The sequence below is a fragment of the Aspergillus tanneri genome (assembly GCF_003426965.1).
Source record: "Aspergillus tanneri strain NIH1004 chromosome Unknown AapTan_8_pilon_pilon_pilon, whole genome shotgun sequence".
Taxonomy (NCBI): domain Eukaryota; kingdom Fungi; phylum Ascomycota; class Eurotiomycetes; order Eurotiales; family Aspergillaceae; genus Aspergillus; species Aspergillus tanneri.
Genome location: NW_022984635.1, coordinates 1,505,202 through 1,627,097, shown reverse-complemented (window position 1 = coordinate 1,627,097; position 121,896 = coordinate 1,505,202). Strand labels below are relative to the sequence as shown.

The 121,896-nt window shown below is 41.0% G+C and overlaps 28 protein-coding genes across 28 annotated transcripts; 14 read left to right on the top strand and 14 right to left on the bottom strand.

Annotated features, from left to right (window-relative positions):
- Positions 1-527: 527 nt before the first annotated feature.
- On the top strand, positions 528-3,313 carry farB1 (putative C6 transcription factor (Ctf1B); the record flags this gene model as incomplete). The annotated part of the gene is made up of 3 exons (XM_033575711.1): positions 528-784; positions 876-1,063; positions 1,128-3,313. 3 exons carry the CDS (start codon positions 528-530, stop codon positions 3,311-3,313), a joined length of 2,631 nt encoding a protein of 876 aa, XP_033421566.1.
- A 1,180-nt stretch (positions 3,314-4,493) lies between these two features.
- Positions 4,494-6,672, top strand: ATNIH1004_011144 (S10 family peptidase; the record flags this gene model as incomplete). The annotated part of the gene is made up of 10 exons (XM_033575710.1): positions 4,494-4,839; positions 4,896-5,000; positions 5,063-5,179; positions 5,236-5,359; positions 5,412-5,427; positions 5,478-5,594; positions 5,661-5,711; positions 5,773-5,926; positions 5,987-6,045; positions 6,109-6,672. 10 exons carry the CDS (start codon positions 4,494-4,496, stop codon positions 6,670-6,672), a joined length of 1,653 nt encoding a protein of 550 aa, XP_033421565.1.
- A 530-nt stretch (positions 6,673-7,202) lies between these two features.
- ATNIH1004_011143 (unc-93 family MFS transporter) lies at positions 7,203-8,976 on the bottom strand (the record flags this gene model as incomplete). Its single annotated transcript, XM_033575709.1, has 4 exons — positions 7,203-7,431; positions 7,516-7,611; positions 7,681-8,288; positions 8,392-8,976. 4 exons carry the CDS (start codon positions 8,974-8,976, stop codon positions 7,203-7,205), a joined length of 1,518 nt encoding a protein of 505 aa, XP_033421564.1.
- Positions 8,977-11,022: 2,046 nt separating this feature from the next.
- Positions 11,023-12,371, top strand: ATNIH1004_011142 (N-acetylglucosamine-6-phosphate deacetylase; the record flags this gene model as incomplete). The annotated part of the gene is made up of 2 exons (XM_033575708.1): positions 11,023-11,394; positions 11,457-12,371. 2 exons carry the CDS (start codon positions 11,023-11,025, stop codon positions 12,369-12,371), a joined length of 1,287 nt encoding a protein of 428 aa, XP_033421563.1.
- Positions 12,372-14,168: 1,797 nt separating this feature from the next.
- Positions 14,169-15,948, bottom strand: ATNIH1004_011141 (CFEM domain-containing protein; the record flags this gene model as incomplete). The annotated part of the gene is made up of 4 exons (XM_033575707.1): positions 14,169-15,271; positions 15,328-15,568; positions 15,621-15,812; positions 15,868-15,948. The coding sequence occupies 4 exons, from the start codon at positions 15,946-15,948 to the stop codon at positions 14,169-14,171; spliced, it is 1,617 nt and encodes a 538-aa protein (XP_033421562.1).
- A 2,378-nt stretch (positions 15,949-18,326) lies between these two features.
- On the bottom strand, positions 18,327-18,766 carry ATNIH1004_011140 (uncharacterized protein; the record flags this gene model as incomplete). Its single annotated transcript, XM_033575706.1, has 3 exons — positions 18,327-18,422; positions 18,459-18,569; positions 18,743-18,766. 3 exons carry the CDS (start codon positions 18,764-18,766, stop codon positions 18,327-18,329), a joined length of 231 nt encoding a protein of 76 aa, XP_033421561.1.
- An 8,025-nt stretch (positions 18,767-26,791) lies between these two features.
- Positions 26,792-28,591, bottom strand: ATNIH1004_011139 (GMC family oxidoreductase; the record flags this gene model as incomplete). Its single annotated transcript, XM_033575705.1, has 2 exons — positions 26,792-28,173; positions 28,345-28,591. 2 exons carry the CDS (start codon positions 28,589-28,591, stop codon positions 26,792-26,794), a joined length of 1,629 nt encoding a protein of 542 aa, XP_033421560.1.
- A 1,123-nt stretch (positions 28,592-29,714) lies between these two features.
- On the top strand, positions 29,715-31,278 carry ATNIH1004_011138 (uncharacterized protein; the record flags this gene model as incomplete). Its single annotated transcript, XM_033575704.1, has 2 exons — positions 29,715-30,199; positions 30,264-31,278. The coding sequence occupies 2 exons, from the start codon at positions 29,715-29,717 to the stop codon at positions 31,276-31,278; spliced, it is 1,500 nt and encodes a 499-aa protein (XP_033421559.1).
- A 1,103-nt stretch (positions 31,279-32,381) lies between these two features.
- On the bottom strand, positions 32,382-33,386 carry ATNIH1004_011137 (uncharacterized protein; the record flags this gene model as incomplete). The annotated part of the gene is made up of 3 exons (XM_033575703.1): positions 32,382-32,450; positions 32,557-32,879; positions 33,032-33,386. 3 exons carry the CDS (start codon positions 33,384-33,386, stop codon positions 32,382-32,384), a joined length of 747 nt encoding a protein of 248 aa, XP_033421558.1.
- A 1,026-nt stretch (positions 33,387-34,412) lies between these two features.
- GNPDA1 (putative glucosamine-6-phosphate deaminase) lies at positions 34,413-35,222 on the bottom strand (the record flags this gene model as incomplete). Its single annotated transcript, XM_033575702.1, has 1 exon — positions 34,413-35,222. The coding sequence occupies one exon, from the start codon at positions 35,220-35,222 to the stop codon at positions 34,413-34,415; it is 810 nt and encodes a 269-aa protein (XP_033421557.1).
- A 2,411-nt stretch (positions 35,223-37,633) lies between these two features.
- Positions 37,634-40,822, top strand: ATNIH1004_011135 (putative beta-N-acetylglucosaminidase; the record flags this gene model as incomplete). Its single annotated transcript, XM_033575701.1, has 4 exons — positions 37,634-37,683; positions 37,894-38,012; positions 38,115-40,627; positions 40,709-40,822. The coding sequence occupies 4 exons, from the start codon at positions 37,634-37,636 to the stop codon at positions 40,820-40,822; spliced, it is 2,796 nt and encodes a 931-aa protein (XP_033421556.1).
- A 5,132-nt stretch (positions 40,823-45,954) lies between these two features.
- On the top strand, positions 45,955-47,776 carry ATNIH1004_011134 (NDT80/PhoG-like DNA-binding family protein; the record flags this gene model as incomplete). Its single annotated transcript, XM_033575700.1, has 2 exons — positions 45,955-46,100; positions 46,174-47,776. The coding sequence occupies 2 exons, from the start codon at positions 45,955-45,957 to the stop codon at positions 47,774-47,776; spliced, it is 1,749 nt and encodes a 582-aa protein (XP_033421555.1).
- A 763-nt stretch (positions 47,777-48,539) lies between these two features.
- On the bottom strand, positions 48,540-49,974 carry CPSF1 (Cleavage and polyadenylation specificity factor subunit 1; the record flags this gene model as incomplete). Its single annotated transcript, XM_033575699.1, has 5 exons — positions 48,540-49,021; positions 49,079-49,226; positions 49,283-49,736; positions 49,796-49,871; positions 49,920-49,974. 5 exons carry the CDS (start codon positions 49,972-49,974, stop codon positions 48,540-48,542), a joined length of 1,215 nt encoding a protein of 404 aa, XP_033421554.1.
- Positions 49,975-50,564: 590 nt separating this feature from the next.
- CFT1 (mRNA cleavage and polyadenylation factor subunit) lies at positions 50,565-53,163 on the bottom strand (the record flags this gene model as incomplete). The annotated part of the gene is made up of 4 exons (XM_033575698.1): positions 50,565-50,738; positions 50,822-50,895; positions 50,959-51,141; positions 51,192-53,163. 4 exons carry the CDS (start codon positions 53,161-53,163, stop codon positions 50,565-50,567), a joined length of 2,403 nt encoding a protein of 800 aa, XP_033421553.1.
- A 3,643-nt stretch (positions 53,164-56,806) lies between these two features.
- On the top strand, positions 56,807-57,454 carry ATNIH1004_011131 (Atg14 domain-containing protein; the record flags this gene model as incomplete). The annotated part of the gene is made up of 1 exon (XM_033575697.1): positions 56,807-57,454. One exon carries the CDS (start codon positions 56,807-56,809, stop codon positions 57,452-57,454), a length of 648 nt encoding a protein of 215 aa, XP_033421552.1.
- A 4,585-nt stretch (positions 57,455-62,039) lies between these two features.
- On the top strand, positions 62,040-62,423 carry ATNIH1004_011130 (uncharacterized protein; the record flags this gene model as incomplete). Its single annotated transcript, XM_033575696.1, has 3 exons — positions 62,040-62,085; positions 62,235-62,360; positions 62,416-62,423. The coding sequence occupies 3 exons, from the start codon at positions 62,040-62,042 to the stop codon at positions 62,421-62,423; spliced, it is 180 nt and encodes a 59-aa protein (XP_033421551.1).
- A 250-nt stretch (positions 62,424-62,673) lies between these two features.
- Positions 62,674-63,654, top strand: ATNIH1004_011129 (putative ZIP family zinc transporter; the record flags this gene model as incomplete). The annotated part of the gene is made up of 1 exon (XM_033575695.1): positions 62,674-63,654. The coding sequence occupies one exon, from the start codon at positions 62,674-62,676 to the stop codon at positions 63,652-63,654; it is 981 nt and encodes a 326-aa protein (XP_033421550.1).
- Positions 63,655-66,460: 2,806 nt separating this feature from the next.
- Positions 66,461-67,944, bottom strand: erg10B (acetyl-CoA C-acetyltransferase; the record flags this gene model as incomplete). Its single annotated transcript, XM_033575694.1, has 5 exons — positions 66,461-66,979; positions 67,050-67,539; positions 67,607-67,682; positions 67,738-67,787; positions 67,880-67,944. 5 exons carry the CDS (start codon positions 67,942-67,944, stop codon positions 66,461-66,463), a joined length of 1,200 nt encoding a protein of 399 aa, XP_033421549.1.
- Positions 67,945-68,266: 322 nt separating this feature from the next.
- On the top strand, positions 68,267-71,413 carry ATNIH1004_011127 (116 kDa U5 small nuclear ribonucleoprotein component; the record flags this gene model as incomplete). Its single annotated transcript, XM_033575693.1, has 4 exons — positions 68,267-68,286; positions 68,352-68,497; positions 68,548-70,776; positions 70,851-71,413. The coding sequence occupies 4 exons, from the start codon at positions 68,267-68,269 to the stop codon at positions 71,411-71,413; spliced, it is 2,958 nt and encodes a 985-aa protein (XP_033421548.1).
- Positions 71,414-71,590: 177 nt separating this feature from the next.
- Positions 71,591-72,269, bottom strand: ATNIH1004_011126 (iron-sulfur cluster assembly protein CIA2; the record flags this gene model as incomplete). Its single annotated transcript, XM_033575692.1, has 2 exons — positions 71,591-71,865; positions 72,044-72,269. The coding sequence occupies 2 exons, from the start codon at positions 72,267-72,269 to the stop codon at positions 71,591-71,593; spliced, it is 501 nt and encodes a 166-aa protein (XP_033421547.1).
- A 4,544-nt stretch (positions 72,270-76,813) lies between these two features.
- ATNIH1004_011125 (uncharacterized protein) lies at positions 76,814-77,555 on the top strand (the record flags this gene model as incomplete). The annotated part of the gene is made up of 2 exons (XM_033575691.1): positions 76,814-77,172; positions 77,231-77,555. 2 exons carry the CDS (start codon positions 76,814-76,816, stop codon positions 77,553-77,555), a joined length of 684 nt encoding a protein of 227 aa, XP_033421546.1.
- A 1,055-nt stretch (positions 77,556-78,610) lies between these two features.
- ATNIH1004_011124 (uncharacterized protein) lies at positions 78,611-79,759 on the top strand (the record flags this gene model as incomplete). The annotated part of the gene is made up of 2 exons (XM_033575690.1): positions 78,611-78,734; positions 78,843-79,759. The coding sequence occupies 2 exons, from the start codon at positions 78,611-78,613 to the stop codon at positions 79,757-79,759; spliced, it is 1,041 nt and encodes a 346-aa protein (XP_033421545.1).
- A 324-nt stretch (positions 79,760-80,083) lies between these two features.
- On the bottom strand, positions 80,084-80,868 carry ATNIH1004_011123 (ribosome-recycling factor; the record flags this gene model as incomplete). The annotated part of the gene is made up of 2 exons (XM_033575689.1): positions 80,084-80,431; positions 80,518-80,868. 2 exons carry the CDS (start codon positions 80,866-80,868, stop codon positions 80,084-80,086), a joined length of 699 nt encoding a protein of 232 aa, XP_033421544.1.
- Positions 80,869-81,777: 909 nt separating this feature from the next.
- On the top strand, positions 81,778-82,596 carry cyp3 (putative peptidyl-prolyl cis-trans isomerase; the record flags this gene model as incomplete). The annotated part of the gene is made up of 4 exons (XM_033575688.1): positions 81,778-81,847; positions 82,010-82,155; positions 82,212-82,349; positions 82,405-82,596. 4 exons carry the CDS (start codon positions 81,778-81,780, stop codon positions 82,594-82,596), a joined length of 546 nt encoding a protein of 181 aa, XP_033421543.1.
- A 92-nt stretch (positions 82,597-82,688) lies between these two features.
- On the bottom strand, positions 82,689-85,877 carry ALA1 (alanine--tRNA ligase; the record flags this gene model as incomplete). Its single annotated transcript, XM_033575687.1, has 7 exons — positions 82,689-82,862; positions 82,936-84,382; positions 84,451-85,343; positions 85,396-85,431; positions 85,496-85,522; positions 85,585-85,715; positions 85,784-85,877. The coding sequence occupies 7 exons, from the start codon at positions 85,875-85,877 to the stop codon at positions 82,689-82,691; spliced, it is 2,802 nt and encodes a 933-aa protein (XP_033421542.1).
- A 2,390-nt stretch (positions 85,878-88,267) lies between these two features.
- ATNIH1004_011120 (uncharacterized protein) lies at positions 88,268-89,068 on the bottom strand (the record flags this gene model as incomplete). The annotated part of the gene is made up of 3 exons (XM_033575686.1): positions 88,268-88,441; positions 88,512-88,687; positions 88,747-89,068. The coding sequence occupies 3 exons, from the start codon at positions 89,066-89,068 to the stop codon at positions 88,268-88,270; spliced, it is 672 nt and encodes a 223-aa protein (XP_033421541.1).
- Positions 89,069-90,899: 1,831 nt separating this feature from the next.
- Positions 90,900-93,114, bottom strand: hscA (putative Hsp70 chaperone (HscA); the record flags this gene model as incomplete). The annotated part of the gene is made up of 7 exons (XM_033575685.1): positions 90,900-91,168; positions 91,236-91,716; positions 91,770-92,477; positions 92,541-92,706; positions 92,774-92,900; positions 92,965-93,015; positions 93,072-93,114. 7 exons carry the CDS (start codon positions 93,112-93,114, stop codon positions 90,900-90,902), a joined length of 1,845 nt encoding a protein of 614 aa, XP_033421540.1.
- Positions 93,115-94,594: 1,480 nt separating this feature from the next.
- Positions 94,595-95,109, top strand: CKS1 (cyclin-dependent protein kinase regulatory subunit CKS1; the record flags this gene model as incomplete). Its single annotated transcript, XM_033575684.1, has 4 exons — positions 94,595-94,698; positions 94,751-94,895; positions 94,959-95,017; positions 95,073-95,109. 4 exons carry the CDS (start codon positions 94,595-94,597, stop codon positions 95,107-95,109), a joined length of 345 nt encoding a protein of 114 aa, XP_033421539.1.
- Between the last annotated feature and the right edge of the window lie 26,787 nt (positions 95,110-121,896).

Here is a 121,896-nt window from a genome sequence, read left to right as displayed (position 1 = left end):
GGGGGGAGGCAACCTTGACGAGTGGATCTGGGGCTCATCGTCATCCCCAACTTGCCTCCTGATTCCTGACCTGAGAATTCACGGGGTTCATATTTAAGCATTGCTTCTCCCCGGCCCCAGGTCTCGCCTTGATTTCGACCCTCTTGGACGAAAATCATGGGATTGGGCGAGATTTTGAAAACAATATAAAAAACTTATATTCCCTCTTTCCCTTTTTCGTTCTATAGTTTGGCCTTTTGGTCTAATATCATTATTCATTCACCTCTAGTATCCTTTTTTTTTTTTTTTTTTGTTTCTCCTAGAGAGATTTTAGAGAGGCTTTTTTTTTTTAACAAAAAAGAGAAAGAAAGCTCTCCACTCTTGCTTACTTCTCCCCCTCCCCCTCCTACGTCTTTGGCACTCCTCGGACATTTTTCAGTGCCTCTATACAGAGTGTCCTATACAAACCCCAAACCCCCCCACCATCGTTTTTACGAAGCCTCTTGGCCAACTAATGTACCAAATTAATTGACGAACACTCGCCCCCAATGACTGACCTCACTACGTCATCCACTTCAACATCAACGACAAACAATGCCGTCGAGTTGGAGTCGAAAGGGAAGCGAAAGGCTTCTAACGCCGGTCTTGCCGCTAATTCCCGTCCAGTAAAAAGGCGGGCGTCGAAGGCCTGCTGTTGCTGCCGGGCTCGCAAAGTTCGGTGTGATGTGGTGGAGAATGGCTCGCCCTGTACGAATTGCCGCTTGGACCAGGTAGAATGCGTCGTCACCGAGAGCAAAAGGAGAAAGTTCGTCCATGTCGATAGCCTCTTCTGTTTACTTCACCAGCCCCAAGAGTGCCAGCTAACCTCAAGTGCTCATCTTTGCCTCTATGTCCAGGAAATCGCGTGTTGAGATTGACAATGCCAACCATCAGCTCGGTCAGTCGCCGCCTGAGGTTTCTGATGATGGTGAGAGTTTCATCAGGAGACTCAGCGAATGCCACGGGCTCCCTGATGTTGCACTCGCATCTCCGTCACAACGCTCTGTAGATTTGGATCAAGGGCAGCACATGCCACACCTGTTATGTTCGTATTCCCTTCAATGCGTGGTCGCGCCCTCTCACATTTGTTAATATTGAGTGGTTTGTAGATCAAAGCCAGGCCAACAGAATTGGTACCGCTGAGCGATATCAAAGAAGGATGGCCCCCAACCCGGCTGTGCCTGCCTCCATGCCTCTACATCATTTTACTTCGCAGATTCAGCAGCTGCTGGATCCCTCCTTCAACAATGATCGGTCCAGTGGGATTGTTCTGCCAGATTACATTCGAGGGTTGCCTCCTCGACTACAGAAAGAGGATATTGACTATTTAGCAATGAAGGGAGCTTTGACTGTCCCGGATGTGGCACTGCGGAACGAGTTGCTTAAAGCATACATACACTACGTGCACACGTATATGCCCCTCTTAGATCTGGAGGAGTTTCTGCAGACGATCGTGCAGAACGATGGCATTCGACGGATGAGTCTATTGCTCTTCCAAGCGGTGATGTTTGCGGGGACGGCGTTTGTAGATCTCAAGCATCTCCAGGCAGCCGGCTACCCGTCCCGAAAAGCGGCACGCAAAGCATTTTTTCAACGAGCCAGACTACTGTACGACTTCGATTACGAGGTCGACCGGATCTCGCTTGTTCAGTCCTTGCTTTTGATGACTTACTGGTACGAAACCCCTGATGACCAAAAGGATACTTGGCACTGGATGGGTGTCAGCCTGTCTCTCGCCCACACCATCGGGCTGCATCGCGACCCTGGGAACTCTCGCATGAGCCTCCGGCGCCAGCGGATGTGGAAGCGCATCTGGTGGAGCACGTATACCCGCGACCGCCTGATTGCTTTGGGAATGAGACGCCCCATGCGTGTCAAGGACGACGACTGCGATGTGCCCATGTTGACCCTGGACGACTTCGAATTCTACCCGTTCTCCCCCGAAATTGTCAGCATGGTTGGCAACTCCGAGATCCTGCAAAGTGTCAGTCATCAGAAGCAGCTAGCTCTGATGTTTATCGAGAAGGCAAAACTCTGTCTCTGTGTTAGTCACGTCCTTTCAGCTCAGTACTCGGTTTTGAGCCATAAATTCGGGGGAACGATGGAGACGACTATGATGTTAGTCCCGAAGAAGTCGTCCGCAGAGACCTTTGAGGTTCGACGTTGCGACCAGGAGTTGGAAGACTGGCTGGCCCATCTTCCTGTGGAGATTAAATATTCCCCCGCTGCACCTTCGAATCTAACGGAGGTGCAAGAAGTCCTCCATTCTCACCGTGCTTTGCTCAAGATGGTCTACCTTACAACCTCCAGCGCGCTCCACCGCCCCCAGGTTCTTCCTGCCATCCCATTCCCGTCAACGGACGCCGAGCTACAGGAGATCTCGCGGAACAAGGTTCGATTCGCCGCGGTAGAGATCACCAATATTGCCCAGGATTTGCACAGCCTGGACCTCACTCGATATTTCCCCACCACTGGAGTTACGGTGCTCCTGCCGGCAGTGATCATCCATCTTCTCGATATTAAGTCTAGCGATCCAAATATCCGCATGACTAGTCTGCAGCGTTTCTACCAGTGCATGCGCATCCTGCAGCGTTTGCGAGAGATCTACGCCTCGGCCGACTTCGCGACGTCGTTCCTGGAGGCGGCCATTCGCAAGGCTGGCATTCAGCTTACTGTCTCGCCGCAGGACGTACAGAGTGGATCTGGAAACAAGCTCGGGGTGGCTGCGCGCGTCAGCACCCTGACTCCACCTCCAGACTCTCTTGCGCAGAAGATCCCTGATTTGACGTATCCCAAGTCCGATGGCACCGGAATGGCCACGCAAGTGAAGGAGCAAGAGGCGATATTTGCCTCGACTCCTCCACCGTCCGACGGCAGCGAGAACGGCAGCACTAATAATATCAACCCGCGCTACCCCCGGGACTCGTTCAGTATCCCCAACATGGATCCCGAGCTAAGTCTCAGCGAACTGATGGACCTGGCAAACGATGCGGAGGTGACACAGAACGACTTTGATGCTTTGATCAACTTCGACGATGCTGGTGCAGAACTCTTTCCGGCGGACAATAGCCTTAACCCCAGCGGTAATAACCCTGGTGGGAAGAGTTATGGTTTTGGCTTGGGTTCCATGAACGGGATACCGGATGTGATGGGATTCGATCCCGGGAATAAAGGGGTTGATTTGATGAACTTCTGCAACCATGCAACCGCCACCGTCACCGTTACAGACCCGCCACGGTCCGAAGCTCACTGCATCAACACCGATCTTGATGCCGAACTGGGGCTTAATATCTGAACCAGGAAGGGTGATTGATATCTTCATGATATTTTGGCCGAATTTTCAAGTGTATATATATTGATTTCTTTTGTGTGGTTGTTGGCGCGTCTTGGCATTAATCCTTTCCATAGGTGCTTACAAACCAAAAGGCGCATGATCTGGATGCATTCTTTTTTTGGGGGGGTCACTATCTTTTGATTAGATATGTATAGTGACCCCAGAAGGGCGTGTGTTTTAAGTTTATAGCGGCTGAAAAGCCCGAGATGAGAAATGAATTATTACTTACTCTTATTACTCTTAACTATTACTCTTAACTATTACTCCGTATTGCTTGATACCTTGTATTGCTTGTTGCCTTAGTCCGCCCAATATTTGTCCTTGCCCCTTTTTGGCAGGTGTTTATTCTCGTGATCCCGTGCCGTCTCTCGATTGTTTCTCTTTCTCTTTCTCTCTAATCCCTTCCCCCTCATTCAAACCCAACCCAACCATTGTCCTTCCTTTTCAATGGCGTCCACCTTGACTGACCCCTCATCTCTTTTGTATGACCATTGCTACCGCGATGCATGCATTCGTTCGCTTTCCTACGAGATCTCCAAGGGACCTAGAGGACCACGCGGTGAGCCTGCCGATCTTACCCTTTCGTGGCCGCTTCATTCTCCCCGCACGCATAAGCCTAATCTGGATCCCCTGTTCGGACGGACTGAGTGTGTTTGCCTGTCTGACTGCGTGCAATAAATGGGTTCTCCGCTCAAGGGATCAAGGATACTGGAACCTGAGCGGTGGAGATGCCCAATAATGGCGCAATCCGCAGGGTTGGCCTTGCGCCATCATACTGTCGCCTGGCTCTAGTGCTGGCTATTCCTATCAGTCGGTCTGGTCGGGCGCTCATTTATGGGGTTCCGCATGCTACCCTGTTATCTTGCTGGTCACTTCCATAACTAGCCGAGATATAGATTTCAACTCACTTTTCCCCTCTCGCCATGTGGGCCGCAGATCGATCTGAAAACCCGGCACTTCTCTATTGTATAAAGCCCACGGATGCGGCCCCTGATTGAGCTGGAATCGATTTAAGTTCAGTGCGGTTGCTGGTCTATCTCCTCGGTCTTCCTTTTCTTTGTACCGTTGTCGGTGCCTAACACCAGTACGCACATCCTCACCAGGCCAATCTTGCCCTACATCACTGTCCACCCCTGGGACAATGCGTACGTCCGGTGTGCTGCTGTCACTGGCCGTGGCCGGTTGGGCTCGCTCTCTTAGTAGACCAGCTCCTGTCATCACAAGACGACAGTTGCCCAAGGACCCTACTGGTGTCAAGACTATCACTACCCCTAACAACGTCACCATCCGGTATAAGGAGCCTGGGAAAGAGGGTGTCTGTGAGACGACACCGGGCGTCAATTCGTATTCAGGATACGTTGATCTTTCCCCCGCCTCGCATACCTTCTTTTGGTTTTTCGAGGCTCGGCACGATCCAGAGAATGCCCCAATCACCCTCTGGCTAAACGGTGGCCCTGGAAGCGATTCCTTAATTGGCCTCTTTGAAGGTGAGAACTACCTCTCCGGCTCTCAAGGGCAACAATGCTTATATATTCAAAATCAGAGCTGGGACCTTGCCAGGTCAACTCCAACATTGAATCTTACCTCAATCCTCACTCGTGGAATGAGGTCTCCAATGTTCTTTTCCTCTCCCAGCCATTGGGGGTTGGTAAGTCCCGTCCTGTGCCTTACATATGCTCCTTCTTTTGTAGCTCACATTGTTCTTTGCAGGGTTCTCTTACAGTGAGACGGAGGAGGGCTCAATAAACCCCGTTACGGAAGTGGTCGAAAATAGCACCTACGATGGGGTCAAGGGCCGCTACCCCAAGATTGATGCCACTATCACAGGTAATCCCTACCCAAGCGGCTCGAATGCCCGACTCTTCTGATCCCGAGGATTCCAGATACTACGGAGCTTGCTGCAGAAGCTGCTTGGGAAGTACTTCAAGGTTTCCTTGGTATTTTACCACAGCTGGACTCAAAGATCAAGTCTAAGGATTTCAGTCTGTGGACAGAAAGCTATGGAGGGTGAGTGTCTCAGCATATTTTCTGGTTTTGGGATATGCTAACCATGCCCCAGGCACTATGGACCAGCCGTAAGTATTTTGCTGCAACATGTTCTTGTAACAGAGACTCACGGGTGTAGTTTTTCAACTATTTTCATGAGCAAAACGAAAAGATTGCCAACGGCGAGACCGATGGTATCCGTCTGAATTTCAATTCTTTAGGAATAATCAACGGGATCATTGATGAGGCCATCCAGGTATGAGGAAGATGCGCTCACTTGATTAAGGCCTTCATACTACTAGTGGCTAACAACGACTCACAGGCAAATTATTTCGCAGAGTTTGCAGTGAATAATACCTATGGGATCAAGGCTGTGGGTCATCCATTAATGTGGCTATTGGAGTGGCTAGGAATTACTGACCATTTGTGGACAGATAAACGAGACTGTTTATAACTACATGAAATTTGCAAACAATATGCCAAACGGATGCCAGGACCAGGTCGCTCTGTGTAAGAAGACCAACAGGACGTCACTGGCTGATTACTCTCTCTGCACTGAAGCAACCAATATGTGCAGAGACAATGTTGGTATGTTTGACAAACTGACCAAACCTATTGGGGAAAAATAGTAGCTAAATTATTCAACAGAAGGGCCATACTACCAGTTTGGAGGCCGCGGTGTATATGATATCCGACATCCGTACGACGTAAGGGAAGCATACACCCTATTAATGTGTAATTATTGCTAACCTGAAGTGAATAATTCACAGGATCCTACACCTCCCCCCTACTACAACAAATACCTCGAAAAGGATTCGGTTATGAATGCTATCGGAGTCAATATTAATTACACCCAATCCAACAACGACGTCTACTATGCCTTCCAGCAGACGGGTGACTTCGTCTGGCCTAATTTCATCGAAGACCTGGAGGAGATCCTCAAGCTCCCTGTGCGGGTATCCCTCATCTATGGGGACGCCGACTATATCTGCAACTGGTTCGGCGGCGAGGCTGTCTCCCTCGCACTAAACTATACGCACGCAGACAAATTCAGGGCTGCGGGGTACACCCCACTGACTGTCGATGGAGTTGAGTATGGAGAGACTCGCGAGTACGGTAATTTCTCGTTCACTCGTGTGTACGAAGCTGGCCATGAGGTCCCGTATTATCAACCCATCGCCGCGCTCCAGCTGTTTAACCGCACCCTATTCGGATGGGATATTGCGAAGGGAACGAGAAAAATCTGGCCTGGGTATACCACCAATGGAACCGCGAAGGCGACACATACGGAGTCATCTGTAGCGCTGCCTTCTGCGACCCCAACCAAGCACTAGGGCACACTGTCTTTCTTGTGAGCACGTTGTACATAGCGTGGGGGATCAATTCTAATAAATTGTGATGTAATTACAGGGATAATTCTGCTGGCGACAAGGTAAAATGTAAGATTTAGAGAGACATTGTTCTTACATCAATGTCCATGTCATGGACGGCATGCTGCAGGAATCACAACATGGTCGATACAATATAGGTGCTGGTCATGTACATCAGAACTGGTCGTAATACAGGGTGGATCCTCATAGCCGAGGAAGCGAGGGAGAGAAAAAAAAAAAGCAAAGAAAAAAGAAAAAAAATCCAGTTCATTATCCACAATCGTTAGTATAAATACAAAGATTGAAAACATTTCGATGCACAGGCTGTAAAATATCCACCAATACGTGCCCGGAAAAAAATCTAAACAAAAAATAAACTTGGAACACAGAAGCAATGAACTGGGCACGAAAACAACCAGTTAATCGTGCCGTAGTCGTTGCATGAAATATACCGCAATTGGTGAGGTAAAAATACAACTATAGCCAAATCATAATCATGCAATGGGCACATGCTTCTCGTCCCTCTTCTCAGTCGGTTGATCTTCCATGGGAATGCCCATCACATCTTGTGCCGTCTCATCGGAGAACCTAAGGTCGTCATCCACGTCTGAGTGCTCCTTGATCTTGAATAGAATCACAGGGGAGGCAATCAGGAGACTGCCAAGAAGTAAGCCCCAACAGGAGGCAAATTCGGTCATGAAAGGTGTTTCCACTCCCTCCATTCTGAGAAGATCAACTATATTAGCATGGGCTTCCCTTTGTAAGGAAAATTTGTCTCGAAGGACAGAGCATCACGATAGAACTTACCGCCACATTCCCGCCGCACCAGCAGATTGGATCCCCTTGTAGAAACCTGCAAAGTTGGCTAATTTACGGCCATTGTTTGTGAGGGACCCCATGAACCTGAATATAGATGCGTGTCAGTCGGCATTCAGCGTTGAAAAAAGAGAGCCCGGGGGGTAGGCCACTGACCAATAAGCACAAGTTTGGAAAGCGGCGTCGTAGAAACCGTAGAACATGTATAGGAACATGGGTCCAACATAGCCGCTGCTGGTGAAGTCTTTGGGTTCTAAGACGGTTTCGCGGGTATACTGCTTCTGGAAAGCATATCCACCACCCCAGATGCCCATAGTGATAGAAAAAAGGAGGAACAGGTTGATTCTGGCCCGCATGGGACGGGAATAATATTTCATATCGAGAGTGTAACCAAAAACCAAGGCGCCAACCATTTGCATGAGCCAGTAGAGAAGACTGTTCAGCGATCGGGTGCGCACATTGAAGTATGAGCCATTGACGCTGTTGAAGTGATAGCCATAGAACCAGTTGCTTGCCAAAAACAGTGGAAAGAACAGTACAATGTAATAGTCGCTGCGTAGTGTTTCGTAGAGACCGATGAATTCAGATTTCCACGTTGGGTTTTTCATCACAATAACATGCGAACCATCCTTGCGCTGGACGCACTTGGAATCGCATAGACACCAGGCGAGGGCAAAACCAACCGCCATGAGCACCATGAAGGCGATGTATGTACCATCATTGACTCGACCCGCATCTGAGTGCATGTTCTGTCCAAGGGGAATCTGTGTGCATACGAAGTCAGCTATCTTTTCCTTTCGACTTGTCGGGTTCTCTTCTGCTTCCCAGGGAGCATCAGCAAAACGAGTGGGGGCACTTCAGACTCACCAAACTGCCGATAACGCCACCGAAGTTGAAAATGACCCAGAAGATGGAGATAAATTTTCCCTTTTCTTTCTCCTGCGGATAGCTCATCATGACAGCTCCTTGGGCGCACCACAGTAGGCCACCGCAAACACCCAAGAGGGCACCCGCAAAGATGAGGAAGCCGGCATTCTGGTTATGATTGTAGGAAAGGAGGGATGCTACATAGAGGAAGTAGCCAAAGCCACCAACGGAGAGAGTTAGGCGGAGGCCAACACGGTTGGTAATGGAGCCGGCGAAGAAACCGACTACGGCAAAAGTGCTGTACAAAGCGGTGTTTGCATTGCTGACATCAGTCTTATTGACCTGACCACCACCTCCGAGACCACTGACGGCATTGAACATGCCGGGACAGAGGAAGCAAACAAAGGAGACCAATATCAGCTGGGCCTCCGGGGAAGCAAACCAAGGCAGTGTCCATGGTCCGACTTTCCATGGTCTATACATCCACGGCTTCCCAGCGACGGAGATACCGGCCTCAGCATCTGAGGTGCTTGTGGGGACCTCCTTCTCGGGTTGGTGCTCTTCGCCTGAGGTCGATGCCGCCATTTTGGGCACCGAAGATAGGAGGAGACAGGGATTGGGAAGTTTAGAGCAACTGAATGGCGGATAGCTCGTTAAATGCTGCGGCTAGTTCGCACGTAAAGTCAGCTTAAGCCGTCGCTCCGCCAGTGAAAATTGGGTGTGCTAGAGGCAGGTAGACGTTTGTCACTCTACAACTCAAGAAATCGGCCTTCAAGAGGTAAGTAAATATTCCAAGCATAAGAGTGACATCCACGAAGAAGGGGGTGAAAGGAATGGAAGGAGAAGGGGGTACGCGGAGGGAGCAAAAGAAGAAAATAATCGACAGAGAATGGAGGGGGAACAACAAACAAACAGCCAGGAATGTTGTGTCCGCGATGAATCCGGGGTAGAGAACGAGGGGAGGGCAGGAAACAAATAGTCGCGTGCATTGCAGAATCTGCCCATATTTACTTACCCCATGCCAAGGAGATTTTTTTTTAAATTTTTTTTAGCAGCGCCTATATCCAGCTAGTGCGGAGTAGTCGTTACTACTGAGCTAGCTGATGGAGCCACCCAGATATGGCCTGAGACTCTTTCGTCGCAGTCTGGAGGCAGTGAGGCCGAGAGACAAGAGTGGATAGTCTCAAAATAATAGATACCACGCTACAACCCGGAGTGGAGTGGCAGTGGAAAAGACGAGAAATCTCAACCAGGGCGACATCGTGCTGGGCGATCTTTTGGGGCTTTTTCGTCACTCCACTCTCTCCATGGCAAGCGAGCGGAACCCGGGGAATCGTGGCAAACATGTGGATGATTAATCGATCATCTGCCTTTTCTCATTTCTCGCCATTGACTCCATCCTGCGGGGATCGGCGAAATGAGCAAAGCGAACGACAGGGATTTGCAGCCATGCCGAAGCCTTTCCGAAGCCGATCGGCTTCATCTGATCCTGACGAGCACCGGCCGTGAGATAGTGCAAGGTACTAAATATGTATTTAGGTAGAGATTAGGCAGGGGTCTCTAAGGAGTAGTCGTAGTCGTCTATGATAGGAACGGACGTGATTCCCCGATGAGATCACGGACCAATTATCACCAATGCCAATGTCGGCTGTCAGAAAAAGAAAGATAAAATTAAAAAAAAAAAAAACAAATGCAACGAGAACCCGATCCAGGGAATGGCCCGAAGGGACGGTAACATCGGCTGCTTGCAACGGTGGCCGAATGCGGGGAGGTGTGACTGTGGTACCTACGGTACTGTAAGGATTGCTTCTCTAATTACTCCGAGTAACTACTAGGTAGGTACCTAGGTGCTATAGTCTATTATCTTTGAGGATCAGTCGGTCAGATGGAGAACTAATATGTCGGGACGGAGCTAGCCTTATTAGTATGTGCCGAATTGATGGATCATGCTAAAGCATGATGACGCCCAGGAGAAACAGGAAAGAAAAGCCATGCATTTATCCTGTTTAATACTTGCAACTGCCGTTGTCAAAGTATGTACATGCCTATCATAGGGTCTGTCCATGCATACACACCCCAGAATTCCTGTTTCGTACCGACCTACCAGAGACCTTCGGTATTCCTAAGAGGTTAGCGTATCCTGTATGGTATATACAGTACAGGTAACAAATTGGTATGTACGGAGTACTCATACGAGTGGCAACAAGAGTCTGAAAGAAAGCACGACAACACTGAGTCAGCAACGTGCCATCTCCATTTCCCCGTTCAACGTCACATGGAGGCCAGGTGGATCCAGTCTTGGTATGTGCCAGGGCCATCGAAACGTGCCTGGGAGATTTGTCCCTGTCCTTAAGTCTACGTACGGAGTACCTGGTATGTAATACTAGGTACATAGTACTCCGTAGGTACTACAATCTTCGATGTCACCATGTAGTCGTCTTCCCTCAAGGTTTCCTTGATTCCCCAGGTGGGGTTGCGAGTAGTAGATTCCCACATTCATCATCGTCATCAACTTTTACTACTCATATTCCCCCGTCTTCGTCCCCGTTTATCTTTTTCTGAGACCATCCTAGTCCTCTTCTTGTCTCGGCTTGATTGTCAGGCATCCCCATCTTCACCTGAGCCGCCACCATGCCGGGCAAGACCGCGTCGCCACCGCGCATCACAAAATTCACTAACTGTCGAATCATCAAGGGCAATGATCTTATCGAGCAAGATGTCTGGATCGATTCCCTTTCCGGCAAGATTCTTCGAGCACAGGAGGCGTTTTATGGACTGCATCTCTCCCCCGACGAGGTCATCGATTTGAACGGCCGTATTCTTGCTCCTGGCCTGATCGATGTGCAACTAAACGGCGCCCAAGGCTTCGATTTTTCCGTTCCTCGATCTTCCAAGGAAGAATACGATGAAGGGTTGCGCATGGTCAACAAGGGCCTCGCCCGCACAGGCGTTACCTCATATCTCCCGACCGTTGTTAGCTCCACCCCGGAGGTGTACTGGAAGGTGAGCCCTCTCTTCAGCCCGTTCTGGTCACTACCCTGAAGAAATTAACCGAGTTCTAAAAGGTACTCCCTTCACTGGGTCCCTCAGGAGGCGAGCATCGTGGAGAGGATGGGGCAGAATCACTAGGTGCTCATGTGGAAGGCCCATTTATTAGCCCAGGCCGGAACGGAATCCATAAAACCGAAGTCCTACGGGCCGCGAAGACTTTCGAAGACCTACTGGAGTGTTACGGTAAGGAAAACCTGACCGGGGACTCTCAAACAGTGAAGATGGTCACCGCCGCTCCTGAGGTCGGCAACATGGTCGGCAACATTTCCTCGTTGACCTCCAAGGGCATCATATACTCCATCGGTCATTCGGATGCCACGTACGAGCAGGCCTTGACGGCCACTAGGCAAGGTGCGACTATGATCACCCACCTTTTCAATGCCATGCGACCTTTCTACCATCGGAACCCGGGCGTTTTTGGCCTTTTGGGTCAAAGCGAGCGCCGTCGACCCTATTATGGCGTGATTGCAGACGGCATCCATCTCCACCCTACCTCCATCCGGATTGCATATAACGCCCACCCAGATGGACTCATCCTCGTAACCGATGCTATGAAACTATGCGGCCTTCCAGATGGTGTCTACGAGTGGACCAATGGCGAGCGGATCGTAAAGACTGGTGCCCGTCTAACTCTTGAAGGGTCCGACAAGATTGCAGGCAGCTCCGCTACACTCATCGAGTGCGTCAATAATTTCCGCCGATGGTCGGGGGCATCGACCGCAGAGGCTCTCAGTTCGGTGACGGCTACCCCGGCACGCCTTCTGGGGTTGGAAGGGGTTAAAGGATCCCTGGATAGCGGTGCGGATGCAGACCTGGTAGTCCTCAGTGACGTGGAGGATCCCTACTCGGGGCCCACTTTAGTCGTTGACCAGGTATGGAAGAGGGGAGTTAAGATCTACGATACAGAAAAAGAGGCTGGGAACTGTTAGGCTCACAGGTTAGGGTGCAAGGATTCGTTGGCGTTTGATCCATCTGGTGGATTATCAGTTTTTTCATTTCTTAACTAGGGGGTCAATACGTATTAACTCGGCTGGTTCCTTTTTTCCCGCAAAATATTTTATCCTCTTTTTGTACAGCATGTGGCCTGTTGGTTGTTTTATTTCTGTCCAGCATAAAATAGACGTATTACAATAGACAAAACATTATACCCGCATTATACAAATGGGAGAAAGGCATAAAGGTGTTTTGTCCTAGTATAGAGATTTACCCATGTACATCTGCTCGTTAGATTCTACGTCTTTCAGTAGCTATTTGCATGACATATTAAGATGATAAATTGTTTGGTTCAGAACAATAGCAACGGCACCACCAGCCACCCAAAGATGGGAAAGGCAGGGAAAAAGAAGAGAGGGCAAAAAAAAGGAAAGAAATCATCATCATCATGTACACAAAGATCCTAGTTTCCCCTCTAGCAATATTCACCATGGCAGAATACTAAACTTTCAAATAAAAATAATCTAGTAAGGACTTCCTCTCGGTCTGCAGGAATAACTCACGATGGCAGAGTCTTGAACAAATGAAGGACATTGAATTTTGTTTTACTGGCTTGGAAATACCCGTATCAGTGAGGGTGAGAACACCTTAATACGAAGCTATACAAACACAAGCACCGCCACATTACCCAGTTATGGAAGCTTTTAAGACACTAGTAATGTGTATGTATGCCTACGTTGTATTGAAATAATTCTGTTCTAAACTGTATCAGATGGCTAGGCTTTTTGAGATGATATATAAAAACATCCATGACCAGAGAAACTTTGAATTAGGTACATCCATTTGCTATTATAGTGAGAAACTTAAAAAGCTAAAATACAGGGATTACTGAAAGCGGTTAGGCTCTATAATTCGTATAATCACCACCTTGATTAAAAGATATGCACTGTCTTTTGGAGTCTTACCATCCTCAGTATTCCAATGAGACACATTTATTCTGATAATCTATCAGCATCACAGAATGTATATCATCACTAGTCGACTCTTTCCAGTCTGGTCTAACCGTAATACTTAACTCGCCATGTATTTCTGAGTGGAAACAGTGATATTTCGTCCAAGCTGAAATATCGATTTTAGAATCCGGCAGGCTTTCCATAATCAAAATTGCTACCAGAGTCTCTGATAATTAACTGCATCATATGACTTGGGAGTATGGAATGAACCAGCATGGCACTGTATCGGCTCTTAGATTGTAGTTTAATTAAATAGAAGAACCACATGTGTTTAATCCTTTATTCAGCGTGCTTTAAGCATATCATAACCTGACCTAGATTCCACAAGACTGCTTGATTCTATTATTCTGCATACGCTGGACAGCTTAGAGTATACTCTAGATTATTGATCACAGACAGCCCCTACAAATACACATCAAAACACCATAATCTCATGCAGTTGGGTATACAGACAGCTTAATTAAAATTTATGGCAGAGGTAAATAAATTCATGTAGTTCTTGAAAGGATTAAACTGTTCTAGAAGACATGCCAATAATAGCCACTGTTCGATAGCCCTGGCAAAAAGGTTCAGGGGCCTGATCAAGACTATAAGAATGTGAAGTAAAAAGTCCCAAAAAAAAAGAAAAAGAAAAAGAAAAGAGAAGGCATACCCTCAACGAGGAGGAGAGGTTGCTTCTGAGTAAAATACAAATCTATGTAATAAAAGGGAAAAGAAAAAAAGAAAAGGTCTGCATGGACAACCCCAGGCCTCCTTTTAGACTGATTCCTCAGCAGGTGCTTAGTTGGGAGGACACACACAGGTAGAAGTGCATGCGGTTTCAGTGGCCGTCACTGTGGCCATCACTGTAACTGTGGCAGTCGCACTGGGGGTGGCCGATCCATCCACGTTGCCGTTGCCATTGAAGCCCTGAGGCTCTTGTTGGCTTCCGGAGCTTTCGGAGCCCTCAGAACCTTGAGAATGTTCAGAGTTTGTAGAGCCTCTGGGGTAGGTGGAACTTCCGGAACCTTCAGGACGTCCGGAGCTTCCAGGGATTCCAGAGCCAATAAGGCTTCCAAAGCTTCCAGGGATCTCTTCGGGCTTAGCATTGGCACAAGTGAGCCATCCAACAATGGCAGTAATAGTCTGCTCACTAACAAGCTTGGGAGCAACCTCGGTGACAAACACACTCAACGAAGCAGCAACAGTATGAGACTGAATAGCTTGATCATTCTTCGAAACAAATGCGTGAAGAGCGGTCCGAAGAGTCACAGGAAGCATGGACCCCTGTTGGAGAATGATATTGATCTCGGTGAAAATGTGAGTATCAACAGAGGCCAGAATCCTGCTCCGCTTCTCAGAAGTCGCACCGAAACACAGCCAGTAGATTATTTCAATCTTCACCTTGTTGCTGACGGGGCAGTTGGGCGCGAGCACAAAGATAACAATCTGGTCAACGACCTCCTTGGGCAGGTTGGCAGCGGTCTGGCCTTCGGCGGCGGCAGTCATTCCCTCAATGACGGCCTCATTTGCTGATTGTGTCTCACTTATAGTCTTCATGGCATCCTCAATAGCCTTCTGACCCGCCGGAGTCATCTCACCCGATGGGGTGACCTTGGAGGTCACGGAGGTCACGTTATAGAGGGAGCCTGCACTATTCACTACAGCTCGGATAGTAGAGGGTTGAGCAAGGGGCGCGGGACTGGGTTTGGTGGATCCACCGGTAACAGGCCGAGAGGATGCGACGACTGTGTGACTGGCAATTGGGGGTTTCGTCGTAGTTGAAAGGGTTATGGGAGTAGAGGCAACCGGCTTACTTTGTGTCATAGAAGGGGTCAAGGTCCTGGAGAAACCCGAGGCAGTCGAGGAACCAGAGGGAGTCGAGGCGGCAGTTGTTGATAGCTCTGTGCATAGCGTTAGTACAACCAAGTTAATTTGGATTCTGGCGTGGACTGCGTACCTGGAGCTTCACACTCTTCGTCTTCGTCCTCTTGCGGTTCTTGCTTGGACTCCGTTCCTAGAGCTGCACACATGTCTTCGGCTTTCTTGACGATCTTGGGAACCGCCTCATGAGTGCAGGCAGCAGCGGCGCAATCCCGGACAGCATGAAGGAAATTTGCATTCTTGCAGAGACACGCTTGATCGCCACCGGTGCAGCCAATAGGGGGAGGGTTGTTGATGATATTGTCAAGACAAACGGCCTGGTTCATTAGCTACGGACTTGACAAAATAATCACATTAAGGTATATATACCTGACAGTTTGTACAGACTCTGCCAGCTGTATTGATGACAATACCGGCGGCTTGCTCCGCACAGGCTGCTTGAGCACAATCACGAACGGCATTCTGGAAATTGCTGCCTTCCTTGCAAAAGCATTTCATGTCACCGGCAGCGCACCCCAGATCAGATGGAGGGCTATCAATAACGTTTCGGAAGCAGGCAGTCTAGATATTAGTTAGAGAGTCGTCGAAGGAAGAGACAAAGGCAAATTGGACGCACATGGCACTTATCCACAGTGTTGTGTTTCTGGGCAAGGACCTGGGTCACCCAGGCGGCGAGCAAGATGGGGGTAACTCTCATGTTGGCAATTTTCTGATCGTCTGAAGAAGTCGGAGAGACTGATGGACGAAGAAGGAGCTGGAATGCGCTGGATCGGGTGGTGTTTATATTCATTCGATGGCGGCGGGTCCGGATTAAAGTTCGTTATACGTGCATGATGAGGACTCTGTAGTTTGTACCTGTTGGTCCACCGCAGTTGATCAGTTTCCATTTAGTGGTTTGTTTAATTAAAGAAATTAAAGTTCACCACAGCCTCAGCCAGCATTCTAGGCAGCTGTGGATGATTCCGTTTCAGTGCGGTGGGACAATTGGCGTCCTTCTCTTTAGCTGAGAATCATCCAGGATGGGTTGGGACGGAGATTTTCCAGAGTGGATCACTAATTTCCTTCTCTCGACCACAGTCTTAAGCTACCGAATGGGAGAAGAACAGTGAAGAATACGATGGCAGCTCGAGTTCTGGTAGCGTATCCACGACCAGGAGATCGGATCCGAGGAAGACAGCAACTTTAACAATGCGATGATCGTCGTACCTTAATTCTAAAATCATCGGGTAGGTGCTCAGGTGGATTTGAAGCAATCTCTCCGTATTATCTTCGTCTCTGCGTATTCTTTTAGTTGGATTGACAAGACACGAAACCGTTCTCGCGATGAAATATTCCATTCTGATCGGATCCGACAACCGCGTGGCTGTCAGGGGTTCGTTCTTCGTCCTAGAGGATTGGCCTGGCGTGAGGAGTTCGTGACTGATGATCTAGAGCGCATCGAGACAGATTGACAAAAATTCTCGAACGTTATGGGGCAGAGTGGACGTTTAGATTACTGATTCCAGCAGCTTCCACGTGGGTGTTGGGATCTGCGAAACAAAGAGAAGTTGGTAGTGGGTATTTCGGGTGGATATTCTTTCTTTACTAAGCGCCTACTATGTAATTAACTAGGTACTTAGCAGGACTAGCTAGTAGGTGTAGTATTCTCTTCGGGTACCTGGATGGGTTCCATGGTTCCTGTCGGTCGGAACTTGGTTTCCTGTTCCTGCACCATACCGTAGTCAGGTTGTTTTATTCTCCTGATCAGTGGAATTATTCGCGGAATGAGAGGATAGCATAGGGTATCCCTGCAATTTCATCCATCTACTCGGCTTTCGACCGACCTTGAGCATTTTCTTGGACATGCTTCTAGACCTATGTAGCTGCCTCCGTAGGATAGAATCTGTTCTTCCCTTGAATTGTTACCTCCTAGGACCGTGTTGGCTGTCATTACGTTTTCGTGCAGATTCTTTGGGGTTTCCTTAGATTAAGACTCCGTCTCCAAAACGGAACATGCAGCTTTGTTGAGCATATTCAGGAACAGAATACTAACTACAGTGTATACTAACATAGGCATAGCGCGTGTGGCAATGCAAGAGGCAATGCAAGGCAGCTATCTACCACCACCATCATCATCATCACCTAGACTTCCCTTCTGGTTATCCACGTTCGCGTCAAGCCTTTGTAGAGCGGTGGCCTTTACCGAACAGACAGAATGAACATCATGCTCTTCCTAAGGTCTAAACACGAATCGATTAATTGTCAATCCATAGATTGTCCTTTTCTGTCCCCTTCCCCCGGCGGAGGAGACAGAATCCATCCATTTTCCATAGAAGGTGACTGACTGGGTTGTCAGATCCGTTCTCGAGATAATGTAAGCTTCGAAAAGGTACGATGAATCCATCTAATTCGGTTTGGAAAAATGATCATAATAGTATAATAATTGTTTGAATCTAAAGTAAATATGCGAAAGTATATTGCTATACTTTCGATCACGAACTAAGCATGAAGAATAGAATAAAAAGCCAAGGCACACGGCCTCCATCTCCACCACTACGAAACATCTCAAAACAAAGATTCTGAAAATCTGGAGAAAATCGGCAAGTGGGTTTGGTCCAGTCAAAAAGCATCACGTCCCAAACTGCCCGGTCTCGTTATAACGCCAGCCAGCCTAGTGGCGTCGGAATGCCAGGCACACTTTAGAGCTGCTGAAAAACTGCTTATGGTTTTTTCCGCTCCACATCTCTTAATCACAGAATGCCTGCGCTCCAATACATTCTTTAACAGAGCCTGATTTAGAGTCGAGAGCCATTTGTACACATCGAGTTTGTTTCATACTTTCCTCAACTCTAGGCTCAAGCCACGAGAGCAGGGCGGGCTGGGTTTTGGTTTCCAGGCCGAAAAGCACGCTTCAGGGCTGTCATAGTGGTCGCCTTTGTTTATGTTATACTTATTTTGGCAGTATGCCTGAGTACCACATAGATTCTCTTATGTGGCCGAACCAACTTAAAGATATCCTTTTGATATATAGCCCTCATTATCAACTCCCCACCATGGCAAGAGATTTTTGCCAGTATCGCCTTCTCCGGCAGGCGGCTACTCACCAGCATGCGGATTGGGGCTTGGTTGCCGGGCTGCAAAGCGTGTTTCAGGGCTGTCGTAGTCCTCGCCATCATTATCTTCCTTGTAGTACTGGTGTTGGCAGTATCACTAATTACCGCCCGCTACCTTACCAAGGCTGGATATGGGATAGTATGCCCTGGCCCAGTATTCCCCATCATTGTAAGCTACCTTCCATAGCAAGAGAATTTTGTCGTCTGCATTGCCATCTGCTTTGCACTAGAATGAATGTTAGTCAATCGGAATATAGAACCACACAGGGAAGATGTTATAGCGAGGCCCAGGATCTTAACTATTCTACTGGACTAAAAGTCCGCTATATCTGATCCGAATGGGATCGGATATTCGTGAGCACCTCATATAGTAGAGCACTGTAATATTAGGTGACGCACCACACCTAACAGAAGGGCTGACATGACTAAAGGGCAAAGCCAATGCCACCAGTAGTGCCAATAGGAAGGCTCACATTGTAGGAACAACGATGACCAAAATCGCCTTGTGTTGAGTTTGCAGATGTATGCAAAGGAATATCGCACTTAAAACAGCAGAGGACTTCCATAACTCTTAAATGTTTAAGCATGGAATGGCCCTGCTCCCCTGGTAAGTACTTGTGCAACTGAATCCTACCTGCTCTCTTGCAGCTGTAAAGTTGCCAGGTCCATGGAAATTTGTAGAAGGGACATAAACTCGATAGGAATGATAGGGTGAGGGAGCTTCTCAGGCTCTCAGAATCAGCGGTAATTTAGCTTGAAGGTACTCTTTCACTCATGCCCTTTTTTTTTTTTTTTTTGTTTTAGTATTAAACTAAGAGCGCTGGTTTTCTCTTTCAGTCCGTTTGTTGTGAATGATTCAATATGCTTTGGTACTTAAAGTTTAGAGTTATACGCCACCAATTAAGGTTAGCCTGCAAACGGTTTAGTGCCTCGAAGCCTGAAAATCATGTGCTAAGCCCCAATAGTACTCGGAAACATCCGATTCAATTGCACCCTACGTAAGCCTAGATCAGCAGTAGTTTTACCCATTTCGGGTTTAGTCTTGAAAATCATAGCATCCATTATTTACTCCATACTTCTTTCTAGCATTCTGTTGTCAACGCAGTTGCAGCAGAAATTATCTGATTATGTTGTCATTCGTGGGTCCTGCTTGCAGTGGAGACTTTTTGGGTTGATGCTTTGTAAAAGATAAAGAACTTCTTGTCATCCTTATTAAGATATACAGAAGTTATGCAATATTTTTTAGTCACAATTCTGGAGCCGTCTCGCGGCCTTGCAGGTTTAGTGTTCTAGACCCGTGGCGGGCACGGAGATCTCTGAAGGGGGATATTTAAGGTTACAATGAAAGACAGAAAACAAGGTTCTGCAGTGTAAACCTCATTTGAGCCCTGGAGAAGTACGACGTTATCTGTATCACATAAAGAGATCCGAGTTCAACGATGCCAGGGGGAAAGTAGTTATTTGTTGGCGGTTTCGAGGCTGTTCTTGCGCTACTTTAGCTCTGTACCCTGTCCCGAAGCTAGGATGTATATATTATTCTTTTATTATATATGTTGTTGTGGTTTTGCAGACATAGTAGGAAGAATAGGGACATTTTACTGTGAAGACTGTATATATATTCGCAATATTCTTAACTAGCTCCTAGGAATTCGTATTAAGTACATCCAGTCTCTTGCAACAACATCCCAAAGGAAAAAGAAAGCCCCGGCATGATTCGAGAGTCGCACAATTCTGCAGAGCGAGATTGTTGCCTAGCACCTCTAAAATAGCCGCGCACCATCGCCCCAGGCTAGAATAGAACCATACTGAGCTCTTTAATCCACGTGATTCATGCGGTAGGCTGCGGAATTGGGGAATTGACAGCCTTGGTTTATTTCTATAGCGCTGATAGCGGTGCCAGTTCTCCCATGGCCATATCCATAATCCTAAAGCACTCTCTAATTGGCGATGCAGCCCCATTCGACGCCAGGAATCCAGATAGAAAATGATCGACATCATGCGAGTGGCTAGTTCTGGGCCGGTCTGGTCCCTAGCATTTCTATACAGACAGTACTGCTGTAATAAACTTCTTAGATGTTACTCCCGGTGCAGCTTGAAGCTGGGTAAGAAGTACAGTTGCAACGGAATGTTAAATAGTCCACCTTTACAGTATTATTCTTGTCTACAAAGGTTATCTATTCGAAATAAATTGAATCTATATAGGTTCTATATCTACAATTTCTATCTATCAAAATAAATTTCGAAATACACGCCATAGACCAATAAGAACTGTGGAATTTAGAGTAATATTTATGTGGGTCTGGCGTCTGTCATGTCTGTCATAGGCGTCAAATGCGGGATCTAACATCCTGTCGCGGCTCAGCTGGACCGAGCTCTGTTAACAGTGGACATACACTGGGCTAACGAGCTGTCAAGTGGGGACGACAAGCCACTGAATATACCAAATACTTAATCCGGTGGCGATACAGTCTAGAAGATAATCAATAGACTAAGACCGATGTCAGAGTAGCTGAAAACCTTATCCATGAATTTGAACAATTTGAACAATTGAATCGATAGTCCTTTATAAGCCGTCTGGTTTTATCTGCTTGTCTACATCGATCTACTGCTAGTCTACTACATGGTCCACGAAATTGTCCTTTTTTGCTCTTTTAATGTTGCCACAATTTAGTCTTATTTTTCGCATACTCCAAAAAAGCATGAAAAATACCAAATAAACGCTATGTATGTAAGTATATTATACTTAAATACATACTGCAAACATTTGTACAGTTGCACTTACCTAGTATGAAGTATATATGCACACATATTGCGCTAGATCTACAATATAGGGTAGATCGGTCGTCAACTATATTTTTGGAACGTTGACCTCCCTATTTGTTCGGGCATCGCTGGGGATTCTGCTCGGAATCTATCTCCTCTGTCTGCACATTGAATTACATAGTAATTATTAAAGAACCAGGCCTGTCAGCCTTAGAGTTACAGATAGATTTAGGGACGGCAACCCTCTCTAACCCCGGAGCTAAACCACAATTCGAACACAACTGGGAAGCATACACAGGCTAAGGACAAGTTAATACCAAGGTCACTGGTTCCAGGTCAGGGGGGTATACTCACGCGACGCGGCTCAGATCTGCCAAGTGAACGGAAACTGGAGAAAGTGTATAGTATAGAGTAATATGGGGGTTTCCGTGAAGTTATATGGAATGGAGGATCTGGTATCTATAGATGCAGGATATACTGCAGGGCGTACCAAGTTAGGAGCCAGATACCATTCTATGAATAGGAGCTGCAACTGGGATACCCACCAAGAACGAAGTACACACTACAGTTCTCCCTGTTGTCATGTTAAGGTATAGTATATAGTTGGCGCCTTGGCAGGTGTGCGGCATTTTTACCCCCTGAGACTTCTCCTTTTCCCGTAACTATTCAGACAAGCTCCCGCTCAATTTACTATTTGTCTCCTTTCAAATATTATACTTCCCTGAATCAACAACATTATAGACCAAAGAGACACCTGAATGAAATACTGTGCTTTGCCGCATAATGACTCACCTACACTCTGGATATGTAGAGCTCATGTATAGCTAGCCCTAGCCCAGACCAAGGGTGAAGTTATGCTTAGGCCAAGCATGTCAAACTGATGTCCTAGGTAGAGCACACAAGCCTGGTATCTGAATTAAAAGTAGTTTTGGCATACATTGCTCGTCTGGACTTGTGTACAAGAGTATAAATTATTCAGTGCCCACGGGCAGAATATACATCTTCCATAGCTCTCTTTAAGATAGCCGTGTCTGTAGACGCAAAGGAATGGCATGTCTCGCATTTCAAGAATAAGCTTAATTTCGGACATGGGCCTACGATGCATTACGTTCAGCCTTACTAGGCTAGTAGAGTAGCGGCATCTTTAAATAAACCACTGGTTAACTATAGCCTTGTTAATATTGTGCGCAATTTCCAATAGAAATGAAATTGGGTTGCCTAATGTCTATTTAACATTGTTGCCAAGGGTTTCAGCTGCACCTTTTGGGGTCCATCCAGACTTGTATCTTCAATAATTATGGGGAGCGTCAGATATTACCTGGATAGATAAATAAAAAATGGCTATAAAATCCCTCTGCTCACTGCAATACTAACTCAGATACGGACATTGTGCCGTTGTATTTGAAATAGATTGTTAATATTTATCTACAATACACTTGCTGTTTACCTTGCTCCCTGCGGTGGCATTGGCTTTCCCTCAAAGCTACGTGAGTTGGCCGAGTCCCTTCAACTTTTTTCTCATCTCGTCGAAAGCCCTCAAGCTTAGGGGAACTTAATCATCCTCAGAGTCAGGATGAGCGTAAGAAGCCGCTTCCATGGAAAGAAGGAGGAAAGCGTACCTTGGCTGGTAACCACGACGGGTGTGTTGGCGCTGAATATCACTGTTCCAATACGACTTATATGTGAAGCCCCACGATGGAGAACCCCCAACTACGAATAAGTGCTTTGCAGTCAGGAACCAAAGCCAAACAGCAAACGGGACTGTTTTCCGGTTCTACGTCAACGTGCCAGGTATAGACTGTGGTTTTAACTAATCTGCACCACGTGGCAAGATGGGGAATACAGAAGATTGCCTCCGTGCTCGCCAGCAAAGTGTCTCTTCTGATTCTATTTGCACTCGTTAATGCTTCTGTCTTGTTTTAGGAAAGAAATCAGCTCGCGAGTCATCAGCTGACTTGTGTGCAACAGCGGTAGCATGCTCCATCGCCAAACTTAGCTCTTTTTTAACTTGGTCACAACCCAAGATTTGATTTTGTGATTATTTGTTGTTTTTCTATTTATGTATTAGTGCCACAATAAAATCTTTATTATTATTCCTTACCTTCTTGTATTGTACTCTGTACATTCTGTAGTCCTGGTTTATATTCCCTGGTTATCAACGCAGATCGCCAAACTTGTAGAAGCATTAAGACAACGATAGTAATAATATTTCAAATTTAGAATCTTACCAACCCTGTTTGACTGTGAAAGATGGCGCGTCATAGACCAGACTCTATCTACTTTCTATGGACACCCAACTCAGTTTGACACCTTTTCCGCATGCCCTCTGCTGTGCTATGGACACGCGAAAAACACTAGCTTGTATACTACCTGGATGAAGCCCGTTGTCCGGGTTTTTTGTACATCCTGAGTACGCAAAAGTTGCACCTGTTTGCATAGTTGGTTTTAAATTTCCCACGGGTGAGTTGTCCATTGCTTTTCCATCCGACCCAGTTACTACCTACCTACCTATACAGGAAACGGCGATGAGGTTATAACAAAACATCACTCGGGGCATGTACTCAGGCAGGAAAATGGTGTGTTGATAATATGGTCCTGTATACCATCCAAGACTCTGAAAATGCAGAAGATTTAAATTACCATGGTACTACAGGGCATATCTACGAGAAACTCCCGATAATAAGACACTATAGATTTCTTCTGTTTCCCAAGAATACGTATTTATATAGTAACTATATGCTAAATTTTGAAGACATATTAAAATCTGAACTGAGGTCTGCTTATACATGGCGTACTAGATATCTGTCTTTAACTAGCAGTATACTATGGATATAGCAAGTCCCGTACGTGGTTGCATGCTTCCTAGAACAAAAACACATATTGCTACATATAGACAAGTATATACAGGTAGGCGAAATCAGGGAATTGAAAACAAGAATGGAGAATAAGTCACTCATGGTGTAGGAGATATTGGAAGTGAAGGCAACGCAGTACAATTCCTCTAGACCGAAGCGTTTGTCGATATAGTTAAAACAGTTTCTATGTAGAAACCCAAGTCTTACACTCCTTCATCATTGATTTATTATATAGACAGCAAAGAGAAATCTCCATCTAGAGAGAGCTTCTAATGGAAGAGTAAAAACACTGGTCAAACCAAAAGCATGTTAGGCAAATAGATCATTAAACAGGCTGTGTCAGAAAGTATGTATTTCTCTAAATCATACTTGTATTAATATGTACCGAATCTTGGCATAGCACCGCCATGTTGTGGCTGCTGTATTTCAACATGTAATTTACAGGTCCTGGTCACAAACAGTAACCCATATACCTATCATACATACCCATACATCTTCCAAATACAACTGTAAAACAGATTGACCAACCATGATACCATCTATATTGTGCGTGGCATTGTCTTATTCTAAGAATATATACATTTCCAATTCTAAAACTGTTACGATGGGACTAGCAAAGCTAATACCATACATATTAGAGAGCTGGACTAAAAATGTTCTATATTCAACAAATATGTCTAGGATGTAGCTATTCTGAGCCAAGCAGGTTATAAGATTACCTTCCTTTAAAAGACGATTCTGAATACATTTAAGCAACTCTAGTGCATCACCGCTGTTCTACTCCCTGGTTATACTCACTAATGATGTATACTATACATCAGATCTAGAAGGGTTACTTACAACTCTTGCTTATTTTATGACTTTCTGAATACAGTCCGCCAGAAGCCCAACATTATCCCCCATGGAATACTTGAAAACTGCTACCTTCTGTAAAATGCTGGAACCAAGCTATCTTTGAAAGCATTTTCAAAGTACACAGATGGCGAAAACAATCTCCATCGTAGTGGAGTATATTACAACTCAAAGCGATAGCTATAGAGATTGTGCATGTATTCGGAAAGAGAATACCACCAGTTTAAACAATCGATAGAATCAGAGACTACAATTTTTAAGCAATCTCTAGAGATTATTAAATTATTAGATGAACATTCTAAGAGAAAGACAACACATCGACAAGTAAAATAAAGTATAACAGGTCAACCATCCTGGGCCATCACTGTGTTGGCAGGAATGTTAGCATTGTTGTATACAACAATTCTCTGTGTCACATTTTACATTCCTGTGCATTGGATGGTTACTTATGGGAACTTCCTGTAAGGGGCTAGAGCCCCTCAGCCTACTCGGGCCCTCAGCCCTCGTGTTTCCTTTCTCCTCGCCTGCCACATGATTAGTATATTGATTAGTACACTCTATCATGTGACTTCCCCCCCCTTACTTCGCAATCGTCTCATCGCTGTTTCCTCTTCTCTTTCCTCTTCGACGATTCCTTTTGTATCCACCCTAGTTATTAGGTTATAGAGGTTTAGCCCTTGACACTTCCAATCTCTGAGAAGCCTCCACCTAGGTAGCTCAGGATAGTTAGTCCTGTTACTGAAAACTTGAAACTCGCTTATTGATACAGGTTCATTTTTAGAGAACTAGAACTTTGCTGGGGTTGTTGAATCTTCTTATAGAGAAGTGGCATAATAAGCATCACTGACTGATAGAAATCTAGTCTACTGTTTGCCGCCTTATGCTATTTGATATTATGGAGGGCCTACCTACAGCCTATAATAATAGCTATTGTGGCCAATATTGTTAACACTCGCGGTTATTAATAGAGCTAACTTTCTGGTGTATAAACTTGAAGCGTGCTCTAAGCTGATTTCTATATAAGCGTTGATTCAATTCAGGCAACTAAAACAAATGGGCCCTTGGAGAGACATATTTGTGGTATTTCAGGTATTTTCAGCGTTGACAAAATTTAATAACTGACAAAGATATAAAGAGTCACAATCTAGAATATAGTAGACCAAGGGCTATCTGTAGACGCAATCCTGTGATTAGTACAATCTATAGATAATATTAAGAGCACTATTATAAATTATATCTAAAATAAGGTTTGCAAAATTCAAAGGGAATCAAGGTGAGATGCTATCTTTCTTTATAGACTCCTAGGAAGTGGACTATTCTACCAAGAAGTCGAAATAACAAGGTTGTTATAGTACGGCAGCTGAACCCAGATACTTGATGCACTACTATCCCAGGTATAGTACAGCCAGCAAGAACAATCATATGGAAGGCAAGAAATAGGCGATAGGAAAATGTTTACTAGTAGCTCTGAACAATATAATACATCTCAGTCATATGTAGACAGATAATTCATATACATAGGAATAAGACCAACAGCTCTGCACAGTTTGAATTTTAGAGACTGGTATTTGGATAGTATAGCAGATGCCTAACAATAAAAAGCTGAGTTCGGTCAATTCCACCCCACAAGTGCAGGCCGGATATTGGTCACAATTGAACATCACATAGATGAGGCAAGCTCTTCATTGAGGAATAACGGAAAGCATAGGTGAAGCTCTAGCGTGGTGTATTTTTAGAGGATAGTAACTCACGCCTTACTGCTCGCTGAGCAAAAAGCGGCGGCCAATAAGCAACAAGGAAGGGAAAGAGCAATGCTTGGAGACAATGCGATACATATGCCTGCATGTATCCGTCCCCTGTATACTTTTAGGGATATCAGCTACTCATATAGCTGGTAGTTTTCATTTCCGTCCACAATGGCTTCCTAACTCCCTCCCCTCAAAAAAAAAAAAAAAAAAGGGGGGGGGCAAGGGAGCATTTACAGACGAGGCTGCTCACGCTTCCATCCAGCCTCTTCGGCAATCAACTCAGCAGCTCTCTCTCCAATAGCCAAGACAGTCAACATAGGGTTGATGCTGGGCATTTCAGGGAAGACACCAGCGTCCGCAATGCGGACATTCTTCAAGCCACGGACCTTCAGCTGAGGATCCACAACAGCCAGTGGATCGCGGGTAACATCACCCATCTTGGTCGTACCAGCGGGATGGTAGACGGTGTGAGCGACGCGACGGCCATACTCCGACAGCTCCTCGTCAGTTTGGATGCTGGGGCCCGGAGCAACCTCCCGTTTGATCCAGTCCTTGAACGGCGACTGCTTGGCAATCTCACGGGCCGCCTTGAAACCAGCAACGATGGTGGCGGCATCATAACCCTCAGGATCTGTGAAATAACGGAAGTCCAAGGCGGGCTTCACGCTAGGGTCGGCAGAAGTCAAATAGATACGGCCACGAGACCGGGGGCGAGGGATGTTAGGAGTCATGCAGAAGGCATTCACCGGGCTGTCATATCCCAAACGGCTTGTGTTGAGACAGAAGGGAATCTGGTAGCAGTGCATCATGAGATCTGCAGCGCGGCCATCAGAGCCGGCAGCATTGGGAAGTTCCCGGCGCAGGAAGATGCCGGCGTCCGAGTCCATGGTCGTCTGATTGGGGGGAACGGGTTGGTTGAGCTCCCAGAGGATGATGCTCTCCGGATGGTCCACAAGGTTCTCACCCACGCCAGGGATGTCCTTTACAACTGGGATTCCCAATGACTGGAGTTGTCCCTGAGGACCCAATCCAGAAAGCAGCATCAGCCTCGGAGTGTCCACCGCACCCGCGCAAAGAATAGTTTCCTTCTTAGAGTGCAGGGTATGCTTGACGCCAGACTGAAGGGTCACATCGACTCCAGTAACGGTGTCTCCGCTAACATTAACGCGGGACACCCAGGCGTTCGTGAGGATGGTCAAGTTGGGGCGCTTCTCCTCGCCACGCAGGATAGGATGAATATAAGCCACGCTGGCGCTGCTGCGACGACCATCATCCGGGTTATAGGAGACGGAGAAGAAACCGACACCCTCGGTCAATTCACCGTTTGAGCGGATCTGCTTGTTGAAATCGGGAATAATTGGGATATTCATGGCAGTAGAGCAAGACTGAACCCAGTCCTTGCAGAGCTGGTTGCGGTGGCGGCTGTGGACAGGCTGAATTGTGTTGCGCAAGTTGTCCAGAACGCGGGTAAACGTCTCAAAGGACCAGCCCTTGCAACCTTGCTGCTCCCACCTCCTGCAATCATATTCGAAGGGGCGGAAAGAGATGAGGGTGTTGTGGCTCGAGCAACCACCCAAGACCTTGGCACGAGAATGACGGATATGGCTGTTACCTATCGCACAGGAATTGTCAGTCTTTATATATATATATTTTTTTTTGTTTTGTTTTCTTTATTTTTAAAAAAATAAAGAACTTGGCTATCCCAAGTATACGGGTAATCAAAATTTCAGGACGTAGTTTCCGTAGGACAAGGTAAGCGGGTTTCAAATGCTGTGCGACGTACCCATTGGCTGTTCGGTAGTAGGATAATCGTAATCCAACTCGCCTCCTAGCAAGCTCAACCATTCCCGCAGGTTGAGGACGCGATCATCATTGAAGTCACTGGGACCGCCCTCAATGATCAGAATACGTTTGTTGGGCAAGTACTCAGCCAATCGACTGGCAATGACACAGCCTGCCGTGCCACCTCCCACGATGACATAGTCATAGCTGTTAACGTCGCTTGCGGGGAACTCGTTCGTGGTGGCCATGTTGAATCAAAATGTTAAGAGCCAAGGATAGAGAGATAGAGGCGGGAGGGGGGGAGCTAGAATGGCCAAGATGGAGAAAGGTCTAAGAGAGTGATGGGGAAGAGACAAGCGGGTGGAAAGGAGAAGGGGAAGAAAAAGGGAAAAAGGATTTAAATTGATTCAAGTTGAAGTGATGTGCATCCGGCTCGGCCGTCGGCGAACCATCAGCCCATTTTGGAGAAAAAAAGCATTCATTTGTCTCTCTCTTTCGCCCTCTCTGTATCCGTCTCCATCCTTTTTCTTTTTTTTTTAACTTTTTCTTTCTCGGCGACCATTGCCCCCCACTATAGGAAAAGGCACCAAACCAATGACGATTAGGTCTTGTCCATCGAGTGGAACCAAAGCGGCGTATTAGATAATGGCTCCGGTTGACGGGGATGGTCTGATGCCGGCCTCTCTTTTTCTCTGTTTCGAATGCAAGTGAACTGACTGGAAAGTTGGGTAGTTGGGTAGTTGGTCGCTATGGACGGAATACATCAGTGTGAGTGATTTATGCATCGTTCCTTACCTTTGCTTGTAAGAGAATGCCCTCCGTATGTATGTCTGGTCTGTATCACGACGTCACTCCCCTACGCTAAACGTAGCCACGATGCCACTAAAAAAACGGTCGGAGGTTCACCGTGGAGGGAAAGCATTGCCTTATTCGGTGGATGGGAATTTCAACCTTATTAAGGATACGGATGAAGGACCAACCGAATGGCTGTATTATTTTTGATTTCATTGATTTTACCGATAATAAGACGAACAAAGTAAATGGCAAGTGAGGATCTATTTCCCCATTGTTTCCCTCGTGGGCTTTTCAAACGGAGATCGTCCACTTACCGAACTGGGTCGGATGGCGGTGAGGGCGAAAGTCTAAAGTTTCGATTGCGCTCTACTCTTTCTCTCTCTTTTTCATTAATGGGTTTGGATTTTTGCCTCGGGTGAAGAGCTCCTGCTTCCCTCTGCTTCTCAGTTCTCATACCCCTCCTCCAATTAGTAGTATTGCCTACTTACATACAACGTCAGCTCTCTCCCCTTCCCCCTCTCTCCCAAAATCCCGTCCAAATACTGTCCCAGACTCTCTGCCCTCTACTCTCTCAGCATGTCCGCCCTTCCTATCGCCCCGCGTCAGCTCTTCTATGATGGTCAGGTCCAGTCGGCCTCGTCCGGCAAGACGTTTCAAACCGTCAATCCGTCCAATGCTACCGTGCTGGCCGAAATCCACGTCGCTTCGCATGCCGATGTAGATGCCGCCATTGCCGCCGCTGACCGTGCATTTCATTCTTGGTCCCAAACTCCTCCGATTATCCGGGCGCGCATTCTTCAGAAGGCTGCCGCTCTCCTACGGGAACGCAATGATGAAATCGCTCGGGTTGAAGCGCTAGACTCCGGGAAGGCATACACGGAGACAAGTACGGTCGATGTCGTCACGGGTGCCGATGTGTTGGAATACTATGCCAATCTGGTTGGCGGCGGAGGTTTGAATGGAGAAACCACACAACTGAGGCAGGACGCTTGGGTGTTTACCAAGAAGGCTCCATTAGGGGTCTGTGCGGGAATTGGTGCATGGAATTATCCGATCCAGATGTACGTCCCCGCTCAATCTCGATCTGTTGGAATTGGACGATGCGACTAACCCCGGGCGTAACAGTGCCCTCTGGAAATCGGCCCCGTGCCTCGCAGCGGGCAACACCATGGTCTACAAACCCAGTGAATTCACCCCGCTTCATGCACAGACTCTCGCCGAGGTTTACCGGGAAGCTGGTCTCCCCGCGGGCGTGTTTAATATCGTGTACGGGGCAGGTGACGTCGGTGCCTACTTGACCTCTCACCCCACCATTGCCAAGGTCTCCTTCACTGGCCAGGTATCAACCGGCATGAAGGTTGCCGGCTCCGCTGCCGGTAACATGAAATACGTGACCATGGAGCTGGGAGGCAAGAGTCCCCTGATCGTTCTTCCGGATGCCGAACTGGAAAACGCCATAGACGGGGCGATGATGGCCAATTTTTACAGCACAGGCCAAGTTTGCACAAATGGCACCCGTGTCTTCGTGCCGACAAGCATGAAGTCCGCTTTTGAAAAGCGTCTCCTGGAAAAGATGCAGTACATCCGCCCGGGGCATCTATTCGATGAGAGCACGAACTTTGGCCCATTGAGCTCCGCCGGCCATCTCGAGAAGGTCACGGCCTACATCCGCCACGGCATCGAGACAGACAAAGCTACTCTTCTCTATGGTGGGCTCGGCAAGCCACAGGTTCCGAAGGAGTTGGAGGATGGGTTCTGGGTTCGCCCCACTATATTCACCGACTGCACGGACAGCATGAAGATCGTCCAGGAAGAGATTTTCGGTCCAGTGATGTCGATTTTGTCCTACGAGACTGTCGAAGAAGCGGTCAAGCGGGCCAATACTACTGAATTGGGTCTGGCAGCCGGCATCTTTACCAAAGATCTTAATGGCGCGCACCGTATCATCGATCAGCTCCAAGCTGGTATTACCTGGGTGAACACCTGGGGAGAGAGTCCGGCCGAGATGGCTGTTGGCGGATGGAAGAAGAGCGGTGTTGGTGTCGAGAATGGCCGCAGAGGTATTGAGGCCTGGGTGAAAAACAAGAGCACTCTCGTGGAAATGAGCGGAGAGGTTGCTACGGTTTTTGCCAAGCTATAAGCATCATTCTATATATATAAAGGCCCCATCACCATGGATAATTAACTCCTATCGGAAGAAGGATAGGCCATAAAAATGTATATACACTGGCACATGTCCAACACTGTGGATTTATTTTGATTTCCTTCCATTACATTTTGTATAGTGGGACCCTCAACTCTTATTCTCCATGTAAGATGAGGTCTATATACCACGTGCTGAATCTCAGAGATGCTTCTCCTTGCTCCCGGAATCAACGTCCAAACTATCTTGAGAAAAAGAGAGAAAGAACAAGAAACTTCCTGCGTGTCGTTGAAATATACCAAGTCCTTCTATCATCTTATCTGAGCGTGGGGTATCCTGGCTTTGTTCCGTATGTTATTCATACATCCGTGCCTTTATTATATCGGCCGCTCTTTCGGAGATGGCATGACAGAGGCATCAATTACTCGAATATTATCGACCGTAGACGATGAGGTTTTCATCCACCACCCCACCCAGTTCCAGGGGAAGCATTGCGGCAATGCCTATGAGATGATGGTTTAGAGTAACTGATCCAAAATTAGAGACACAGAAATCAGCGAGTCAACGTTCCTCTAGACTCACAAGCACTCTTTATCCATTCCATCCACTCCCCATATGTGGCATTTAGTGGCACCGTCGAAAGCGGAGGGAATGACCGCCCGACAACAAGCGATTGCACTGGCTGCGTTGCCCAAAATTGCAAAGCTATCCTTGCAGCTTTCATTTGGAATGAGAGGTCCCAGTCCATCATGAAGTAGTTCGGATTTACAAGAGGGTAGGCCTCTGGATCCGCTGATCTAATATGAACGCGCCCACTGGAAAAGGGCAAGAGTGTCCAGAATGCTGAAACGAGATTGTAGCCCGAGCCGGTGTAGTGAAGATCTCAATGCTATAGACGTTTTTTCTGAAAATTAAATTGGGTACGAAAAATATGCTCGAGAGCAGCGGAGGAGACGGCCCTTCCACTCGTTTTCGCGACTTGTCTCTCCCAATCTTCAAGTCTTGCAACCATGGAATCCGCCTGGCCCCCTTGGTATCAGATCACAAGATGCCAGATGCGGTCGCATGACACATATGGAGCCGTTCCATTTACTGTGCCGTTAGAAGAAAATATAAGTGATCTCCCCGACAGAACGCAACGGGAGTTTCACGGATACTTTCCCAGCACCCTAATTTGAGCTATTAGCATTTCGACAAATCTTCACCACGAAAGTTGGTGATAGTCTGGATTTCCTACTCCTGACAGCTCCAGGATGGCTGGGGATCGGATCACACCTGCACTGGGTAGTAATAGGCTCTGGCCGCATCTTCGCGGATGTCGATCCTGCGGTCAAGAGTTTGCGGCCACACATAGAACCCCCGCAACTGACCCCCGTTGACGTCGGGATTCAAAAGTATCCCCATCTCCAGCCATGTTTCTTTTCCTGTTGAAGCAAAAGATCCATTTACCAGCTCATAGGGGTAACCGACTTTAGGTGCACCTTCCCTACCATGATATGAATCCACGTACGAGGCTCCCACTGCAAACTGCACCGGTGTAGGGGTCTGGAATCCCTGGCTTCTCAAATAGTAAGGATACAAGTTGTTCCAGTTCCAACCTTGATTTCCCATTTCCTCTCACGAATCAATCTGTAAGGATGAGGCACGTATATAAGTCATGCCTGTAGCCTCGTCAGAGAGGTCCATAACATCAGTACAAGGGTGCCTATACGAACAGTAGAGGGCACACTCTGATATAGGTGTCGCGCACCATTTATGATCCTGGTTCCACCCAGCCCTTTACCAGCATGATATTTGAGCTCTCGATCGCCGGCATTTGCCTGGCTTGTCGTTTGGTATTGCCAGTCGATGGGTGTATTGAACCCGCGGCCGAATCCAACCACACTCGTCACGTTCGGATTGTTATGCTCGTCCTTCCCTGCCTCAATTACGGCTACTGTGACATCTGGTATTTCGGAGAGTCTACTTGCCACCGTTAAGTCGCATGTGCCTCCTCCAATGATCACAAAGTCGTAACGGTTGGGAGTGAGGGCTTGGGCGCAAACAGAAGCGGTCATCAAGCTGGCAATAGCCTTGAGAAGAAACGCAATCACTATCGTACGCATTTCGGTCTGCGATATAAGCCTAAATTATCAATAACACAAACATAGATACTAAGCACCTAGCTATGGATAGACGTCTCCTTGTCTTAGGAGGCGAATAGAGGTAATATCTATGAGATGGATAGCATCAAATATAAGCTCCAACGCTGCCGTTCATAACATCTACATAGATCGCTATACTTATCTCATGAAAGGTCATACATTGCTTACTTGGAGCTGGCATGAATCCCGTGTCTGTGTGTAATAGACTGGTTTGGATGTATGACCCCCGCAAAACTTGACTCCGCAATTTCCGCCTCATCGGTACTAAGGCCATGCCAATCCAGGAAGATTAAGTGTACTAAAACTGTTGACTAAGTTGACTAACTATGCTTGCTTCTGGCCCACTCATACACTAAGAATTAAACTTAATTGTTAAGGTCCACAGGATATGAAATCTTGGGTTTCTGCTTTACCGTGTGCCCCCCTGCTATACTTTCTAGCCAACCCGGGATCCAGGTTGTTCATTGACAGGGGCGTAAAACCTCATAAACAACGAGCTCGATGGCGAAAGACGTACTACTCATTACTCTAACAGAAAGGAAGCCGTAGCTAACAGCAATGGCAACAACAATAATACTAAAAGGAGTCAATGAACGTTGAAACACTAGGCAGCTTAAAAAGCGTAGAGGAGCAAATCAATATTATTGTAAGCAACACCGAATATCAAGCCATCTATGAACGAGGATAAAAGCGCAGAGCAAGCTCCCAGAGTGCAATAACAAACGCCTAGGTACAGAAAATGAGTGAAGATAAAGCAGAGACATGGAAGAAGGGGGAGACGGAGGGAGGAGACGGAGGGAGGAGGAGAGGGGAGGTTGAAAGAAGAAAAAAGAGGACAAGATAAGCCGTCTTGCCAGACAGAATACAGTTTGACACCAGACACCGGAATCCTTCTCTGGAAAGCCCGTAATCGGAGCCAATTATGGCAGTAGTACTTCACACCATATTTGAAATAACATGCCAGGATCCAAGTTATTACCACCACAGTTACGACACAACTCTGGCACCCATTCGGTCAAACATTAACTCGCCTTTCAAGGTCGAGTCCAACCCACCAATAGCAGAGTCGACCATCCGGGAAGACATGCTATCCGGCGTTAGTTCATCTTCTTCTATCGATTGACTAAGCTCTGTGTTGATTCTCAAATCCTTGGGCACCTTCGTTGGTGTAGATGCCGGTGTAGGCTGCTGCGGAGATTTGCTGACACCAATTGGAGCGGGCATGTATGTTTTCGGTCGATACACTAAAGGTGGGCCTTGTGTACGTGCATCTGTCCCGGCGCGCTCAATAGACTCAAAGTACCTGACGGTCTTCACTTTGAGCTCCAGGGTTGCATCACGATCACATACAATGAGCGGGTGCTGATGCAGTTGCAGTGCCGAGAGCGTCCACATATGGTTCACGCCACCTTCGAGACCCTTCTCCAGTGCCAACGCCTTGTGAGCACCAGTTGCAACAATAACGACCTCTCTAGCCTCCATTATGGTCTGGATGCCCACAGTCAAAGCCTTTTGAGGAACCTTGTCAACATCATTATTGAAAAACCTGGAATTGGCTAGTATTGTGTCGTAGGCCAAAGTCTTAACACGAGTACGACTGCTCAGCGAGGATCCTGGTTCGTTGAATGCAATGTGACCATCGGGGCCAACGCCACCAAGGAAAAGTTCAATACCACCGTAACGCGCAATTCGCGCCTCGAAAGAGGTACACTCCGCAGCAAGATCTGGGGCGTTTCCATCAAGAATATTGATATTCTGGGGTGGGATGTCAACATGCGAGAAAAAGTGTTTGTACATGAAACTGTGATAGGATTCGGGATGGTCACGAGGCAAGCCGACATATTCATCCTGCTTTGGTCAGTACTTTCTTCCAAAGCCATTTTAATAAATGATAAAGGATGGCAAAAACAAGCCACTACTCCCTGCCAAAAAGGAAAAGGGTGTTAGTACCATATTGAAGGTCACGACGTGTTTGAAAGAAATCTCGCCTGCTCTATGGCGGCGCACTAAACTTCTGTAGATGAGTTCAGGGCTGCTTCCAGTCGGAAGGCCCAGAACAAAAGGCTGGTTTTCAGTTGGCTTGAATAACTTGATACGACCTGTAAAGTTAATTCAATTAGGAAGGCTGATGATTGATACTAGGCAAATTTCTAATTATTAGGATAACAAACTGATGATATAGTCAGCAATATACTCTGAAACTTCCAGAGTGTTTTCCCTAATAATAACTCTCCTTAGAAACCGTGTTAGCTCAACTCCCTGCAAATTCAGGAAGGGGGACAACATGTCATACATGGTGAAGTTTGGAATGAAGTTACGTCACCGAGAAGGTGGGGCTTTCGATTAAGACGATTTAAAGGAGCACAGGAGGCAAAGTAGAGTAAATAAAGATATTAGACAAGGGTGGTGAGGGACTTCAAACTCGTTCAGTGAGAAAGTATCTAGAAAAGGTAGTATGAAGAGCGGGAGAAGGAGAGTAAGGATAAGGACAAGACGGGGAGCTGAAAAATATGAATGTCCAGCTTTTGGCTTCAAAGTAGAAAGATGTTCGAGGTTCTGGGAAAGGTCAGGTTGAAAAAGAGAAAAGAAAGAAAATTACAGAAAGAGATGACACATTTGTCCCCATCCACGGGTCTCTGTTACAACTGAACCTGCCAGTGAACCCCAATCAGTTGTGGAGTGTGACACCATGATAATGCCACGACATTAAAGTGATACTACCTACCTACCTTGTAGTATGTAATTACTAACTTAGTACTCTGTACTGTGCTGGTGCTTCCTGATGGACTATCCTACTGGGTTAACTAACTATTATTTAAGGCTGACCAACAGTGACGTCCTAATTATCACATTAGCTATTGTTCCTTTTGATATAAAGACAGAGCTATATAGCAAAATAATAATATGCCTATGCAGACTCTGTGCTATAATTCATCGTCAGCTACCCAAATATTGCTCCCTTCACCTCATTAAGACTATTGCCTACACCTAGAGGAATCTACCTATGTAGCGGATATGGACGTTAAGCACACTACTAAATGACGCAAGCCTTTTCATTTGTCAAGGCAGGGGATGGGGAATAAATCTCCCAAACAGCCAATCAACTAGGGACACCCAGCATTGAGGAGGGGGAATCATTTACCTTTGTGGTGATATCCTGAGAGAAGAGTCAAAGGGTTCCATCGTCGAGATCAACGTAATGTTGCAGAAAGAGGTGGCATAGAGAAGCCGAGCAAGTAGATAAGGTACTGCCACTAGTGGAGACTCTTGGCCTAATACGGTATGGAATGGCAGTTGCTGCTGCTGTTGCATCCGGCGAAATCGGGAACCCGGGGAAGGAGTGCAACCCTGTTGTGGTGTGGTATTGTATTGCCGTCCGCCCATACTAACTAGCAAATAAAATATCAAGGTGGGAGTGGCTGGGACTGGTTGGTATTGTACAGTATCAATAAGTACAGCCCTGGTATAATACAGTACCATACAGACCATTTACTATCACGTGATAAAGACCATGTGATCATCCCCCGCGCAAGTTCAAGTTCACGTTCACTGGAATCATCGTCCTCATTTCAAGGCGAATGAACAGCAGAATTGAATTTTGTGTGGGATATTATGCCAAGAAGCCTGTAATCATTGCAACTCCCTTCCGAGATTGCATTGAATTGTTTGTGAGCTGCTGGCCACTCTACTGATTAGAACACTGCAATTCTATGCTCCCTCATGGCTATCTATCCATCTATTGCCGTCATCCATAAGCCTCCTAATACTTTCTTTTCATTTGTCAGCACAGTGCCCATCTCAGTTTATTAATACGTGTCCCTTGGTAAGCGATGCCTACTCCATACCCCAGAGTAGAGTGGACAGTGTCGGGGAAAACTACTTGCTAGCTTTCCTGATCTGACAACTAAGAGAACAGCATGCAGATCCCTACCTGTCCTTGATTGGATCCTGCTAACCAATTTAGAGGCACGTTTTTAGTAGCTTGGATCAACTACCGATTCTGGCACCTGTCAGCTCCGACATCGTTTGCAGCTTTGTCCCCATCAATCCTTTTCACTTCCCCCACCGCCTACGCTGCTTCGTTGAATCTGGGCGCATCTGTTGGCCACATTTTAATTTTTATTTTTTTTTTTCCTTTTTCTTTTCCTTTCTCCTTCACGTTGTCATCGTACTAGGTTCTGTTCAGGCATTCCTCACCTAGGGCCATCATGGCCCCTAAAGAGGACATGCTACCTCCTGGGTGGGAGGATCTAGACAGGTAGGACCCTCGTCTTGGCATACTTTCTTTTCTTCTTAATTATTTGTCCATCCATTAGTCCTTTTTTATTAAGAAAAAAAAAATCTTGCTTTCTATATTCTTTCTAAGTCGTCATGCTCTCTCCCTACACTCCTCTTGGTCTCCTTACTCCTGTTGACTTTACAAAGGGGGATACGCGCTAACGATTTGAGGATCATGTTTGCTCGACAGGCAGATGGGCCAACTATTTATGATGGGCTTTGATGGAACCTCTGTTAGTCCTCAAATTCGCTCCCTTATTGAGAACTACCATCTGGGTTCCATACTGCTCACTGCCAAAAACTTAAAATGTATCTTCAGCCCTTGCCCTACCTCTTAAGAACTTTATAAGGTCGATAGTTGACCTTTATATTCGGCCCACTGTTGGCGGTAAAGCACTAACTTCAATATAGCTGCAGAAGATGCCACGCGGCTAGTTCTCGAATTACAAACAATCGCCCGGGATGCTGGGCATCCAGTACCGCTGCTCATTGCCCTAGACCAAGAGAACGGAGGCGTAAACAGCCTGTATGATGAAATCTACATCCGGCAGTTTCCCAGCGCCATGGGAATTGCTGCAACAGGTTCGAAGGCTCTAGCTCGCGATGTAGCCGTGGCTACTGCCCAAGAGCTCAAGGCAGTAGGAGTCAACTGGATTCTTGGCCCTGTCTTGGACGTCTTGACCAATGTTCGCAGCCAACCTCTGGGGGTTCGTACCTCGGGTGATGATCCCCAAGAGGTATCTCAGTATGGTGTCGAGTTCATGAAGGGCTTCAAAGAAGCCGGCTTGGTGACATGTGGGAAGCATTTCCCGTCGTATGGCAACCTAGAGTTCCTGGGTTCGCAGACGGACGTTCCTATTATTACAGAGTCGTTGGAGCAACTTAGCTTGACTGCCCTAGTTCCCTTTCGGAATGCTATTACCCATGGGTTAGATTCCATGATGGTAGGCGGTGTTTCCATGTCATCCGCTGGAGTCAACGTGATGCACGCCTGTCTAAGTGAGCAAGTGGTCGATGACTTGCTTCGGAAAGACCTGAAATTCAATGGTTTAGTCGTTTCAGAGTGTCTACAGATGGAAGCTCTTACCCATAACATTGGTGTAGGTGGCGGTACTGTGATGGCAAAGAATGCCGGCTGCGATATTATTCTCGTATGCAGATCACTCCCGGTGCAGCAAGAGGCCATTAATGGGTTGAAACTCGGAGTGGAAAATGGTATTATCGGTCGACTGCGAATAGAGCAGTCACTACGCAGGGTTCTTAACTTGAAGGCAAAATGCACCTCCTGGGATCAGGCCCTCAACCCTCCCGGACTCCCCTCCCTCACACAGATGCAACCCTCACATACTAGCCTCTCAAAGAAGGCATATAACAGCTCTATTTCAGTGGTCCGTGACAAACAAAATCTACTGCCTCTGTCTAACATTCTAGAACCGAACGAGGAGCTACTGTTATTGACTCCCCTGGTCAAACCATTACCGGCCTCTGCTGTGTCCCGTTCGATACCCGAACACTTGAATTTGTCTCTCGACGCGGTAGCAGGGGATCGGACCGCCTCTGTTCTAAGTGGCGAAAGCGTCTTCAAAGAATTAGGGAGGTCTCTCTCCCGACAAAGGAATGGCCGTGTATTGCATACTTCTTACACGGCTAACGGTGTTCGTCCGATTCACGAAGACTTAATAGACCGGGCCAGCGCGGTCATAGTTGTCACTGCGGATGCAAATAGGAACCTATACCAACACGGCTTTACCAAGCATGTGGCTATGATCTGCCGGTCGCAGTTCACACCTTCTGGCGAAGCTCGTGAGAAGCCGATGGTAGTCGTTGCGGCCAGCTCTCCGTACGACTTCGCAATGGATCCTTCCATTGGGACTTATGTGTGCACTTACGATTTTACAGAGACAGCGCTGGAGGCACTTGTCAAGGTTCTATATGGCGAATTAGCTCCAATGGGATCTCTACCAGGGTCAATTAGCCGGAGTCAAAAACTCCATCAAGCGCGGCAGCACTGGCTCGTAGAAAATTGGAATGAAGAACGAGACTCGCACGCTTTGGATTCTTTACTAGATGCTGTCAGAGATGACTGTATTCAAGGACAGCGATCGGAATTACTAGGCGTGACATCTAGCAGCTTTGTACTGCGAAGAGAGGATATTGACGAGGGCCACTTTGTGGTGAGGAACAGCAGCACGCAAGCCCTATACGGATTCTGTTCAACATATTTCTTCAGGTCCACGGGCACCGGCGTGATTGGATCGTTGATTGTTGATCCTGCTAGACGAAAGCTTTCAATTGGGAACTCGCTCCACAATCGCGCCATCCGAACTCTTCTCCATCGAAAAGGAATGAAAAGGTTTCAGCTCGGTTCTCGCCTTCCTGGAATCTATCTGGGTATTCCATCTGCCAATCCAGTGGAACGAAAGAGACTACGGCAGTGGTTTGCCAACTTGGGCTGGAACACGGCTCTCTCGCGACCCGTGTGTAATGTAGTTTTGCGAAACTTGTCAACCTGGGCTCCTCCCGATGGACTGCTTCAAAGTTTGCAAAATGCAGATGTGGCCTATGACCTTGTTTACGGATGGGACTACGCAGATACGATCCTTGATCACATCAAAACCAACTCCAGACAAGGTGTGATAGATATTTACAAACTAGCTCTAGGGGGAGCGCCGAATTCTGGGATCATCAGGGCTACACGGCCTGAGGATGGGGCGATCCTGGGTAGCGTTGTCATTTACAACGGAAGAGCGACATTAGCAGAGCACATGCCTGCTCTTAAGTCTATACATACTTCGGCAGGGGGGATTTCATCCCCAGTGATCTCGCCCTCGGTGGGCGAATATGCCACAGTATTGCAGGGACTGGTCTTATTGGGAGTCAAACAAATCCGTAAACAGGGGGCTGAAGCTGTTATCATCGATTATGTAAGTACTGTTTATTGCCTCAAACCCCTTGTTTTCCTCGTTTTCTTTGCCGGAAAACATTCATTAATATTTGTGGTACAGGTTGACGGCGATAGTAATTTTGATTGCCTGGCAGGCATGGGATTCAATACTTTGCACAGCTTTGAGGAGGTTAATTGCGATGCAGCGTCATGGACCATGATGACTGCATCTTAGGCTTTCTTCCCTTTTCTTCTTAACCCTTTCAAGCTTTCGCTTGATATGTGACTTTGACAGTTTGGCTTGATACTCATGATATCCACTCTGTATTGATTTTATGGTTCTTTCCTTTTTTTTTTTTTTTCCCTTTTAACGGCGAAGTTCACAGTGAACTTGAAGTGCCGCTTTTCGCCTGGGGTGATTAAGTGAACAAGTTTATATATACACCTACCTGCATACATCTATCTATACTCATACAAAGATAAACCACGCACATATATATATATGTCTTTCATTTCCTATTTCTTTTTGTAGGGTCTGTCCAGTTCTTAAAGTACTGAATAATTGAAAGCCTGCCTTTCATGATGTGCTGACCTCGTGTGTGCTCAGGATCTGTCTGTGCACGCCAAGCTACCAGCAAAGCGCCTACTGTGTACGGAGTAGAGGCAAAAGTCTAGGGACTGGTAGCAAATACCATTATGGTATACCGGGAAGATCCACGGTTTAGTACTGGCGCAGGAACGGAAATAAAGCTGCGTCTGATTAGTGGGCGAAAACGACTTTGCTGTCAGCCTGACTAGGTGGGTTCTTTCTTGGACGTTTAGGAAGACGAAGACCCAGTCTTGGAAAAGGGACCAATTGCTAGACAGAACGAGCTGGATTTGCAGGTGATAAATGGCATTTGGCGCCCAGGGCGGGACGTCCGCTACTGTCTTTTTACTCCGTAAAAGATGGTAAGTAAGTCCCTGAGAGTAACGCCAGTGGTCAGGAACCAGTGATTCTGTTTTCGGGACATCGGGGCCAAAGATAGGCCCGGTTAAACTTGGCGGGAGTATCATGAGGATCTGTGGGCTAGGGTGAGGAGGGGCGGGCAGTGACCAGTGACCATACGCATTGATGAATGGTCAGGCATGGACGTTTGCGGATATGATGGATGTACCTCTAATGACCGAGCCAATGTGGGCCAGAGCCACACACCTACTTACTTACAGACTAGGGACGCTCTTGAACCTGTGCCAGGGAAAGTGAAGGACTAAAAGAGAATGCTAGGAGCAGGCCCAAACCAAATCAAAGCATAGTGCATTCATTCTCCACCAGTTACAGATAGGTACACCTCGATTGCCCAACTAGTTAACGAATCAAAAACTTTTAATACAGATATAATAGAAGAATCTATCAATATCGATGCTCTCTCCGAGGTTTCTTGCAAACGAAGCTGGGTCAGTACAGAGAATGAGTTGGAATTTATCCATAGCTTTCAAAAGTGCATTAATTCAGTGTTATACCTAATGCAAGACTTTTTTTTTTTTTTTTAGGGTGGGGGTGTGGGGGGGAAGAAGAGGAAAAACTGTTTGGTGTTACAGGCTCCTCACTCTTCTATTTTGTTGGCTTAGAACTAGGAATTAATCACATGCCATCAAATATTTATAATAGGTAGGTACCCGACAGGCACCTCTGTATCAATACAACCTATTATATAAGTTGAGTGCGTACATATGTACTCCGCATGCAAGAATGGATTTCTAGAAACAGGACAGAAGCAGTAGCCTTCTAACTAGCATAATTAATACTTTGAATTCCAGTTACCTAGATGATTAGCTACTCTGGATAGATACCGAGATGGTTCCATGTAATAATAAACTGACTTCCATGTTTTATTTACTGCTAATAATACAAGATTGCATCGGATATAAAGACGCGTCTGGCTAGGCAGAAATCAAGAATAGAGTTGCCAACTAACCCGTGTATAAATTGCATGTAAATTAAATATGATTAATACGTTGGCTCCGCAGCAGAGCGCAATCTCAGATTGCCAAGTCCGGCTCTCCCTGAGCGGTCCTAGCCGAAATAAGGCGCGGCTGATCCGGTCTCGTCTGGCCTGATCCGAAACATGAAATTGACCCGACCAATCAAGTACCCATACTTGGGGCCCATCTATTGGGCTACGGACACTAGGGGTAAAAAGAAGAAATTAAAACTACCTACCTAGGTACTAGATACGGAGTATTTACCTACCTAGTCTACAGGATCTACTGCAGTCATCCTCAGTAGAGCATACACAAGTGATTACTAGCCCCCAGACCCTATGGAAGGCTGAGAGCCAACAAACCTTATATAGGACCTAGTACGGAGTAGCCATTCAGTACCGAGTAATACATTGGTATCTAACCATCATCCACTAAAACAACATCTTATGGTTAATCCCGAGCTGCACCCCCCAAGGCTAGGATCCAAGCGAATGTGTTAAGGTACTGTAGTGTGGCGACAGCGTGGCCGATGGTTTCCATCAAATACCTACAGGGTACAGAGCGAAGTAAGTTAACAACGCAACACCAAGTACTCCTAACGTGCACCTTCAATAGATCTACCTGTCTACCTACCTGTACGGGTTCAGCATATGTACTAGGTACTAGGGCATATCATTACCACAGCATGAAAGATCATACAATAGCAAGAACTACAGGGCCTTAAAGTATTACATACTACTATCATGCCAATGATAGCATCGCAGGAGCTAGTACCTAGGTAGTATGATTTCCAGAGCCGAAACGCCGTTTCGGGGAAGCTTTAGGTATAATAAACCAACCATCGAGTCCTCTGTACAGAGTAGATTATTTTGGTACTGGGACTCAATTTCATCCTAGGGAGTAGAAATTAAGTACGTCGGGTACGATCTTAGGGTCTCGTCTCTCATTTTTTTTTTTTTTTCCCCCTCATATTAGAGGCAGTCACTCCATCAAATGGGCACACTTCATCCTACCGCCGCAAGTCCTCCAGCGGTCCATCCGTAAGTCTGTGCTGGCTAAACTACGGTATGAGAAAGAAACAATGTTGGAGTATAAGCTGCACATCAATCTTTTGTGCTACGTGGGAATGATATGAGTGAAGAGACTGATATATGGAGAGAGGCAAACGGCCATGTTGTATCTCTGTATTTCTACCCGTCATCCCAACTATAGTGTAACGGCCTTTGTCGTTTTAGTCTATTGAAGCTGGTCTTCGTTTCCATCAGTCTTGGCTCATATTGAGGTCCATGAAGAATCCCGATACCGAGTTTGGCCTGATACGCCGAGAGGGGGTCGGATCTAGTGGCTGACAGAGCTTGTTAACTCCACTGGCATGAGTTTTGTTGGATCCTTCTTAGTGCCCTTTGTTCCGCTGATAGCCCCGAATTACCCGCAGCCGGCGGATGGCGGAACCTCACTCTGTGCGACATAAGCAACTATATACGATGTATGAAGAACAGAAGAGCAAGGGAAAGAGAATGGGGAGAAGGAGAAGGGGAGGAAGAAAAGGAAAAAAAAAAAAAAAAAGAACATTAAAGACTATCATTTGTGTTCCCCGGCGGTTTTTTTTTTGGAGTGGATTCTTCTTAAATAGGACTAGTGAAGAATACCATCCAAAAGCAGCATCACCTAATCCGGCAGGTCCTTAACTGCCAAACTGGGGTAATTTTGAGCTAAGAAAGTTTAGTAGACACAGCAGATGCATACAGGTTTTTTCATTTGGTAGTTTTGACTGGACACCTAGGTACCAACCTACTCCGGAGCACCGTCTCTAATTGTGGTTCAGGATTTCTCTACCTGTATTATTTGTTTCTCAATAGTGCCTGCAAGCAATCTGTGTGTTCCTTTACAGGTAAGTTTACTATCAGTACGGAGTATTATTAATTTTTTTTTTTTTTTTTTTTGTTTGGTTGGTATAGCAGAGTTTAGGGCTTTTTGCCAGGAAATTAAGTGAAATCCCTATGTAGATCCAAGTATCATAAGTAAGTATAAGTACTTCGTATAGATACTTTGTACAGTACAATGTCTACCGTAGTACATAACTACCTACTGACCAATCTTAGAGGACCAAATTGGGGCACCAGATATGGACCGCAGGTTGTTGGTTATTTCCCCTGTTCTAGAATTTCCCCACGGGAAATATTAACAATATCACATAGCATTCATTGGTGAAATGGAGAGTTTAGACACTTGATCTACATAGTACAGCTCGAGGAGAGAATATAGAACTATTAATTTATTAGGTAAACAACATGGACAGACGCATTGAATTATAAATGTGGGTTGTGTATGATGATGGTTATTTATATATTTAATTACAGAGCACATCAATACCGAATCCTAGCAAAGGGTGCTTCTTCAGTTTTTCTTTTTTTTTTTTTTTTTTTTGAAAAAAGTTTCCAATAGAAACATAAGAAGTTAAGAAATAGAATAGGATAGAAAAAGGATCGATCTACTTGTCCCTCTCTCCAGCTCGAGTGGCAGCTTCTCCTGTAATCTCGTACAACCAAGAGAAAAAAGAATCACTTTCTTCTCCACTCCTGAATCCACATTCGCCGAATCCATCCACTCGACCCTCATTCGCTGGGGGAAAACCCTTGGCCACTTAGCGTCCTATCCGGGTTTAAGCTAACGAACTAATCTTGAACCAGGGAGAGAGTGGATTCTCTAGCATCGTGCATTTTCCTCGTCTTCTCTTATTCACCCCTCTTGCTGGCGGGCTCCTGCGGCCCCGTTGCCGGGTCCGTCTCTCAGTCTGTTATCTCCAAACTAACTGACTCCGGATTGTTATTCTTGTTCCTAGTCGCTACGGTGGAAAAAAAAAAAAAAAAAAAAAAACCCTACTTCCAATCCCCACCAAACTACTCCATACTGAGTACTGACCTCGGGGGAATCCGATCCACTCACAACTACCTACTATTACAACACCTACCTACCTACTACCTACCGACTCTTACAGCTCAGTACATTTCCTCTCTTCCTTGAACTTTACCCCTCTCAAAAATTGCTTTTGCACTCATACCTGTCTGCTTTCTCTATTACCGGTTTCCACCCAACGGTTCTTATTTCTACTCCCTCCCTATCCCCAGATATCTTTGCTTTCTCTCCCATGTCCTCCTCCCCTCCTTGACCTGTCCTGTCCCCCACCCCCGCTTGTGATTCCAGCCTTACCCTTCATATCCGCCACCGAGGAGTTCACCCTGAGGCTTACACTTCCCGCCACTGTTGTTTGGCCTCTCCTTTTTGCCTCTGACACCTCCCTCCCGCCATCCTCTCCTTCTCTCTCCTCGTTAATTACTTCAGAGACACCCACCATTCCCATAGCTTCGTCCTGCAGGCCCCAATCCGGACCCAACCCTCGCCATGGAGGGTTTTGATACCATGGCCATGCCTTATTTGGCCAGTCCACTGTCGCTCGGCAATATTCAAAGTGCGGATTATCTAAATTCTATGCCCGGAATGGACATACCAGATCAACGTTCCAACTTCGACTCGGATACCTTCGTTAGGTGTGTCCCCGTCCCCGCGCATTCATCTCACTGTGAATGAAACTCCAGAGACTCTAACCTTCCGTGTGCTCAGCGGAGATGATATTCCATTTCCTCCAAATGGTTTACCGGCAGCTTTGAAACGGTTCCCTTCGGGCTACGAAGACCCTTTCACGGACATGGTGCCTCCGTTCGAGCCTGCACCCCCCGAACAGCCCGCGGACTCGTCCATCGATCACAATAATAAATTGCTAAGCTTCTCTGTACCGGTGTATAGCTTTACACTCCTCGATTATTCGTTGCGCCGAACCTCGTTATCTCTTTCAGCCCAGTTGCATGGCATGTTTTTCCTTGCAGAGTCGCCTTGGACTACGTCTCCTACGGAGAATGCTCCGCCTCAGCAGGGTGCGGAACTGACATGTTACCGCCGCAATTTATTCCAGATTACGGGTTCTGTTACGCTGCCACGAAGTTTGCGCTACATAATGACGGAGCAAGGCGACCGGATACCCATACTTGCACAAGAACTTACTGTCTCCGCCACTGAGTCTGTGGAAGGGAATTCAGTGAAGATAATATCTGTTCCTTGGAAGACGCCCGCCGCAAATGGAAACCCGTCTGCCGAAGATGGATGCAACTCTACCAATAACAAGGTCGAGAAGGAACCACCCCCAGTTCCCCTGGATATTATGGCCGGTCAAGATCTGGATACTGACTACGCCACATTCCCAATCGCCTGGAAGCGCCTTCAGTTTCGTGTCGCGACCGCTAACAATGGGCGTAGGAAAGAGCTTCAGCAGCATTTTGTCGTGCGGCTCAAGGTTGTCGCCACCCTGTCTACCGGCGCTAAGATTCCCATATGTGAAGTTCATTCAGGGCCCGTAATTGTTCGAGGCCGTAGCCCACGCAACTTCCAGTCTCGCAAAGATTTACCCCTGAGTGGCAGCGCCGCTGCATCAAGGAAAAGTGCGCAAGCTACCCACTCGTCGAGTGTCAACCGAGCTTCCACAAGTGATACCGCTCTGCGCTCTGGCCCGGCAACGGCAAAGGCCAAGGCAACGGCAAAGAGTAGCTCCCCAGATACCGCGATCTCTCAGGCTGGAGCTGTTCCCCAACAGCCTTCGTCGGATTGGACACAGATTCCTAGGCCTGCGAGTGGTGCGCTTCCCTCTACAGTTTTGCCTCAATCATCTCTTTATTCCCAATCAAGTCCAGACTTCTCACGGCCGGTAGAAACCCAACGACGAACAACTACTGCTGCAGCTCCAGTAAATCTATCTCTTCTAGATGAAGATGATAGTGGTGATGCTATCAACATGGACGAATCAACTCGATCCGTTTCTTCGTACGCCAATGACGTAACGAGTAAGAGCCTAGATGTGGATGGCTCTTTGCCGCCAGCAAAACAGCGCAAGCTGTCGCATAGCGTCCGGCAAACACAATCTCGAACGTCTTCGTCTTTGCCGTTGCTGAACACTACGAATTTGCAGCAACCATTCGCATCAACTCTACCATTTCCTAATGAGAGTTCAGATTTGTTATACGAATATTTCCCGCTGGGATTGGATGATTGGCAAGCGCCTGTTGATGCAGTTTACCGGCCGCATGTTGTGCATCATACCAATATGCCCGAGATGAAATTTGTCGCTGGCCGTGGCAGAAGCAAGCGGTATTTTGCTGCAGAGGATGTCTTCTGATCATTTATCTCTTAATCAATATTAGTTTCTGCTTTATCTTCTTTCTATTCCTTACTTCAACCACCTTCGATGAGTACCTTTATTCCATCTGGATGGATTTTTTTTTTTTTCTTCGTTTTTATTATTATTATCTCTTTTTCTTGCACAAAGTCCTTCTGCCCTTATTCTTTTCAGTTTCTTTCCTTTTTCTTCCCCAACTTTTTTTTGTTTGATTGATTTTTCGATGGACGGGTAATACCGGCCTTCTAACATCCGCAAATGTATTATTGTTATGGGAGCAAATTATGGTGCTGAAGGGTTCTGGGTGCGGCGCGATGGAGTCCATGACAGTAAGGGGTTTGGTTGTCTTCGATACTTTTCTTTTCTCTCCCTTTCCAATTCGGCTTGTGTTTACATATATCTTACTGTGTCATGATGTCATGTCGTTCACCGTCTTGGATCAGAAAATCTAGAACATGGTCGTCTAGGAAGGAAAAATCAAGATGCGGCTGGCCGTCTGGAACAAATTTGTCCCAAAAGATATTGTTTTTGGCTCCGCCAGTATTCAAAGAGGTGTTCTTCCCATATGCTTAAGCGCACGTTTTGTTTGAAGTTGATAAGAATACCCAATAATTCTGGCGGCCCCCGACTGGTTCCAAACAATAATAGCAGTAGAAGGTTCTTTTCATCCTGAATTGAGATATGACTCTATATTTGTTATCCCGTGCATATTATAAAAAAATAGGTTCCGTTCAAGTTCAGAACTCCTTATTACTGGCTGCTCCTACAGAAACCCAAGCCCACCCCCGCCGACAGCTTCGAGATCTGCCCTGATTTCCCATTGATTGGCCCCCACCCGACTGGCTATCTCCATCCTGCGAGGTGTACTCATATCCAACCATTGCATGAGAAGAGTTCCATCCAACATACCTCTCCCAACAGTGCCATCGCTTTCTACAGCCCGAAAAGCTCGAGGATTAAGTCCACAAGGATGTTCTAGGACATTTGCCAGGTGAGACTGGAGGGCCGATAATCGACGATATGACTCTTCGGAAAGGCACGTAACAAGACCAATCGACCCGTTCAGAGAAGTGACAAGTACTTGACGTCGCGAAATCTGGGTGTCAGGATCCATTTCTTCCGAACTAGACATTACTAGCTCAGAGGAGACCATGGTGCGCGGAAGTAAGGTCAACGTGGAGACACAGCTGCCCACGTGGAATTTACTGCGGTTGAGAAATTTATCCCCGTTTGATGACTTGGGATCTACTCATGTGTCAGTAGAGTAGTTAACAAGTATTCTCTCAATATGCTTGAACATACCCTCGGGGTCATATTGTAGCACGTGAAGATTGCAGTCACTGTCCGCGACAAGAACAAACAATCTATTGCCATCAGGAAGGAAATCGGCCGCCAGCACGTCACGATAATCTAAATCCTTGGCGAACAGGCTCAACTTATACGGCTCCTCCTAAAAGAACAGAATTATCAGCCTCATTCCCATTTTATTGGAGACAAAAAGCCTACCGAGTATCCTGCAAACCATATTCCTTTCACAGCATCTCCAATGATGCACATGCCGGTGCCTTTAAGTTCTTTCAGGGCACTAACATAGCATTGCACATCCATAAATGCAACGGGAAGCAGACTGCCATCCTCCTTAAGACCTCGGACCATACATTTCTGTCCTTGAGCGACGATCAAAAACCCCTGGCCACCAATCTCCGACAAAGCAGTTACAGCTCCTTTCACCGATTCTTTACCTATAAGTTTTAACTTACGATTGGCCTCTGGGTTTTCGGGATTTGGAACCACTTTTATCACTTCAAAAACATAAATGCAGCCACGTGAGGATATGTCCTCGCCCCGTGCAAATGCCGTCCCAACTACAATCATATCTTTACGCTCATGCGTGTTCTCAGACACCTCGAGGCTCATATTCTTAATTGCCGTCACGTGTTCGGCAGGGCCCAATGTGTAGCTTTCAACGAATAGAAACGTCAGTCATGGACAAACATAAGTCACGATGTCATTTCCTACCTATCAATGATAGACCACGTCCTCGAGCTTGCAAGTTTTAGTGAGCTTCGATGGACCTCAGGCAGAAAGGATATCACTAAAAATTAGTCAGTTTTACTTTCATAGGGGCAGATTGAACTCAAACCTTCGTTGCGCCATTCAGGGTGTAACTCATCGTCTTCAGGAAGCTTGAGACTCATCCTATGACAACTTCCCAATACGTACGATCCAGACGAGGCAGAGTAGGCCAAATGGTCAACCTGCTCCCCTATGCTTATTTTTCGCAATGTCCATGGATAATCAAATAAGGTATTAGTAGGCAATTTACATAATCGCACAACACCCTGTGCATTATTTAGTATGTATACAACAGGCATGGAAACGTATAGATACCTTAGAATCCAAAGTAATAAAGCCGCCGCTGGTTTCGGGAGTATTGAAACTGCTCAGAGAACGCGTTGATTCCCCCTTCAGACATACAAAATGCGGCAAACTTGTTGACGTTTTCAGCATGAAGCCTGCCGAGGCCCCAGGCATAAAAACAACGCTGAGTCCCGATATGTTCGGTAGAATACGTAAAGGGGTGATCCATTTAGGTGAATCACATGAATGCTTCGTATCGACAGTAAAAGGGGGTCTCGGGAGGGTATGGTTTGTTTCTTTCAAGAATTTTAAAGTCGACCCAGCGGAAGCTAGAAAAGGCTTATACACTGCAATGTCATCATTACTAGTTCGCAGCTATCAATTGATTATTAGTTTTAATTTCAGATCCAGAGAATGGTTAGAACAATCATACGAGTAGGTAAGGACTGCTGCTCGAGGAATCACCAAGATCCGCAATAACAATCTCGACCAAGACCTCTCGTATAGTCGAACGCTTAGGCGGGTCACTCGACATGACTTGCGGCAAGCAATCAACGCCCTCGACAACTGAGACCAATGCCTGGTCTGAGAGTCGGTAAATCTAACCCCGCTGTGAGCTCCAAGGCCATAAAGTTTTGGGAATTTATGAAGACTTTGTAACTTCACGAAGATTCTACTACTCACAAATAATCGACAATCCATGCTTAGCAGGAACAGAAATATCTCACTTTGAGACAGCCCGCCGGGGTTTGAGCAAGCTGCTGAGAAAATCCCATATCTGTCGCAATATAAACAGCAAGACAGCCATTTAGAATTCATACCAGTCATATTCTCATTCATCAAAACCTCGTCAAGGTCCCCACTGTCATCTGCTTGAAGTAGTAATAATGTCGAGTCGTCTCGGAGGATTGCAAGATAAGAATCTACAAGGCTAGCGCTCATAGCTATCCTCTCATCGCTGGTGTCTTCATCCCATACGGGGTAAATCTGAACCAAACCCAGGTCTGTCCTGTTAGTTATTTTCATATGTAGTGGTACAGAGACGGAGGCTCACCCGCATCGTAGCTTCGAACTTCGTTTTGTAGAATTTGGACAACACGATTCTTGCTTGTCAGTGTCTCGATCTTCACTGTAAGATCTCCATTTGGATTGAACTCAGGCGCTTTGAAAGGCACGAGATCATGTCCTTTCACTTGGAAGACAACCGATTCCTCCTTATCGGTGACGCTTCGTATAGACACGATAGCGTAATGTTGCCATTCTCGATCTTGCATGTTTTCACTTATCTCGGGAATTGTGGTATTGCTATTGATTACAGAGGCAGTCCAAACGCAATTGGCAGATTCAGTCGGAATAGAAGCGAAAACTAATGGATCAATCGTACGCTTCATCACCACCACTCCACCACTCCTATCTGAGCCCTGGGAGGCCACCAGCTCCAGATCAGAGGGAAGTCTCTCATCATAGGATCCTTTTGTTTCCCAATTCGGAGATGATGGGCCTAGTGCTATATCTCGCAGCGGGCCGACATTGAGGAGTCTGTCGTGAATTCGGAAGCTGTAAAATCCCGATATAGATGTTTCCGTAAAGGAGTGGAGGCTGTCCATAGTTGGCTCCTGAGCCGTGGAATAGAGGTCATCTTCATAAGTATCATCTTCACTCGGGTAGTCATCTGACAGGTCGTCAGAATTGTCAAGAAAATGTCGTGCCTGGGACCGCGTCCTCTTCGCACTCGATGGCGAATAGGTACAGCTCAAAAGTAATGAATCCTCTTCTTCACTACCCAAAAAGATACTTCCATTACCAAGTAGAGATGCTGACGAAGCGGCAGATTTCATACTATTCCCGCCAGCATGGATAGGGACGAGATGAACCGAGATACCAGATACCGACCTTCCATCTAGCTTAAACTTAATGACAGCCAGCCCACCCGTAGAAAGCACCAAAAGCAGATCACCGTTATTATCACCAAGACGTTCAACAACACAATTTTCGAGTCGAAGCGCCAAGTCTGACTGATCTGTCATATGAAACATTGAAACTTGCGTAGAAAATTCATTCACGCCCACTGCATTGGTTTTGCCCGCCTGATCAACATGGATGAGCTCATTGGAGCCAATAAGTAGGGCTCCCCCAACAGGAGGTGGGAGTGCCACTACTTTTAATAAATCACTAGGCAGTCTGGACACCGAAAGCAAGGTTGTGGAGGCTCGTTGTTCCAGGTCCAGTGTGAACACAGTATAAAACACAACATCCTTCCTTTCATGAAGAAGTGCATGTGATGTTGCAACCTGCGAATACAAAATACCAAAAGTTGGCTCCCTATATTCATATAAAAAGGCGAGACTTATTGGATGAAGGATCGAAGGATCCAACGCAGTCAAAGGCAGGACGAAAGAAGCACCATACGGGGTTTGATACACTGTGTCCTTTATGTGCGTTCCATGGCTAAGACCTCCCTCCGAACTCCCACCATCTAAATCTCTTTCAGAGTCGGAATCATAATCATCCATCACCAGGTCATCTCCGGGCTGATGAAAGGGAATAATGGCGATGTTTCTCACGCCGAAGTTGAAAACTGCACACCTACTACTCGGATCCACACTGAGGATGCTGCTGCAGCTGCTTAAATCCGGTACCCATGGACTACGAGTCGAATCATCTCGTTCATAATAGTGTATGGAGATCGTCGATATGCCATGACGTTCCGGATCCCATTCGATCAAGCTAAGTTTGGCGTTTCGAAAAGCAACCAAAATGGCCTCCCCACCACTTTTAGTATTTAACACCTTGACCCGGGAAATATCCGTTACTGCTCCTGACAGAAGATATTCCCTTTCCAGGACTAGTTTTGCTGTGGTCTGGTCTTCGGCAGCTTCTGACCGCGGTATTGGGTAGTGTAAAGAAAATACTTGGAGGAGGGACGTTCTTGCGACCACTAAGTTATTTGCTGTTGCTGAAAGAAAAGGAATCCTCAAGGTATGAGTGACCCCAGTAGGAGGAAGTAGCTCAGTATAACACTGCATTTGTGTATCGTAAACAATTGAAAATGTTTTGGGCTGGTTGTAGCCCTCTCCCCCATTAATTTAAATCTTCGACTATTCCAGAGAAAAAGGTAGGTTTTCTGAATAATAAGAAAAAAGATCTGACAAAAATATTTGTATGAGTATCTCGACGATCAGCTAGCTACCCTAACCTGACAAGCAGGAGAAACCTTCCCTTATTCCTCTTATCTCTAAACGACGCAGATTTGACACGTGACCATTTCCCAACTCACAAGTGGATGACGTAAGGCCCATTGTTGACTTAGATAACTAGGTTCTAACCTCATGTTGCCATGTTCTATTCCATAATTAAAGATATCTCTTATATGTTTATATGTATTGAATTGTCAGGATCGCATCGCACCTTCGCCTTTTAAGTGAGCTGCCACTCTATGTGAGATCTGATTTAAATAACATAATGCTCCTACAAACTCTTATTTGGGTGGTGTACACAATTGTGATAGCCCTTATGATTATTGCTGCCTCCACACTTATATATACTTATCAAACTCCGCGGGACCGTTCTCCCTTAGTGACTTTAACTTGTATTGTTGCCATGACTACTCTCCTTGCCACTGTTCTCTTACTCCCAGTTGATGTGGCTTTGGTCTCGTCTACAACTTATCCAGCACTTGGTCGGAGAAAAGATTGGGCTACTCAGAGCAAAATAGATGGGATTATTTTCTCCTTGAAAGTTCTATATTACATCCTCTATTCTACAGACTCTCTTTTATGCCTTCTTGTGATTCCCTTTGCATACTTTTGGTATGAAGAATACGACGAAGTGGCTATCCAAGCAGGTGACCAAACTGTTATGCAGCAATTCTGGGCTGCATCCAAGTACACCATGTCTTTCATTGCAATATTGATTGTATTATGCCTTGTCGGCCTTTTTGTACCGGCTGCAAAGGATAAGAACAGTAACGACATTGATTTTTTTAAACAATTGCTAGCTGAGAATCGTGAGCCTGAATTCCTTTTCCCTGGAAACTCTTACTGTTCCTTACTCAGCAACTAAGCAATCATGCAGGGGGGGAACGTACCTTTACATTTGCACTTGGTTTGTTGATGACTCTTGGCATGTGCCTGTTCATTACGTATACTTCCACCGGGCTTGCTTTTCTCCCTATTAATTTCGTCAAGACGCCTCCATCAGCATCAAGCACAAAGCCGACAGTGAACGCAACCATGCAGCTCGAATTCAACAGAGAACGGCAACGCCAGCTGGAAGGTCGCTGTGGAGGGAACCCAGAACAATTGTCCTCCAAAGACCGGAGGGAGCTTGACACACTCTTTCGGGAAGAAAGAACACTTATTCGATGGCAAAGATTAGCAGACGAAGCTCAGAAAGATCGCCCGAGCTGGCTTCTAAAGGCATGGTTGAAAATAAAAGCCTTGTTCCGTCCATTTAGGCTCTTAATCGGCTTCGTCTTGCTCCTTAGTGTGTTAATAACGTGGGTGTCCATGATTTTGACAGCAATTGACAAGGCAAAGAATTCGATTTGCAAACAGCACTGTGGTTACATTCTTGCTCATATCAATGTCTTCAATCCCGTTAACTGGATTCTTGTTCAAGCTGCCAAAGCATTCCCAACTGACTACTTCGTATTTTCAATGCTTGTTTTACTTCTTTTTTACAGCTCCGTCGTTGGTATAGCTACTATTGGTGTACGTTTTCTTTGGATCCGAATTTTCCAAATCAGAAAGGGTCATACTTCCCCGCAAGCCCTCCTGTTGGCGACAGCCATGCTAATGTTGACTATATTGGCCTCAAACTACTCTATCTCCATGATTGTTGCTCCTCAATATGCTACTTTTGGACCACAGACATTTTGTGATCGCATTACAGACTCTGAAAAGCAACCGGACTGCTTGAATACTAAGCACCTTATCAAACCATGTTCTGAGCTAGCGCGTAACAAAGCTGCAAGGCAAGTCTGCACACCAAGTGTTGCCAGCACAATTTTGAACCGCGTGGCATTTAATTTTCCCTTTTTTGGTGCAATATTCTTCTGGTCTCAATTTATATTTTTCGGTAATACGGCCTGATTTATTTACATTTATTGTTACAATTCCTGCCCAAAGTGCTAACAATGACACAAATAGGAACTTTTTTGATTGCCCTCTTGAGCTCTCTTTTACGCTCCTCAAGATTGCATGAACAACAGCTTGAGGAGGATGCGGAAGAGGCCGAAGAGGAGAGCCTACTAGCAAGGACTAATAGACAGATTGGGCAAGGTATTACTGGCAGACCCAACACACAAAACCGCACTGGTATAGTCTGGCAATGAAATGCTCCAAGATGTAAATGCGCTTTGTATTACAGTGCCTCTTCTCCTTTATCTTTATATGTTATTTTTAATCGCAGACATAGTCGAGTATCTGAAATTGAAATTATATAAAGATGTGTTGGCAACTGTCTGCAAAGACCTTAAAATAGAAAGAGGAGGCAAGCGGAACTAGGTAGTAAAGCCAATCCTGCACTCAGTTCTAATGTTTTGCGCGACCATTCAATAATGCTAGAGCGCTTTCAAACGCCTTTACAACGTTAATGTCTGCAACAAAACGAGTTAACTTCAATCTCACATTCTTGAAGGCAAGATGACCGTTACAAGTCACATACAGTGTTTTCTTCTTTCCTCCAAGCTCTCCTCTGAATTTTGTACATGCTGTATCTGTGTTCTAAATCTATAGAGTTTATTAATATTTTAGACACATTTTCCCTCTAAAATAGACAAATTATGAGCTCTAACCTCTTCAATGCTCTTAGTTCATCACAGATAAGAGTAGTTTGAGACCAAGTCTTAAATACCTAAGCTGAATCATCAGGAAACAGTCATAAAATTAATGATGATGTGGACTACCTCAAGCAACTTCGATATCCGGGCTTGCAGCTCGTTTTCAAGTGTTCCCTGTTCTTCAATCACATTAATGTAACTGTCTTGGAGTTGGGCCCAGTCATAAGATCTAAGGTCCTCATTTGAAACAGTGCATTGTCGTCTTTCCTGGGATATTTCCGGTGAGTGTTGATTATGGTATAGCAAATTCTGCATGCTTGTTTTTCCATCCAACCGATCTTTAACGCCAACGTTCCCAGGAGTAGGCCAGTAAATTATCCTAAGCGTGATTTTCGGAAGACTGATAGACAACAGTGGTGAGGGAAACCAGTGGGAAGAGAATAGGGTAGACACCTCGAAGTTGTATTTAGTTTTCCATAATCCCAGAGAAATTTGCTTTGATGGAATGGCAATTAACTATGATTGAGATAATATTAATAACAAGTTACTAGGTATGGGACAAAACATGGAAGACACCCCACGAGTACCTATTGGTATTGAGTACTGTAGGGTATTCAGGTTAACTGTTAGTTACCGTACCTTACTAAGTATCCTGGTAACCTAACCACCTATGACTGCGTCAGTCTAACGTTATCAAGTGACAACATCATGAATGCAAGCAGATGCTCTTCCTCATGAATCCATCCTGTTTTAATCCCTGACTATTGCGGTTTCTATAACAGCCAGGTTTCCTGTGTTAATGGATCTCAAGCAAGGCAGTTAACTGAATGGGTGGCCATTGAATAACAGCATACAGACAAGAGATAGCAAGAAGTTAGAGCAAAGAAATGAGTTGCCACGTATGCTCTCGAGCTCCGACATCACACATACAATATTTTTGCCCTATCTGCGCCCGCAATCGGCTCTACCAGCTACACAACGAGAATGTGCGGATCCTTATTGAAAGCGAGTCGATCGCACGGCAAATTGAGGATGCAGTTAAAATTGGCAACTACCGAGACGTATTATCAGACAAATATGAGAAACTAAGCAATAATAATAAAGATACGCAACTCAAATTTTGGATCAAGCAGACTATCTCCAACCAACAATCCAAGTCATTCCCAAGGGCAAAGATACTTGCTATTCAGGTTGAAAAGTTGAGACTTGAGATTGAGAACAAACGACTTGAGATTTCTCAGCGCAAATTGGCACTAAAACGACGATATTCGGATGCTGAATCTGCTAAATACCAGCTTGTGGAACGAGAAGCTGCGATTTTAGCTGGCGTCCAGAATAGCACTAAAAGAACGGATCATCTCTGGCATTCACAGCATAGTAAGACGGCTGAAGCCCGGATTTTCCTTTGTCGAGAAGCAGCAAATATCTATGGTTTATGCCAAGTAGCCAAGAAGAAGAATGGTGAATTTAAAGAGACATATTGCATTGGTGGGGTATCTATATGCAACCTCAAGGATATGAATGGCAAGTTGTAATCCATCCTGAACACGTCCACTACTATGCAAATAATAATGCTCAAACAGGTGCGGCACCAGCTCAGATATCGACCTCGTTTTCCTACATTGCCCATCTACTCGTACTGGTCTCACATTATTTGTGTCTAAGACTCCCTGCCGAAATAAGTCTTCCCCATAGAAATCATCCTACAACCACCATATACACACCCTCTAAATCTTATTTTGCGCGTGGAACAGCTTTTGAGGAATCCACTTCTCAGGCATCGACATCCTACTCAACGTCGCGAACTGCAGACGTGCTTTCTAGGTCTGCCCGTCCTCGTCCTCTGTTTACTGACAGAAGTCTCCCAAAACTAGCAAAAGAAGATCCGGCAACATATGCGCTTGTCCTTGAGGGGGCAACACTGTTGGCTTGGAATGTATTGTGGCTATGCCGGACCCAAGGACTAAACCTGGCCTCAGATTCTTGGGAAGAAGTATGTGACCTGGGCAAAAATATGTGGCAACTACTTGTTGCACCTCCTACGCAGACGTTAACTTTGGTGAGGGCATTTGCTGGGCGCGACATCCAGTCAAGGATGAAAGCTACCAAAGATGTCCCAAGAACTATCGTTCAACGAACCAAGTCATTTCCCATGCTGGGACATTATTCGCATGGCACTGTACACTCATTCCTTGGTGGTTGGGAGGGCACTGACTTCATTCGTACTTGGAGGCTACCAACTCCAATAAAGGTTGCCGATAAATTAAAGTCGACCCTGTTAGGAGAAATCGCCAGTGCAGAATGGGAACTACTTGAAAAAAAGGAGTGGGATGATATTTCTCAGGAAATTATCCAACCACATTCTAGCGATAAAGGCGGTAATCACCATAACTAGGCTGTCATTGCAAGCACTGCGCCTGAATACAATAACCTGAGCCGGCTGCTTCCGAGCCGTGCAGTTTTCATCAGCTAAAAGGAGTTAGCGGCTGGACCAGGTTGAGAGACAAATAGTACTCGTCACACTGGCTGACCTTGGTCAGCCATGGCTCAACTATATGCCAGAGGACTTTCTCAGGCAGTTTGATTTTTCTGTTTATATATACCTCCCACAGCAAAAGATATAGAGTTTAATACAATGGTGGATGTTTTATAAGTTTTTCTTTTACCTTTTCAAAATTAGTAAATGCCTAACAACACCTAAAGTAATTGGGTGTTTTACAATTTTTCCATACTAACTTAGCTATTTTTAACTGAAGAAGCAGTGAAGCTCACCATATTTTAGATATATTGATATGTTAGGATTATATTTATGAATATCAAGTAGGCACGTTTTCCAGGTTTATATTTCCTAGGTAGTATTAATTGCATGTATAGTTTAGCACAGATCAATCTTGTAGGTATAAAGTTCTAGTTAATAGATAAAAGCAATGGAATCTTCCCAAAAAAAAATAATAAATATGTTGAGAATCTCGGGGAAGAAGCTATGTCGTGAGGTGCTAGGATAGCGGTGACTGGATAGTATATTGAAACTATCGGTGCGATCTAGTATCGCATGGTGAGTATGTTCAACTATCTAGGAGAGAGAGCGTAGACAAACGCTTCCTTATGTCTACGTTGTCCCTTAGCCCCTTATTAGTGGCGGATCCGACCACCCACCGGCGAAAGGCGGTTGGTGGTCGGCAGCGTAGAGGCATTTGCACCGTAGAGGCAGATACTGAAGCAATTCATATTTCAACGCCTAGAACCTGTAGAATCTACCAAAAAAATTGCACTATCCGGTAGAACAGCCAAATCACTATTAGAAGCAGGCGTTGATCTTCCGCAGCAGGGGCGGGCGGGAGATGGCCGTACGCTTCCTTCCATGCCTTGTCTGCCCTTCGCTTCTTACTTTGATCATCTTTTGCCTTCCTACTCGCAATTGAGCGATTAGCATCCCGTACGCTTAATATACCGCTATCTCCAAGGCGTGGAACTGATCGCTTTGTAGGTTTACAGCGCCGCGGGGCTGTAGTTGCCTTAATTCGCTCTAAAGTTGAATTTATTATCGCGAGTTGTTTGGATTGAATCTTTTGTTAATTAAAGAGACGTTCCAAGCAGCGCTTCACGCGTGGAGAGATGTCTATATTCTCTAGCAAATGGAGGAGGTTTTTCTGATTCTTTTTAACATGTATAGACGATTTCGGAGGCGTATTTTCAACGCTTGAAGAAAAAGGATTCAGAGGTGTAGTTTCCCCGTATGCGTGTAGATCAGGCGCTGAAATCTCTGGAATAAGCAGTAAATTCTTTTAAATTGCTTTGATAATAGAGGATCTGTCAGAGGGAAAGATGCCGTGTTCTTTAAAGGAGTTATGAATAATTCGCTGCGTAAATGTCTTCTCACGTACGGCCATAATATCGCTTAAAAACATTGCTTTATCTCCCGGGATCCCACACCACTGCGCGATGAGATTATTCGCTTGCCGAAAACGCGTTTTATATGTAAGAAAGGGTTTTTTATTGAGCGGTTGGCAGAGGTGAGTTGTATGGGGTTTAAAGTAAAAAGGAAGGATCTCGTACGTCTCGCAAAGTTGAAGAAATTCGACTGTTTTATACAAAGTATAACCGTTAAAGATTAAAATACATTTTCCTCCTTTTTTCACGTGTCCCTTTGTCTCTTCATAAAAAAGAGAGATCTATTTAACAAGGAGATTATTATTTATATAGCCTTTATCAGAGGTCGCGGTGTAGAAGTTCAGAAGATATTTATTATGCCAAGCCTTTATAAAATACTTACCTTTAAAGATATAAAAAGGTGTTATAATCCAGCTGTCTGCAGTGATACACTCAAGCGCAGTTATATTCTCTGCATGCTCTGCTTCAGCAAGATTAGAGACTCTTCCCTTTATTCCTAGCACTTTTTGGTTTTTTCCTTGACCTGGTTGAAAGCTGTATTCGTCGAAATTGTACACGAGGCGAGAAGGGACACCGGTAAGCAAATTAGCGAGCTAATTATACTAGAACTAAAGCTGACTGACGTCCTCTGCATCTATACGCTTTTTCTCCTTTCTTCTTTGAAGCATAGGATCAATTTTTAAACTCGGAGAAAGCGTTTTAACAAAGCAATACGCACAGGATCTCTCCACACGCCGGGAGGGATCAATCCGCTGTACGGTCAGGTTTGCCCATTCAAGAAGAATCTAAATCGTCACCGGGAGGTTCAAATCACGCATTTTAGTGATCCAGCGGACCAAGGCCTCCTCTTGATACTGATTTAGCGCTTTATTTGTAGGGGTACGAGTCAAACGAGACTTTTTTTAATTGTGTACGCGGCCGTAAAGCGTACAATAGGGGATCCCGAATTCCCGCGCAGCTTGAGCGATATTTTGAAATTTTTTTGTTGAATCACTTTAACTGCCCCTTCAACGCGTCCATCGTGAATTTCAGAAGATTTAGGCATATTGGGTGGTTGTAATGGCTTCAAAAAGATGATATTTTGATTATCTGCCTCTACGGTGCAAATGCCTCTACGCTGCCGACAGGCGGTGGGTGGTCGGATCCGCCACTAATAGCCCCTTGCGTGTGATATGTCAGATGGCTTCAGGACTAGGATACCGCATCCTGGTTTTCAACAAAATATTCTATTCTATTATACTTATTGGATTCCTAACTTCTAAGAACTGCATTTATTGATTACCGAGGATATCAAGGTTATAGTATAAAAGGTATGCCATTGTATATGTATATAAAATAAAGAGGTAGGTCGTACCATATAACCATCTACAACCTCTGACCTGCTTTATTTTTTAAATTTCTGAAACCCAATGTCTCGAAGCCATTTCCGATATATGACTGTAATTTATTATTTCTACGGTATTAAACAGCAAACCACTATAGGAAACGCATTAATTATATAGGATATAGCTGTTTATATACTCCGTACAGCCTACCTGATGGCAATAAGACTGTTGCAAATGGCTGCATAGTGATTTCGGAAATTTAAATATGTGCAGACCAGAGATTGTATACTTACTCTGAACTTTCGATCCGTCAGTCGTCTTGTACCTTTTTATGGTCAAGTGGGTTTACGTCTACTAGTGTAACCAAACCATCACATGAGTTTCATCAATGTATCAGAATGTTTTCGAGCAACAACTGAGGGAACACTGCCTAGAGTACAGAGTAGGTACTCGAAGTTGGGAATTTTGGGGCCATCAAATGAACAAAAATACAGAGTACTTGGGCTCTGAAAACAGAAAATGAAACGTTTCATTTTTACTACTTGCAGCTTTTAGATTTCAAATAACTGAATGACATTACATAAGCACAGCGAGCTGTTAACTAGTTAGTTAGCTAACTAGTTGGTCAGACTGATAAGCTTATCTCATAATTAACGCGTGTTCAGTCCGTCTCAACTGTAGTCTTGCTATAAAACATGTTTTCTCCTCCTATAATATGGCTGCTCCAATAAGGCAAGGAGCTTTTTGAGTAGATACATTGAGCTGTTCGCCCTCAACTGAGCACCGAGCATTTCAGCTGGAATAATTGGAACGCAGAAAATCTCTAATGATTGCTGAAAGACAACGCTCGCCTTTAGGCCATGGAAAAAACCAGCAAGCAAGACTACATTAACTGAGCACAAAAATGGCCCATTCTACTGACTGGCATCAGCCGGGCGTGGAAATACTTGGTAAGCAGTGAGAAATTCCACTTTTGTGGACATTGATTTTTTATTTTTATTTTTATTTTTTTTTCATGTATAATTCAGCTTCGCCTTCAGCTTGGCGCAAGCGGCATTGTCTCTAGGCTCTGGTTTACGCTGATTCGGATATACTATAGACTTTAAACACGCGGTCGCATCAATTTCAGATATCCCTGATGCCATTCTACAAGCAGAACTTTCCCACCGCGCCAGCATTCGAGACACAGCCGGTGAAAAAGCAGAATGTGGCTCAACAGAGCGAGGTGCTTACGATACCTCATTACATGTTATAGCGCTTTTTCTAATTTTGGCACTGAGCACTTTAGGTATGTATGTCCTCTATCCGTTTCTATCAATGTTTATGATTTGACCAATTACTTTATTGAAGCATGTTCATTTCCCGTACTCGCCCGTCGTTTCCCTCGTCTACCTATTCCACGACGTTTTCTTTTTCTGTCCAGACATTTCGGAACAGGGGTCTTGATTGCCACGGCATTTGTTCATCTACTCCCCACAGCATTTATATCTTTAACAGACCCATGCCTCCCTCAGTTTTGGAGTAAAGGCTATCGTGCCATGGCTGGATTCATCGCCATGGTCTCTGTTTTTCTTGTTGTTGTCGTTGAAATGTTCTTCGCGATGAAAGGGGCAGGGCATGTTCATGGAAATGAATATGAACAACTTATTGGTGGCGCCGGGGAAGAGTTTTCACAGCGCGATCAAAATACGGATTCGCCTTCGCATTACTTGGCACTTGTGACACAGGAGTCAGTAGAAGATACGTTGTTACTCGACCGAATACAGGAAACTGATGCAATGAGGAGCATGGACCGAGATCCAGGTTCTGTGCCGATGGAATCTCCAGGTTGCCATAGGCAAACATCTTCGAAGGATACAACCGGGCACAAGGAAAATGATGACGCGGACTTTAATGGCCTCAATCGCCTTGGAGCTTTTCATTCCAACAATGGACAGCAAAGCTGCTACCCTCCTGGCGAGCATCGCCTTACAGACCGGTCAAATAGACAGGACGATACGAACTTGTACCCACAGAACCCCCAGCGCAAGTTACTTCAATGTCTTCTCCTTGAAGCGGGGATCCTTTTCCACAGCATATTTATCGGCATGGCGCTTAGCGTTGCAACTGGGGCATCTTTTCTCGTTCTACTTGTGGCCATCTGCTTCCATCAAACATTCGAAGGTTTTGCTCTTGGGTCGCGTATCGCATCACTTATCCCAGACCTCTTTGCCCCGACTTCTATTAAACCATGGCTCATGTCGCTTGCATACGGGACGACCACTCCCATAGGGCAGGCTATTGGTTTAATGCTACATAATCTATATGACCCCGCGAGCACTGCGGGCCTGCTCATGGTTGGGATCACAAATGCCATTAGCAGTGGACTCCTGCTTTTTGCAGGACTTGTGGAACTCCTGGCTGAAGACTTTCTAAGTGATTCAAGTTATACAACACTCAAGGGCCGGAGACGCGTCGAAGCTTGTGTTGCAGTTGCTAGCGGAGCTCTGCTGATGGCTCTTGTTGGTGCATTTGCCTGACAATTGAGGCTGGCTACCAATGCACACTTACGACTCGATACGCATTTAATGTTGCTAAATCTTGGTGGTATTGTTTTTTTGCATGTGCCGGCTAATAGAACTATACTATATCATCAGGTGAGCCTCTCCCAAGATTGGCCCCATGGGCCTCATGAGAATGAAGGGCCATTAGAACTCTCATCTCTGTCCACGCAGACTTCGAATTCTAGAAGTTAACTGGTATATATTCTAGACGGAATTCTAATTTACACCTCTCATTTTTTCTAGTATTTAATTTGTAGTACTCGGCCCATCGCCCCCACACCGCTTCCGGTTTGGAGCCTCCCCGGCTCAACGGGATTTTGGGCTCAACGGGAAAAAGTCATCCAGTTCATCATTTATTTCATCAATTTTTCAACCACATTATGGCTTCAAAATATATTGAAATAGAAAATCGCATTAATAAGGCCTGCACAGCCTATACCAGCAGAAACAAAGCGAAAATTGCACCATTGGCGCGTGAATTTAATGTGCCATATAAACGCCTACTTGCTAGAATTCAGGGAAGAAATTCTCGATCAACTCGCCTAAGCACCAACAAGGCGCTTGATGATGCCCAGGAGGAGGCCTCGATTCAATGGATTAGTCTGCTTGATAATGCCAATACTTCACCTATTCCACAAATAATTAAACAGTGTGCCAATGAGATTCTTTCTCGGAGTAAAAGGAGGTTACTGTTGGCCATACTTGGGTCTATCGCTTTATTAAACGCCTCCCTCCACAATTCAGTCTTTTAAAACAAAAACCCATGGATAATAAGCGAGTCAAAGCAGAGGATATTAGGACTCTTCAGGCTTGGTATAACCGTTTAGAGATTGCAATTCGCCAGTATAAAATCCGTCCAGCCAATATCTATAACTTCGATGAAAGTGGTTTCCAATTGGGTCAAGGAAAGGCACAGAATGTGGTTACTACTAATCGTTATAAATCAGCACACATAGCAACTGGCGGATCAGGAGAAATAGTAACTACAATTGAGTGTATTGCTGCAGATGGTTGGGTAATAAGCCTATACTTCCTTTTTAAAGGTTAATGGCACATGGAGGCATGGTATCATTAACAACCTACACTTCCAGACGACTATCGAATTGCACCCACATCTAATGGATGGACTAATGATTCAATTGCATATAATTGGCTTTGCTTTTTTAATAAATCAACAAAACACCGAGCTTCAGGAGAGTGGCGGCTGCTTTTATGGATAACCATGGCTCTCATCTTACAGTTGAATTCCTACAGTACTGCCAGGACCATAGGATTCTTGCCTACAGTTTTCCACCTCATTGCACACATCTTCTACAACCACTGGATGGTAAACCTTTCCAGGTCTAAGCATTACTAACGGCGGAACAACAATATAATTGTACAGTGGGGCGGAACTGTTAAGGAGAAAAAAGACTTTCTCCCGGAGATTCATGCTATTAGAATGGCTATATTTAAACAGCGTACTATACGTTCTTCCTTCTTGGACACAGGCATTTATCCATTCAAGCCAGATATTATATTAGGGCCTTTGCAAAAGGCCCAGTCTCCTTCCCCAGAGCTTCAAATCTTTAACGACGCCACTCCTCCACCACCACCACCCAAAACAGTTACCAAACTGCGGCATAGTATTAAAAAGGCACAGAGAAAACTAGATATTCTACAGGAGGTGCATAGCAAACTATATACCCATCTGGAGTTAATTTTCCAAGGTAGTCTGATACAGGCGGAGGTTGCAGCTTAACATGGGGAGGATATAGCCGCATTTTACACACCAAGGAGCCTCAGAAGGTTAAGAAGACACGTCGAAGAGTTAATATAGGAGGACCTCTATTTGCTAAGGATGCCAATCGCCAAATTGGAGCCCGAATAGCGAAAGAAATTGAGAAAGAATGGAGGCAAAGAACAAGGGTGCCTTTAGGTGCAGAGGTTCCTGCACAGTGCCAAACCACCCCACCTAGCCCTACAGTCAATTTACCTAGGGAAAGGCATTCTATGGTGTCTACTCCAATGTTGGAAGATGTAGTTATATTAGATGACCCTGTTATGGTGGCCAAATTGGTCAAATAATTGAACTTTTTGTGACTTTTCCCGTTGAGCCCAAAATCCCGTTGAGCCGGGGAGGCCCCAAACCGGAAGCGGTGTGGGGGCGATGGGCCGAGTATATGTTTGACATAGCTACTAGCCAGTGAACCGTTATGTATCAGAATATAGTGCATTTATTTTCCCTGAGCCTACCAATACCCTGTTATCTTAATGCATGAGGCATGGAGACTTAGATGTTCGTTGAAAAAGATACTGGACTGGATCTAGTATCCCTACCACACCAGGAATAGCTGCATTGTAGGTAGTAACTAGTTCAAGTCCTGCAGGGCTGGCATTCGAAGCTTACACAAGTCGACGACCGCAAATAAATTTCTTTTAGATGGTAACATACGGCAACTGCCATATGCTAGACTGTAGTGACTCTAAGCTTGCTCTGTGCCGCGCTATTGCAGATTGGTCAGACAAGCTTGAACACATTTGGAACGCATCGCCCCTTAGGTTTAGATACTGCGAGTGAGATGGTTGTTATGTTCAGAGCAATTTCTTCAGATACCAAGAGACTCTGCGGATCAAAAAACAGTATGTAAATGTGGGTCAGCATATCTAGACTATTAATGTCCTAAAAATCCGCGATTCAATTGCCACCCAAGGGCATCTCCATCTGAGGTAATCTATGCCGAGGCCAACTTCGATTCGTAGAGGCAGCCTTGAATTCAGCCAGACACGGGTTACTGATTAATCAGACGAGTGACTCAACCACCATAGCGCTGGCACCCCCTCCGCCATTACAAATTCCGACACAACCGACCTTACCATTCCTTGCCTTCAAAACGCCAAGCAGCGTGGTCAATATGCGAGCACCACTGGCACCAAGAGGGTGTCCAATAGCAACGGCACCACCATGGATGTTGACTTTCTCTTCCGGGATCTCGAGTAGCTTCATGTTGGCGAGAGCAACGACACTAAAAGCTTCGTTGATCTCAAATGCATCAACAGCGTCCTGCTTCACACCAGCATGGCTGAGGGCTTTGGGAATAGCAAGTGCTGGGGCCGTCGTGAATTTGCTAGGCTGTTGGGCAGCATCTGCCCACCCAAGGATTTTCGCAATTGGTTTTAAGTTAAGCTCTTTTAACTTAGCCTCTGAAACTAGCACAATGGCTGCAGCGCCATCATTTAGGGGTGAAGAATTAGGTGCTGTCACAGTTCCAGATCCAGGAATGAATGCAGGTTTAATGCTCCGAAGCTTATCGGGATTGAGCTGAAGCAAGAATGTCAGTTTCAAAGTGTGGACTATATAAGCCAAAGAACGGAAATTATAGCTCTCTTACATTTTTTGGCTCCTCGTCTTGTGCCACTGTCACGCCGGGTCTACCCCTGAAACCAGGAAGGTCAATTGGTGCGATCTCGTTATCAAAGAGACCAGCCTTTTGGGCAGCTTGAGCCTTCTCGTAGGTCCGAATAGCATAAGCGTCCTGCTGTTCTCGGCTAAAAGCGTGATCTTGGGCACACTCCTCCGCCTGAAAACCCATAAGCTCTTGCTTACCTGCATCCGTTAAGCCATCCTTCATGACACCATCCACCATGGTTTGGTGACCATACTTCGCACCGGTGCGAAGATTTGGAAGGTAGTGAGGAGCATTTGACATGGATTCGGTGCCACCAGCCACCACGACATCAGCATTTCCAGTCATAATGGTCTGTGCCCCAAGAATGACTGCCTTTAAACCAGACGCGCAAACCTTATTTACTGTAGTGCACACCGTCGATTCTTCAAGGCCGGCACCAAGAGCGCATTGTCTAGCAGGATTCTGTCCAACACTAATTTGAAGAAATAAGTAAAATAGGCTGAAGTTAGGTGGCTAGCGATGTACAAATATCAACTCACTTCGCAGAAAGTACATTGCCGAAAAACACTTCTTGAACATCGGATGGCTTTACTCCCTCAGTTTTGCTGAGAGCAGCTAGGATCGAATCTAGTTAGACTATTGACAACAGCCTTAATCTGACATACCATACCTTTAATTGCATGGGCACCAAGTTGCGGGGCAGTGAGGCTAGAAAGGGCACTGTGAAGGAAGAGAGAAAATAAAAATCAGCTCTCTCTTCACAGGTATTCAAGTACAAGGGAGTTTTTCAAATAAAATAAGGGTGAACTCACCCCAGGAAAGAGCCCACAGGAGTCCTAGCAGAGGAGACGATGTAAACTGCGGGACGCGAAGACATATTGGAAAGCAAGACTTGAAGAGCGGTATTGATCCAAAACCTCGAATAGAGGAAATATTGTACTAACTTTTCCTTCGTCAACACCACAGGAAATAACCTAGATAGGTTGGAGTCCAAAGCTCACTAGTTTCAAGGAATAATAGTTGCTTGAGTGAAAGAAAGATAAGAAGAAAATGAGCCTTTTCAATGGCATGGGAGGCGGCGGGGCTACAAACAATGCATGCCAAGCTCGGGCCACTCACGACCTGCGAGGAAAAAAGAAATGCATTATTTCTTAAGACGGGTGACAATTTCTGGCAGAACCCATCCTTCTCACAGCGAAATGGATGACCTTTATGATGAGTATGCTACTGGAGAGTTAAATTATTATGTCTTGAGATATCTTAGCTGACAATTTCCCCGTACAGATTCGGTAACTACATTGGCGAGCCCGCTGACTCGGATGAAGAGGGTCAGCACAATGAAGCTAGGCCACACACATTCTCCTTCAGTGAGGCATTTGGAGAGGAGGAATACGAAGAACACAATGGGCCACAATTAATGGAGGCAGATGGTGAGAGACTCTGGGACATCTGTAGCCAACAGTTTTAACAAGTTTCATAGAACATGTTTCAAACGCTGTGATCCTTCATGAAGACAAACAATATTATCCCAGTGCACAGCAAGTTTATGGGGCAGATGTCGAAACACTAGTTCAAGAGGAGGACATGCAACCTCTGTCTGAACCTATAATTGCCCCTGTTCTGCAAAAGAAGTTTGCATTTGAAGAAGCTGAACTGCCGCCTGTTCGTTTTTCTCGGAAGTTCATGTCAGACTTGCTTAGTTTTCCTAATCAAATAAGGAATATTGCCTTTGTTGGACATCTACATCATGGGAAAACAGCACTTATGGATATGCTTGTCATTCAAACACATGACCTAACAGAACGCCTACAAAACCGAGCAGGCACGCTACTGGAAGAGCAACTTCGGTATACCGATGTGCACTTTCTAGAAAGAACACGGGGGCTTTCGATAAAGTCATCTCCTATGAGCCTGGTTCTACAAAGCACCAAGGGGAAATCTCACTTGTTCAACATTCTTGATACACCGGGGCACGTGAATTTTGTGGACGAAGTAGCTGCTTCCTCCCGATTGGCAGATGGTGTGGTGCTGATCGTTGACATCGTGGAAGGTGTGCAAGCCAATACTGAACAAATGATTAAACACGCCGTGTTAGAAGACCTTCCCATAACAATGGTTGTGAATAAGATGGACAGATTGATTCTAGAGCTGAAGATACCTCCCAATGACGCATATTTTAAATTAAAGCACGTGATTGAAGAGGTCAATTCAGTCATTGAAAATGTCTTGCCTGGGCAAGGTGAAAGCAGACGCCTGAGTCCAGAGAAAGGAAATGTCGCCTTCGCATGTGCTTCAATGGGCTGGTGTTTCACACTACAATCATTCGCAAAAATGTATACGGAGAGTTTTCCCCAAATTGAGACAGCTGACTTTGCCCTCCGCCTTTGGGGTGATATATTCTTTAATCCCAGGAGCCGCAAATTTACTCGAAAAGGGATGGAAGAAAACTCCAAGCGTACATTTGTACATTTTGTTCTGGAACCTATTTACAAACTCTATTCCCATTCCATAAGCGAAAGTGCAGAAGATCTGAAGAGGACGCTTGCAAATGTGGGTATCATATTGAAACCTTCCCAATTAAAGTCAGATGCAAAGGTGCTACTCAACCTGGTCTGTGGGCAATTTTTTGGCCCCGCAACTGGTTTTGTGGATATGATCATCCAGCATGTACCTTCCCCCGTTGATGGTGCCCGAAAGAAGCTAGAAAGGTACTATACAGGCCCTCTTGACACTAAACTGGCTTCTGCTATGACTACGTGCGATGCAGAAGGTCCACTCGTTATCCATATCACAAAACTTTTCCCTACACCTGATGCTTCAAGCTTCCGCGCTTTGGGGAGAATACTAAGCGGGACTGCTCGACCCGGCCAACAGGTTCGGATTTTAGGCGAGGGTTACACTCCGGAAGACGAAGAAGACATGGTAACCGCGACTATCACTGACACATGGATTACCGAGACTTGTTATAACATCCCTACCAGCGGCGTCCCAGCTGGGAATTTCGTCCTTCTGGGTGGTGTGGACAATTCCATTGTGAAAACGGCAACACTTGTGCCTCTAGCACTTCCCGATGATGAGGACGCGTACATCTTCAAGCCAATCCGGCATTTGACCCAATCCGTATTTAAAGTTGCCGTTGAACCGGTTAATCCATCCGAACTTCCGAAGATGCTCGACGGCCTTCGTAAAGTCAATAAAAGCTACCCACTTATTTCAACGAAGGTAGAGGAGTCCGGCGAACACATCATTTTGGGTACTGGTGAACTTTATATGGACTGCGTTCTTCATGACCTTCGAAGGTTATACTCAGGGATGGAAATCAAAGTTTCGGATCCCGTCACTCGCTTCTGTGAAACCGTTGCTGAGACTTCAGCCATCATGTGCTATTCCATTACACCAAACAAAAAGAACAAGATCACAATGGTTGCCGAGCCCCTGGACGATGGAATCGCTGAAGATATTGAGGGCGCTAAAGTCCGCATCAAGGATCCAATCCGGAAAATGGCACGATTCTTTGAAGAGAAATATGATTGGGATAAACTCGCAGCGAGAAGCATATGGGCATTTGGTCCAGATGACATGGGCCCCAATATATTACTCGACGACACATTGCCATCCCAAGTCGACAAGAAGCTTATTGGAAGTGTCAGAGATACTATTACACAAGGTTTTAATTGGGGGACAAGAGAGGGTCCTTTATGTGAAGAGCGTAAGTCTCTCTCTAACACTTGAGCATGTTCAAAAAGAGATGGCTCGTGGATATATTCTAATATGGAAAACCAGCAATTCGAAACACAAAATTTCGACTCACGGACGTTTCACTTGCCGACCAAGCTATTTACAGGGGAGGCGGCCAAATCATTCCTACTGCCCGCCGCGCCGTCTATTCTTCATTCCTCATGGCATCACCACGCTTGATGGAACCCATTTATGCCTGCGCAATGACAGGGCCCGCTGATGCTGTCGCATCGATGTATACTGTTCTTTCGCGCAGGAGAGGCCATGTCCTTGCCGATGGCCCAATTGCCGGTACACCACTATATTCAGTGCGTGGCTTGATTCCTGTTATAGACTCGTTTGGTTTCGAGACAGACCTTCGAATCCACACACAAGGCCAAGCTTCAATAAGTCTTGTTTTCGATAAGTGGAGTGTCGTCCCAGGAGATCCATTGGACCGGGATGTCAAAACAAAGCCCCTTGAAATGGCACCCGCGATGGCTACTGCTCGAGATTTCGTACTGAAAACAAGGAGACGCAAAGGGCTCGCAGAGGATGTCACAGTAAGCAAATTTCTAGAGCCAGATCTGTGGAAGGGTCTAAAGGAAAGTGGCGTTCTGGATTCATGACGGCCTCTTAAAGGAGGTTATTTAGATGCTCGCATATATTTTTTTAAATAGGGATGGATGCAGTCGTTGTATTGTAAAAAAAAATTCAATCATTTGTCATAATTTCATGTGGCGCTAAGATTTACAATAGCAATAACGGTCATACTAAGAATATCCCGTATATAGTGTCAGTGGACATCACTGGCACGTCTCCAGCATTTTGGCGATAACGCCCATTAACGTGCCATTCTCCAAAGCAGCAGCAACTCGCTCTTTATCGGCCAACTGCTTGTTTACCTCATCAGCAGTGCTATGTGTCCCTTCCTTAATCCGTACATCCACGCGGAATCGCGGTGGAAGGGACTGCTCAAGTCTAACTCGCACACCAAGGCCTATGACGGTAGCCAGGCTACAGTGCGTGATTGTCGGCGTTATGAGAACAGTGACCGTTCGAAGGTGAGAATTGGACACATCTGGAAGAGTTGGTATGATTGAGATATCTGGAAGTGAAACAACCGCTAGCGCTCCCAATGATATTGGATGCTCTGGGTCAGATATAGTCGATACAAGATCTAGGGAGTATCAGACGCTGCATAAGGATACCCACGAGCAAAGTTGCCACTGAAAAAAGCAAAATACAAATGTTCTTACCATAAATTTCCTGCTCATCAATTGGCTCCTTAATCAAATCACAGTCATTTTCTGGTGCAACAGATGAGACAGAGCCAGTAGAAAAAAGATCATTTGGATCTGTGCAAGGAAATAATGCAGTGGGGGAAAGAGTGCTTCCTAAGGCACTGGGCTTGCGGAGCACTGCAGGGTGCAATCGTGTTGGAAGATCTGCGGAATTTATGATGGTGGGGTTTGAGTTCTGCATCGCGGCCACTAGTCCATCAAATTTTGAATTGATAGCGGCCGAAGCATTTGCCAGTACTGTAATATTAAAGCTGGAGGAGAGGCAACTATAATCCCGGGAACAACTATTTTCCGCATCCAGGTATATAATACATTCCGTTCGAATAGAAATTTGAAACTCAAGCTCATTTGAGGTGCTTACAATTGATAGCTAACCATTTAACACTGAATTTATGATTGAATTCGAACTGAGAAAGTCCTTATGCTTGTAACTGAAAAGTGCAAAGAAACTGGAGCACTTGAGGATAATCAGAGGAATCCTTCTATTTCTGAAGTTCTGCTTGTTTTAACCGTCTACAGCGAGAGAGAGCATGTTCCTGCCTATGAGCGGGACAGTACAGCCAATGTGGTAATGTGCATGGTACAGTTAATTAGTTAACTAAGGTAGGCTGGCACCTTGGGTAAGCGCATTGTCCTTCGAACTAGATAGTACAAAGTATGTAGTAGTTATTATGTATATAGAGGTGCCTCTAAAATAATACTTACACTTATTACCTAATTTGTATTAAGGCTTAAGTTCTCTGGTTACTGAAAGGCACTCCGTACTAGTAGAGCAAAATAGATTGAGTCCACAAATTTTGTGGTTATCATATCTTAGGATCTTCCTCCAATGAGATTCCAGTTCACGATGAAGCCGGCAGTGAAGCTTAGAAGTGTGGATAGAGAGTACTCGGACGCTTGGTATGTATCAGGACACGGGGTATCTACGGTAGTCCTGCGGCTCCTCAACATCCGAGGCGGTCCTTAAGTGATTCTCACACCCGCACCACTTCCTGACATGCTTCTTAATCTTCCTGCTCTTTATTGGCTTTCCGCCTTCCACTTTATAACAATCATCAAATCTCCCCGATCTTAATCACTATCTACATACTACCATCCAAAATTCCTGAAACAATGATATGGCAGACAGCCTCTTAACTAGCCAAAGTGGTTGTCACATGCCCACCCAGGCATACACATAGATTTGTTTCCACACGTGAAACTGTTACATTGGTGGGCCTTTGATTCCCCTGATGCCAATTACCTTACCTCCTTTTATTTTCCCCAGCTTTGGCAGCTCTCATAGCTAGCTACCTAATCACCAGCTCCCCCCAAGACTGCAGTTGTTGCACCCCAATGCCTGTCGTTTATCTCGTTCAAATTCTGACTGTCAAATGGGATAGTACCAGTATACTATACCCTAGAAATTCACGTGGAATTCCAAGATACCAATAGTACCGAACCACAATGCAAGCCGAATAGGCTTCTTCTACCATCTTTTATTTGTAAGGTGTTAAATGTGTTTTTGTTTCTTGCCAATCACACTACACATTGTTAAAGCCTACTGTTTTCATACAAGTTACAACAGGATCAATTTATAATCTCACAACATCTATATTCTCCCCCACCTCTATCCTCTCTTCAATTTCTCCATCCACTCTTTCTCTGCATTTCTAATCTTCACCTGACTAACAACTGAGTCTAGACATCTTCGCCTGTTCCCTTTTTTGTCTTGTCTAAAAAGTACATGTGGAGTTTTATATCATATCCTCTAATATATTCGCCCAGTGTGGTATAAAGGCTTTTGGATACCGTTCCGGCCTTATCAAAAGCTTCAGAATACCTCTCAACTAGCTGTGACAGCTTTTCTTTTCTTTTCTTTTCTTTTCTTTTTTTTTCTTTTTTTTTCTTTTTTTTTCCTTTTTTTTTTTTGGTGCCGAAGCAATCCATTCAGAGGAGCTCAAAGACCACGATATCGATTGCTACCACAAGCGAGATTTCTTACTATCCTGTGGTGCACTTATTATTATCAGACTCAACGGTAAAAGATTCTCCAGCGCTTCTCTGGACAGATACTTGGCTGCCTTTGTCCAGTTGTCTTTTCCAATAGCACGGGGAGTAGTAAACATCCTCCAGTGTGACCATGGAGGCATCGTATTTGAGTTACTGACTATCATTCTCATTAGACTTTAAAGTTGAAAAGATTACTAAACGTAACTGTTTTCTCTTGCTCCCACCCTGTTCATCTTCTATCATCCTCGTTGCCATTGGTGCTATTTCCGTTGGCACTATTTCCTTCCCTCCTTCGGATGCGGTTTTATCTAGACAGGGCTGGCCTTGCAAATAAAACGCAATCTTCTACTATATACTTTATTGTTACCTGTTGCTTCTCCGTGTCTATCGGTTCTGCTAGCACCTACGTTCGGACATCGAAATGCAGGGATATTCATTTGCTTCACCATCGGGCCCTCTAAGGGAGGGCCATAAAAGTAAGCTTTTTCTATGGAAGCATTACCCTTCATCAATATCTAGGTGGCACAGAAGGGAATTGATGCATTTACTTCCGGCTGATCACTAACGTCTTCGATCTAGACTATGTATTTGTTGATGAACACAATAGGCACAAACGTCTTAAGGGTATGCCGCACCACTATGTTTTCAATAATCTGTTGATTACTAAATTGTGTTCAACTAGTAATGCGAGCGTGCAATGGCTGCAGAAAGCGGAAAATTAAATGTGATTCTGCAACGACAAACACATGGCCTTGCTCCGCATGCACTCGCCTAAAACTAGTATGCGTGCCCCCCGCAGTTGTACAAGACAGTGACATATCTGGAGAGCAAAATATTGAGGCCGGACCGACAGGCTCTCTAAGTGCATCTGATGCGTCAGAACTCCCCTTATCGTCTTTCTCTTCTTCTCAGCAGGATTTGAGGCACAGTGCGCTACCCACCGCGGGAAGCGTTCCGTCGTACGACACATTAGGGATGTTTTCACAGTTTGCGCATCCTTCTGCCCACCAAACTTCTGTATATGAAATGCAATCACCTCAAATAGTCATACCACAACACTCCTACCAGCAATCACGGATTTTTTCTACGTCAAATGCACAGGCGCTGGTAACGGCAGAAAGCAGCATTGGCAGGCCCGAGTCAACCGCAGAAGACCTCTCCGAGGTTTTGGGTGAGCTCAAAATAGATGAGACTGGTATCGGTAAGCCTTATAGTCGTTTTTAACAGACGAAGAAGAGAAACTTATTATTTACCACCACTAGCTCCTTATATCAGGCAACAGAGGAAAGAAAGAGCCGAACCAGAAGCTTTATTACAAGACGAAGCCGAGGGAACGTTGCCCCCTCTTACCACTGGGGCAGGCTCCAGAATTCGAATTCCCCCGGAGCTTATGCCATCTGATGATGATACTATGAGCTATTTTAAAATCTATTTCGATGATATACACCCTTACATACCGGTGGTCCATCGGTCTCATCTTTACTACCAATGGCAAAATGAGCGTAGCTCCATCTCTCCTCTTCTTCTGGAAGCGTTATTTGCATGTGCGGGGAGACTCTCAGATGACCCGGCTCAAGGGGCACAGTGGCTTGCATTAGCGAACAGTGAGACATCTTGCCCCAAAAATCCTTTCTTTCTGTTGCTGTCGCATTTCCTCTCATACTGATCTTTGAGTACTCTATATTTAGGGCATGAATCAAGCTTTATGGATGTACCACGATTAAGCACTATCCAAGCACTTCTACTCCTCTTAAAGGCCAGGGAATCATTACCAAAAAAGGGCTATTATTATCGTTCTTGGCAAACTGTGAAAACCATCATTTCCATGGCCAAAGATCTGGATATCCATGAACATTACAATACGCACGCCGAGAATCAATCATGTGATTTGAGTCCAACAGAATGCTTAGTTCAGACGAGAGTGTGGCAGGCTCTTTTAGTTGTTGAAGTAATGATTGGTGCACCACAGGGTACGTGATCCGGTTATATGTTTCTTGTTATAGATTATAACCTTTTGCAGGCCGTTCGGATTACGGTGTGGATCCTGATACCGTAGATATAAACCCCAAACTGAATGCTAAAGATCTTGATCAGTTTGAAATTGATAGATCAAGGCAATATGCCTATTTTGTTCAGAATGCTCGTCATATCCGTGTTATCACTGACGTTTATCACAAAATAAAGAGACAAAAGGATTGGGGGGCAAGCCCTAAATTGGCTGAAAAAAATCCTCTCTTCACTGACTGGCTTCAAAGTTTGCCTCCAGATTTACAAGTTAACTACCCCCCGAACGGGTTGCCACCTTGGATACCTTCTCACTTTGTCGGGAATATGCACTCACATTGTCATTTGGGAATTATTATGTTGCACCGACCCCAACTGCTAGCGTCTAAATCCTTTTCCACCAACGGTGGTGGTAAAATACATATGGCTGTATGCTACGCCTCAGCGAAATATATTTGTAGACTCCAGGAAGCAATTTTGGATCGTTTTGGCCTATCAGGCCTTCTTTTCATGCAAAGAGGCATTAATTTTGCAATATACTGCATATTAACCTGTACAATGTTGCACTTGGTAAGTTCTCATGCTCGCTGCTTTATTGATTTTATCTGTAGAAGACTTATTTCTTTCCAGGTTGCCATAACGTCTCCTGATCCCAGCTTTCACACAGATGCACGAGATTACTTTATAAGACACATGCGTATACTTGAACGATGCTCGTCCGCTTGGCCAATGCCAGAAATACAGGCACAGATTGATTCTCTGCGACTTGCATTTTCTGCAGATATCAACCACCCCTTCGACCTTAAGCCCACATTTCCCTATGGAAGTCCATCAGAAACTTATCACCCAAGCCCTCCACTTGATTCGCATTATAACCCCCGGTTGAATTATTGTGCTGGCGGTCTTCAGAACAGAGTCGGTTACACAGCCAACCCAATGACGCCGATATCAGGTAGTGTTGAAGATTCAAAGTCCAATAATTCTGCCATTCATCAGCTGGGGATAATTCCTTCTCATTCGAGTTCATGCCTTTCGATCGACGTTCCATTAGTTGACGAAAATAGCTGGGATCCTACACGCATTATCAAGTAAGGAACTCATTCATAATACAGATTCCCATCCCACTAACTCCCATATACTATATAGCCAGTGGAATATGGCATTTTCCATTGGGCCGTCCTCTATAAATACAAGCTCGCCGCTGATGGGCATGCATAATAATAGTACTCAGGGAATACAAAATTCTTTGGGTGGTCAATATCCAGTCCAATACGGGCAACCGGCGAAGATCCCTTCAGTTGCACCCACGCAGTCTATATCACATCCCCAGTTTAGCGGGCAGCAAATCGTATTCACGGCGCGCGATTGGCAGCAAAGTGTTGCGAGCGTTTTCGATCCAACTGGTTTAAAGCGACAGTGGAACTATGCAATAGACCTGGAAACAGAACATAACCCGAAGCGTCAACGTTAACATTAGGAAATGAATTAAAAAACCCGTCAATTGGTTTGCAACGATCTACCAGGCTTTCTTGCAGAAATAACCACTTAAATCAACTATACAAGTCAACAATCGTGAACGAAAGTCAATCATCCAAGCCATATTTTCGTGCAGTAAGGAAAAACATATTCTATCTATTACTCTTGAAACATCCTTTCATTTTAATTGTACATACGAGAGATGTTTCTCTGCTTCATCTACAAATAATTTTCATGCTCACAACATGTAGATTATGTTACGGTCTCAGAAACAGTAATGTAATTTTCGCTCTGACACGGGCAAAATTAGTAGTACTAGTAGTTCTGTCCAAGATTAAACATTGCACGTATCACCACTAAGGGACACAATCATCAGACTAAAACTCTGATAAGAGAAATGTATAGTATGCATAAAATCATGGCGAGCACATTTTCGTATAGAGCTTTCCGGTGAAAATGGTTTTTGAAAAAGGAAAGAAAAAAAATGGACGTCTTTGAGTGCACGAGTCAGGACACAATATCCTGAAAGATAGTTCGAATGCGATCCGAAAAAAAGGTGAGACAAGTGCAAAGAGCATCAAGTAACCTGCTACACTTGCAAATAGATGGGCTGGAATCCGAATTAATATGCCAGCTCAGTTGTGCCGACTCAGGCCTATTCGCTCTTCACGTGAGCGGACAATCCTGGCCTTGTCACCTGGTAGAGGTTTCAACTCGTCGCTTGGGTCAAAATTGACACGAGGACTGGTTTTGACATGTTCTTGATTTCGGTTTTGTTCGGTTTGCTTCCGCATTCGAACTTCTTCGAAGACAAGTAGATCTTCGGATGTTATGGCGATTGCCGTAGGCTTGCGACGAAGCATATTCTAGAACAAGCTTGTAACCGGCTCCGGGACAAAAATAAGATAATAATGTATGGAGAGGGACCTCCAGCGAGATTAGGCATTGCGACGACACATTATATCACGTGATTAGGCAACCTTACGAAGACAGGAGTACATTTTTCACTACACCATCGCCCCCAGATTTTCTTCGTCATTTTCAGGCAAGATGCTCCACCATCGCTCAATGCTTCTACAGCGCAAGCGAACTACTCCAATAGATGTGTCTCTGTTATTTACTCGCCAATTTTCTGTCGCCCACAGACCAGCGAAAGATATCTCAAATCAGGGCAGTACGTATAGCACCCCACAACCGAGTGTATTTTGTGTGCACAAATTTGCTTAGTTGTTTTTCCTCTTCGATACTGATATCCTTTTGTTTTATTTCTAAATATCTACAGGCAAAAATGTAGTAAATCGGTCAAATTCGTCTACTGTCTCGCCCTCTCGCGTCCCTAGTAAGACTAACGTTCCGCCGAGTTCTCAGTCAAAAGCCACCCATTTCGATCGCCCTCGTCCCCGAAGAGTTGTCGACGCAAGATCCTTGGGGACTCCTCAGGCCGGTGGCCCTCCTGCAAATGTTCTCAGAATTCCAAGACTCCGTAATCGTAACGGACCACCAGCTTACAGACATGGGAACCGTAATCCCACAAAGCCTTCGGCCTCAAAGGGCAGAAAGGAAGGCCGTTCTCTGACCGCAAAACATTCGGACATGGATGATGGCGATGTTGTACAAAGAACTGAAATCGAAGACGGGTACCGAAAACTCGCGGAACGAACAAAGACTGTCCCAAGCCATTATAGCCCTCAAGCTCCCGCATTATCCAGCTTGGTGGAAACTTGGCCATCTTTTCCCACAAATGTTACTGGCTACAGTGCCGGGATTCTGAAGACCTTGCTGTGGCTAAGTGACCGGACTCCAAATGGCTATGTTCCACCCTATGAGCTGGGTAGCCGGCTCTTCAATGGCCGATATGTTTACTTCCTTGACCAAGAGGAGAACAATCAGGCATCAATGGAGGCCATGAAACTTTCTCAACAAAGTGCAGACAAGAATTCGCAGCGCAAAGGCGGACTTGTTGAACCTAAAGAAGTTCACTTCGAACCAATAAATACGGAGAGCCGGAATGCTCTATTACAGTCTTTTGTTCAGGGAAGTTATCCCAAAAATGACCATGTTGGAAAACCAGCCCTTGTTGTGGATGCGATGAAGAATCTCAAAAATAATGAGACGTATGTGACAGCCGGGAAAAGCTTGCAGTTTATTTCCAAACTAGAGTCCCTCTTGGCTTCAAATCGTCCCGTGAAAAGTGTTTGAATATTTGCCTGGAAGAGAAGGAACATAGGAATGAGGTTATGTGGATGGATTATGCACTCAAGCTCCTAAAGAAGCAGCAATAGTAGCAGCATTGTATGGCTTATTAAATCCCACTCTCCTGTTGCTTGTGTATCCTTTATGGACCAATTGGCGTCATTGTATCTAATAAGAGGAGAGAAGGAAGGCGGAACATAATACTTTTGGTTCTCTATATTGAGGACTCTTAGGATGGAATTGTTTAACTTACTGTTTATATATATACACATTACACATCCGGCTTGATTTAGGTTGAAACCCCCTTGTTTCGTCTCCAAACAGTTTTACTCATGTACGCTCCATGCTCTTCTTTGCGACTTCAAACAACTCCTTTACTTCTTTCTGTCCCTTTTCTGTTAACTTCTCCATCTGCTCTTGCACCTTTCGAATGTCATCGGGTCTAGCAGTTTTCCTCTTCTGCATATCTTGCAGGCGTCTGTGGACAGAGCTCCTTGAGTCTCGGACTGCAGTAATGGCCTTCTCCATTGCCATTTTGGCAAAAACAACGGTCTTCTCACGCGACTCTTTCGTAGGGGGTGGAATTGGGACATTAAGCTGAAGAGCATTATGAGCGTCTGGCTGGGGGGTCAAGGACAAATTGGAAGAAAGGATAGCTGAGGTGATTGGTTTTAGATACTAATATTTGGCAAGTCAATTAGAAGGAAAGTCACGCCACTATTCGGCTTCCTAGAAAGCCTTAAAAGGTAGATATAGAAACTCACATCAACTTCTGGCACTAGAACAGTTACCATCCGTCCACCTTTCGGAACGACTTGTGCCAAGTCTGCTAATTTCACTCTTTGTTTGCTGCCTTTGGGCAACTGAACACGGAGGCCCTCGATAACATCTGTGCTGATCCTTCCGCCCATGCGAAGCTTTGAAAGATCATCTTTAAACTGGGACACAGCAGTTGCAATTCCCTGTTGTAACAGGGAGAGATCAGATGGGTCCTCAGAGACCACTCCTATCTTTGATTTCTTCGCTTCCGACCCTGCCGCCGCAATATTTTTGGCTTTGTCCTTCTTTTTATACAGCTGTGTAGTATTCGAAAAGCTTCGAGCAAAACTTGACATATCTCCTCTGGGTTGAACTAGACAACGTAGCTGACATGCTAATAGCGGACTGGGTGGGATTATATGTTGAATATGGCGAATAAAAGACAATATGTATTGCATTCTTCTGAGGAACTATGGTCACAAGAAACGTGTAGGAGTTTTAGAATTCACAAAGGAGTGGTAATGTGGGAGTGAGGTTTCTACTCCAGCGTATGCTTGAGAAAATGTCTCAGGTTCCGAATTTTACCAACATTGAAGTTGTAAGTAGCAGTTGCGGTTTGAGAGTATTAGACCCAAATTAGCACTTCTTAATCTTGTATGAAAATTCGCTTGGTCATACAAATTGCCGTAGTTATACTGATATTAAAGCCGGATAGAAAAATAGATACAAATTTCAACAAAAACAAATAGTTAACAGATAGATAGAATAAAAGATAGATTATAGGTTAAGATTTACAGTCTAGATTGAACTTCAGATAAATTATACACTTATACAGGCAAACTAGCAAAACTTCTACACAATGACATTTAAGTTGCCGTAATGGAGATCGGTAAGCCATACAGAGTACGGAGAGGTCAACAAGGGCAGTCTGGGGATAGAATACATGAGCGAAAACTGCAAGTATGCAGAGGCTACAGAATAGAAGTCACAGTTTCTTTTTTTCTTTTTTGGGGTATTTTTTTGGCTTGGAATTATTAATGTCTACCAGTTTTGATGATCTCCCATTGTTTTCTTGGGCGATAATAGGTATTACGCGATACCGAATTTCTCGTAAAACTGACAGATACCTACCATTTCCGGACCATCGAAGGTAGGACCTGCGGCTCAAAAAAGCTCCATCCAAATTGAAGTTAAAAAGACCAACTGCATGGAAAGCACCTATTAATACTTCGACCTTCTCCGTTCTCTAGCTAAAGTGTAATACTATGGATAAATCGGATTCAAGCTTGACACAAAGCTCCAATCCTGTTGTCTTTTTCGACATTACATTGGGTGGTAAGTACAGCAGAATTCTTCCTCCCTCTCTCCTTCTCTTTAAGCATCACATACTGTAGGCAATATCATAAAAGCATCAGCCATGGCCGATATGTGGAAATATGAACATAAATATAAATACATCAAGTGCCAAGACCGGCTGAGAATAGTCCATTCTTATAGGAATTCCTTTGGGTCGCATAAAAATGGAGCTGTTTGCCGATATCACACCACGGACAGCTGAAAACTTTCGCCAGTTCTGCACAGGAGAGAGCAAGAACTCCCAGGGACGCCCACAAGGCTACAAAAACAGCAAATTCCACCGTGTTGTAAGTGTAGATGAATCCAAAAGACTATCTTATTCCATAAACTAATCTACTTCAAGATCAAGGATTTCATGATACAGGGTGGTGATTTTGTTAATGGTGATGGCACAGGCTGCTGTTCTATTTACAACACCCCCAGATTTGCTGATGAGAACTTCGTACTGAAACATGATAGTGCAGGTTTGCTGAGTATGGCAGTGAGTCACTAATAAAACTAGATTAAGAAGATAAGAACATTGCTGACACTCTCAGAATTCAGGACCTAATACAAACGGCTGCCAATTTTTCATAACCTCAACTGCCACCCCTTTTCTTAATAATAAGCATGTTGTCTTTGGTCGGGTAGTTGATGGAATGGATATTGTACGAATGATTGAGAATACTCGGACAACAAGAGATAAGCCCAACCAGGACGTGATTATTGCACAATGCGGAGAGATGTAAAGCTCATTCTCTGCTGTTTCTTGTATATTTATTATAAGCTAGAGAATAACCCCTGTCCAGGGTCCCAGTTAAAAGACATTGTGTTGTTAAGCTTACAGTTTGAACTTTCCAAGATAGTCAGAAGCTAAATTAATAGCCTCGTCAACTTTATCAGCGTGAACCCCATTGCCAATTGAAGTGGGTCCTTTCCCACCAGCTTTCCCTCCAAGCACGCCAGAAACAACATTCGTCCACTCACTAGCTGAAGCACCTTGATCGATTATTGCCTAACAAATAGGATGGTTATTGCCGCCCGTTTCAATAATATAGGGGGGGTTGATGAGAAAAATGTATACACACCTTTGAAACATAACAGCCATGCATAACACGTTCCTGATCTTTATCTGTAGCTAACACATATACTGTCTTGTCCGGTAGCTTGGATTTGACATGGTTTAAAGACTCACTGACGGCTTTCGCGTTTGCCGAAACAGGAAGGTTCACAACAAGCCATGACTTGTCCTGGTTCTCTGGGGCTTGGAAATAGGAGGTAATTGTCTCAACAGCCATTTTCGACTCAAGTTTCTGCTGTGCCTTTTGTGCATCAATAATCTGCTTATTGATACGTGCAAAACGCTCCCGAAACTTTGACTTTTGGACAGCAGATACAAGAAGTTGATTAAGATCAACTTGTATTTGCTTCGCTTCCTTCTCTTTTGCTGGGGTCAGGACCATTGCTTCCAGACAATCCAAACGCTTCTTGAAATCATCTGCCACACGCTGCACCTTGTGGGCATCTTCACCCGTAACTGCAATAATCCTGCGGATCCCTTTAGCGATACCACTTTCCTCCAACACAATAAGATCCTTAATATCGCCGGTCTTCTGCACGTGGGTTCCTCCGCAGAACTCAATGCTGACCTTTTCCCAGCGGGGATCTTTCACATTATTAAGGATCTCATCCAATTCAACTCCAACGGACACTACACGAACGGGGTCAGGATAGGTCTCGCCGAAGACAGCTCTTACTCCCGAGATTTGGCGTGCCGTCGCAAGAGGAATTTCTTGCGAATAGACAGCACAATTCTGACGAATATACTCTGTCGAGATTTCCTCAATCTTTTCCAGTTCTTTGTCTGTGACTGGTGCCTTATGCGAAAAATCAAATCGAAGTTTCTCAGCCGCAACGAGTGATCCTTTTTGGTCTATTCCGTCTCCAAGAACTTCCTTTAGCGCGAAGTTCAATATGTGTGTTCCTGTGTGATTATTTCTGATTGGCCACCGGCGAAGCTCATCATACTCAGAAATCACTGCATCACCTACAGTAAAGGAGCCATATTTCATGAAGCCGGTATGAAGGACATATCCACCGTAAAGTTGAACATTATCAACTTCGAGCTCCGCCTGCCCATCAATAACAATTCTACCGGTATCATTTTCCTGACCACCTTGCTCAGCATAAAAATTTGTACGATCAAGGATAATCCCAAGCTGCTCCCCCTGAGATACACTTTCTGTGGATGTATGAAAGGTTTTCCCGTGGTAAATTGCCTTTACCTGAGCAGTTATGTTGCCTCTCTCAAATTTTGCAGTATCACTTGTTTTTGGAACATCGTTCATCTTTTCCAGAGTTCCAAGATCGTGAACATCCAACTTGAGAGTTTCTATTGCGGCCTTTTTCTGACCTTTGCTTGCCTCTTTGGCCCTTAAACGAGCCCCCTCAAATTCCGCATCATCGATCTGTAGACCCCGCTCCTCGGCCATAATGCGGGTTAGATCAACAGGGAATCCAAATGTATCATATAACCTCCATACATCAGCCCATGAAGTTTGGAATGCCCCTTCGCCTTAGCCTGCTGGGCATAGTTTTCGAACTGTCGCTCTCCGCGATCCAAGGTCTTCGCAAAAGCAAGCTCCTCCTCGTCAAGGACTTCCATGACATCATTTTGTTTTACTTTTAGCTCTGGAAACATATCGCCAAGCTGCTCTACCACAGTTGGGACAATTTGGGAAAAAAAGTTTCCAATATCAACGCCAAAGTATTTTCGGGCATAGCGAGCGCCCCGGCGGAGGACCCGGCGAATAACATACCCACGGCCCTCATTATTTGGAAGTACGCCGTCTGAGATCGCAAACATAAGGGTTCGGACATGATCTGCCACGACCCGATAAGCAGTATCAATACCATCAGCATCATCGGAACCAAATCGCCCTTGGTATTCTCGAGCTCCAGTGATGTCCTTGATGGTCTGGAACAAAGGGGTGAACACGTCGGTGTCATAATTCGATGACTTATTTTGAAGAATAGACACCAGCCTCTCATACCCCATTCCAGTATCGACATGCCTATTCGGAAGGGGCTTCAAAGAGCGATCCTGTTCACGATTGTACTGGATAAAAACATTATTCCATATTTCGATGACATTGGGGTCGTCCTGATTAACATGGTGGGCAGCATTACGGCCACCGATTCTGTCGTAGTGAATTTCACTGCATGGGCCACAGGGACCTTGATCACCCATTTCCCAGAAATTATCTTTCATATTTCCGGGAAGAATGTGATCTTCGGGGACGCCAACAGCCTTCCACAACTCTTTTGCTTCAATGTCTGCTTCGAGTCCGCCATTTTTGTCTCCTTCAAAGTAGGTGACATAAAGACGACTGGGTTCCAGCCTGTACACTTTGGTTAAAAGCTCCCAGGAATACTGAATCGCTTCCTGCTTGAAGTAATCACCAAAACTCCAATTGCCAAGCATTTCAAAAAATGTCTATTCATAGTAAATATCTCTTTGTTTGTTTCCTTGTTGCTAATCAACTTACATGATGATAGCTATCCTTTCCAACATCATCTAGATCCTAGGATCACTAAATCAGCTACTACTATCTCTTCTTCACCATGGGACTGCTGTTTCTCACTTACATTGTGTTTTCCACCAGCGCGTATGCACTATATGTATAATTAGTGAAACTCGTAGTGCTAGGACAAGTAACAACCTTCTGAGAATTTACTGCACTTTTCAGGTTTGCAAAATCTGAATGAGGGTCAACAGTGCCTAAGAAAATTGACTTGAACTGATTCATCCCTGCATTGGTGAAGAGCAAGGTGGGATCAGAAAGAGGTACGACGGGAGATGAGGCAACTAGGTGAGTGTACAGTTAGATGTTAATAGTGACATTATGTGTGCGGAAGTTGTAGCGTTGTGCATACCAAAAGTGTGCCCATTTTCTTTAAAATATTGGATAAAAGTATTCCGCACACTTTTTGCGGTCCATTCTGGGCCCTCCTGTAATTCTGAACTCATTCTGGAAGGGTGTGAGATCGTTCTTGCAGGCAAAAAAAATGGAAGGTGGGGGGTGTGAAAATGGGAGAAGGTTCTGGGTTTCGACTTAAATGGTGATAATAGATGAGTCAAAGCCAGTTCCCCATTCCATAAAACTCTTGGGGCTCTCATCAAGCCATCCACTCAATAATGCACCTGATCGTGTAATCAGTTGCATTTGATCCTTGTTTGAAAAATAAAAGAAAAAAAAAAAAAAAAAGGAGCCAAAGGAGAAATATTTATTTATTAATTTGTTACCCTGTTAACGGTCTTCAATCATTAGCAGGGCAGACTGGATGTGGCGGATGGCACAACAAGAAAATGGAAGAATTCTTCGCGGAAAAAAACGCCCCGCAGATAGCGACCCTGATGGTGATCAACCTTTGGTGAAAAGATTTAATCACCTACACATAGGTATCTCTCCTAGGGACCCCTTTAGGTATTGTGAAGTATATTTTAACCCTTTCTGTGCTTTTAGATCCTGTAGCAGTTTATAGACCATACAATACCACATGCCAGTGTCCAAAGTCAACCGATATAATGATATTGGATGATAAGAAACACACAATTTATATTCAGGATCTTGACCAGGAACTTGCAGATACAGAGGTTCTGGATAACTCTATTACAATACTTCCTGGGATTGAGAAGTTAACAACTGTGCCAAGGTTAATGATCACAGAATCTAAAGCCGAATGCAGTGAGCTGGTTCTTTACAGGGAAACCGTATCTCTGATGGAACCAGAAGGGAACGATAACGTGAGAAGGGCCTTGCTTGAGACAAAAGAGCGAGCAAGAGCTCGCCAATATGGGGTTCAAAGTTCCCATGCCACTGGGTATGCGGTTGGCACACAATATCCTGATATTATAGCTGGAGGTGTTGATATTCCAGATGAGCGGCGTGATGATGATATGATGGATGTTGATTCTGTAGTTTAAGGTCTTTTGATAATGGTATCTTGCGTGCCATTTTTAATAGGGTGTATTCATTAATGATTTGACCCTATCTTGTCTGGCCCTTTGGTGGCTCGGTGTAACTTCGGGGTAGTAGAGGCTGTATTAGTCCTTATCTATTCTGGCTATTTGCTAATGATATCAATTTCTATATACAGGTCTGTTAACTCTTTAAGTGCTAGAAAGTATAATATTCTAATGGTCAGGCGTACAGCTCGAAAGCCCGGGAGGGATCTGAGAAGATGCTCCAGCTATTTTATATTAAATCACTATTAGTTGTGGTGTAGTATTTATCTAAAATATATCTCTGTTGGCTCTATACTGCATATTGAAGAGGATTACAGCTAGTATCTATATCCCGCACCAGAAATGTTATCAGTGGATCAATAGATCTATATGTCTGTTCCAACTATTTTATTAACTGAGAAGTTGTTTTTGTATTTTTGACATAGACTAAGCTAACCCATTTTATTATTTGGTATATTTCTAGCTACGCTGGCGTTGCTAGAATGCGATATGGAAGATAGCGTCCCAACTACTCCCGCAGCTGCTATATGTTACTAATGTACAGCCCACAGGTGAGTTGCCATAGTCCCACCAATCTCATTAGCATTTTACAATTATAAATACCACCCAAATCTCCACTTGGGTTTCAGTAGCAATAGAGTGCAGTATTCCAGCACTAAAAGATCATATACTCAAGTTACAACGTTCGAGGTTAAAAACAGCAAACAAACAACATCATATAACTAGGCAATATAATGGTAAATTATACTGACATATAGAAGCGAGGTTGTTTCATTTATGTCCTCTCGCCCCCCCAACACCAGCGCTTATAACACCTGGTAGTTGATCTTCGCCAACACGGTATAAGCTCCAGACAGCAGCGCTCGTAGCCAATATCACCGTAATACTAATCCCTGCAATCAAGAAAAATGAGGAGCTAACATCTTTTTTATGGCACGCAGACCCCCCCCATTTTATTTTTTGCACTGTACCATCGCCTTTCCGAAGGATAGTCTCTTGGCACTTGCATACATAGCAATCATCGGCAGCTACGCCGTTTGTGTACCCAAACTTCCTGTAACAATAACCGTGCCCCGAACAATTGCCTGTTGCGTCACTGCAAGATGAGTTTGAAGGGTAGCACAGTGGTGCCAATGACGGAATGGATTCAGTCATTGCCACTGATGTTGAGTTAGTTTCCCTCCAGGTATCATGTGCTTTCTTGACCCCCCTGGACTTCAGTATCTGTTCGGACACCCGGGAATTCCCTGGGCCCGATAGCAAAACTATGGTAATCTGCCTGTATTCGGAGGAGAGAGTTTGCAAATGACGGAAAGCAGAATGCAACATGTCAGCGGCCGGGATAGGACCCGTAGATCCATTACGCTTCTGCAACTGTTATCAGGAATTACTCAAAGCAAGGGCACAGGGCTAAGGGGCACCTTGAACGAAATTCTTAAAGCCGCGGATGATATATGTGCGTCTGTCCATGACTCTGTCATGCTAGCTTGATCAAGAAATCCTCTGTTAAAGAGACGGGGAAGCTGTTCAAATACAGAGCCCTCGGGAACACATTGTTGGAGGGTCTATGAACAAATAGAGGTCAGCTCTACTGGATATAGGAGTAGATATTGTCAGATATCAAGGTATGGATACCTGTTCCGAAACAGGGGGCGTTTGCCTATCAGCACGGAAAGCGCAGTGTCTTGGTCGCATTGAGGACCTATTGTCCGATTCTGCCTCGTTTATGGCGGGCATGAAGAGAGGAGACAAGAAATCGGAAGGGACGCGGCCGTGTAAATTCTGGTGGAGTTCCTGTTGAATAAAGGAGACTTGTTTTATTATTCAGTACTTCGTCGATAAATAGCTTTAGAATATGGTTCTTGCATACCAACTCCAGCCTCTAACCCTTCTAGAATGAGAAGATTTCGACGGAAACCACTTTTGTCGGTATCGGAGCTAAATAACGGGGTTGGCAATCCTCCAAATTTGTTCAACAACTCAACAGTGTCTTCATCAGACTCCTTCAGAGCTGAAGTAGACGAAAGACCCATTCGTAGTTCTAACAGTCGTTGTACTACATCGTCAGATAGAACCAGGGACCAATCCTGAGGATAGAAGCTCTGGTCCAATGTGAATATAGTGGCATTGAATGCTTTGTGGCCAGAAGCGATTCCCACTAATAGAGCCAGTATGTTTAATATCAGTCGCATTTTGAAGGCTGTCAAAACAATAAGCCATATGATCTTATAATTCGATCTGATGGGGGCAGCCCTGGTAGGCTGGCTATTCCGGATCCCCAAAGTTCTTAGGAGTGTTCCATTGGGAACATCCCGTAATTATGTAAATCATGGCATCACGTGCATAAGTTGGAGCTAATGCCCGCTATGTAAACCTAGGGCGATCGAGGTCCAGGTCAATAGTGTGTGTGGTATTGTTCATTCTACGCAGTGTCGCTGATATGACACAGAAGGTTCTTTCAAGCTAGTTTTCTTTATGGTGCGGCATTCCATCAGTGAAGTTCAGTTGTTGTCTTGCATTTTAACTATGACGTCGAGGATAACAAGTATATAATTGGAGCGCGTAAAGAAGAGGAAAGGAGAAGTGGGGTTACATATCAGGGTTAACCTCCACACGAATCTGGAGATACAGATTATGCATTTCTCCCTCTAAGGGGGTCGCGACTACGCGAAGGGGAGCTCTATGCGGTAACAGATCCAGAATGGTTGGAATTTGTCAGAGGCTTCTGCATCACAAGGTACCACTGACTTATATACCAAATCGGGCAGCTTTTCACATAGTACTCACTCTCGTAGATGAACTAGCTTCCATCGTTTTGACCGACGCCTCTCGGCCACATTTACTCTCATGCACTCTCGGCAACCCTCTAAGAGTTCTATGACAGGTTTTGGCTCGTGCACCATCTTCCATCTGGAGTTCCACCTACATATAGTCGTTAGGGGTATATTGCATCCAAGTAGAATATGATGTCGCATGCTTACGTACAATAGACTCAAAATTGCCGACACTGGTATCACTTGGGGCTCAACCCTTGTACCCTCACAGGAAGGCAACCAGTCCGGGGGTGTATCCACTTCTTTTTGTGACCCTTGCTGTTGTAGAGGCCTTGCAAGTCTTGTTCACGAAACAGATCAGCTGGCTTAGTACGGCATATCTGGATCAAGAACCAACATTGGTAACTATGATCTAACCTCTCCAGGGAGGATTTTCTTCCAACCTCAGTTTTCAAGATCAATTTGACTATGTAACGCTATCTCGGTTCGAAATCCTACCTTCCTGAGTTCGCCGAGAGGAACGATCACAGGGGAATCCAAACTCAGGCTTTCAGTCTTTGTTTAATGTCATCTTGGAGCAGTTACCATTACCGAAATTTGGGCTCGGCCCCGATTTATTTGTCGCAAGCTTGGCTTTCAAGTCGCAAGTGAATGACTGTTGGGCACGAAATCACATACTCACCCTCTTCGGGTCTTTTGCAGATTGTAGGTAAGAGGTGACTATAATCTAGTAGCAGTGAGCTGGAGTATTATTTCAATCCAGCTAAAGGATATAAGCCTCTCTAACCAAGAAGCACTTGGAAATTCATGATACGTTAGAGACGGCGGTGTAATTTTAGAAATCTAACTTATATAGAAAGAGGTGTTGTAGTTTTCTGCACTAGGGAAGGTTTATATATTGCCAATACAACCTACCAACGACATAACAAATATTTCTTGATATGGTACCTTGGATGAGAATAAAGTTTCATAGAAAGCTGCAAATGTTAGAAGCAACTGTAAGATGAAAAACTTGGATTGTGATGCCATATTTTTTTACTCCAGCTACAAGGCGTCTCGGGTAACCCAGCACCACAGAATATATGCAAAGGGCCACAGCCAGAAGGCTACCTAAGATAGTACACAGGTTTCAAGGTGGCAAAATGTTGACTTCTATTCGTTAAGCTGGAAAGATCACAACTGCAGAAAAGTAACTTTTTTTCTCTTCCCTCCCCACATAGTGATGCTGGTGCTAATCGCACATTTTTATTTACCGAGTAGCCATAGCTTTGGTAATGAGTCTCTTAAGGGCAAGCTCCTTCTTCTTGAGATCTTCTGGAGTAGAATCCTCGATCTCGAGCTGAGCCATGGCATCACTGAGAGCGGACTCTATCTTTTCTTTGTTACCACGTTTGAGCTTCATCGACAAGGTGGGATCCGAGACGATTTCCTCGACACGAGATATGTAAGACTCGAGCTGCTGACGGGATTCAAACTTCTTAGTAAAGGCTTCATCGCTAGACTTGAATTTCGCAGCATCTAGTAAAGTTAGTGACCAGAAAATCAACCAATTTTGTTAGAATCGGAAGTGCGGCAAGTTGCTTACCATCAATCATCTGCTCGATCTCTGTAGTAGAAAGCTTTCCTACGGCGTTCGAGATAGTTATGTTGGCGCTACGACCGGAGGATTTTTCAGTAGCGGTGACCTTGAGGATTCCATTAACATCCACTTCGAAGACAACCTCAAGAGCAGCTTCTCCTGCCTTCATAGGCGGAATAGGAGCCAAAGTGAATTCGCCAAGAGAGGTGTTGTCAGCACAATTAGTGCGCTCGCCCTGGTAAACGGGAAATTGCACGGTGGTCTGGTTATCCACGACGGTGGTGAAAGTGCGCTTTTTGATGGTCGGCACTGTCTGACCGCGCGCCACTACAGGTGCGAAAATGTTACCTTCCATGGCAACACCCAAAGATAAGGGGACGACATCAAGCAACAAAAGATCCTGTGTTTCAGCAGAAGAGGCCTTTCCAGAAAGAATGCCGGCTTGCACAGCAGCCCCATAGGCAACAGCTTCATCGGGATTAATGCTCTAGAAATTTAAATTAGTAACTGTCCAAGATCGCAGATCATGCCGAGACACACCTTCTCCAGCTTCTTCCCATCGAAGAAATCACTCAGAAGTTTTTGGATACGAGGAATACGGGTGGAGCCTCCGACAAGAACAATTTCATCAACCTTATTCTTTTCAAGACCAGAATCCTTAAGAACCTGCTGCACCGGCTCGAGAGTGCCGGAGAAAGACTTAGCATTAAGGTCCTCAAAACGAGCACGAGTGACAGAGGAGTTGAAATCTTCTCCATCAAATAGAGAATCAATCTCAACAGTCGTCTGGGTAGCGTTAGAGAGAGTCCGCTTGGCACGTTCGCAGGCTGTTCTCAGACGGCGCAAAGCTCTGGCGTCACCCGACAGATCTTTTCCAGTCTTCCGTTGGAACTCCTTCTTGAAGAACTCGAGCAAGTTAGTATCGAAATCTTGACCACCAAGGTGAGTATCACCCGCAGTAGCCTTGACAGTAAAAACACCGCCCTGGATATTCAAAAGTGACACATCGAAGGTACCACCACCGAGATCGTAGATCAGAACATTACGCTCCTTGTCGGACTTCCCCGATCCAAGGCCGTAAGCAATAGCAGCAGCAGTTGGCTCGTTGATGATACGCAGAACATTCAGTCCAGAAATGGCACCAGCATCCTTTGTCGCCTGACGCTGGTTGTCATTGAAGTAAGCAGGGACAGTGATAACCGCCTTTTCAACCTTCTTTCCGAGTTTGGTTTCTGCGACTTCTTTCATCTGTTCCGCAGGGTCAAAATACTATCCAATACGAAAAGTAAGAAATTCCGCAGCGGACTGTACCTTCATCAAGACCATGGAGGAAATTTCCTGTGGGGTGAAAGTCTTCGACTCCCCAAGGTAGTCAACCTCCACGGCAGGGTTTCCACCCTGATCAACAACCTTAAAAGGCCATGATTCAACATCTTTCTTCACAATAGGATCGTCAAACCTCCGGCCGATAAGGCGCCTAAAAGTTTGTAGGGTCAACAATCGATCGCATCGAACAGAGAGGGGTATCAACAGTATGGACATACTTAATATCAAAGACAGTATTCTTTGGGTTCATGGCAGCCTGGTTCTTTGCAGCCTCGCCAATCAAGCGTTCCTTGTCGGTGAACGAAACAAAGGATGGTGTTGTATAGCTACCCTGCTCATTGGCAACTGGTTAGAGGACAAAAGAATTAGCAATGATTGTAGAAACAAAAGGAGCATCCTAAACACATACTTATCTCTACATTGGTGCCCTCATAATTGGCAACACATGAGTAAGTCGTGCCTGAAGAATTGAGTCAGCAAGGTTCATTTAATAGGGAGAAGGGGGCGGGCATTTACCAAGGTCAATGCCAATGGCACCTTCATACACCTCATCGGACATGGTCACAGGGTTAGAAAAAGAAGAAACACAAAGGGGAACAAGTGAAGCCTATGGTGGAAGAGGAAATAAAATATTAGGAGGGTGTGAGGATTATAAAAATTCACTTCTAGGGACTAGAGTGGATGTGAGGGTGAGGGCAGGGGAAAAAAATTTTGAGCCCACTTTTTTTTTTTTTTCTTTTCTGTTTTTTGCCCCTCGGCTGGAAGAAGCACCAAGGAACCTGACTGACCACCCAACTTACTCCCATTTTAGTACAGTACTTCAGTACTTCGGGCAAATCGATGGTTGGCTAGAAGTAGTGTGGGTATGCTTTTGAAGCACCTTCAATGGTTGGTCTGCTTACGAGATACGTTGTATGGAAATGTCTCTAGCAATCTGCTCTTCTTTTGAAGTCCTTCCCAGTAATGCACACTTCCTTGGGCGGGCTGACGAAACATTAAGTTATTCTTTTCTCACTCCAATAATAATATTTGGAGTTGTTTTAGATAGGGAATTTGCAGCTTCGGCTACACAGCTCTCTTAACCCCAGCTAATATTTTATGGCAATAGCTACGTAATCTGAGACGTCTTGATGACCTCGAGAATTCTGGATTTACCTAATGTAAGACAAAGTTTACAGGGAAAATGATGGGCATCAAGGCTTAGGAGGTTGAAAAAGGTGTTGTGTTTGTACGGAGTGGATTCCTTAGGAAATATTTTTCGTTCATTCTTTCATAGATATGTTGGCCCAGGTAGGTAACTAATGGCAAAGGGAAGCTATATACGGAGTACAGAGATGTAATAACACCAATTCATTAAGTGGAGAGTATGAAAATTGGGAGTATATGAAAATTGCAAAAAATCAGAAACTGTACGTGATAAAATGGACATAATCTAAAGTACTCTGTATATAAAAACCTTACCCGTCACCCACGAGGTAATTTCTTGTTATTGGTATCGGTATTCATCCCCCTTTTCCCAGCTTAACCCTTCTACTCCCTGTGCTGGCAAGAAAAGCTAGACCAGTTAGAAAACATGTGACATATTATCCGAGTATGTATAGCAGAATTGAATAAGTATTTTACTGTTCTCACTCTGGTAGATAAATACAAGAATATTGGCTTATACAAAAAGAAGCCTGAGGCACGAATCCATCACCCCTCTCCGGGAGCTAAACTTTCTAGTATTGTAATAAGAGTCTTTCTGCAACTTTCTACTCTGAAAAAAAGTTTTTCTGCTACAATATCTATTAAAAGAAGGGAATGATTATACTCTAATACATTTTGGAAAACTGTATCTCCTTATTAATTTGCAATAATTAACTTCCACTCTACATTTTCCCAGTACACTAGAAGCACCCAGCTCAAGTTTTCAGCGAGTGACCACCCACCCACCCGCAGGCTATTTCTCACCCGCTTTGCGCAATATTTTACTTATAGAGCAAATATAGGCATCTAGGGATCACTGCTTGTCATTGTCATTTTACTAGGGCTATTTCCTAATGGATATCAATCTGGATAGGAGGAATAAGAAGCCCCGCCCTCTACTAGAGTCCGAACGAGAGCGACTTGAAGAGTTCATTGATTCTATCCACTATTCTGCGAGGTATACATATATCTGTCGTATATGTACATGGATGCTTGCTTAATATATACAGGTATTCAGATGATCAATTCGAATATCGCCATGTCCAATTACCAAAGAACATGCTCAAAAAAATCCCGGCCGACTACTTCGATAGCTCAAAAGGGACATTGAAGTTGCTTTGGGAGGACGAGTGGCGAGCCCTTGGTATTACACAGGTATGTAAATCTCTATAACATCCCAGTGGATTGAGGAAGGAAATATCTAACCCTAGATGGTAGAGTTTGGGCTGGGAGCATTATGAGGTCCATGAGCCAGAGCCGCATATCCTTTTGTTTAAGTGAGTCTTCAGCAATGTACCTCTATATTTTACCACTCACAATTAATTTCTCTAGGCGCCCTCTGAACTACCAACCTCCAGTGTCACAATAAATTAACAGGCATGCATTCCATGATCAACTTCCAAGGTTTCCTTTTTTTTAGCAAACCTAAACTCGATGATAAACTGCTCCAAAACTAGGATGCATATATGACGCATAAAAAAGATTGTTCTGGGCAATCGATTGCGTCCTGCACGAAGTTTCCAAATGTGATGAGGTTCGACTGTATTAGAATATACCTCGTCTGCTCCTTAATTAAAGGGCTACCTTGATCATATTCTTCTATTTCACTTTCATATTGTGTGGGAGGCCGCTCCAACTTTATGTTTTTGGGCCACCTTTGTTCCCAATGGGCACGCTGTCATTGAACAGCAGCCAACCACTGGCACCTCGGTAGTTGGTACCCTAAATTATGTCACACTATTAGTCCTTCAAGTTACAGATTCTCCAGACCACTTTGCAGGAGTGCCAGATCAAACAATAAGTTTGGAAGCCCCGGCCGGTCTTTACTACCCAAATCGACTGTATTTTGTGTTAGAATTGTACAGATCGCTCCAAGTAGCAGGGATGTCAATGCACACCATTCCTATTATCTTGATTCTTCATTCTATTATTAGAATTTTGATTTGAAGTCTATATCTAGTTCTTTTAGATTTCAATTTAAAACTATTCTCAGTGATTGAGCTCCAGAAACTATAACTATAGTATTTAAACTAGAAGTATTGTGAGATTTGGGGAAACTTGTAATAGCATGAATAATATTAAACAAGTATATACCCTCATATTGCTTGCGAGCTTTAAATGACTAGGCTACATGGCCTGCCTATATTTACAAAGTATAGTTTAGTTGTATAGAGGACGAAGACAGTGGGCACGCCACAATACTAGAATAGTTTAGAATATTAGTTACTTCAAATTAGTTCTAATGTAGTTAGTTCACTACCGGTACCGGCCCGGCCACTGGCAAACAACTTGCTATCTGTATATTTTAACCACTAAAACGCTTCAAAACTATATAAAAATATATAGCTAAACTACCTAGGTTTTAAAAGATACCCTTGCATAGCTCTAAATATAGAGGTACTATACCGCAAAGGTGCATGTTTTTATAGGTCCTGTTGTATACCATACTGTGTTCTGCTGCATCCTCCCGACTACAGGTAGGTATTGTAGCTTAGCTTTAATATTATAGTTACTTTAGGTTAATTTAAACAGTTAAAGTATACACTCACTAGGCTTGTTGTATATCTGTAATAACTAAGGCATTCCAGTTGAATATTTGTATGTTTCTGCTGTCCCTTTTTGAACATTTTTGCGGCCTTTATTTATCACTTTTACAGTTCTTTAATACATTAATGTATTTAAACTTTTAACATATTTAAAATGTAATAGCACTTACCTACTATTATAATCCTAATATAGTTTTCATCCTCATTGTCCCAGAAACCAACTACGCACCCTCCAACCAAACCCCTGTGTTTGGAGGGTACTTGGGACTGATTTATACAATATTTTATGGGTTTCTTCAAGTATAGCAAGTCTCCCGTTTTTCATAATAAAATAGCTAAAATTTGGTTGGCATTTTAATAAAAAAATATTACTGTTGTTTCCCTTCATAAAACGATTTTTATATTTCTGCGCTCCCACAACTAGGACTACAAAGATGTTGCACGCTCATACCGGTCGGAACTGCATAAGTGGTTCTTAGCGGTCACCCTACTTCAGTCGTCCATACTTCGAACGTTTGACCTCGTCCACCTTCAATCTTCATCTACAGACGAATCAATGAAATTGACCATGTTCTTCCTCTGAGCTTGCGTGTTTTACAAAAGACCAACTATTAGCATAAAACTATATAGTTTCTTAAATTATACTATTTTTTACAATTTTATTTTTAATGATATTAGTTGAATTTAATATACTGTAGCTTTTAAACAGTCAGTAAAAAATATTTTACTTAGAAAAAGCTTCATAAGTCTATATTTATATCTACTCCTGTATCTACTAGGGAGTTTAATGAACTTCTAGATAAATAAGCCTTTATTATCACATGTGATTAAAATATTGTCGGAGGATCGTGGACCACTAACTAGACTAACCAAAATAGGGATAGCTAAAGGCTATATCGATATAAGACTAGCTGAGAGGCATAAGGGTGTGAATACTATTCAACAATAATAATATAAAGAATGTAAGGGTATGAAAAGATAATAATAATAAAGAATATAAGGTAGCTCTGGAAGGTCCTAATAAGTAATAATGAAAGGTAGATTCTACTTTCCTATTTAGGAAGGTAAACCAGGTAAAATATTTTAAAGAATAAAAAATTGCTCCCCCTTTTCATAACTTCAGGTAAATAAAGCCATGCTTTTATACGTTTAGATATTCTTGGTCTCTTGCCCTATTTTTATATTATATGATCAATAGGATCCTATGTTATTATATAAGATATAGACTATTCTAGATTATTTAATTATTTTCTAGATTCCTAATTAGGCAATAAAATACCTGTCGGAGGATGGTGGACCACTAGACTAACCAGGATAGGAATAGCCATGGGCTACTCCTATTTAGAATTAGCTTAGAGGAAATGTGTTGTGAATACTATTCTATAATAGTATAATGAATGAATATAGGTATAAGTTATACCAAGCAGGTATAAATAATAGTATATCGGTATAAGTTATACCAAGCAGGTATAAGATATAGTAGGCATATAATAACAAAGAATAGCTTGTACTTTCCTATCTAGGAAGCTATATTCTCGAGGGATATTAAGAAATACTTGTTCATCCATATTCCAAGCAGGGGTTTAAGCTGCTTTTATACCTTTAGCATCCTGGTATTTTCCTTCCAAATTAATCTCGGGATTAAAGTTCGTGCCATATAGTTTCGGAAGTTCAGAACAGGCAGCCGAGATTTCTATTTGGTAATTTCTTAATTAATTACTTACTTAATTAGATAATTAGAATATCTAACTGTCGAAGGAAGGCGGTAGGGGAAGTAAGGTATAGTGAATATTAGTAATATCTTTAATAGATTCTTATATTCTTATAATAATAATATATTAAAGAATAAATAAATTAAATTGCTTGTTTTCTTATTATAAAAATTGCTTGCAAGGACCTGCTTTTATATTCGCATTTTGGTTCCTTTTTGGGTAATTAAATCTGTATTAAAGTTTAGGTAAGACTTGCTTTAAAATTAACAGAGTTGTATAGCCAATTAATTTCTTATAGAATCTTATGGAAATAGATTAAAATATTTTATAGTTTTCTGTGATTTAAATTATAACTTATAATTTTTCCATGGTTTTGCTGATATTTTGTAGTAGTAATTAGTGCCTAATATATTGGGCTTTTATTTCTAACACACCCCCCCTCAGCTTTTAATATATATGGGTATATTAAAACTGATAAAGTAGGTATATTAAATAATCTTTTTATTTTTTAATAATTTTTAATAAAATGTCTTGCATGTTAAGGGCTTTAGTAAATTTTTATAGTTCTAACTTAATAATAATTTAATTAGACTGTCTGCAGGCATTTTTAACTTGATATTATTAAATATCTAGGTTCTTATTTTAAATCCCCTGCCAAAGCCAATAATTTTAGATGTTAATATGTTTTAATTTTGTTTTAAATATTAAATTTTTTTTTTTTGTCAAGAGATTAACTATTTGATAGTTATTATATAAAATTTAAAATTTTTGATTTAGTTTAAATTCTAGTAATTTAAATAATAGTCGCTTCCACTAATATAATTGCTTGGTTGCATTTAAAATAGCTAATAATTTAGCTTTAGTGGTAGAAGTAGTAACTATTTTCTACTTTTTTTTGCTGCCTAATTAATAGGTCTATTAAATAATAGATATATATAGCCTTTAAAGCTTTTTTTTTATCTAGGTTATCTGTATATACAGTATCACTGGCTAATATAAATTATTAATTTTTGGATATCCTGAATATTCTATGGCTAGATATCTTAAGCTATATATACAAAAAAAAATATCGCATGATTTATTATATATATTTTAATTCAGGATTTAGCAGAAATTTAGATAGTATTTGTATTAATTTTATAGTATTAGTTAGGCCTAGAAATTATAGTAGTATATAAAGGCAAACCCAACCTTTTACTAATATTTATTAATATATCGATCTAAAGCTTTGTAATTATTATTATTAGTGTTTTTAAATAGGCTTTTAGATAGTAAAGGGGTTTTAGGCAATTTTTAATTAGTAAGATAAAATTTAAATATAATTTTTTTAATATACCTAGGTATCTTAATATATCTATAATTTTTTATTAGGTCTATCCCTAATAATTCTTATATTAAGAAATTTAGTTATTTTACCAAGATCTTTTATTTTGTCAAAAACTTGGTTTTAAAATTTTAAACAGTTATTTAATTTTTTTGCATGATATAATATAATTATATTATTAACAAAGATTATTAGAATAAGGTATTTATTTTAAAATAGGTATAGGTTTTGGGGACTGGTTTTAGACTTAATTCTTTTAATATTTTACCTATTTTTTTTGCTATAATAATAGCGATCTTTTTAATTTATATAGTACCTAATTTAATTTTAAAGCTTTATTTTTTTTTTAACCAAGGCCAGGTAAAAATTAGATATAAACAGTCTTATTTAGAGTACTATTTAAAAAGGCGTTATCTATATTAAATTGTATAGATTTAAGGTTAAAAGCTGCTATTAAGGCAAATAAAGTTCTTAGGGTTCTAGAAGCTAGGGTAATTGCCCTAGTATCTAGATTATTTATAATCTAAAGATCACCTCTAACACATATTCTAGCTTTAAATTTAGCTAGATATCCTTGGTTATTATTAAACTTATATATAAAGACCTATTTTAAAGGTAAAATTTAATAACCCTTTATTATATTATTCTTTAGTATGGTAGTCCAGGTATTTATATTATTTAATTATTAAAATTTAATATTTGCAGCTTAAATAAACCTGTTTTTAAAAGGATGGTCTAATAGTTCTAATGTTTTAGTGGGTTTGGTAGATCTTTTTAATAAATTTTTTTCTTGTCTTTATATAAAGCTATAGAAAAGGCTTTAAAAAATAATTTATACCTTTTAATAAAAAAAATCAGGTGATAAGGTTCTATTATACTTAAAAGCTAATGCCTGGTTTATATAAGTATATTAATAATTATTTTAAATTTTAATATTTTGATTATTATTTTCAGAGTTTTCTTAATATAATTAATAATCTTGAAAACATAAGTTATTAATTAATACTATTAGTAGTGTATAAAATAGTAATATTAGTTAATTACTAAGAATTTAGTTATTTTAATTATATTTAGTTTTTTAAGGTTTATTATTTTTTTAGTATTTTAATTATAGAAATAATTTTTATTAAGATTAGGTTTGTTGTTATTAATTTAAATTAGTGTAATAATATTTTTAATAACTTGCTAAAATTCGTCTCTAGAAAAACTTTCTAGAGGTTCTTAAGTATTTTTGTTAATTAAATTATTAGAATGTTCCGAGTTATAAAATTAATTTTTATTAAATATATAATAATCTCTAGCTAAAATAATCCTATTTTAAATAGGAATCTATATTCTTTATATATTAAAAATAATATAGCCTACGAAAAACCCTATATATGCCCTAGGACTAAGTTTTTTAAGTCTAGGTATATATAAAATTCGGGTATAGGCTTTGCAACTATAAACCTTTAGATTTAAAATAAATAGTTTCTGGGTTATATACCCAGGTTTTTAGGTAATTTTTATATAAGGTTTTATATAGGGTTTTCCACCCTAATTATTTAGTTAGTCTAATTTAGAATATATATAGCTAATTTAATTACTTTTAGCTATAAAGTTTTAGGTAAATTTGCAAAAATTATTAATAATCTTACTTTATTAATAATTAAAGCACCAGCTTTTTCTGTATATAGATTTTGTTCAGGCAGTTTAGGTAGTGACTCTTTATAAATTATACCTTTGTCTTAATAAAATTTACTAAAAAATTAATGCAAGATTTCTGTCACTAAAATTTCTTGAATTTTAAATTGGTTTTTAATATATTTTAAAATATATTAAATAGATTAATTAATTTAATATTTTTAGGTTAATATTATCCCTAAATAATATTTAGTTACTGGGTTATAAGTATGTTAGATATATAAATCCCTATTATATAATTTAATATAAATTATATCTTAGTAAATTAATTTAAATAATAATTGGCCTATATTAATATATCTTTTTAATATTTACTTTTTTATTTTGAACATATTACATATAGGACAATTCTTGGTTATTATATTCTGCAAGTTTAATAGAAATATTATTTACTGCATCTTTTAAATAACTTATAACCTTTTCACTAGGGTGCCTAAGACATTGGTGCTATTTATATACAGAAGCTGTTTTTAATATTAGTTAAAGGTTCTGTGGGTTATAAATAATTAATTATTTTAATTATTCTAAGTTAATTATCCTATTTAATTAAAAAGATTCCTAATTGGTCCTTTAACATGCAGATAGGTTTTTAATTATAATTTTTAAGCTAATTATTTTAAGTATTATAATATAGTCCTGCAGCCTTCGCTTTTAATATAAAGATTAAATTAATATAAAAATTAGGAATATATATAGTATTTAAAAGCTTAAACTATATTTTTTTTTAATAATTTTAAGGGGAATATATACTGTACTAGTGCCTTTAATTTTTACAAAAGTATTCCCAATTTTAAAATATTAATTTTATTAGCTAAAAATTATAGAATTTTAATCTAGAATTACAAATATGGACATTTAAAGCAGTATTAAAAGTTTATAAGTATTATTAAATTGTTTTTAAACCTCTGGGTTAATATCTTGGTCTTAAGCTAATTGCTGGATATATTTGCACTCGTTAAAATAGTGGTAACTATTATTTAGCTTTAAATTGCACGGACAAGGCCTTTATATAGTATAATTATTGCCTTTAAATATTACCTAAGCAATATTTATCTGTTTTAAAAGCTTTGGTTGGTTTAGTTTAATCGAATTCCTAAACCTTTTTAGTTATTTAAAAAATAAAGGTATTTTTTTTTATTATTCTTATTTTTTTTTTCTATTAGCTTATCCTTTCATAATTCTGAAAAATTCAGTGAAATAAAATTAAAGTAGCTTTAATAAAATTATATAAAGGTCTTGTACTTTGCTAAATTTTACCTATATTTAGCTCTACTGCTTTAGTATAGATATTTTCCTATTGGGAAATCCATAATTTAATAGAGCTAACTCGGTGCTTTTAAATTACATAATATTTTTAAATAATATACCTTTTTTAGAATTTATTAAAAGGTACTATCTTAGATTTTAATATTAATAAGATATTCAAGGCTGAATTATTTCCTATAATAGCTTGCTTATTATTATAGGATATTAAATTAGTAATAATTAATAGTATATAAAAAATGCTATTAATTATTTAATTATATTTTTAGATTTTATATTGTATTTACAAATAGCATCATGCTATAGGTTACACTCTTTGTTTGGTATTAAGGTCTAGTATTAAACTAGCCCTTTTATTAATATTAGAAATATCAGGGTACTAAGGCTTCCTTGGTATATTTGGTTTAATACCTATATCAGGATCTATATAATCCCAGACACCCTTATTTTAAGTAATAATCCTGATATTATTAAACTATAATAGCTAGTTATCTTAGCTTGATAGAATTATTAACACCTTAGTTAAATCTATATGGTATTAATATTAATCTGCTTGATATTAATACTAATAGGTATAATAAGGTTTGCACTAAACCTTATAAGGCAAGAGATATACCTAATTAAGTATAGCTTTAACCTTAATTAAAATAAGGTTTGTCCTATATATAGAACACCTTTATAAATTTAAAATAGTAAAGCAATTCAGGAAGGTATATTAAATAATAATATAGGTATTTAGCAGGCTAAATAATAAGATATAAGAAGAAGATAAGAATAAGATAGAATAATATTTATAGCTATACCGGGCTTATAACTGTTAAAAGGTAGTAGGGGAAGTAAGGTATAATAAATATTAGTAATATCTTTAATAGATTCTTATATTCTTATAATAATAATATATTAAAGAATAAATAAATTAAATTGCTTGTCTTATTATTATAAAAATTACTTCTAAAGACCTGCTTTTATATTCGCATTTTAGTTTCCTTTTTAGGTAATTAAATCTGTATTAAAGTTCAGGTAAGGCTTGCTTTAAAATTAACAGAGTTATATAGCTAATTAATTTCTTATAGAATCTTATAAAAAAGATTAAAATATATTATATATAGTTTTCTGTGACTTATAAATTATGACTCATAATTTTTCCATGGTTTTGCTGATATTTTGCAGTAGTAATTAGTGCCTGATATATTAGGCTCCTATTTCCAACATTAGTGGTTTAAAGTATTTTCAGAATTACCTTGAGTTTTATAAATTTTATAAACGTCATGATTTTGGTTATTATTTTGATTATTTTGGCTAAAATAATCATTCTAATCGAAACACGTATTATCGATTAAAATAATAGGAGAGTCAGGTTAGGTAATATAGGTTAATCACCTGAAAATTTTATTTGCTTCAATTTTTTTTAGATTTTTGATGTTTTTATAGTCTAAATTAATTTGATTTAGGTCGTATTCATTGCTTGATGTGGCTGATATATTTTAAAATAATCTTATTAAATTCGGCTTTAGATAAAGCTTTAATTGGTTGACCTGTTTCTTTATTAATTAGAGTTAGTAATTTGTTTTGTTAATAAAATTTATTTTCATTAAAAATGCAGTCGTGAGCTAAAATAACATAATTTCAGCCAGGTATCCATATTCTCCAAATATTCAATATAATATAGCCTACCGGAAAACCTATATTAGCCCTAGGATTAAGCTTTTACAGCCTAGGTATAAAAGGAATTCGAGCATATGCTTTGCATCCATGTATTTTAAGATTTAAAATAAATAGTTTTTTAGTTATATAGCCAGATTTAATTGGCAGTTTAGGGTTTGGTTAGGGGTTAAAAACCCTAACTGCTTATTTAGAGTTCGGTTTAGAATATAAATAGCTGCTTTAACAGTTTCAGGCTATAAATATTTAGGTAAATTTGCAGAATTTCTTAATAGTCGAGCTTTATTATTAAAGCTCCCGATCTTTCTGTAAAAGTATTTTGTTCCGGTTGTATTGGAGGTGATTCCATATAAATTATGCCCTTTTTTTGGTAATATTTTATAAAGTTATCACCCAAGTTTCGAACATTGGTAAATATTCTTACTTTTATATTGTTTTTCAATATAATTAACAAAATATTAAGTCAATAATCTCGTATTTTTGGCCTAAAGTAATACCTAAGTAGTATTTTAAAATTAGATTATATATGTGTGAAATATATTAATTATTATTATTATTGGCCTAATTTATATAAATTAGGTCACAGTAAATAGTTTTAAAAGGTAGATTAATATATATTGGGCGTCTTGATGTCTACCATTTAGAATTTAATATATTACACTGTAGGTTTCGCAAATTTTTATATCTTAAATATTATTATTTAAATTAATAATCTTAATATTGTTATTTACTGCATACAGTAGCTTTTTAAATTAAGGCTTTGCAGAATTTAAAAAATTGATATTATTAATATTTTCTGCAGAGCTATTTGATATATTTAATATATCAGGGTATTAAGGCATTTTATAATATTCAAATATTTTGGGTGGTTCAAACTCTTTAAGCTATTTAACTAATAATATATACTATATTAATCTTTTATAGGCATTTTATATTTTTCCACTGTATTCTTTACCCTTAATTTTTGCAGATGTATTACCGAAATAAATTATTAATATATTTAGTTGAAAATTAATAAATTTAGCTTTTGATATCTGACGCTGTATTAAAAGCCCATATATTTTTAGGATATTTTAAAATAATATTATTCGCAGTTATTGCAATTTTTTAACTCGGAATTGATTTTGCTTTATAATAAATTCCTCAACTTTGTGTTTTGCATGCAATTTAAATTGTTAATGAATTGTGCCCGTTTTTTATTAAATTATATATTTGCGATTGTTAAAATAGTGATTTCTATTATTATGTTCTAATTAACCTAAATAATTTGGGAATTGCTGATTTTTGCTAATTTTGTTGATTATAAAGTTTTCAAATTATTTAGTAATTTAAAAAAAATTGCAGGTATTTTTTTGCTATTTTTTTTAAGAGTTTATCTCGCTATAATTCTGTGAAATAAGGTGAAACAGTTTAAAAAGGCTAAAACGTTAAATAAAGGTCTACCCTGTTGCTAAGTTTCAATATTTAATTTAACTGCCTTAAAAGTATATATTTTCCCATTGGGAAATCTATTTTTGAATAATATAACATTTTCTTGATTTGTTAGGTCCCAGCTTGTTTTTTAGTATTTTTAAGGTATTATAAGCTGAATTCTGCCGTATAATAACAGCTTGCCAATTACCATATGATAGCAAATGTTTTAAATAATAAGCAGTATTGCTAAGATATTGCTAATAATCCTTTTATATTTTTTAATTATATTCCCTAAAGGCGTCTTTCCAGAGTTTATGCCATATTATTTAGAGGTTAGGGCTAAGACTAATAAATATTGCCCCAGAATTAATTAATACAGCCTCCAGATATTGGGGCTTTGGTGGAATAGGGGGTTCTGGTTTAATATCAGGATTAATATAATCCCACACCTTTTTCTTTAGGGCAAGAACCCTAATATCGTTAAACCATATAAGCTAGTTATTTTAATTGCTTAATATAGTAGTAGCTTCTAATATAAATGAAACAATATAATAATAATATCAGCCTATAACTAAGCTTATTATATAAATTAATAGAGAGTGAGGTAATAGACTATGGTTTTATTATACTTAGAATCTAATATTAACTTGACTTATATTGGTATATTAATAATTATCTTAGTTTTAATTTTTCTACTTATTTTTACAGTTTTCTTGATAATCTTAAAAGCATAAACTATTAATCAATATTATTAGTAGTGTGTATGTAGGCTAGTAGGTTAATTACTAAAAATTTAATTATTTTAATTATATTCGAATTTCATTATTTAGCATAGTAATATTTTCAATGACCTGCTAAAATTCGTCTCTAGAAATACTTTCTTGAAGTTCCTAAGTATTTTGTTAAATTACTTAAATATCTAATAAAATTCCATTTATCAAAAATGCAATCTCATTTTAGCTAGGAATCTATGTTCTTTATATATTAAAAACAATATAGCCTACTGAAAACCCAATATATACCCTAGGACTAAGTTTTTTAAGTATAGCGTATGTACAGAATTTAGGTATAGGCTTTACAAATCTATATAGACCTTTAGATTTAAAATAGAGTTTCTGGGTTATATATATACCTAAGTTTCTCAGGCAATTTTTTATAAGGTCCTAAATAGGGTCTTCCACTCTAGCTACTTATCTAGAGTCCGGTTTGGAATATATATAGCTAATTTAATCACTTTTAGCTATAGTGCTTTAATTAATTTTAATTTATTAACAATCTTTATTAATAATTAAAGCACCAGTTCTTTTTACACATGGATTTTATTTAGGGTATATAAATAGTAACTCTTTATAAATTATACCTTTGATAAAATTTATTACGAATTAATGCAAGGTTTCTTACCATTTTAGTAGAATTTCTTAAATTTCGAATTTGATTTTGGTATATTTTAAAATATATTAAATTAATTAACAATCTTTTTGGGTTAATATTATTAGCCCTAATTAATATTTAGTTACTAGGTTTTAAGCATGTATAATATATAAATAATTATTATATATTTTAAATTATATAAACTATATCCCAGTAAATTAATTTAAATAGTAATTTTACCTAGTGTATCTTTTTAATGGTTACTTTCTATTTTTACATATAGGGTAGTTTAAGTTATTATATTCTGCAGGTTTTAATAGAAGTATTAATTACACCTTTTAGATAACTTATAACATTTTTGCCAGGGTACCTAGGACATCGGTGCTATTTATACACAAAAGCTGGTTCTGATCGTAGTTATTCAGAGGTTCTTTTATAAATAATTATTTATTTTTAGTATTCTGAGCTGAATTCCTGCTTGGCCTTTTAGCATACAAATACGTTTTATAATTTTTAAATCAACCATTTCGGGTATCATAAAGATAGTCCTGCAGCCTTAACTTTAATACAGAGACTAAATTAATATAAAAGTTGGGAATATATAATTACAAATCCTTAAGACTATTTTTATATTTATAATTTTTAGCAGAATTTAATTTACTAATTTTGCTTTAAGCCTTTATTTTTAAAAAAAAAATTGTTAAATTTTTCAGTTTATTATAAGTATTATTAAATTGCTTTTTAAATCTCTGTGTTAATATCGTCTTGAGCTAATTGCTGGGTATATTTGCAATTATTAAAACTTGTATTTATTATTTGGCTTTAAATTGCATGGACACTTAAGTCCTTTGCATAGGATAGTTAATTATTATTACTTTTAAATATAATATATTACCTTAAGCAATACTTATCTGTTTTAAAAAGGCCCTAGTTGGTTTAGTTTAATCAAACACCTAAACTTTTTTAAAGAAATTTTTAAAAATTTAAAGCTGCCATTATATAAAGGTCTTGCAGTTTGCTAAATTTTACCTATATTTAGCTCTACTACTTTAGTATACATATTTTCTCATTGGGAAATCCTTGCTTTAATAGAGCCTATCCAAGGTGCTTCTAAATTATATAATATTAGAAAATTGTTAATAATTAAAAGTATATACAAAAGTACTATTAATTGTTTAATTACACTTTTGAAAACCTTATATTGTATTTATAAAGAGCGCCACGCCATAGATGATGTTTTTTAGTATTATTGTCTAGCATCAACTAGCCCTTTTATTAATATTCAAATATCAGAGTGGTAAGCCCATTTGGTATAATATTAGTTTAATACCTATATTAAGATTTTATATAGTCCCAGACACCCTTGTTTTAAGCACTAATCCTAATATTATTAAACTATAATAGCTAAATAAAAACATATACGTAACTCGGTATAGCTTAAACCTTTTGTTTGTTCTATATAATCAGTTAAAGTAAATAGCAGGTTAAGTAATAAAATACAAGAAAGAATAAAATATTCACAGCTATCCCGGGCTTTATAACTGTCAGAGGAAGGCGGTAGAAAAAGTATAATACAGTAAATATTAGTAATATTTTTAGTGTATTCTTATTTTCTTATAATAATAATTTTTAAAACAAATACATTCAATTACCACCTTATATTATAGAAATTATGTTTGACTCGCTTCTATATTTGCATTTTAATTGTCGTTTCGGTTAATTAAACCTGTATTCCGGTCTTAATTGGACTTGCTTTGAAATTAGTATAATTATAGAGCTAATTAATATTTATAGTTCTCCGCGACTTATGACTCATAGTTTATCTACGGTTTTGGTGATATTTTTGTAGTAGTAATTGGTGCCTGATATATTAGTCTCCTATATTAGCGGTTATTTTAACTTTAGTATTCTACGAAAATAATAAAAACGTTACTCTGAGTTTGCCACTTTTTCAGATTTTATTTTTATTGAAATAGGAAGCTTGGACTACCTAGTAAATTTATTAAAAATATAGGCTATATTCCTAGTTTTTTTTTTTTTTTTCCTAACCTTTAAACGTTAGCGTAAAATTAAAAAAATACAGGAAATAATTAAATTCTAAAATAGTGAACTTAGATTAATTTATATAACCATTTTTTTAGAAGCTATCCTGGTTTAGTAATTTCCTTTACAAAAGCTGCTATTTATTAGCTAGATCTCTAGTTGTCAGAATATTGAGATACTCTAATTACTTTAGGAAATAGAAATTTTGGCGGCCCGTTCCGAACTTCCGAAACTTATAAGCCTGGGTTGCCCTAAATACTATTTTATTTAATATCTTACCTATATGCTTGCCTTACCTATATTACTAATACCTTTACCAATACTAATTACCTTTTATATTTAATATTAAAAATATATAAATTATTATTTAAAGCTTTATCTACAGCTTCATATTTAAAAGGATTAAAATTTATTAAAACATACCAAACCTACTAAAAATTGGTCAGCGTTATTAGACCTATTTTAAATGTATTTAAGCTGTCGGCATATTAAATTTTAACAGTTAAATAATCTAAATAGTTAAATTTTATAAATTAGAAATTACCAAAATCCCCATTCTATTTAATATGAATAATAATGACTAGTTTTTTTTATATAGCTTAAGATATCTATCTAGCCATAAAATTTTTATTTAGGATATCTAAAAATTAATATTTATGTCAGCTATTAATGCTATATATATATACTAATAATATTAAAAAAGCTTCATGAGGTTATACATACATATTATTTAATAGGGCTATTCATTAGGCAGTAAAAAAAATAAAACAAACTGTTACTACTACCACCAAAGCTAAATTATTAGCTATTTTAAATGCGACCAAATAATTATATTAGCAAAATGACTATTTAAATTACTAGAATTTAAATTACAGCATATTAATATCTAAAATTATTAGCTTAGGTAAGAGATTTAAATAATAGAAACATAGATATTTATTAGATAGTAAGTTATAAAATATCTGTAGATAAAATTAAACTATCAAGTTAGAACCATATATATATAATAATATTAAAAGCTGAGAGGGTTGTGTTAGAAATAGGAGCTTAATATATTAATTAAATATTAATTGCTACTGTTGAAAATCAGGATGCCTGAGGCACCTTCGGATATCCTAGTCCCGCAGCGATCTGATATATCACATTCGGGGGCTAAGGGACAGTAGTAGTAGTAGTAGTATTCATACTCGGATCTGTCAGCTCTACGCCGAGTGCCAGAAAAGGTCCCGTTCCGACGGCTGGGCCAACCGTCGGGGTAGTTAAATACGGGCATGTAGTTATATTAAATGTTTAAAAATATCTAATTTAACCTTGTTCCTAATCTTGCTACTATATCTAACCTTTTTACTATATTTTATTACTGACAGCTATCTTGTTTTATATACACTGTTAGTAGAACTATACCTGTTTACATACTTGCCCAGATTTTATATTAGTATTATTTTTTCCACCTCCACGCCTAACTTGTTAGTTATTAGTTCTCTGCCCTATATTATATATTTGTGTTAAAAACCCACAGCCTTTAAAGGGCCTTTTAAGGAATAATAATTAATTTTTAAGTAAATTTTTAATTATATATTAAAGGGTACACGCCTATAGGCTATATAGCACAGGGAATATATTACTAATACTCCTAAATTAGCTAAGAAGTTATATTTATAGTATAAATATAACTACCTACTATATTAAGCCGGCTGCTGCTAATAAAATGTCTAGGTACTACTAATAATTAGTTATTTAGCAGTTTTTTTATAATATTTTGAACTGCAGATCTGTATACTAGTGGTATAAAATTAGGATATATTAAACTGTGTCCTGTATTTATATAAATATATAGTCGTGTCTATAGTACTAAAAAAGTAAAAATTCCTAGGTAGGATATAAGAGTAATCTGGTATACCTATTTATATTTATAAGCACCGGACTGTATATATAAAAAAGGGCCTTATAAAGGTCTAGTAAATGCTTCGTGGGCTTAGGTAATAATTTTTTAGTATACTAGCTGTGGTGGAAGGTTACCTACTATTTTTCCTAGGCTTTACAGGCAAGCTCGCGCAGGCACCGGCGACAAACAGAGACTAGGAAAGTCCTGGGCTCTATTACTACCGTGTTGTTAGCGGCCTGCTTAATAGCAAGCTTGCTAGGCTAAGTAGTTAGCATGCTTATTACAAGTAATATTTTTATAGCCTAAAAGCCACTAGGAGCATACACAGCGATATGTAGTAATTTAATTTAGTTATTAAAAAATACTATAAAATATATTAGCCTAACTATTACATAGGTTTAGCACAGGCACAGATAGCCAGCTTGGTTATTAAATAAGATTATAATATTATTGCTAGCTGTGTTACTATTAGTAGGGGTCGCCAGTGTAAGTACTATATTAATTTTTGTAAATTTTTTTATATAAACTATATATAGTCTCTTGTCTAACTAGTTAGTATAAAGATTCCTGTTATATAGTAATAACCACTAAGGACTACTTTTATACCGCTACTATTAGTATAGGCCCTTGTGGTGTTTTAGAAAAAATAGTTATATTACTAGATTACTTTTTTATATATATTAGTAATAGTGATTTCTAGTAAATCCTATTATAAAAATATAATTACCAGCTGGATTGTTTCTACACTAAATTACTCCGGGTTTTTTTAAGGGCTTGGGCAACATGTTATTTAAGCTAATATAATAATAATAGTATTAAATTATATTTTATATAGGTTTTGCATATAGTAGGGATATTATTTTATATAATATATAAGGTTTAGTAAATAGGAAAAATATAATTTACAGGCAGGCCCTGTTAGTAGCTATATATAATACTATACTTGGCAGTAATATATATAAATATACCTCTAGGGTAACCTATACAGTTGTGTGGAAAGCGCCTGCTATATAGTATAATATATTGTAATCACAGCTAATTTAGTGACCGCCGCGACGGTAGATAAGTGAATTGGGAGCCAGACTTGGTATTACCAAGTCTAGTTGACCTTTTTGCAGTGGCGTGGCAATTGGGTGTACCCTGTAACCTAGTCTTACCCTTTTCGGACTAAGGAGATTACAATATAGTATTAAATATTCTTTAGTATTTTAGTAATTTATGTGGTATTTAATTAATAGCCTTTAATATAAACCACACTAAGCAGCTGTAAAAAGTCTATAGTATAAAAAAAATAGTATATATATATTAAAGGTATTAGATTAGTATACCCTATATTAACCCTGTAATTAATAAAAGGGTAGCTATTAGCTTGATAGCCTTAGCTTATAGCTACTTAGGTGTGCTTTGCTACTTAGATTAAGGTTAAAAAAAACCCCTAGATACTATAACTAAGATATTAGCTGTATCGCGGTGCTATTTATAATTAAAGGATAGTCTAGCTTTATAATAAAAATAGTATAGTATTTATTTTGTGGCCTAATTTAATATATTATATTAATTAGGCTATATTTAAATAGTAAAAACTTTAATATATATATATATATATATTCTTAGTGTATTATATAAATATAAAGCTAATAAAAACAAGTATAATTCTCACAAACTGTTATATTTTAAACCAGGATATAAATATTATTCATATAACCTAGTATTATATTTTTATATATTAAAAAGGTGTTAATAAGGTCAGCAATATAAAAAAAATAAAGGATAGGGGATAATAGTAATTCTTAAGTTAAGACCTTGTATTCCTTGCTAGGGCCCTTTTAAAGGTAGATAATAGTTTGTTTTTTATTAAAAAGCTAGAGATTTATTATACTATGGTTTCGGGCACTCTGCGCTTGTATAGATTATATAGTAATTATTTATAGGATATATTATTATATGCCCTAGAGATATCCAGGGCTAATAAGGTAACTATAATATTTTTATTTTTTTACACTATATATACCTATTTTAGGAGTAGGTATAATATATATTTATAAAAGTAGCCTTTATAACTACTAATGTAGTGCTCTAGTAGGAGCTTGTAATATTTTATAAAATAGCTAATTTATAATATAATAATAGCTTCCAGTGCTTTGCTAATAGTGCTTAAAAATATAATTAAATAGTAGTTTTTAAAGTTAAAGTAGTTATTTTTCCCTGGCTTGTATAAAATAATAGTTTTTAATAAAGTAGTTTAGATAATAGCCTGTATTTATACAGGTGTTAAAAATACTCTCTAGCTATATTTTAATATAGGCCAGGTTCTGCTGTAGGACCAGGTTAGGAATCCTGTCCGACCCAGGGGCCTGTGGTGCACCACTTAGTAAATTTTATAAATAATAATCCTTGGGATTACAGTGTTAGTTAGCTACCATAGATATTATTATAGTTAGTATTAATATTATTAACTTTTAAAAAAAGTGTCTGTTTAAAGCCATATATAATTTTTTTTTTTAAGGTTATTAATTAATATTTTTATAGGTAACTATAGTTGCTAGTATAAATATAAGTTAGGGGTTATTCTAGATATATACCTACAAAGCAAGCTTTTAAAATTTATTTATAAAGGTGGTGGCTTTTTTTATCCTTGTGCATATTTTTATTTAGCTTGGCTATTTTATATATTAGTTTATACTATGCCTTGTGGAAGTATTCCTAGTCTGCTTCCTGCCCTATATATGCGCTTGGCCCTGTAGCAGGTCTTTTTTATAAGCTATTTAAAGCATTTTATCTTTAGTGTGTAACCAGGTTTAGAGCAGTATATATAAACCTTTATAAGGATTATAATATTTATTACTATAATTAGTGCAGTGACCAGGCAGCTAATTATATTATTAATTATGTCCTGTATAGTAGTTTAATATAAGTATAAGTTTATATTATATATAGTATTTAAATATTTAGCTAGGATTTTTTGGTAAAGGTCCTAATTTGTAGTATTCTAGTTTTATTTTACTACCTCTAGTACTATATTAGCCGGAGATTTAACATTGTGGTAATTCGTATATAGTTATTCCCTAGCTATAAATCCTTTTATATTTGGCAGGTGATTATACAGTTAGCTAGCCAGGATATAGCCTAGATAAGATTAATTATAGTTTAGTAGTTACCCTGCTTATAGGTAACCATGTTTTCTAAAAATAAAAGTTTTAGTGGTTAATAACCAGGTTAATTAGATTAGCTTTGGGATCCTAGTAGTTATTTATAGCCTGTAGAAGCCTATATAGGGTGATATAGGTTAAAAATTTTAAATATTCGGTATTTATTTTTTTTTACGTGCATGGATCTTAGCCCTGAAATAATCTAGCATGCAAGATAGGCCAGTATAATTAATATTTTTTATTAAAATATTTTTTTTTGGCTGTTCTTATCTCCGCAGCTTTATAGCCTAGGGTTATATATATATATACTAGCTTATTAGCTAGTTTTTATATAGTTAGCATACTTAGGTTGTATATATAATATTTTATAGTCTATATTTGTAAAACTCTAAAAGAATTAGGTCTAAAACCAGTCCCTAAAGACCTATACCTATTTTAAAATAAACATCTTATACTAATATATTAATCTTTGTTGATAATATAATTATATTATATCATGCAAAAAATAAAACAACAGTTTAAAAATTTAAAACTAAGTTTTTAAAAACATATAAAACAAAAGATCTTGGTAAAATAACTAAATTTCTTAATATAAGAATTATTAGGGACAGACCTAATAGAAAATTATGGATATATTAAGATATTTATATCAAAAAAATTGCATTTAAATTTTACAGATTAAAAATCGCCTAAAACCCCTCTACTATCTAAAAACCTATTTAAAAACACTAATAATAATAATTACAAAGCTTTAGATTAATATATTAATAAATATTAGTAAAAGGTTGGGTCTGCCTTATATGCCACTATAATTTCTAGACCTAACACTGTAAAATCAATACAAATACCATTTAAATTTCTGCTAAATCCTGAATTAAAACATATAATAAATCATGCAATTCCTTTTTATATAGCTTAAGGTGTCTAGCTATAGAATATTCAGGATATCCAAAAATCAATAATTTAGATTTATCTAAATTAATATTTATATTAGCCAGTGATGCTGCATATGCAGACAACCTATATTAAAAAAGCTCCGAAGGCTATATATGCCTATTATTTAATAGACCTATTAATTAGGCAGTAAAAAAGCAGAAAACAGTTACCACTTTTACTAGCGAAGCTAACTTATTAGCTATTTTAAATACAACTAAACAATTATATTAGTGGAAGCGCTTGACTACTCAAATTACTAGAATTTGAACTAAAAAATTTCAAATTTTATGTAATAACCATCAAACAATTAATCCCTTAACCAAAGAAAATTTAATATTTAAAACAAAATTAAAGCATATTAACATACAAAATTATTAGCTTCGACAGGAGATTCAAAATAAAAACCTAGATATCTAATGGATATCAAGTCAAAAAATGCCTGCAGACAGTCTAAATTATTATCAAGTCAGAACTATAAAAAATTTACTAAAGCCTAAGACATGCAAGACATTTTATCAAAAATTATTTAAAAAATCAAGGGATTATTTAATAATATACCTACTTTATCAGCTTTAATATACCCATATATATATTTAAAAGCTGAGGGGGGTGTGTTGGAAATAGGAGCCTAATATATTAGGCACCAATTACTACTAGAAAATATCAGCAAACCCATGGAAAAATTATGAGTTATAACTGTTGATTTTAAAGCAAGTCTTACCTGAACTTCAATACAGATTTAATTACCCAAAAAGGAAACCAAAATGCGAATATAAAAGCAGGTCTTTAGAAGCAATTTTTATAATAATAAGATAAGCAATTCAATCTATTCATTCTTCAATATATTATTATTATAAGAATATATTATTATTATAAGAATATAAGAATCTATTAAAGATATTACTAATATTCACTATGCCTTACTTCCCCTACCGCCTACCTCCGACAGTACTCGATCAGCGAGCCACGCGTCTCTCTGTATTGCAGATAAAAAGCACTTCATATAAGCCTAATATCTTAACATGTCAAGAGGGCCCAAAGTCTATAATATATAAGAATACAAGAGCACATATATAGCTATATACTAAGCCTAGATCCTTGTAAGATTCCAGGATCATTATATTTCAGAAAATAAATGCCACTGGCATTTAAAATAATCATGTGTCATAGGTCAGAAAATTTCGGAAAATTTCAAATTAAATTATATAAGCATCCTAAATATATTATTTGTAGACCAAGGAATACTTCTATATTATAACTCCATGTTATTGTTAAAGAATCAATGTAATTTTAGTTTAGCTAATACTATATTTCCACGAGACTTAATAATAAGTAGTTTAAGAATATAATTAGCTCAACTAATTTTTTGGAATAATAAAGGCACCTTTTAGGCACAAAGTAATAAAAAATAGTAAATTCTAACTAATACCTAAAATAGCTAATTTATTTCTTAATCGTATTATAAAAAGGGTTCTCTTGCTGCGAGGGCTTAAGTAGTAAAGGTATCTGAACTAACTAGTAAGACTAAAATAATATTTAAATTTTTTGACAAGGTTTTTATGAATATAAGCTGCTAAATAGCTTTAATTTTATTTTAATGTCTAGAAGCTTATAGAGGCTCTAGCTTAGCTATATTTTAAAGTATGTAAAAACAAAGTTTAGATAATTTTTATAATTTTAGTATATAGTAGATAACATTATTAAAATAGTATCCTATTAGGTTTCTTTTTAACCAGGATATTAATAATAAATATGACCTTATTAATAATTATAAAAGGGCATATATGCTAAATTAAAGTAAAATTTTTTAAACTTTTAGCATTTAGGCTAGGTTTTATAGTAGTAAAAATTAAATTATAATAGTAAGTTTCCCCTAATGGAAAGTATTTTCTGTAATTTAGTGATACCAGTAACAAAAGATATGTATATTAAAGCAAATAGTACATTACATAATTCGCTAATTAGCCACGACACTAGTTAAAACTACTTATATAAACTGGATTGTATTAAGCCATATATTAACCAGGAATAGATTACCTTTTTTTTTTACTTTATAGTATTTTTAAAGGCTTCTTTTTTGTCTCTAGCTGTAAATAAAAGCTACTTATTTTTTAAATTTTTTTTTTTTAAAAAAATATATATGGGCTTTCTTATATTTATTACAATTTAATGTAAAGTATTTTAGCTATAATAGTAATAAAAATATGAGGCTTTTAAAATTGTTTTGAACAAACAAGAGATATTAAATTAATATTTTAAGTAACTGTGTCATGATAGTTTGGTTATCTCTGTGCTAGTAAACTACTTAAATATAAAAATGTATAAACAAATAATCTTTTAAATTAGTCGCATTTGGTGCCCTATAAAATACAGGTGTAACTGAGCAATAGTAGGAAGCTGTTATATCCTCTCTATATATATATATTTTATTGCACTAGAGTTAACCTGTGCCTGGATGAAAGTCCTAGGGGCTTAAACTAATGCTAATTGTATTAAAGGAGTTAATTATATTCGTAAACATTATAGATCTATTTTAGTTTATTAAGGTCTTTTGTATTCCTCGGTTTAGGACTGCAATAAAGATTATATATTTTAAAAAAAGTTATTACGTCGTTAGCAAACTCCCCCTTTTAGCTAAAGGGCAGCAGCTACGGCAGGAAAATTTATTAAAATAACTCAGCAAGTTGTGAGGCCTGCTTGACCTTCCTGGCGCTATTAAATATAAATGACCATTTGTATTTCTCTTTCTCTCTTTTTTTTTTTTTTTTTTTTTTTTTAACTATGCAGCGACGTGTTTGGTTTTATAATAAAAGCTAGTTTAAATAGTATTTTTATTTCCGTTAATTGCTTGCATTGGTTTGTTTAAAAGTCGATCTCAAAGGGATTGGAGGGATAAAAGCTTTAATATATAAAGGGCTAAAGCTAAACCTATATTTAATTACGCACCTCTAGGTCAGGACCTATCTTATTTAGGTCTAATTTTATTTTAAACTAATTTATTTACCTAATAAGTTCTTAAGGCCTCAAACTACATAGATTAGTCCTTAAAGGTTCCATAATATACCTAATATAATTAAAGATATAATTAAAGAAACAATTATTCCACACAGACATGGAAAACGTTACTTTGTTATAATAATATCTGGAACAGCTATAATATGATTGTAAATAATATAAAAAAAAATATTTTTAAATGTTTTTGGTTTTTTATTCTAATATTTTAAAAAGTAATTTAGAACTACTAATATTGGAATTCTAAAAACCTGCTTGTTCCAAAAACACTGCATAATAAAAATTAAAAAATAGAAATGAGTATAAGCTAAGGGTTAATAAAAATTTCTATTTTAATTATGAAAATAATAAAAAGATTATAACAGCCTAATTTTTTTTTTAGAAAGCCGGTTAAATCCTGTAAAGCATAAAAACTCAGAGGAAGAACATTATCATTTCATTCATTCGTATTAAGTTAAAGATTAAAGCTGGACAAGGCCAAACATTCGAAGTATGAATGAACGAAGTAGGGTAACTACTGAGAACCACTTACACAGTTCCAACCCGTACGAACGTGCAACATATGGGGGTTTTTAGAAAGATAAGGTTGTCCTTGACTACTATTAACTAGATACATGATAAAGAAGGCATATTAAGAAATTAAAGAAACTGCTAAATAAAACAATTTAGTATAATAAACAGTGATAAGTTTTAGACTAACAAGTATTTTTAAACTCCTTGATAAATGCTTATTAGCAGCTATATTATTAGACCAGACTTATTAATTATCTTTTAAACCATATCCGCGTCAGCGCACTAAATACTTAGTAAATAGTGTTAATTTTCAGCCTCTTCTAATAGTTTGCTTGTCTAGGATTTTATTTACCTTATAATAATTTATTTGTTTAGGGAAACATTCATCGGACACTGGTGGCGGTTTTGGCAGGGTTCTCCCAAATAGATTGCTAGTTTTCGCGGCTTAAGTATAACTAAAACCACTAAATAAATCTTTTAAATGTAACTTTAATTAATAGGATAAACATCTAATGGTCTTTTTAATCTTATAGGGCCCTAAGTATCTGCGACAATTTCCCTAGCCACTTTAGTAAAGGGATAGGATATTTTTTTTGTAGCCGGAGTAATACTTTATTACCAAGCTTGAAAACAGGAGGGTTTTTATAATTTCGGTTATAAAATTCCTCTATTCTTAACAAGGTGAAAGCTAGAGCTTTTTTAGTATTAATTTAATATAAAAACTCCTATGTAATCTTTCCAAGATACTTTTTTTAAAATATTTTATAGTTAACACAACTCCAAGCTGAATATTAATCGATGCGGGGAGGCGTTGGTGGAGGTATTTAAAAAGGTATTTATAATTAATATAAATAAAAGTATAAAATCTTCCCAATCTATGTTTAGGTTTTTTATTAATTAATATTTAAATATAATTTTAAGTGTTTGGATAAGCCTTTTAGTTTGTTTATCTATTTAGGGATAGTATATAGTAAATAAAACTATTTAGCTTTTATAGCCACAAACATACCCTTCCAAACAAGCTTATAAATCTAGAATTAAGGTTAGTAATTACGCGCTTTAAAAAGCCTTAGTTATATTCCTAAAAATGGTTAACTAAAGCTATTCCCCACTTACAAGCTAACTAATTAAGCTTCCTGGGAATTAAACTAATACACTTTGTAAACTTAATAATAACAAGCAACTGATCGTTCGATGACGAAGATAAAGGTAGATTAATAATAAAGTCTATAGTTATAGTGTGGAATAGCTCCGGAGGTGTATGAATTAGCTATAAAGCCCTATAAAAATAGTAATACTTAGGTTTATTTAGCTAGTATAAGCAGTGGTTAATATACTACTTTAAAAAAAAAATCTACCTTGGGTGGATGGCGAAACTATTTAGGCGGGGAAGATATTTATTAAGGCCCTGATAATTTTCCTTATTACAGATTGTTTTAAAAATATCTTTAACCAAGGGCCTTGGCAGATATAACCACCATTTGTTGCCAGGCTAATATTTTATAAATAATAAGTCTGTCTAATTAATATAAAATAATAACCTTCGTGGCCCCTGGGTGTTTTTTTAGATAGCTAATAATTTTAGTAGCCTGGGGATTATTAGAATAAGCACGTTGCAATTCTTATTTAAAGGACTTAGATATTTTAACCGTCGAGGCAGAGAAGTAAGCTAAATTAAGGTTAATATCTAAACTAGTAGGTTTCTAAGCTAGTAAACACAACAAGGTATCTACTATAGTATTTGTTTTCCCTGGTTAATAGATAACCTTTAACTTAAATTGCTAAATATAGTTCAAGGCTTTAACTAGGTGTAAATTTAAGCGGTCTGTTGTAATTAAGCTTAAAAAAGTCTGGGTAGCTAAACTAATAGTTAAGGAGTGGTTTGTATACACAAATAAAGTAGACTTAAATAATTTAATTAAATACCTTATTTTCCAAAGTACCTAAACCAAGCAGGAGACTTCGAGTTTGGTGGGCTAATATTAAGTTTTAGTACTAGTTAATAATCTGGATAAAAATATAACTAGTTTTACTGCAGTCCTTGAAGGCTTAGCTAGGTTAATATAGGTATAATTATTATTAAGGTAATAAACTATAGCACCTAATTTATTTATTAAAGTATCTAGATTAATATATAAACACTTTTCCAGAGAAAAATAAGTAAGAAATAAAAAGTTAGTAAAATATTTCTATAGCTTTTTAAATACTTTTAGATTAGAAGTAATAGGCTTAAAGGATTTAAATATTTATAACTACTAGATAGCTAGGTTTTAAGGTACCCCCTTTAGTAGCATAGTTTTGTGTTACTAAAGTCGCTTGGTAATTAAAAGTATACCTAAAGATATAGTAACAAAACCACCTAGTAAGGCTAAGATAGTGTTCTAGTTTAGTAAGGGTTTTTAGAAATAAAAGATTATGTATAGCCTGGAGTTTTTTTTTAGAGTTAATAGTCTAAATATATTAACCCTTTGGCTAAATAATTTAAAGGAAATCCTATAAACACTTAGGTTTAAGCTTAATATTTAGCTACTCGAATTGCTTCAAAACCGAGTATTTTAAAGGTAATAATAATATTATTAATATAAGCTCTGGTAAATAAAAAATCCTTTAAAAATTTAGTCTATATATTTTTAAACAAATAGTATAAAGTTAATATATTTTATTATAACTACTTAGAAAGCCTCCTGGCATAATAAATAACCACGGTAAGATAATTTATATGTTTAGGTTTAACCAGCTATTAGTAAAAAAACTTGGCAGTGTTAATTACTAAAATATAAGGATAGTCCTTAACTATAGCAATAATTTTTTCCTGGGAAAATAAAAAAAAAAAAATTAGGCTTAGTTTTTTTACTTATAATTTATAGGTTAATAACCATGCACTTTTTAACCTTAAACTAATAAAGTTTATTATTCTATACAGGTCTAATTATAATAAATACTAGATAACCGCTTGGAGTATGTTTAACAGCTTAAATTAGCTTTTTTACTTTATACAAGGGTTTAAATATTTTGTTAATAATCGTCTCCCCCCTGGGTCCTATATAGTAAATCTTTGCCTTCGGAATATACTTTTCCTAGTCTAGTTATAGTAAAATTTTTATTTATTTATTTTAAGGTATTTTTATAATTCCTATGTTAAAACTATCAGGAAAAGTCTAAATATTATAATTTTTAACAATTTATTAAAGCTTAAGGGCTTTAGAGCTATTTTTATAAATAGTAATACCACTGTCTAATACTAAATTATACCTGGTTAGTGGTTTAGTACTAATAAATAAGGAGCAAAATACTTTTAAAGCCTAAAATACTTTAGCAAATAAATATTTAATATACTAGTAATATATAAAACTAGGTTTATTATATTTCTCCTCGTGCCTTTAAAATTATTTAGCAAAACAATATGTATCCTAATTTACTAAGATAAAAAATTAGGAAAACTTACTCCTGCAGTGCCTTTAGGGACTAACAGTTTTTTAGCTGGTAGGAATAAATTAAAGGTTAGAACTACCAGATCCTTACCACTACGTAAAAAGGGATCGGATTTAGCCCTGTACGCAGTGGTAAAATAGTTGTTTGTGTTAAATAAGATAGGTAGTAGTATCTTGCGAGTGTTACTAGCTTATTTTAGCTATTTAAAACTT